The 144179-nt window shown below is 43.2% G+C and overlaps 3 protein-coding genes and 1 pseudogene across 3 annotated transcripts; 2 read left to right on the plus strand and 2 right to left on the minus strand.

Moving 5' to 3' along the window:
- Nucleotides 1-4473: 4473 nt before the first annotated feature.
- LOC141985204 (oxidized low-density lipoprotein receptor 1-like) lies at nt 4474-13242 on the minus strand. Its single transcript, XM_074949151.1, has 4 exons — nt 12859-13242; nt 11569-11661; nt 10082-10261; nt 4474-4682 (listed from the first exon to the last, which is right to left on the minus strand). The coding sequence occupies exons 1-4, from the start codon at nt 12950-12952 to the stop codon at nt 4474-4476; spliced, it is 576 nt and encodes a 191-aa protein (XP_074805252.1). The 5' UTR covers nt 12953-13242.
- Nucleotides 13243-46114: 32872 nt separating this feature from the next.
- LOC141985274 (C-type lectin domain family 1 member A-like) lies at nt 46115-71458 on the minus strand. Its single transcript, XM_074949276.1, has 9 exons — nt 71374-71458; nt 65555-65787; nt 60558-60669; nt 54262-54357; nt 54025-54150; nt 51071-51139; nt 50418-50566; nt 49430-49533; nt 46115-46413 (listed from the first exon to the last, which is right to left on the minus strand). Exons 1-9 carry the CDS (start codon nt 71456-71458, stop codon nt 46251-46253), a joined length of 1137 nt encoding a protein of 378 aa, XP_074805377.1. The 3' UTR covers nt 46115-46250.
- A 39121-nt stretch (nt 71459-110579) lies between these two features.
- On the plus strand, nt 110580-123379 carry LOC141984855 (natural killer cells antigen CD94-like). Its single transcript, XM_074948304.1, has 7 exons — nt 110580-110673; nt 113481-113576; nt 115308-115406; nt 116157-116225; nt 121791-121942; nt 122522-122625; nt 123226-123379. Exons 1-7 carry the CDS (start codon nt 110580-110582, stop codon nt 123377-123379), a joined length of 768 nt encoding a protein of 255 aa, XP_074804405.1.
- Nucleotides 123380-141912: 18533 nt separating this feature from the next.
- On the plus strand, nt 141913-143893 carry LOC141985340 (uncharacterized; annotated as a pseudogene).
- The last annotated feature ends 286 nt before the right edge of the window (nt 143894-144179 follow it).

A 144179-nucleotide genomic window follows, 5' to 3' on the forward strand; every position in this document is an offset into this window, starting at 1 on the left:
AAAGTCCAGGGACAAAAGGTAAAATAGTTTGTACCTTGGGGAAGTTTTAACCTAAGCTGGTAAAAATAAGCTTAGGGGGGTTTTCATGCAGGTCCCCACATCTGTACCCTAGAGTTCAGAGTGGGGAAGGAACCTTCACACACACACACACACACACACACAACCTCTATGGTCCTGAGGATGTCACATGGGCTGCAGCTGTGTGCTGATTGGGTTGCAAGTGGCCCACAGACCATGGGTTGAGAACCACTACATCAGAGTAAGGTCTCTAGTAAGAAGTGATCTAAATCTGCTCCATGGTTTCCTTTCTGATTGTTGTTAGGTGGCATAATAATATTGGGGACAGGGAGTTAAAGAGGACCTCTCAAAGCCAAAGTAGTAATTACCAAAGAATTAGAACATTGTTTCAGTTGTTTAATAGTAAGTCATCATATATGGACATAATAGGTAAAAAAATATATATTCTTGGCACAGGACAAGAAAAAAATCAGAATTAGAAGCAAAAAAAAAAGTTTTTGCATAAAAAATGATATATTGGCAACAGGAGATAAGAGAGTTCTCCATGTGAGATGGGTGAATCCTGGGGACAGTAGCCTCAAGCTGGCTCCACAGCAGTGTCACATTCTGCAGGCTGGTCTGGATTTTGGAACAGATGAACAGTAGCAGCAGCAAGGGCCAAGAACAGAAGGCTGGTTGGTGAAATGGAGTGTGATTATTATTCCTCCCACTGAAAGAGGAGCCATCTCCTTCTATAATAGCTTACAAGCACTTTGTGAGCACAACAGAGAATTTTAAGTTTAGTAGGGACCCTGTCCTGTTTTGTGCTCTGCTGAAACAGGACCACAATGCTCAAAACTTAAATAACTTATGTCGGAGTTGGATGACTTAAGTTGGACTCCATACTCGGCTCCATACAAGATGGAGCCTTATAAATATAGGCAATAGTAGCAACTGGATCCTCCAAAATAGGACCTCACATGTTCATTCTTGTGCCATTACAGAAGACTTTAGCTAAACAGACCCTTTTCACACACACAGAAGTTTAGGCTTTCACAAGAATAGCCCAAGGCTTTTCCATTTTTCAGTGTTGCACAATATGGACCATGGTAACTTCTCAGACTTGGAAACCTGGGATGGAGAGACATTTTACTGTCAGCCAGACAAGTCACATATCAGAAACCATAAATAGTTACCATGATAACACAGGTATAATTGTGATGAGCAGAGTAGCTTTTCAAAAATATGGAAGTGAGGTTATGAGAACAGTAAACTAGTTATGTTGACTAGAGTGAAGTACAGGGCAGAGGGATGCTAATGCCCCTTATTCCTGACCTCCAGCATCCACAGTTATTTAGGCCCTGGTATTCAACAGTGCTTTTTCCAAACACTTCACAGACCTGACCTGCACAACCTTTCAGTGTTCAGCTCAGAAAAAAAATGTAGAAAATTATTAAGTGGAATTGTACCTACAATTTTTTTTCCTTAAAAATTATTGGCAGATGAAAAAACAAAACAAACACACACCTGTTGTTTCCTGAACCTCAGGACTACAGTTGGGGAAGGGAGGGAGAAATCAGGAAAAAAGTCAAAGTTGTTTCCATTTTACAGAGCTCAAAGCCAATCCATTTGCGGGTTTTCCAAATTGTTGGTGAAGTTATCAGAATGCTTCTTCAAAAAATTCAGTGAATGGGACATTAAAAAAAGCGTAAGCAAAAAAACTCCCTATTTCCATGGAAAGTTGAGATTAAAGTATCAGAAAAAGCAAACATTTTCAAAGACAGGTGTTTTGCAACAAAAATTGTTTTAAAATGCCATTTTAGATTTAAAATTTTTCTTTCAGCCAATTCTGACCAGGACATATTCCACCCTTCTCTGCTACTAGGCACAAACTGGGAGGCAGGATGATTTATGCTACATTGTAGTCCTGATCCAGTGAATCACACACACTCACACACACTTCTGAGGTCAGACTTCAGAAATGGCTCTCCCCTTGGTGTTTGCGCCCTGTAAAAATTCTGCAATAAATACACAGGGAAATAGTAGCAAAGTCTTACACATCAGTGGTGAGAGCAGTACCATCTTCCCATTGCCAGTAACCTTTGGTGTCATTATACAATAATCCCATCCAGTAACGAAAACTTGTCAATGGTTTTATGAAGTCCTATGGAGGAGAAAAAAAGAGAGAGAGAGAGAGAGACAAAAATATGGTAGAACTGGCAGAAATTTGACGGATAATTTTTTCCATTAGATATGCAATTTCATCAAAATCAAAATGTTTCCCACAGATTCTTCAATACTAGCTTCATTTTTTTTTTCATTTTCCATTTTAGTTTTTGAAACCTGAAAAGTTTGTTTTTTGATTATTGGTTTCCAGATTTTTATCTCCCCTATCTACTCTTTTCCCCTCAGCACTTTCTTATTTTTCCTTCTTTTCCTCCCCATGTAAGAAGTGGGGAAGAAGTGAGAGGGAGAGAGAAAGCAAGGGGGAGAAGCAATGAAAAACCTCCCCCCTACAGTACCACCCATTTTTTTTGCTTTACTCCCCACTTTTCAAGTTGGAAAATAGATTGGGGGGGGGGAGCAGAAAACCTATAAAACTAAGACACTGAAAAATGATTTTTGTTGTGGTTAAAAAAAAAATCAAACTAACATTTCAATTTAAAACTAAATCATTTTCTTTCACAGAAAAAATGTCAGTGAAAGTTTTAAAACAAAATAGTTTTATTCAAAAATTTGGAAATAATTTTTTACCATCTCTTAAAAAAAACAACACAACTCAGTCCCCTGCTTCTGCCCTTCCTATAGTTATATGGATTTGAAGGAAAGGAATATGGTTAATGTTCTATGTAGGTCCGACTGCCAGCTGGCCAATCACAGAATTCCTTACACCCAGAAAAGGGGCCATAATGTGGGGGGTTTTGTTTTATAAAGACACTTTTCCCTAGTATACCTCCCCTCCTCTCCATGAAAGAATACAATAAAGGTACAGTGATTCCAACGTAGCGGGCTGCATGGGAGCCCTTTGGTAACCAAATCTATGCTCCAGAGAGTTGAGGGACGTGAGGCATTCCCTCCATTAGGAGCAGTGTACACTGTGGGTGTACCATTAATAGCCAACTAGCTCTGAGGGGTCAGATCACAATTGAAACAGATACCTAGATTGCTAACACATTACCAGAGATAATGTGGGCTTGTATATACAAACACTTAGTTCACTGCAAGCTGGGGTGTAAAACCTATCCTGCACTAGCCTGCTGAGCAGAAAGTGTCCATGTGGAACCTGCTGCCATGCACTCAAAATTGCCTAGTGCACTTTAATCTACTCCTCTTTCAAAGCAGGCTTAATCAAAGCACACTTTGGAATGAATGAGCCAGCTCTACTAACCACAAGGGCAGTCTGAGTGTAACCCCTGCAAGTATTCCTCCACCCTTCTGGCTCTCTAGCATAGCAAAACATATTAACCCCCAAATTACAAAGCTCTGCCCAGTCCCATCCACAAACAAGAATCCTTAATTGCAGTGCTTTTAACTTGAGTTGTCTGGTCTGCCAGGGTGCATAGACTAAAGCTTGAGTTAACACAACTCATCTGCTGCTAACATGATGACTCTAATGTGGATGCAGGCTAGCTCCCACTTGCTAGTGGGAAGGCATTAGAGAACAATTTTCCCCATGTGCCTAGAAAGAACAGACAAGTTCTCCCACAATTCACTGGGAAAGAACTCAGAGCAACTCAGCATACTGCAGTGCTAAGAATCATGGGATACACCCCCAAAAGTCTTGGTGGTACATATAGGGGAGTTCAGTGCTAGTGTGAACACAGCAGCTCCAGTGTTATTTCACACTGTGTCTGCTCTCACTCCAGTTAGGCTAACTCAAGAGAAATAACTCAAGTGTAGATAACTTGTGTTAAAACTGCAATGAAGCCATACTCTCAATTCCTTTAACTGCTTAAATCAGTGATAATTCTAAATTCTTTCCACTTCTCCAATATACAAAGTTAGCTAAGGGTCCCTTTGGAATTGAGGATACAGCTGGTATGGATGAGGGACTCATATTATGCCAATGCCCATATCATGAGTAGAAAAGGTACTGTTATCAAGACAAATCTTATTTTCCAAGGCTATCAAGGAGGGATGAATGGAGAGTGATAAGTTAATAGCCCTGAGGGGTTAGAACAATTTTATTGACAGGTTTGAGAATAGCAGCCGTATTAGTCTGTATCCGCAAAAAGAAAAGGAGTACTTGTGGCACCTTAGAGACTAACAAATTTATCTGAGCATAAGCTGTAGCTCACGAAAGCTTATGCTCAAATAAATTTGTTAGTCTCTAAGGTGCCACAAGTACTTCTTTTCCTTTGACAATTTTATTGTTTGTATTAGTCAAATTTGTAGATTTGGTATATATTTTCCCCATAAAATCATATGGCAATCAGACACATCAATATAACCTCTTCCTCTCCCATCTTTGACAAATCAGTTATTTGTAGTTTGGGATATACAGGAATTCAAAGGAAATGAAATAGACTCTACCAGCTCTTCCTTGCTGTCTATCTTCAGAAGTCTGGAGCCCACGGAAGAGCAATATTCTTTACACACAGACCAAGATTTTATACCAGACAAAAGTTCATAACAGTCCTTCCCATGCTGTATCCAGTTCTTTGGACAAATGATGCACTTGTCTCCTTCATGAGAAAATATATGTGCAGAGGGTCAGATCTGAGTGAGAGTCAGTTAGACATTGGGTTCTCTTTCCAACAAATCCACCTGAGAGCTGATACTGATATTTCACCCTCTGACTCTACAATGTCTAGTATAAATAGTCAAAAATACCAATTTATTTTCCTTAGAAATTTTAAAAATCATTTTTCAAAGTTTCCTGAGAATTTTTTTATTCCCCCTCCCGCCTTCCCCTTCTCTCCCACATTTGTAGTGTCAAAAATATTAAAAGGGACAATGAGTGGGTAAATGAAGAGATAGCAAGATAACAAGGGAAATGATTGCACATTAAAAAAAGAATGTTTATAATTTTTCATAAAAAATGAAACATTTCAAATAAATCTGTAATTCGGAGAAAACTTTTAACAGAGAGAGAAGCTAGGTGAGGTAATATCTTTTATTGGACCAACTTCTGTTGGTGAAAGAGAGAAGCTTTCGAGCTACACAGCTTCTTCTTCATCAGCTTAAAAAGCAGCTCATTGCAGCTTGAAACCTTGTATCTTTCACCAGAAGGAATTGGTCCAATAAAAGATTATGGGCAGCACGTATAAGAGGTTAAACCTCCGCAAAATAAAAAAGGCTGGCCATGCAGGGGGCAAATGCCAGATGCGGGTTACCTCCCTTTGGAGCTGTATTGGCCTGTCTCCTCTGCACCCTGGGAGCAGGAGCGCTGGAAGCTATCTAGAAGGGGTGGGGGGGACGACACCAGCACCATGTCCCTATCCCCCCGATCTGCTCCTCCTCTGCTGGGGGGAGGATTGAGTGGCATGAAGCCCTACCTGCACCCCCAGTGCTGCACTGCCCACCTGCCTTCCCCCACCCTTCAGCTGCAGTGTTTCCCCTCCTGCCCATGTGCGTGTGGACCTGGGCGCATGTGCTCTCCCTCAGAGGTCCTTCCCCTTCCTACATCAGCATGCACTGGGCTGGTGGGCCTTCTTGTCCCTCTACCTGCCTTTCCACACACCCCCAGTACAGTTCTCTGTCTTCACCCCCATAGTTTGGTCATGTCCTGCATCCTGGCTGTTCTCTGCTCCTCCCCATATGGGATCTCCTCCCTCCTGCAGTTGTTGCTGGTTCCCCTGACACACCCACCTGCCCCCAGTTCTTTGTTGCTCCCTGAGCGAGTGGGTCTTCGGGGGGAGGAGGAAGCCTGGGCATGTCTTGGGGGAAGAGCAGAGGGGGACAGGGCCACAGTCTGGGCGCCAGTGGGCCCCCCACTTCTAGGGAGCTTCTGGCTCTCCTGCGTGTAGCCTCTCCAAATGAAAGACTCATATGCCACTATGTAAAAGATGTTACCTCACCCACCTTGTCATTGTAATATCTTAGGACCAACGCAGCAACATTACTGCAAACAGTTAAAAAGAGAGGCAATTATCCATCACAAAATGGTGGAGGGAATTTTTTTATCAGCTTTAGTTCATAGATTCATAGATATTTAGGTCAGAAGGGACCATTATGATCATCTAGTCTGACCTCCTGCACAACGCAGGCCACAGAATTTCACCCACCACTCCTACAAAAAACCTCTCACCTATGTCTGAGCTATTGAAGTCCTCAAATCGTGGTTTAAAGACTTCAAGGAGCAGAGAATCCTCCAGCAAGTGACCCGGGCCCCATGCTACAGAGGAAGGCGAAAATCCTCCAGGGCCTCTTCCAATCTGCCCTGGAGAAAAATTCCTTCCCAACCCCAAATATGGCAATCAGCTAAACCCTGCACATATGGGCAAGATTCACTAGCCAGATACTACAGAAAATTCTTTCCTGGGTAACTCAGATCCCACCCCATCTAATAGCCCATCACAGGCTATTGGGCCTATTTACCATGAATATTTAATTACCAAAACCATGTTATCCCATCATACCATCTCCTCCATAAACTTATCGAGTTTAATCTTAAAGCCAGATAGATCTTTTGCCCCCACTGCTTCCCTTGGAAGGCTATTCCAAAACTTCACTCCTCTGATGGTTAGAAACCTTCGTCTAATTTCAAGTCTAAACTTCTTGGTGGCCAGTTTATATCCATTTGTTCTTGTGTCCACATTGGTACTGAGCTTAAATAATTCCGCTCCCTCTCTGGTATTTATCCCTCTGATATATTTATGGAGAGCAACCATATCTCCCCTCAACCTTCTTTTAGTTAGGCTAAACAAGCCAAGCTCCTTAAGTCTCCCTTCATAAGACAAATTTTCCATTCCTCGGATCATCCTACTAGCCTTTCTCTGTACCTGTTCCAGTTTGAATTCATCCTTCTTAAACATGGGAGACCAGAACTGCACACAGTATTCCAGGTGAGATCTCACCAGTGCCTTGTATAACGGTACTAAAACCTCCTTATCTCTACTGGAAATACCTCTCCTGATGCATCCCAAGACCGCATTAGCTTTTTTCACAGCCATATCATACTAGTTATTAGTACTTAGCTAAGATTGTGTCATTTTCCTTGGAAAATTGCTTAGCACACTATACACAGGGAACAGGTACAGTCTAGACACCATATGTCCTCATGTACTTGATGTAACATGCAGACAGCACTCTCAAGATGTTTGCTACTCTCTTACAGCAGTGGTTCATGTTTACATTATGGACAGTGTCCTCCCAACCTGTCAATCTTGTTATGTTACAGACAGACCATCTCACCACAGATGACCTGAAAATAAAGCACTGTACCTGACATATTAGGTTAGTAATAATGACAGCTGACATTTACATAGCAATTTCCAAACAAAGACCCCAAACTGCTCATTACATTTTTATAAAGGGACAATGAGTTGAAATAACTGTTAAAGAACACAGCCGTGCTATATTTGAGAATGAGAATTTGCTTATGTCAGACTGTAAAGAGTAAACTGTATCTAATTAGGCACAAGGTAGTTAGTCAATATTTTTTAGCCAAATGTTAACCTGGCAGGATACTAGAACAATCTTCCTGTTTATCAGGTTTGGGGGAAATGGGTCTGGTTTTGTTGCAGGAGATCTCAGGATTTCTTGTTTTCCTAACCCATGTGAAAGACACTCCCTCCAGCATCACAGTGCTCCCTACAACACTGCTTAAATACAAAAACAGTCCCTACCCCATAACGCACAAGTAAAGGGGTGGAAAGTTAATGGGAGGATGTAACCATGAGAAACTTCTCCCACCCCCTCCAGCTATCAGACAAGTATGTTCAGCTATGCCAGGTCTCTTCCAAGCAGGTTTGTTCTCTTGCACAAGTGAGTAAACAAACAGAAAATCATCATTTAACTCACTCTTTGTTCTCAGGCTTTTGGGCCACCCCTCCCCGAGTCTCCAGCACCTTGCACCAGGCAGCTTCCCAGCTCTAGTCAGCTCAGTTCCCTTCTTAGAGCAGTGGACTCAGGGGTGCCTCCCTGAGCACTTAGTCCTTTACTTTGGGACTCACCGCAGGAGCTAGCGCCACTCTACCCTGGCTTTCCATCCATAGGCACTGCCTAGCCCAATCACTCTCTCCTTTGCTTGGCCGTTAGCCGTCCTTTATAGTCCCAGATGTACCCCAGCCCCTTCTAATTGGCTGGATTAGGCTCACCTACTGTGACACAGGGGCACTACGCCTGATCTATTGACCGGGACCAGCTACTCTGTGACAGGAGAGCAAAGAGGAGGCATCCTGTGGTTATGGGAAGTGAAGAGAAGCAGTTGGGTGTGCTGGAAGGGGAGGAGTGAGGGGCTGAAGCAGAGACAGTGGAAGTTTAAATTGCCAACCCCAGAATACCAGGCTGCCCTTTCAAGTTTTCATTCCCTTTCTAGTGAGAGAGACAAACTGTGAACTGGTCAGTATGCTAAGATTATATGAGGCAAATTGTAGAGCTGGTTTGAAATTATCCATTGAAATGTGTGATGGAAAATTCTCCAAAAATCAGTTTACTCTGGGAAATGTTGAATTTGCTGAAATTGCATGTGCAAATAGCTGACTGAAGCACACAGAGGCTTGCTGCATTAAGAGTCCCCAGTTCAGCAAAGCTGAACATGTTACAACATTCTTAGGCCCAATCTACAATTAGAAAATTAAGTCAGTTTAACTATGTCACTCAGGGGTATGAAAAATCCACAACCCTGAGCAGCATAGTTAAAGGTCAGTGGAAGAACCTAGCTACCATCTCTCTGGGAGGTGGATTACCTCCACTGAGGGGAGAACCCCTCTCGTTGGCATAGGCAGTGTCTTCACTGAAGAACTACAGTGGCGCAGCTGTAGCATTTTAAGTGTAGACATACCCTTAGTTATTTTGGCCCCAATGCAGCAAAGCTCCTAAGCACATGCTTACATTGCACTGAAATTAACGGGACGGACCCACATGTTCAAGTGCTTTGTTTAATAAGGGCCATAATGACTGAGAAACTATTTGCAACAAACTCATATTGCTTGTGACTAGAAATCCACCATTTGAATGCTACTCTCCAGAGGTGAACAGCTGGTGAGTTAATTCTCCTCAATCTCTCTGTTCATTAGGTGCTGATGTTGATTAAGAATCATATTCTGTGTTGAGATAGGATTTAAGGTTCCTGTATGGAGTAGGTAGAAAAATATTAATTGAATAATTAATTCAAGAGATTTTATAATATTTTAAAAAAGCAACCCAGATTTTTCTTCATTTTCATCCAACTTTCTTCCTGCAACACATAATGGGATAAGTCTCTGCTGGCAAAATACCATTGACTTCAATAGAGTTATGCCAACAGAAAATGTAAGCCCTTACGTATGTTATCAACTGTTCGGCCCTTTCCTTGAAGAAAGTGAACACAAGGAGCACATTGACAGACTCTCCTTGTTCCTATACAAAAGTAAAGCATTCTAATTAATCTCAAATGTCACCACGGGGACTACAGAAGTGTTGGAAGCTATTAGAATCAGATTGTGGTGTAGACGCTGCTCTCTTTTGCCACTCTGGTAGTCCAAGAGGGTGGAAACTGGCTTCTAGGGATATCCTTGGAGTGAGGAAGTCCTCTGCTGGCAAACACCATGTTCAAGCCCTGGCATGGGGTATGTATTTTAAGAGAGAGTGGGAGGGGCCACAGAATCCAAGATGCCCTTAACACTCCCAGGACTGGGGCCTGTGTAAAACCAGCACCAGGATTAAGAGCTGTAACTGGCTCCTGATCACCACCACCAAGTCCAGCAGAGACTGGGGGGTTGGGTGATTTGGGTTATATTTCTCTGGTTAGAAAACATACTCATTAGCGCTAGTTGATTTTTACAAAAAATTGAATTTCAAAAAATGAGGGAAATTTAGAAACAAAAAATAACTAATTTTTCCACTTTTTTCATGCCATTTCAGAAGTTCTGTTGAAAATTACCAAGACTAAAGCTAAATACAAGAAACACAGTTGTCTGCCAAAGGCAAGGTCCTGTACCTTTTGACTGCAAAGTCTTCAAGAAATTAATATTCTGGGTTTGAAGATAATCTCTCTCCCTTGTGAGGTTTTCTAGGATTTCCTGTAGCTCATGAGTTTGGTTTTCCAAGATAATTTGCTGGCAGGTAAGATTTTCCAGAATTCCCTGCTGCTGGCTGAAGTTTTGCTGCCATCTGCAAACTAGATGGAAAAAGAGAAAATAACATCCCAATGGCTTGCAAGATAGAAGGACAAAGAGATATAAGTTTATTATTTCCAGTTCCAATTATTTTTGATGTTAAAGAAATAATTTAAAAAATTACACTAATAAGATTCTTCTTTCATTTTAAAAATCTTTTTAATGTTCAAGGCCTGTTCAAGGAAATCTGGGGTCTCCTGTGAAGCCATATGTTTGGATGCCCTGAATGGAAAGGCCAATGCTCAGTGTGCGATCTCCCCTGACACACTTACCCCAAACTTCCATATCTTGCCATTTATGGGGAGAATAGGAAATGATTTCAGACATGCTATGTCTATTTGTGGAGAGAGTTAAGGGAATACTGGATAAAAGTTTCCTTTTAAGTAGGCAAGGCTGACAAGCAACAATGTGCCCCAATAAGGGCCATGATAAAGGGGGAGCCATCCCAGTTCCATGGGGGCTCAAACTGTTACTACAGAGTTCTGTCACCACAAAGATTTTCATACTACACAGTATGGAGTAGCAGAGCATGAGCAGTGATTAGCACAATAACATTTTCTGTCTCTTAGATGGGATCTCCAGGGACCCCTGTGCCACTCTAGGTTTATTAGCTTTGTCTGAATTGGCCTTCTGGAAATGTAGTGTTACTGAAAGATGATAAACTGCCAACCTGAACTGCAGGGCTCATCACTGTTTATCCATGGCACTGGTAAAGTACCGACACTGCCGGCTTCACTGCATTGCCCCATGGACGTGCCTCCTCTTTGTTTTGGAGAGAACACCATTTGGTATGAGAGATGAGTTGTTTCCATGACCTATTCACATTTTAGTCTTCCTGCAGAGACTGTGAAACATGGAGATGATCACCTCCAGCTGTGGTGCTGGTTGATGAGATGGACACCTGGTCACTGGTATCCACCTGTTGTGTATAGTCTTATAGTTGGACTGTAAGCTTGTTGGCGCAGAGGCTGTCTTTTTGTTATATAGTTGTATAGCACCTAGCAAAATGAAGTGGGGCCTCTAGGTGCTACTGCAATGCTAATAATAAATAATTCATTTCACATCCAATTGCCAGCAGATGGCAACAATTTGTGCTTTTAATCTCTGAGTGACCTGGATTTGAATTTATGACCCAGAGATTAAAATCTATTTCATTACCAATGTCATAAAGTAATGGGAGAGATGAGTTTCAGCACAACTGAAATATCAAGCTCAAGGTGTATCAAATTGGTCACTCAAAAACTGAGGCCCTCAAAATCAGTGGCCACTTTGAAAACTTGGGTTTTAGTGTCTTCTCTATAGTACTTACCCAGAGCACCCAAGACCCTTGATGTTACCAGCAAAGCCAGGCAGAGGATTCCAAAGATTACTGCAAAGGGCCTCCACAGAGGAGAAGACGAATCTAACAGAGAGAGCAGGAACAAAGACAGGCAAACTGAGTCCCCCTCCTGAGACTCAGGGGTCAGACTGGGGCTTCTCCAGACTGTGGCAGATTCTCAAAGCCAGAACCCACCCAGCAATTCCCACAGAATATCAGACCAATAGTCCATCTAGTCCACTGTCTTGTCTTCAGGAGTGGCCCATATCAGTTCTTCAGAGTACAGTGTAAGTTCCCAATAATGGACAACTATGGAATAGGCTGCCCATACAGGAAGTTTCTTCCTAACCCCCAGCAGCTGGCTTATGCTGTGAAGCATTGAGGTGGATGTGAAATACAGCAACCTGCAAAATAAGAGCTTCTTTTGATTAGATGCTCAATAATTCTGTCAACCAATGAGTGGTTGGGGAAAACAGACTTCCTTTTTGGCTGGTAAGTCTGTGAACTCTCCATCTGCATGATTATTTCCTGAATTTGGATCCCAAGTCTCCCAGTAACATGACATTAGCAAGCACAATAGAGAGCAAACATAGAACTTTCCAACTCCTGAAATACCCCACTAGAAACAATGGACAGATAGTGGATGAAGAACTTTGACTATGGTCAGTATGGCCGTATCACAACAAAGGTCTCCTCTCCAGCTCCAGCTTCCCACCCCCATGTGTCACTGCCCATTTGGAGTAGCAGTCGCAGGACAATCCAATCCCTTCTCAGACAGACAGGTCACCAGCAAAGGCCCCCTTCTCTTTAGAAGAGTAAAACGTGGCTGCAGAGGGAGTTCCCAATGTTCACCCCAGCAACTAGGACGCATCTGCTTAGATGGGCTGTCCAGCCCTACTTCACTCTTTCTTTTCTGGCACATGTAGACTCCGTGGCAGGGGTGGGGTTGGAGTGTATCTTCCAAGAGCAGTGGGCCTTGAAGTTAACACCCCACTGAAATGAATAGGGCAGCTCACACTTCTCAGAGCCATTGTTTCAAGTTCTTTGCAGATTCAGGCAGGTGTAAGTGCATTGGTTATGGCCAATTCACATTTTTAAGCCTTTTTCTTTTTTCACAAACATAAGGGCTAGAATTTTTTTTTAATTAAAGCTGGGATTCTACTGTAATCACGTGACTCCAGGAGATGGGGTCCTAGGCATGGGCCTCTAGTGCCTATGTCTTAATGTGGTCCTAAGTAACACTCCAGCATGTATAGAGTAATAGCTTGTGATGCAAGGTACCTTTGTTCTTGGTGATCTCAGCTCTCTGTCGGCTTTGCTGTTGAGTAGGAGTGTGAAATTTCAGTTCTGAGAAGGTCACCTCCTGCTCGCTCATTCTGGGGGGGATATACGATAGAAAATTTAGACTCTTCTTTGGTGGACTGAGGTGGGTGATGGGATTGAATGAGGAATTGACCTGACAGAGTTGTGTATTTCTGCCACAGAAAGCAAATAAATAAATAAATCACAATCCTTATTATGGCCTAATAGATTGGTCTATGGAAGCCAGAATATTGGGATGAGTTAAAATTTCATATTGAGCAGGAGTTCAGTAGGTACTTCTTATCATTTTTATCTGCTTCCAGAAAATTTAGTTAAGCTGCAAAGAAAAGTTGTTAGAACATATCAATAGCTAAAGCCAAACAAACCTTATGAATACTGAAAAAAAGCAACCAGATTCCCTGCAACACCCCACCAAAAAACACAACTGTAAAGTATGATCGCACTCTCAAAAAATGTGTAAAAATGGCAGTTACCCAACCAATTCATTCTGTTGTGTGTATTTATCTGCTGTTTTTATTACCAAAAAAAGGTTTCACACTTTTTACTCCTGCTCACCCTGCAGACCCAAAACAGCTCAGATGGGTTTTTCCTCATGCCACAATAGTCAACAAACTCAGGCTTTGAGTGAAAGGGCAAGAACTCTACACCAAAAATACCTAGCCCATGTTCTTCACAATTCATATCTAAGGACTGTCAGCAAGATTTCAGGTGCTCATATTTTGTATAGGAATAAAATGTTTGTCTTGATTTCGTTTTGTTGGGCCCTGTCTATAATTCTAACCATTTTATATGACTTCTCAGACTGCTCTAGAGCTCAGAACACCTTTTCTTTTAATATCATTTGAAAATGTTATTAACATGCTAGTTACACCCTCTTCCACATAAATAATGAGAGAACTTATCACCGATTTCTTGTACCTCCTCTCCTATTAGTTGCATATACTACATTCCATATATCGGATTTATTAGCTTTTGTTCTTGGTCCCTCAGCAAGCTTTCAGTCCAAGAGACAATGCTGATTTCTAAGACAACTTGAATTAACTTTACAATAAGATTTCTTGAGACTTTTTACCAAAGAGTTTTCTGAAATCAATATATGTATTCCATTCCTTTCCTTTCCTGGTTGGTGGTGATGTTGTATATTTGTAATAGAATGACATAGAACACACAGCAATAAATGCAGAAGCAAAATGCTACAGGGACTGCCCAAAATATTACATCCCAAATATGTTTGTTACTTGTACTAAGTTTTACCAGAGTTAAAAAATACAAAAGTTATAAATGCATTGAATCCAATTACCACTCATATCATGAACAGGACAGGAGAGGTAAATCACAGCTATGCCAATTATCTACTTTAATAAGGAAGACCAAAGACCACTTAGTGGCAATACCTGTGTATATGTCCAGAGGTCTGTCAAGTGGATTTCTGGAATAGAACTTTAAGAGGTACACTTGTGTAGTCAGTCCTACATAGATGTCCTCAGGGAAAGAAGAGAGTTCAGAGTCTATCCTCTGAGAATATGGTCAATGTGAGCTGAGAGAGAGGGAGAATTCTTTACTCTGCGATGTTCCAGCTGCAACTGCACAGGAAGCTCTCACTGTGCTAAGGTGAAGTGCGCTGCCCCCGCACAAGGCGCTCAGAAGAAAGGGACTCTCAGTTGTTTGAATAACTAATGAGGCCGATGGTGTTAATTTCAAAGCCTGGTTGGAGCCACTGAGATGCTTGAACTTCTGCAGTAAGCAAGTGTGTTTACCAAAGACTTAGCTGATGTCCAAACATGTTTTAAAATACAGTTTTACTCATCCTCAGGATGGGCTCTTTGCCAATCTGTTCTCTAAAACAGGACTTCTGTAACATATTGACTGCACAGAAGGAGATAGGGGAACCACTCTGCCACTTCATCTTTTGAATTATTCCTAGTCTCTGTCAGAACCCTCCATATCAGAACCCTACAACAAAAGCTCTAATTTCCATGGGCACGGCAACATTGTCACTAGAAGAACCAGTGGGAGCAGCACTGGCGTCAGCAAAATCAGAATCAACATGAGAAAAGCCTTTGAAACTAATGGCTTCAGTATCAGCAGCCTCATAGTCTCTTTTTTTCCTTTTACTAGTCACTTTAGTGCCTAGGTCAAGAGCAGAAACAGGCGCAGGACAAAGACAGTCTCTGACTTGGGTCAGTGGGCAGATGGTGGGAAATGCCGCTAGAACGTGACATGGGAATAAGAGCAGGAACCAGGGGTGAGAGTAACATAGAAGACTTCCCCGTACAGGGCCTGGCTCTGGGCCCCTGAAAGGGGCAGGGCCTCGGGCAGAAGGGGCGGGGATTTGGGGTCAGCCTCTCTCAGCCAGCCCTTCCGCGCTGCCCGGCCCTCACCGCCCGGGCTCCAGGGGTGGTTTAAAGGGCCCGGGGCTCCAGCCGCTGCCGCGGTAGAAGCACCTTTTAAATTGCCAGGCCCTGGGGCAGCTGCCCCTTTTTTCTCCTCCCCTCTCCCCCCATCGGCGGCCCGACAGGGTGGGACAAAAGGAGCAGCAACGTCAAAGCGCTGCCGTGGCAGCACTTCAACGTTGGCTGCGTACGGGCCTGGACCGGCAGCCACTTCTTACCGGTACGCTGTACCAGCCCGTACCAGCCCATTTTCACCTCTGGCAGAAATCCAACCCAGTCACCACACTGCTCTTAAAATGGAGGAATCTTAGAGTTCGGCCTTGTCTGCTCTACACAGTTTTGTCAGCAAAAGGCAACTTTTGTTGATAAAACTGGAGGTGTACACACTACAATGCTCCTGCCGCCGACAAAACTCTCCTGCTTTGCCAAAAAATAAAGCCAACTCGATGAGAGGCGTGGAGCTTTTTGCAGCAAAGTTAGATCGACAAAGCATCGGTGTAGACACTGCATTTGTTACATCACCATAACTGGCCTCCAGGAGGTATCTCACAATGCCCAACATGACCGCTCTGCTCACTGATTTGAACTCCGCTGCCCAGCATCCAGCTACACAGGCATGTGCCCCCTCTGCTTTCAAAGACCCAGGAAGCTTTGAAATTCCTCAGCATGAAGAGATCACATAGGTATTGCCCGGCTAAGCATGCCGGCTCCCAGAAGCAAACATATGCCTGCCTGGACTACAGGGGAGGGGGTGCATCTCCTTGGTCTGTGGGGAGAGGAGGCTGTGGGAGAAATCAGAGGGAATCACAGAATTTAAACATTAATGCAGAATCCTGCTCTCCCTGGCACTAGGCCCACAGTGGCAGGCAGCCTGCTGCTGGGTGGGGGGAAAGAGACTCCTCCTGTGCTGTGCTATGTACAGCCACGGAGGGAGGGGGGGCTGATGTTAGGATGTCCCCCTCCCCCCGCTGGTGTACCGGTCTCTGCTGAGCTGGGGTGATGGGCCAGGGGGACACCAGCTGTGCGTGCACCAGCTTCTGCCTCAGGATTGGTTGTTTTCGGCTGTTGTCTGAACTTAATGAGACAGTGTGCTGACACACTCACTCTCCCCCGCACACTCACTCTATCTCTCTCAAAGACACACACTCATTGTCACACACTCTCCCCTCTATACACATACACTTCTGTGGGCTTTTTATTACCGAGTGCTACTTTAAAAAGTGATTTAAAATGTGTTACTTTTCGGGCACACACAGCAATCATTGCAAGGTTCATAGCATGGTGCAAACAAACAATGCCAGGCTCAGCACACAACAGCAACACACATTACTGTGCCTCAGTGTTAATATGCTCCTTCAAGGCAAGCCCCAGGCAAGTAGCCCCCCACTGGGCTCCTGTTACAGCCTTGTGTTCATTACGCACAGCACAATACTGAACGGCAGTGCAGGATCCATGCTTTCAGACAGAGATGGCTGGGTTGCAGGTTACCAGGACAGGTGAAAAGTGGCTGGCAATCTGTATGATGCCCATGGAATGATGGGATTGAGAAGCCTTCATCATGTGATGCTGTACTTGCCCCATAAGGCATTGCAAACTGTCACTGTGCCTCAGTGGTTCCCAGCCGAGAATACCAGATTCAAGAGAAACCACTGAAAAATAGGGCACACCCACCCAAACTGGTGATTATTCTTCCATAAAATATACCAGGCCAGTAACAAAAGTAAACTTCTATGTCACCACACTGGTTAACAAGAATTCAGAAATGCAGCCTCCTTAGGTATCCCAGCCGTTGTTTCACCACCCAGACACTGGACTTAATGACGGGTGGCTATTTAAAACCAATTGAATCAAACAAAGGGTTCTTCTAATCTCAAGAGATCACCCACACAGGCAGGCCAATATATAACTCAGATCTTACCCGATAATCATGTTGTCCTTTAGTATCTAATATATAAAGGTTTATTTATAAGAGAAAAGAAAGAGGATAAAGTTATAATGGTCAAGGAAAACAAATGCATAGACATTGCAAAGTTCTTGTATCAGGTTTGAAGCAATGATGGAATAGACTGCTGGCTTGTAATGTCTCCAGTAACTTAACTTCCAAAAGATTGGAAGGTCTTCAGTCCATTGGTTGGAATGCTCCTTTTAGTGTAAGTCCATAGGCCAGAGCAGGAAAGAGGCAAAATGGAGATGCTTTGAGGGCCTTTTATAATTTCTCTCATGTGGAGGGAATGCTCTCAGTCTTAGTTTGTGGGAAAGTACTGGTACAATATGGATTCCAGGGTCACATGAGCAAGCTTTGATGAGTCATAGAGGCAGCCATTACCCCTATTCTGGCTAAGGTGTCCACAGGAAGGCTCACTGAGCGGGGATAAGCTTCATCTATGGCTCACTGTGTTCGTTAATGGGCCATCAACTTGAATGGTCCACTCACAATGTACTGGTTAGACTGGATGTAAACTACCTGGTGGGAGTTACCCTAGGAGCAAACACATCTGAAGAGTGAGCTCTCAAAACTGGAGCCTCCCATACAAAACCAACCTTCCACACAAACTTCCATGTGGCTGGACTTTACAAAAACGAGACAAGCCATTTACAATGCACACTTTATTTCTCTACAGAGGAAAAAGGATCTGGGTTCTGTCCTAAGACCCTACACTACCAGCACCCATAGCTATCTTCGAGACACCACCAACTTCCTGAGGAAACTACAATACATTGATGATCTTCCTGAAAACACCATCCTGGCCACCATGGATGTAGAAGCTCTTTACACCAATATTCCACATAAGGATGGCCTACAAGCTGTCAGGAAGAGTATCCCTGATGAGGTCATGGCATACCTGGTGGCTGAGATTTGTGACTTTGTCCTCACCCACAACCATTTCAGATTTGGGGACAACTTATACCTTCAAGTCAGAGGCACTGCTATGGGTACCCACATGGCCCCACAGTATGCCAACATTTTTATAGTTGACTTAGAACAACGCTTCCTCAGCTCCCGTCCCCTAGTGCCCCTCCTCTACTTGTACTACATTGATGACATCTTCATCATATGGACCCTCGGAAAGGAGGCCCTTGAAGTATTCCACCTGGATTTCAACAATTTCCACCCCACCATCAACCTCAGCCTGGACCAGTCGACACAAGAGATCCACTTCCTGGACTCTACAGTGCAAATAAGTGATGGTCACATAAACACCACCCTATACTGGAAATCTACTGACCGCTATACTTACCTACATGCCTCTAGCTTCCATCCAGGACACATCACACAATCCGTTGTCTATAGCCAAGACCTAAGATACAACCGCATTTGCTCCAATCCCTCAGACAGAGACAAACACCTACAAGATCTTTATCAAGCATTCTTAAAACTACAATTCCCACCTGGGGAAGTGAGGAAACAGATTGACAGAGCGAGATGGGTACCCAGAAGTTACCTACTACAGGACAGGACCAACAAGGAAAATAACATAACACCACTGGCCATCACGTACAGCCCCCAGCTAAAACCTCTTCAGCACATCATCAGCGATCTACAACCTACCCTGGAAAACAATCCCTCACTCTCACAGACCTTGGGAGGCAGGCCAGTCCTTGCTTACAGACAGCCCCCCAACCTGAAGCAAATACTCACCAGCAACTACACTCTACACCACAGAAACACTAACCCAGGAATCTATCCCTGTAACAAACCCCATTGCCTACTCTGTCCCCATATCTACTCTAGTGACATCATCAGAGGACCCAACAACATCAGCCACACCATCAGGGGCTCATTCACCTGCACATCTACTAATGTTATATATGCCATCATGTGCCAGCAATGCCCTTCTGCTATGTACATTTGCCAAACCGGACAGTCTCTATGTAAAAGAATAAATGGACACAAATCAGACATCAGGAATGGTAACATACAAAAGCCATTAGGAGAACACGTCAATCTCCCTGGACATTCAATAACAGATTTAAAAGTAGACATCCTTCAACAAAAAAACTTCAGAAACAAACTTCAAAGAGAAACTGCAGAGCTACAATTCATTTGCAAACTTAACACCATTAATTTGGGCTTGAATAGAGACTGGGAGTGGCTGGCTCACTACTAAAGCAATTTTCCCTTTCTTGGTATTGACACCTCCTCATCAATTATTGGGAGTGGACCTCATCCACCCTGACTGAATTGGCCTTGTCAGCTCTGGTTCTCCACTTGTAAGGTAACTCCCTTCTCTTCATGTGCCAGTATATTTATACCTGTATCTGTAACTTTCACTCCATGTATCTGAAGAAGTGAGGTTTTTTACCCACAAAAGCTTATGTCCAAATAAATCTGTGGGCAGATTTAAGGTGCCACCGGACTCCTCGTTTTTTTAAAGGCTTGGAACTTTTTCCAAAACTCAAACTCAAGCCAATCTTTTGGTTACACCAGTGTCTGTAATTACACAGTACATAGGGTGCCAGTGCTGTGTAATTACACTGTGGTTATGTTTTAAACTAGTTACCTGGCTATATAACAGGAAGTTAATAACATCACTGAAATATCTATTACCCCTTTGGTTTCATATGTAATATATACATGTTTAGACTACAGTTGCATTAACTACCGTGTATTGTATTTACTTTGTTAGGCTCTTATTAATTAGTGACAGGTAGAGGTATCATAAAACACAAGCTGTGTTACTACAGTCACTGAATTATAAAGTGTAACCAAACATTGATTCTGATCAAGTGCCATTTATTTCATTTAATGTGGCAGTTCCTCAACTTCCTGATTTCAGCTAGAAAAGTAAATAAAGGGAGACAGGTTATTTGAGGAGTTCCCAGCCTGGTGCAGGAAACTCCCCAATAAACCGTGTACCTGGGAGAATTCCAGGCCAGAAATGTCTAGGCATGATAATGATCTCATGTTTATGTAACCGCCCTGATAAATTACTGACTGCCCTACTAGGCAAGCACTGCTTTTTGCACAGATTCTCCAATAACTCTCAAAAGGATTGTGGTGACTTCTGGTGCAAGTGTCCTCCTCCAAAAATAGATTAAATCTCAGATCTTAAACAAACTGGGGCCTCTCTAGAACATTCATCATGAAGTATTACTATAAATAATGGTAACTAGTTGAGTAAAGAGTGTATGTTATTCATTTAATGCATCATCACTGCTTTTCTAGTTTGTTCACTTCAGGCTTCACCCAAAACTCACTGAAGTCAATAGAAAGAAGCCCACTGACTTCAACTGGCTTGGATCATAGCCATGCTTACTAATGCACCTGTCAGAAATTGATAAGAGGACATTAATACAAAGCAGTGAGATTAAATAGTATTGGAGGGCTAGGTCCACAAAAAGACATAGGCCAAGATTTTTAACACCTAACTGATTTAGTAATCTAAATATCATTTAAAAAGGGACTTAGGTATTTAGGTGTCTAAATACCATCAACTCTCAATAGAATGTAGACTCCTAAGTGCTGAGAGCAGTAATGCCTAAATGACTTTACAAATCTAGGCCCTAGACACCTACCTATTATTTTAGGCACCTAAGTCCAACTGAGTTCCTCAAAATCCCACTGAGTTCCTCAAAATCCCTGCTCAACTGCCTCCTAATTCTGAAGGATCCTAAAGTCCTTTCACAGACGTGATTTAGGCCACACCCCTCTCCTCGGCCTTTCCTACTGGTTAGCTCCCCAATCAGTGTGTTGGCTTTTGTGGATCCCATTCTCAAGTGCCTAACTCTCCCTACACATTGCATAGAGGGCCTGGACATCTAACTTGACAATGTGGATTCCACTAGTTGGCAAGGAACCGTAAAAGTTTAGTGCTGCAACACTGAGAATTGTGGTGTCTTAGGCTGTGTCTACACTATGGAGACAGCCTACATTGACAGAAAGAGTTTTTCGGTCAGTATGGGAACATCTCTCCCTGAACGAAGTTGGCTACGTTGACAGAACCATTCTTTCATTGATATAGCTACATCTACACTGGTGATTATGTCAACATAGCTATGTTGGTCAGGGGCATGGTTTTTCACACTCCTGACCAAAGTAGTGATGTTTACCTACATTTTAAGTGTAGACAAAGCTTAGATTCTTTAATAGATCTACTCCCGGGTCTTTTCCCAATTATTTCTGTTCTATGAAGATTTTAAGGTCAATATTTTCAAATTTGGTTTCTTAAAGTTGGGCACCTAACCAAGTGGTCTGACTTTCAGTAGTGCACTCACAGCTCTTCTTGTCTTTAAGATTTGGATCCAATTTTTGCAGAGCATTTTAAAGACTAAAAGTAGAAGTGATCAAAGTTTGTTCTTTGAAAAGGTTTTAAATTACAAAACCCATTTCAAACAGTACAAACATTTTTCATGAAAATTTAATATCATTCAAAATTTCTCATTTAAAAATGAAATGTGTCATTTTAAAGTGAATTGAAAACTTTTGGTTTTCATTCTTAATTTCCTTCCCTCTTCCTTGTCCCTCTTTTATTCACTGGAAGTGCTGGACAAGGGGAGAATGAAAACCTGGGCGGGGGAATCATTTTTTCATTTCAAAAGGAAACTGAATTTTGTTTAAATAAACAAAAACAAAAAAATCCACGATACCAAAAAAAAAATTGGGAACATTATTTCATTTCCTTCAAATTGTTTTGCAGAAGATAATTGTTATTTTGACCAGATCTAATTAACAAATGAGAGAGAGAGAGGGAGAGAATTACTTCTATTTTAGATTATTTGACTTAGAATTAACATTACCCATTGTTTTCTAAAGTGATTTGACTTTCCTCTTGGTGAAAACATAATAAGCAAAGTGGATGTAGTTTTTATTCAATTCTACAAAAGAAGATCAAGTTTTTGTTCCCATCTCCCCATGACATAATATATACAGTAACTATATAAAACTGAAATAAACCATGAAACTAGTCTGAGAACATAGAATCACATAGTGTATCTATCTGAAAGAAAAGAAACAGAATGTTTTTTCAGTTTCCACTCTACTGGGTAATCAATATTAATATCACTATTTGTAGCAGGCAATAAAGGCAATTCAATTGACAGTCAACAGGAAAATGTTTAGTGGTAATCTAAAATTGGCGTAACTGTACAGAGTTTGTACAAAATGGGTGCAGAGGTTTCCCAGCCCCCCATTGAAGTGAGATTTTCCATTAAGATAGTGGCTACCGAGTGGGTTTGACAATAGAGACTTCCGTTGCAAGAGGTGTCACAACTTAATAAATGTGTTATCTTGCTTGACCCGCCCTGCAAAAAAATAGCTGCAGTGAAACAGCAGCAGCTCAGTTTCTCACAGACATTCATACACAGCCTCAAGGTGTTCACCGAAAAGCTTAACTAGATCAGTTTAAATGTTACAGATATCAAGCAACAGAATTTGCAAATCAAACTAATTGGGCACTTTTACTACATAATGTGCAATTGTTCAAGTTCATAAGTGAATCTAAGGCCTTCTCTGCACACAGACTTGTGCCAGTGTATTTAAAGGGGATGGACTAGATGACAGTGCACATCAGGGACCCTGCCTGCAGCCTCAGGCCCAGCACGAACATCAGTCTGCTGTAGAGCTCTGCATGGGGACACACGCTGAAGCTGAGGACACCTGAGGCCTGGCTCCAGCCCCCAATTTAACATCATTGCCTTTGCCAGGCTGTTCTGTAGCCTTGCAAGAGAGACACTCTGCTGCTGCTGCTGATGCTACTTCATCAGTTCCTGGGGACCTGCTCCATCCCAGAATTAGTACCTGGCCAGGCTGTTCTATCGCCTGCAGGGAGGGACAATCAGCTGCTGCTGGGGACACGTGAGTCCTGGTTGCACCCCCAACTGACGCTCTTTCTGAGTTGCTCTATAGCCCTGCAGGGAGAGGAGTCCTGCTAGCTCTGTCGGGGAAACACCAAGACCTGCTTCCACCCTCTACTGACATCACTGCTGACCAAAAACACAGCTCTGGGTGCCTCCTGCTGCTGCAGAGTGACCACGAGGCCTACCTCCAAACTCAGCATTAATCTCACTGTTGGGCTGGTAAATAGCGCAGCAGGAAGGGAGACATAAATGGCTGCTGCTGCTGTGCTGCTGCTGCTCCTGAGGAACCGGGAGGCCTACCTTAATACCCTAGACCTGGCATCCTAGTCATCCTGCTCTACAGCCCTGAAAGGAGACACACTCTGTACTATAGCTACTGATTTGCTCTCATGGCTGCCCTCTCATTGCAGATATTAATTCCCTCACACCCTTATTGTGGACAATGAGATGCTGCTACTAGAGCTGCCTATATCTCCCTCCTACATGCCCAGGGCCTATGCAAGAGGAAGGGACAGAGACACTCCACTCTGGGGGAAATGCTATTTGGGCTGCTTGTCACCCACTCTGTGTCCTCTTGCAACACAGACAAGAAGTCCCTGCTCCACACAGGGACTGAACTGTTACAGGAGTGATCTATATCTATACATATGTAAATAGTTAAGAGGTAATATGCCAGTATATGGCACTCCAGCTTCTGTTTCAGAGTTCCTAGGCTCTATGTATTAGCGATAACCATTTGTTTTTGTACACTGAAAATGGCTTCCTTTGTGCAGCACTTAACACCTAAGGTTTAGCCTGGCCTAAGCAGTCATGGAATGGAACTGCTTGCTGACTACACTACATGCACCCTCTTGCCAACCCTACTCATCTATATGAGGTACCTATATGATCCCCATTACTCTAGTGTCTGAGCTCCTCATAACATTAAATGTATTTAGCCTTACAACACCCCAGTGAGGTAGGGAAGCACTTTTACACAGAGCTGGTCAAAAATTTTCCAGCAGAACACATTTCTCTCAGAAAATGAGGATTCAACAGACTCAAAACATTCAGTGAGAACCTGTTGATTCCATCAATACTTTTGACAGAAACCGAGCAGGTAGGAAGCTGGCCAGCCTGCCTGACTCATTTCCTCCAGTTTCCCCACCCATCTCCCTCCCCAAATTCTATAGCTCCTTGTCAACCTACTTAGTAGGAAGCTTGGGAAACAGGCTCCTTGGGCTTTCTGAGCTACCTGGAAGGGAGTTTGGGAGCCGGGGTTCCCTTGGCTTCCAGGCTCCCTGGCAACCCACCTGGGGAGTTTGGTAGTCAGCTCCCTGGACTGGCTGGATTCCCAGGCTGTCCAACTGCCCAGGAAGTTAGCTCTCAAACTGCCTTCTCACACCGCCTGTCTGCTCAGACAGCTGGCTCATGATTCAGGATGATTTTTTTTTTAAATGAAATTTTTCATAGGACAGAAACTCTGTTTCTCAGCCAGCCCTACTTTTATGCTGTTTTACACATCCTGCAGATTTACATTTTAAAGCCTATGGGGGAGCTAAGTTTTAACTCAACCTGCTAACTCACGTGTAAACCGCAAACTGCCTTGCCTTCATTAAGATTTTACCTCATGTTAGCTAACTCAAGTTAAGGACACACCTTTTTATTTCCCCAGTAAAGACAAGGCCTTGCTCATTATGCTTTTTTGCTAAAACAGTGCAGGAGCTTCCACCTCCCTGTTAGAGAGCTTATTCCTTCCCTCTCCCACTTCCCTGGTCCTTCTCGCATGAACAGAGAGCAACAATACCCGAAGTCCGAAGGTGCAAACAATTCGATGTTTATTGGGGTGAACTTCCAGCAAGCTTAAATAAAAGTTCCTTTTTCCTTATTTTCGAATCCCAACTTACTTCCTGTTTGCCCCTAATTTATATAGTAATATTCTTAGCTATACCTTAACCAATCATTCTACTGAAATTTAACTAACCAATCCTAACATATTGTAACATGATTAGCTAACCAATTATATCCCACCACCTTAATTAGATTACACCCAGCAAAATTAATTATACAGCAGACAGAAACAATCACAGAACCAGACAGAGATTATACAGACAAACAATAGCAAAGTTGGAACTCTAATGACAAAACAATACAGAAGTGAGGATTTCACATCCCAGCTATTGATAAGTGAGTTCTTGCCAGACAGGATGCTATCAAACTAAGTTTCCTTTTACATTTTCTAGGCACTTCCCTTTCTCTGGAGGTGATAGGAATTATCAGGACAGGATTGTATTCAGGACAGGATTGTATTCCTAACAGCCCAATAGCACCTTCTTTCAATGTGACTAGTTTGGAATGTGAGGATGTGACTGTTCGCTTCCTGGCTTATGGCTGCCTCTGCTGCTTAGCCAAAGGCCTTAGCCTAAGAACAGGGCCTCAAACAGTCACAGTAAGAGAGGGCCCTTACACCAGCAGACAGTGATTTTGATTCTTTCTTTTATACCTCTAGAACTAGCCAAGTGATAAGAATACCCCTAAATTCTTAAAGTACAGGCTTTTGCAGACAGGCCTGAATATCTATATCCTAACACTCCCTCTATGGCATGTCATACAGAAACAATGAGATGCAGACACCACAATATTGTTAAATATGGAGCCTGCCATTTTCTGTACAAGTATTGTGTAGCTGGGATAACTACCCCACACCACCCAGAGGGGCTGTTCCAGTGTGGCTCTCAACTGACCCCAGTGGACCCACTGTACTCTAACTCTGTACCCTCACACTTGCCAATGGACTGTGACTAGAAGCCACCGTCCCAATCTACTCCCCTCTTCCACACCAGAGGTAGGAGAGAGCAGATAAGGGGAGACACAAGCTGCATGAGACAGAGAGGCACACCCCCTCACCATGCAGTGCAGTGCTCAGGGCCAATGCCCATAGAGCCCATTAGGTTACAGGACCCTTCGCTGGACCCTTTCTAACCCATCAACTATGCAGGAATCTGCACAGGGGACAACAGCAATCAGCTTGACATCCACCCTCAGCCTGCTGGATAACTAGAAAGGAACTCCACCACCATTTGAGGTCCTCCAAGAAAACATCTGCCCCCACATCAGAGAAGTGCACGCCATCCTTTGAAACATTTCTGGAACAGCATACTTAGTTCCCATGTGGGAAATGAAGGTACCCTGCCCCCTATCTTTTTAATATAAGTACCAACTTCCCCATTTCATGTCTTTCCCAGTTTGGTCAATCTTAGTCTGAGTCCCTTAGAAGCATCTCTGACAGTGTGACAGCATGGCTAAGTGAATGGGAGCAGACCGACCCCCAACACATTATTATGAGGGGGGAAATCATCACTGGTGCAGCTGACCATTGGGATCTTAGCTGTTGTTCTTTGCCCTACTTGAACATGATCATTAAACATATAAATGTGAAGTGAGAAAATTAATTAAACTGAATTTGTACCCTGGAAACTACAGAAATGTAGTAAAAGTGGAAACATGGAAAATTGCTAAGGAGGAGTACAAAAGAATAGTGCAAGAATGTAGGGACAAAACCAGAAAGACTAGGGCACAAAATGAGTTACACCTACCAAGGGATATAAAAGGCAATAAGAAGAGGTTCTTTAAATACATTAGGGGCAAGAGAAAGTTGAAGGAAAATGTTGATTCTCTACGTAGCAGGGAAGGAGATCTAATAACTAAAGATCTCGAGACGGGTCAGGTGTTTAATGCCTATTTTGCTTCAGTCTTCACTAAAAAGGCAAATGGTGACCAGACACTCAATGCAATTAATATTAACAACAAGGGTGAAGGAATGCAAGCCAAATCAAGGAAAGAACAGGTTAAAGAGGATTTAGTTAGATGTTTTCAAGTCAGCAGGGCCTGATGAAATTCATCCTAGAGTACTTAAAGCAATCTCATAATTGTTCGCAATTATCTTCAAGACCTCATGGAGGATGGACGAGTTCCCAGAAGAATAGAGAAGGGCAAACCTATCTTTAAAAGGGGAACAAAGAGAACCCAGGGAAATACAGACCAGTAAGCCTAACTGTGATATCTGCAAAGATACTGGAACAAATTATTAAATAATCAGTTTGTAAACACCTGAAGGGTTTTAGGTTTATAAGGAATAGTCAGCATGGATTTGTCTAGTACAGATCCTGCCAAACTAACCTAATTTCCTTATTTAACAGAGTTACTGGTCCAGAGGGGAAGCAGTAGGCATGATATATCTTGATATTAGTAAGTCTGTTGATATAGTCCCACATAACATTCTCATAAGCAAACTAGGAAAATGTGATCTAGATAAAATTACTAGAAAATGGGTGTGACATACTGGGGTACAATTCAGACTAGTGCGGGGCTGTGTCACCCTTCTCCTGCAATCTTTGGTGCCCTACAATACTTTGCTGCAGTAGCTCACAGCTGGGCCAGTCACAAACAGCTGTCCAGCATACAAGTCATATCCTGAATGTCTGTGTGTAGCTGCAGCCTGCCAGATACATTTTGGTTACATTCTGGCTCTCACCAGCCTGGGTTATACTGCAGGGTGACCGTAACACACTCCAAGTCCTGGATTTCCCCCAGAATTGTATGTCTTGTACTGCCCAGCCCTCTCTTGGACAGTCCAAATATATTAAATCCATTATTCCTTTCAGGGAATAATATGCCAGTTTATTACCTCAAATACAGGTACTCAGATACCTTAACTTAAACACATTGAATTAGATAAAACAATAAAACAATTTATTAACTACAAAGAGTGAGTTTTAAGCAATGAGTACATAAAATTCAGAAATGGTTACAAGAAAAATAAAGATAAAATGCTTACCAGTGCCTAGTTTAACAAACTATATTGGATTTAAAGCAAAGTTTCTTACCACATGCTTCCAACAGCATTAGTGACCAAACTTTCAAGTCAGGATCCCTCCCCCAGAGTCCAGCAGCTGTTTTCTTTCTCTTCTCAGGTGCAGAGAATGAGATGGGCAGCGAGGGGAGGGTGTCTTCTTTTTCCTCTCCTTTTTATAGTTTCAGTCGTGCTCTTGAAAAACATTTCCAGCTGAGAACCAGGATACAAACAGTATGTGTGGAAGGATGTTCCCTGCAGTTTTTTCACCTGTGAGAGCTTTCTTTTGTCCCCCCCTTCCTCTTTTCTGCTTTATGATGCTGTTTACTGTTTAACTGCAAAGTACGAGAAGTATACATCCCTTTGTTTAGGACAGACCTGTTTGCCAGATTCTGTCTGGCGAGGCTGTGGGGTTTGGAACATGTGCTAATAACAACATACAGGGAAATCTTATAACTTCACGTACAGTGTTACTACATATATTTCACCATGACAACACTGACCAAGTTATGAGTTTTCAAATGATATCTCACAAGGCATACCTTGTACAAATATTATTACAATTGTGTTCAGGATGTGAATACAGAGGTGTAGTCTGTCATAATGGGTCCACAGCTGATTGAGACTGTACTCAAAATTAGTTATCAATGGTTTGCTGTTAAATTGGGAAGACCTATCTAGTGGAGGTCTCACAGGGGTCATTCCTAGGTCTGTTACTGTTCAATATTTTCACTAATTACTTGGATCATGGAGTGAAGAGTATGCTTATAAAATTTGTGGATAACACCACCCTGGGAGGGGTTGCAAGCACTTTGAAGGACAGGATTAGAATTCAAAATGACATTGACAAATTGAAGAATTGGTTTGAAATCAAGAAGATGAAGTTTGATAAAGACAAATGGAAAGTAATACACTTATGAAGGAAAAATCAAATGCACAACTACAAAATGAGGAGTAACTGGCTAGGTGATAATACTGCTAAAAAGGACCTGGGGGTTATAGTGGATCACAAATTGAATATGAGTCAACAATGTGATGCAGTTGCAAAACAGGCTAATATTATTGTGGGGTGTATTAACAGGAGAATCGTTTGAAAGATACAAGAGGTAATTGTTCTTTTCCACTTAGGACTGTTGAAGCCTCAGCTGGAGTGCAGAGTCCTGTTCTGGGTACCACACTTTAGGAAAGATGTGCACAAATTGGTGAGAATTCAGACAAAAGCAACAAAAATTCTCAGAGGTTTAGATAAACTTACCTATGAAGAAAAGTTTAAAAAAACTGACCATGTTTAGTCGTGAGAAAAGAAGACTCAGAAAGGGACTGATCACAGTCTTCAAATATGTTAAGGGCTGTTACAAAGAGAATGGTGATCAATTGTTCTCCATGTCCTCTAAAGGTAGGACAAGAACTAATGGACTTAATCTGCAGCAAGGGAGATTTAGGTTACATATTAGGAAAAACTTTCTAACTATAAGAGTAGTTAAATTCTGGAATAGGCTGCCAAGGGAGGTTGTGGAATCCCCATCATTGGAAGTTTTTAAGAACAGGTTGGACAAACACCTCCCATGGATGCTCTAGGTTTACTTAGTCCTGCCTCCATGCAGGGGCCTGGACTTGATAGCCTCTAGAGGTCTCTTCCAAAGCTACATTTCTATGATTTTATAAATGTAGCAATATATCCATGAAATAAATATATTTATAGGAATCAAAAATATATTTATAGTAATTTATATGAATAAAAAATGGGAACATAATGTATTCATGGATTAACCCTTTGTGCTATCTCAGGTGATTTTGCATTAAAAAGTTGCTTTATGATGAGGTACTACAAGTCAGTCCTTCTACAGAGAAAAACACAGGTCCATTCATTGTATGAGCAATCTTAATTCTGGCATTACCTTGAGTGCTTGCCTTTGCAGACTCTTCCTACAGACCCAGCAGTCTACCACCCCCACCTCTGGAGTAACAGCCTTGTCCTGCTACGAACTAATGTAGTCAGTCCTGTAGTTCACGTGATAGCAACTTGTACTGCCATGCTGAAAGTTCAGGATTGAGGTGTTGCTCATGATGTGGTAATTATATGTAATAGAACTTATTTTTTTCGATTAAAAAAATTACATTTTTACAAACTGACAGGGGAATCTTACAACTTCATGCCACACATATTTTACCAGGACAATACTGACCAGCAAATTATGAGTTTTCAAATGATACCTTACAAGGCATACTTTGTACAAAGATTTTTACAATAGTGTGTAGGGAGTGAATACGGGGTGTATTCCATCACACTTGTTTTTCATTTCTGAATGCAATCATTTGGCATCTGCCAACCTCTGGCATAATTCCCTTGGTGTCCATTGTCCCCAAGCATCATCCCTCAGTGTTCTCTGTCCCTCCAGCTTGATTCTTCATTGACTTTCTTGCTCCATTCTATCTCCCCAATGTCCATATGCTCTTTCTCTCCACCCTTTCCAGATAGACTTCTTTCCAGTGCTTGAATGAATTTATACCAGCATCTCCAGGCTAACGTGGCTGCTCTGCTTTTTAACACCAACCTGTCATGGATCTGCTTGGTAGCAGGTGGTTGGTACTGCTCACATCATAGCATGGTTACATCATATCCTTTGATGAGATATGTCAGGATCAGGAAGGTCTCCTGTCTGAAGTCTCTTACCTGTGGGGTGCTGCAGGGATGCATATTATATCTGCTTCTCTTCAATACTGATAGGAGGCTACTGGGAGAGATAGTGAGACACTATGGACTCAGCTTCCAACAGTATCTCAATGACGCTCAACTCTATATCTCATTCTCAACAGATGCAACCACCACCAGTACTAAACTGTCAGAATGCCAGCAGGAAATTAGCTCATGAATGAAGAACAGCTGGCTCCAGCTCAGCCTAGACAAGACCAAAGTGAAGCTTGTTGGAAAGGAGAAATACTTTGAAACACTGGCCAAGATGTTATCTCCATGTTCCATCGAAGACATACAGCCCCCGTTTACCAAAATTTCGTGAGGCCTTAGAGTCCTGCTTATCTCCTCACTAAGGTTGGAAAACCTGGAAGCCTCAATTTCCAAAAATTCCTTCTTTTATCTCAAGCTTACTAGGAAACCCAGTCCCTTTTTCTTGGACGAGGACCTGACTGCAGTGATCCATGCATGTGACACCTCCAGGATGGATTACTGTAACTCATTGTAACTTAAGGTCTGGTACAGAATGCAGATGATGGCCTTATTCATGGCTTAGGCCCACAGCAGTCCCTTCAGTCAGCTTCCAGTGCTAGTTTAAGGCCTTGATCCTAATTTCAAAGCAATTAATGAAACAAGCCCCAGCTACAGGAAAGGCCACATTTCATTCTGTGAATTCTTCTGATGGCTGCATTCCCCTGGGATGATGCAGATCACAAAGCTCAGGATGAAACTCGTGAGAGCTGGGGACAAGACATTGACAGTAGAAGGGAACTGTCTGTGGAACAATCCTCCAGAAGAGATCAAGCAAATCCAGAGCCTGACCATCTTTAGGAAAGATTGCAAGGCCTTCCTTTTTGAGAAAGCCTTTTCACCATAATTGGTGCTCACAGTTCAAACACTCCTTTTATTCTCAAATCCCTACCAGCTCCCCTCCTCCCACAAACCCTCCCCAAAACCAAAAACCTGCCCCAATCAGAATTTTGTCCCCTAAAAATGAGAAGTTCCAGAGACTCCATAATTTCCACTAAAGACTTTGCTATTACTCTAGCTATTGATTTTATGGGCAAGGTGCTCAGATATTATGGTGATGGGAGGCAGTGTAATATCTCAAGAAGATGTCTGAAAGCAGAGGCTGCCACTCAGATAGCATTAAAATGATGGTTCTGTCCTCATCGTATGTCAGTCCCTTTGGATGCTCTCTCCTGGTGCGTGAACGTCCATGGAGTCTGACTGTTTGTTACAAGAGATACAGAAGCAGCCTATAGGGGAAATATTAATTTTGTTTGAAGATTTTGGTTAAAACCACACAGGAAGTACCAGACTTCTGCTGCTATTTTGAGATGCCCTGCCTTTACACAATGCACTCAAAACAAAGGCACTTTCGATTCTCAGAGTTAAGGTGACTGAGATACAATTGTCATGCCTTTTTTATGCCTATATATCTTCTTCCAAATTCCATGCACTTTCTATGAGTGCTTAAAATGTTACTGGAACTGAACAATTATAGGTGGGAAAAGATAACGACATTCTTGTATTTTAGTGTCTTTCAGCAGTTTTCCCCCAGCTGTATGGATTCTCTGTTTCCATCTCTAATAATCAGTCATTTGTCAGTTTCTGTGGTGCACAACTTTCACAGTGTAATAGGTCCTGTTTACCATTTCATCCCACCTTGCAGAAAATTGCCTCCCACCAAAGAGCAGCAGCTCAGTCTCTCCCACATTTTCTAGTCTTTGTGTTATCTTCAGAGCAGACTGTATGTTTTAATCTAGAGCCAGTGATGTCCTGGGGGCTCTGATATATTCCCTGGAACCCCTTGTTAAAATTCTGTTAAAATTCCTGCCTCTGGTAGACCTCATCTCCTTTCTGGATGATGTTAATTCATCCCTGACCGAGACAATTTACCATATTCCTGAAAGCTCCTACAAATTACAGGTGGTCAATTTTTTAAAAGTTATATTTAAGTTTGTCCAAAAAATGGGGTTTTGATTACTGACATTTTTCATGGAAAAATATTTTCTCAATTTTTTTTTTCATTTTACAAAATCATTTTAAAAAATTGTCAAAAGACTGTTTTTGTTTTTTTTTAAATTGTCAAAATTTTCCATACTGAAATTGTGGTGAAAAGTTCCCCTTTCTCTCCCTCTCTTTCTTTTTCTCAGGGAGAAAGCAGGAAAAAAATATTTAATTATTTCTCCCATTTTTTCTACTTCTTTCCTTTGTCCATTTGAAAACAGTAAAAAAGGGGAGAGAAACTGAGTTCCCTGATCCAATAGGATGTAAAAATACTTTGAAATGAAAATATTTCTGTTTTTGGAATGGACCACATTATACCAGATGGCAGGTATTTTCCAAAAATGTCCTTGATTGCAAAATGCATCTTGGCGTGGTTTTCTGGACAAAGCCTTCACTCTCCTTTCAGATTGCAGAAACAAAAGACTATGTTATAGTATATAGCATATGCTATCAGTGTATACTGATAGTTTTCATGAATAAATTGTAAACATTCCCAGCAAATGAAGATTTTATGTTTGTTTCTTTCCTTACTTGTGGATACAAGACCAATTTTTTCAGTGGGAAGATAAATGAATGGATTCCCCTGTACCTCATCCCTCCTGTGTGAAAGGATATGCTCCCTGGCACATGGGCCATATTACAGGCTCAGAGGGAAATTTGGGTGGAATATTTGTTAAAATATTGACCACAATTCTCGGGCCACACTAATTACAAATTGAGAGATTTTCTCCCTTACAGGGGGTGATTTGAAGAGTAAAAATGTGAAATTGATGAAGTGACTGCTCTGTATTGGGAATGTGCTTTCAGGTTCTTGTAGACAGCTGTGCCATCTGCCAAGACCCAGGGTTCATTGACTGCCTTGCAGGATAGTCTGACCCAGTGATAAAATGTGTAAAGAAGTTTATGAAATCCTATCTTGAAGCTGTTTCACTGTGAATAAATAATGAGAAAGTCATCGGGCCAGAGAGAGGAAGTGAGCCTTGGAATGATTCTGTAGCCTGGTGTTTAGAGCCCTCCTCTACGGGGTGGGACACCCAGGATCCAATTTCCCTGCTCCAATACTTTTTAAAATTATGTATCTAGAGTGGAACAGTTTCAACTGGAGACACTGAGGGAGCCCAGCTTCACAGCAGCCCAGAGGTTAGATTACTCTGAGAGGTGCCAGACCCCTGTTCAAATCACTGCTCCCCCTCAGGCAGAGGGGGGACTTGAACTGTGGGTCTCCCATACCCGCAGTGAGTACCCTAACCACTAGGCTAATAGTTATGAGGGAAGTGCAGTTGCCTAACCCTGAAAGAGGGTTTGCTGCTGAGAATCCCAAGGACAGGAAGTTGCCTCCCTCCAGCCCCAATTTAGGCACCTATCTCAGAGAGGGGTGGAGCTTAGCGCATACCTCTTGGCTTGTTATTTTTCATTGGCTAGCTTTCGTGGGGAGCTGCTTAGTATGCTGGGTTTTGTTAATCCTATATTTCCCCATTCATTGTGTAGGGAGCCTGGGCACCTAACCCAGTGATTCTCCAGGCACCTAAGAATTAGGCACAGTGTGCTCAGTATCATCACACCTAGGTTTTGTTGTTTGTCTAGTCTCTAGTGACCTAATGAATGAATAGTGATTCACACTCGCACACAGAGAACTCTTGGGAGAACTGGCCCTACCAAAATACTCTGACTGTGAGCTCAACTGTAGAAAGTGTATGAAAGTTCATAAGATGACACAATAACTTATAATAACTAATGTGGATGGGAAAAGGTATGAAAAGGAGACAGTACGACTGAATGAGTCTGAACAAACATGCCTCCTGATATTCAAATTCAAAGACTGTGTTAAGATCATGGCTGGTAAATAAGAAAATGTGGGCCTGGAAATCAATGAACCAAAACTGGTGTGTCAAATATAAGGGGAAAATGAGGAAGAACAGACAGAGGCTACTGGAGCAAGCTCCACCATCATGGCTGCCACTGCCAGTCTCTTCTGAGACCCCAGCCCTTTTTCATCCTAATCCTGAGAGACCTCAGAGCCATTGGTGATTATCTCTGAGAACAAGTGGAGGATGGGAGAAATCGCAGAAGACTAGAGAAGGGCAAATATAGTACCTATCTATAAAAAGGGGAATAAGGACAACCCAGGAATTTATAGATCAGTCAGCTTAACTTCCGTACCCAGAAAGGTAATGAAGCAAATAAACAATCAATTTGTAAGCACCTAGAAGATAATAAGGTGATAAGTAACATTCTACATGGGTTTCTCATGAACAAATCATGTCAAACCAACCTGATATCCTGCTTTGACAGGGTAGCAAACCTTGTGGATGAGGGAAAGCAGTAGATGTGAGATATCTTGACTTTAGTAAGGTGTTTGATACTGTCTCACATGACCTTCTCATAAGCAAACTAGGGAAATATAGACTACACAAACCTACTATAAGGCTGGTGTACAACTGGATGCAAAACCATACTCAGAGAGTAGTTATCAATGCCTCACAGTCAAATTAGAAGGGCATATCAAGTGGGGTCCCACAGGGAGCTGTCCCAGGGCCAGTTCTATTCAATATCTTCATAAATTATTTGGATAATGGCATAGAGAGTACAGTTATAAAGTTTGTGGACAATACCAAGTTGGGAGGGGTTGCAAGTGCTTTGGAGGACAGGATTAGAATTCAAAATGATGTTGACTGGAGAAATGGTCTGAAATAAATAGGATGAAGTTCAATAAGGACAAAGGGAAAGTACTCCATTTAGGAAGAAATAACCAGTTGCAAAAATGGAAAATGACTGCCTAGGAAGAAGTATTGAAGAAAAGGATCTAAGGGTTATAGTGGATCACAAACTAAATATGAATCAATGTAATACTGTTGCAAAAAAAGCCAATGTCAATGTGGGATGTATGAGCTGGAGTGTTGAAAGCAAGACACAGGAAGTAATTCTTCATTCTACTCAGCACTGATAAACCTCACCTGGAATACTGTATCCAGTTCTGGGCACCACACTTCTGGAAAGATGTGAACAATTTAGAGAAAGTCCAGAAGAGGGCAACAAAAATGAAGAAAGATTGAAAAAAAAATTGGTTTTGTTTAGTCTGCAGAAGAGACATAAAGTCTGCAGAAGAGTCTTCAAGTACATAAAAGATTTTATAAAGAGAAGGGTGATAAATTGTTCTTCTTAACCACTGAGGATAGTGCAGGAAACAATGGGCTTAAATTGCAACAAGGAAGATTTAGGTTAGACATTAGGAAAATCTTCTTAACTGTAAGGGTAGTTAAGCACTGAAACAAGTTACCTAGGGAGGCTGTGGAATCTTTGTCTTTGGAAATTTTTAAAAACAGGTCAGACAAACACCTGCCAGGGAACGGACTAGATAATACTTAGTCCTGACTCAGTGCAGGGGATTGGACTAGATGACACATCAAAGTCCCTTTCAGTAATACTTTCTCTTTTGGGATCAAAATAACTTTTTGTTTTGAAATTTAAGTTAATTGTAGTAAAAATAAAAAATAAACATCTTAAAATGCATAAATGAAGGATTTCCATTGACCTTTTTTTTTTAAAGGTTTTTGATTTGCAAAATATTAGATATTTTGACTTTTCAACCTGATTGGGGTGGGAAATATTGAAAATTCTCACAAGACAGGAAAAGGTTTCCTGCCCAGCTTCACTCTTAATTGGGTTACAGAGCATCCCTCTCTACATCTGGGCATAGGGGATTCAGTATGCTGGACCACTGCTGTGGATGGAGGTATGTGTGCCTCTCCCCCCAACCTTGACGGCTCCTGAATGATCTCTGTTGTAATCCAGGTTTTGTCTCTGCCCAAATACAAGTTTTGTTTTTTATCTGAATGGAGCATTTGTTTCTGAGGAAGGAAACTGGAGTTGGGCCTTGTGTGAGGCAAGTAGGGTTCTTTTAGGCATGTGGTTTGGGACTTGGGACCCACTTAATGAACCTGGGATGCCCCAACCACAACAGTGTGTGTTCCTCTTCCATAACAGGCTGAGGTAACTCTGAGAACAAAATGGCTGCTCTTGCTGAAGAAAGGCAGGGTTCTTAGAAATTTTAAGGTTCAATACCCAGGAAAAAATGGCATCACAGGTTCATGGCTAAATATACCACAGTTTGGGCTAGTGAGAGCACAGTGAGGGTGCTCTGATTGGCTGTTCACCAGTCCAAAGGTGAGTGGTCTATCAAATGAAGTTGCTGTTGCTCATTCTGAGTACCTAACTCCTTCTTGCCACTAATCGACATTTTCTGTGATTGCAGCAAAATATTTGAAAATTACTATAAATGTCAATAACAATAAATGTGATATATTAGGCCAGGGCCAGGGATTAGTCCAAGGATTATCTTTGTGTTTAGGAATCAGGATACACCAGGAAATGATTTTCATGGTTTTTCATCCTTCCTCTGACAGTGCAGTGGGCTCTGGGTGAACAGCTTTCTTCTCACAAATACAGGGGTTTGTCTCGTCACAAGAATTGGACTTGGCTCCTCTACTGAGGAAAAATACACAGTGCTGTAGAGTACCATGATGGATGACCGTAAACCTAGGAAGGAAAGGCACAACTTACTGCCTGCCAGTGACATGTACGAATCCCCGGGAGTGATACTCATTGTGCAGTTAGTAGGGCAGCAGGTGGGAGAGATGGGCACAGTTTCTAAAACAATTTGGGAATGAATCTAATGTTCATGAAAATCAGGAGGAAAAAGTGTTGGAAAAAATTAGGCCAGTCATAGACAGCTTCCTATCACAGCTCTCCCAATATCCCTGACTTCGGAGCTGTAGCACGCCCTGCTATTCCAGCCCAGGGCTCCCCCGCCCCACAACTTTACCAATGCACCTCATCCCCCTCTCTTGCATAACAGAGACCTAATTTTATTCCGGTTGTCCCGTAGGAATAATAAGATGAGGAAAAATACTAAAAGATATGCAGTGAAGAGGGGCAGGCATGCCAGGGGGAGCGACGTGCTCCAACCTAATGAATGAAACAAATTGTGGAGGGGTGGGTTGGAACAGTTTGTGTGTGTGTGTAGGAGCCCCAGATAAAAAATTGTGCTCACCTAAAGAACCATCTTTCCCATGCTTCTCAGGGGCCATGCAGTTGCATACATCCCCTATGCAGGGCTGTGGCATAACAGCCATGTTACAACCCTGTGCTTGCACAACACATAAAACTAGCTCAAACAGAAGGAAACAGCTTCTGCCACTGAGAGGCACTCACAGGTCACTGGTGAGAGCTCTGCCATCATCCCACACTCAGGGCTCATTGGCTATTTTATGGGATAGTCCGATCCAGTGGTAAGTAAATGTCAGGGATTTGGGAACAAAACCAGATCATTTAACCCCAATCCACCCTATCGGGCCATTTTATCAGTGTCTGGCTATCTGGGAAGCAGATGTGTCTGGGGAGTCGTGGCCTGAGCCAATGTGCTGAGCTTCTTGCCCTGCCCTCAATTGTCCTTGAAGAGTTACATTTCTTTTTCTGCAAGTTAATTAACCCACAGATTTTATAGAAAATTCAGTCACATTTTTCTTGCAATTTGTGATTCTGGCAGACAAGGTGGCAGCTCACGCCAAAGCCCCAGGCCAATTCATTTGCCTATTAGAATTGATTAAAGTGATTGTTCAATGTATAAGAATATATTTGGTGTTTAAACTTCATAAAAACTAATAAGATGTTACATGCATTGTTTTCACTTCTCTGTATTCTGCATAGGTACTGCGGTGGGGTCTGAGAGCAACAAATACTTCTCAGGCTTTCTTGAGAAACAGTGTTAAATTCAGCCAAGAGATGCTGGGTGTTCACCCCACTACACGGCAACTTTTTTAGGAAGGTGAGGACCATGCTCTCCAAAAAAATCTTTGATAAGAAGATTGAACAGGGAAAAATGTCACAGGCAGCAAATGCTGACTCCATCTTAGTCTGCAAATAATTTGGCTACATGTGGCTACTCTTTCCTGTTACATGAGACTCTTTGACTATCCTCATAATAAAGGGTCAATAGCAGCCAGCAATGGAAATTGAAGCCTGTGGCTTATACCACATAAAAAGCCTCAGACTCACATTTTGAATGAAAAGCCCTGCACCTGACCAGAGAACTCAGAGCCTGGAAACTTTTAGAAGTTAAAGACAAGTTGGCTAAGAAAAGTAAAATTCTGATGTTTTTCTTTCAGATCAACTTATGTTTTCAAACTTAATTAAATTATTGAACTTGTATGTGCATGTGCAAGTGAGAGTGTGAGTATCTGTGTGTGATTACATGTAGACAGAAGACATCTCCAAGAGTAAAAAAGATACCTTCAAGATACCTTGCCGTTCTGGTCACCCCCTTTCAAAAAAGAAATATCAGAATTGGAAAAGGTACAAAGAAGGACAACAAAAATGGTTAAGCACAAGTAACAGCTTCCATACGAGGAGAGATTAAAAAGACTGGGAGTTTTCAGCTTGGAAAAGAGATGACTAAAGGGGAATATAACAGAGATTTCTAAAATCATGACTGGTGTGGAGAAAATGAATAAGGAAGTGTCATTTACACTTTCATATAACACAAGAAACAGGGGTCAACCAATGAAATGAATAGGTAGCAGGTTTAAAACAAACATAAGAAAGTAGTTCTTCAGAAAACACACAGTCAACCTGTGGAACTTGTTGCTGGAGAAGATATAACTGGTCCTGGAGGATAGGTGCATCAACGGCTATTAGCCAAGGTGGTCAGAGATGAAACCCCATGCTCTGGTTGTCCCCAGCCTCTGCATGCCAGAAGTTGTTCTGTTAATTCTCTTTGAAGCACCTAGTATTGGCCGCTGTTGGAAGACAAGATATTGATCTAGATGGGCCATTGGTCTGACCCCAGTGTGGCTGTTGTTATGTTAATATCTTTTATTCTTTATGTTCTTATCAAAATCTCTTAGTTTCTAGGGCCTTTCGGTAGTGTTTTCTCTACTTCCTTCGATGGTGAGATTTCATATAGAAATACACAGCAAACAAGCACACTAGAGAGCCCCATCTGAAGGGACATGCCCTTACAGTGGTATGGAGGAAACTAACCAGCTCTTTGGGGCCTGTTCCACGCAAACAAGATACACCTGCAAAGCTTGTTCAGCCTGGAGGAGGAGGAACTTATAAGGGGGAATTTACCACAGGAAGGGGTGGTGAATAGGAGGAAGGCTGCTCCACCCAGGGCTGCTGGTAACAGAGGTAGTCCAGCTGAGGAGGAGACAGTTGCAAGACACACTGCTCCTGTAGACACCCTGACTGACTGTGAAGCAATGCGCTCCAAGAAGAGGGATAGACGGTAAACCCCTGGAAGAGGCATTTTGGGAGACAAGCCCTTAGGACTGAATACAGGGGAGAAGACAGGGTAAACAATGGGTAGTGGGACCTGGGGTGGTCCAGGGTTCCCCACTCCTCACCCTGATAGAATAATTTATATTTTCTACCACACTGCAGAGCTTTCAAGGTGTTTCTTATAATGCTAACCTGTTTACCTCACCTTGCAGGAAGCTGGCTGTGGTTAAATATCAACAGCTCAGAGTAACAGCTCAGTTATTCATACACAACATCTCATGACTTCAGGCTGCTCTAACTTGCACCAGGCTGTTTCCACACTAGAGAACTGAACTGTTTGCTATTGAATGGGTAGGCTAGCGTTGGTTTAAGTGCATCTACTCTAGCCATACTGATTCATCCATACACAATACCATTGTGGTAAACCCTTTCAAATACAAAGGTTTCTTGGTACCTTGCCACGTTCCCAACACAACTCCTGAAAGATTTGGATTTTTGAAATGTCACACTGAGGACTGGTTGAACCATCCAGGTCACAATAAATGCTTCAGTCTAAAATGGGTCAAGAGACTAACACAGCATTAAACACTGCAGAAAGCAAGTCTACTTCAACTGGTATTTGTCATGCATTTGAAGTGCTTTTGTGAGTGGACACAAGATAATGATACTAGGGGGACCATAGGGTTCCTACCACGGTACACTTCTCCAGTGTAGACAAGAGTGAGGTGACCGGGTCATGAGCAGTAGAACCATCTTGTATAGCAAGGACATCTTTGTACCAGCACAGGGTGCTGGAGTTAGAGTACTGGGCTGTCGTAAATATAAGGGAAGGGTAACCACCTTTCTGTATACAGAACTATAAAATCCCTCCTGGCCAGAGGCAAAACCCTTTCAGCTGTAAAGGGTTAAGAAGCTAAGATAATCTCACTGGCACCTGACCAAAATGACCAATGAGGAGACAAGATACTTTCAAAGCTGGAGTGTGTGTGTGTGTGTGGGGGGGGAACAAAGGGTCTGTCTCTCTGTGTGATGCTTTTGTCAGGAACAGAACAGGAATGGAGTATTAGAACTTGTTAGTAAGTAATCTAGCTAGAAATGTGTTAGATTTCCTTTTGTTTAAATGGCTGGTAAGTAAGCTGTGCTGAATGGAATGTATATTCCTGATTTTGTGTCTTTTTGTAACTTAAGGTTTTGCCTAGAGGGATTCTCTGTGTTTTGAATCTGATTACCCTGTAAGGTATTTACCATCCTGATTTTACAGAGGTGATTCTTTTACCTTTTTCTTCTATTAAAATTCTTCTTTTAAGATCCTTATTGCTTTTTCATTGTTCTTAAGATCGAAGGGTTTGGGTCTGTGTTCACCTATGCAAATTGGTGAGGATTTTTATCAAACCTTCCCCAGGAAAGGGGGTGTAGGGCTTGGGGGGATATTTTGGGGGAAGACGTCTTCAAGAGGGCTCTTTCCCTGTTCTTTGTGTAACATGCTTGGTGGTGGCAGCATAGGGTTCAAGGACAAGGCAAAGTTTGTACCTTGAGGAAGTTTTTAACCTAAGCTGGTATGAATAAGCTTAGGGGGTCTTTCATGCTGGTCCCCACATCTCTACCCTAGAGTTCAGAGTGGGGAAGGAACCTTGACATGGGCAAACTCCTCAAAGTGGATCCTGAAAGCTCAACCTTAGGGCTAAGGGCGTTCCCAGATGTGTGTCAGAGATATATTATCTTCAACCCTGGAAAGATGGAATTCTTTCTGTTGGACTGGAACTCCTTATGGTTTTTCTTCTTCTGTCATACCATGTATTGTAGAGGCTCATTCACAGATGAGGTTAAGAATTTTGTCATCACTTTTGACCATGGACATCCTTGCATTAAATATGGTACAAAAGTGGGTTTCATAGAATCATAGACTATCAGGGTTGGAAGGACCTCAGGAGGTCATCTAGCCCAACCCCCTGATCGAAGCAGGACCTAATCCCCAACTAAATCATCCCAGCCAGGGCTTTGACGAGCCTGATCTTAAAAACCTCTCAGGAAGGGGATTCCACCACCTCCCTAGGTAACCCATTTCAGTGCCTCACCACCCTCCTAGTGAAAAAGGTTTTTCCTAATATCCAACCTAAACCTCCCCCACTGCAACTTGAGACCATTACTCTTTGTTCTGTCATCTACTACCACTGAGAACAGTTTAGATCCATCCTCTTTGGAACCCCCTTTCAGGTAGTTGAAAGCAGCTATCAAATCCCCCCTCATTCTTCTCTTCTGGAGACTAAAAAATCCCAGTTCCCTCAGCCTCTCCTCATAAGTCAGGTGCTCCAGCCCCCTAATCATTTTTGTTGCCCTCCACTGGATTTTTCGAAATCCTTATTGTAGTGTGGGGCCCAAAACTGGACACAGTACTCCAGATGAGGCCTCACCAATGCCAAATAGAGGGGAATTATTACATCCCTTGATCTGCTGGCAATGCTCCTACTTATACAGCCCAAAATGCTGTTAGCCTTCTTGGCAACAAGGGCACACTGTTGACTCATATCCAGCTTCTTGTGAACTATAACCCCTAGGTCCTTGTCTGCAGAACTGCTGCCTAGCCACTTGGTCCCTAGCCTGTAGCAGTGAATGGGATTCTTCCTTCCTAAGTGCAGGACTCTGCACTTCTCCTTGTTGAACCTCATCAGATTTCTTCTGGCCCAATCCTCTAATTTATCTAGTTCCCTCTGTATCCTATCCCTACCCTCCAGCATATCTACCACTCCTCCCAGTTTAGTGTCATCTGCAAACTCTCTGAGGGTGTAATTCACGTCATCCTCCAGATCATTAATGAAGATAATGAACAAAACTGGCCCCACGACCAACGTTTGAGGCACTCCACTTGATACCAGCTGCCAACTAGACATGGATCCATTGATCACTACCCGTTGAGCCCGACGATCTAGCCAGCTTTCTATCCACCTTATAGGCCATTCATCCAGCCCATACTTCTTTAACTTGCTAGCAAGAATACTGTGGGAGACCATCTCAAAAGCTTTGCTAAAGTCAAGGAATAACACACCCACTGCTTTCCCCTCATCCACAGAGCCAGTTATCTCATCATAGAAGGCAATTAGGTTAGTCAGGCATGAGTTGCCCTTGGTGAATCCATGCTGACGGTTCCTGATCACTTTCCTCTCCTCTAAGTCCTTCAAAATTGATTCCTTGAGGGCCTGCTCCATGATTTTTCCAGAGACTGAGGTGAGGCTGACTGGCCGCAGATCCTCCTTCTTCCTTTTTTTAAAGATGGGCACTACATTAGCCTTTTTCCAGTCATCTGGGACCTTCCCCACTCGCCATGCGTTTTCAAAGATAATGGCCAATGGCTCTGTGATTACATCCGCCAACTCATTTAGCACCCTCGAATACAATGCAGCCAGCCCCATGTACTTGTGCTTGTCCAGGTTTTCTAACTAGTCCTGAACCACTTCTTCTCCGCAGGGGGCTGGTCACCTCCTCCCCATACTGTGCTGCCCAGTGCAGTAGTCTGGGAGCTGACTTTGTTCATGAAGACAGAGGCAAAAAAACATTGAGTACGTTAACTTTTTCCACATCCTCTGTCACTAGGTTGCCTCCCCCATTCAGCAAGGGGCCCACAATTTCCCTGACCTTCTTCTTGTTGCTAACATACCTGTAGAAACCCTTCTTGTTACTCTAAACATCCCTTTCTAGCTGCAACTCCAATTGTGATTTGGCCTTCCTGATTTCACTCCTGCATGCCTGAGCAATATTTTTATACTCCTCGCTGGTCATTTGTCCAAGCTTCCACTTCTTGTAAGCTTCTTTTTTGTGTTTAAGATCAGCAAGGATTTCACTGTGAAGCCAAGCTGGTCACCTGCCATATTTACTATTCTTTCTACACATCGGGATGGTTTGTTCCTGCAACCTCAATAAGGACTCTTTAAAATACAGCCAGGACTCCTGTACTCCTTTCCCCCTGATGTTATTCTCCAAGGGGATCCTGTCCATTAGTTCCCTGAGGGAGGTCAAAATCTGCTTTTCTGAAGTCCAGGGTCCGTATTCTGCTGCTCTCCTTTCTTCCCCGTGTCAGGATCCTGCACTCGACCATCTCATGGTCACTGCCTCCCAGGTTCCCATCCACTTTTGCTTCTCCTACTAATTCTTCCCTGTTTGTGAGCAGCAGGTCAAGATGAGCTCTGTCCCTAGTTGGTTCCTCCAGGACTTGCACCAGGAAATTGTCCCCTACACTTTCCAAAACCTTATTGGATTGTCTGTGCACTACTGTATTGCTCTCCCAGCAGAAATCGGGGTGATTGAAGTCCCCCATGAGAACCAGGGCCTGCGATCTAGTAACTTCTGTTAGTTGCCTGAAGAAAGCCTCATCCACCTCTTCCCCATGGTCTGGTAGTCTATAGCAGACTCCCACCACGACATCACCCTTGTTGCTCACACTTCTAAACTTAATCCAGAGACTCTCAGGTTTTTCTGCAGTTTCATACTGGAGCTCTGAGCAGTCATACTGCTCTCTTACATACAATGCAACTCCCCCACCTTTTCTGCCCTGCCTGTCCTTTCTGAACAGTTTATATCCATCCATGACAGTACTCCAGTCATGTGAGTTATCCCACCAAGTCTCTGTTATTCCAATCACATCATAATTCCGTGACTGTGTCAGGACTTCCAGTTCTCCCTGCTTGTTTCCCAGGCTTCTTGCATTTGTGTATAGGCATTTAAGATAACTTGCTGATCGTCCTGCTTTCTCAGTATGAGGCAGGAGTCCTCCCCTCTTGTGCTCTCCTGCTCATGCTTCCTCCTGGTATCCCACTTCCCCACTTACCTCAGGGCTTTGGTCTCCTTCCCCCATGAATCTAGTTTAAAGCCCTCCTCACTAGGTGAGCCAGCCTGCTTGCAAAGATGCTCTTCCCTCTCTTCGTTAGGTGGAGCCTGTCGCTGCCTAACAATCCTTCTTCTTGGAACAACATCCCATGGTTTCCCTCCCCCTTACACACAGTTTTGCAATTTTTACAAATGCACCCTTAATTATCCTACCATGACAGCAATAATCTCTATCCTTATGAATACAAGAGCTCACAGCAGGACTCCTTCATAGCTCTCAACTTGTTCTTTATGCATCTGTAGCTCTGCTTATTGGTTTGAGAGGTTGGGATTATATTACATCTTGCATTATATTTTTTACATTGGCTGCCTATTTTGTAAGAGGCTGTCATAAACTAGCCCTACTGAGTTTTGAAGCTCTAGTTATTTTTCAGAGCTCCTCCTTCAGCCCACCCTGATGAGTATTTGTACTCCAATTAAACAAGACCTTTAGGAATCCCACCACCATCATGTCTTAGATCTTAAATAACAATGGCAATGGACACAAAAGGAGACAAAGAAAGTGTATACGGCAGATAATTTTGATTTTGCTTTGATGGGTCCTGTGGCATGGAACTTAATTCCCTTTGATATCCATTTCAGTTCATCCTACTGAACTTCTAAACAACACTTTAAATTGATTTCCCCAGAAATGTGTTTGTTGTGAGAGTACCGGTATCCTTGTGTTTGAATGCATTTGTCTGTGCTCTTTTTCTGTGTTTGAATGAAGTATAACAAAGGAAGCAAAAAGTAAATAACTAAATCAGACATTTAAAAAAAAATTCAGTTCTTCTCATCTCTAGAGACTTATTATTATCAGTAGCACAGGTAGGAATTGTTTGTAAATTATTTGTACCAGACATTGAACAAATTTCTGCCATGTGAACGCCTTTTCTCACTTTCAGGGGACATTGTAAATAAGAAGCGGGCAGCATTATTTCCTGTAAATGTAAACAAACTTGTTTGTCTTAGTGATTGGCCAAACAAAAAGTAGGACTGAGTGGACTTGTAGGCTCTAAAGCTTTTGTTGTTTTGTTTTTCAGTTCAGTTATGTAACCAAAAAAATCTGCATTTTTAAGTTACACTTTCATGATTGCATTTCAGTACTTGTATGAGGTTAATTGAAAAATACTATTTCTTTTGTTAATCTTTTTATGGTACAAATAGTTGTAATAAAAATTATAATATACAGTGACAACTGTACACTTTGTATTCTGTGTTGTAATTGATATCAATATATTTGCAAATGTAGAAAACATCCAAAAATATTTAGATAAATGGTATTCTATTATTGTTTAACAGTGCAATTAAAACTGCTATTAATTTTTTTAATCAAGTTAATTTGTTTTGAGTTAATTGCTTGAGTTAACTGTGATTAATTGACAGACTTATTTACAATATAAACACAGACTCTGAAAAGAAAAAGTAAAGTGCATGCATTTCTCCCATGCATTTATAAGAGGATATGTGATTGCCCAGGGTAAAAGTCTCATGGCTTCCAAGTTCCATTGTGTGATGATATGTCAGGTTTCACCAAAAGAGCTGGCTGCTCACAAATATAGCGCTTTTTATCTTTGCAGTGATCGGAGAAGAGCTCTCCACCTCTGACAACCGCACAGTTCCCATCCACGTATCCTTTCTTTACTGGAAACCTAAAATGGGGGGAGGGGAGTTATTTCAGCAATTCTTGTTATAGATACATCACAATTTTAGTTTTTTCTAAGGTGCCAAATCACTCTGGAATGTGAGTGCCACCGTATATGGCTTTGCCAAATAGTTTTATTAATAACGGAGCAATTGTGGAGAAGCAAAGGGAACATTATTAAAAGATTAATTAGTAAATTTGGTGATTGTGACTATAAGGGAATAACTACATTTGCTAGCCAGGAGTAGTGCCCCAGATACAGTGTAAACTTTTTGTATAACTCTAGAACTGCACCTCTGCCATGACACATAACCTCCTGTCTCCATTTTTCAGTCCTGAGTCCCACTCCACTCTCAGCTCTGTCCTGATCTTCAGCATCCTCTGCTATTTCATTTCTGATGCTGCATCATCTATAGAGTTCAATGAGTATATCTCAGTTTTGACTTGCAGCCATCCTCTGCTGTCTTGGGCCACTCCCAGAATTCTGAAAATACAGTTCGGTGATGATGTCCTGGTATTGCATCCTGGGTTTTTCTCCCACACTATTCTGTCAATTATCTTTGGTCATGACCTTCATGTACACACATACCATGATGGTAAGAGTGGTATAAATCCTTAAATAGCTAGCTAGATATATAAGACCGGCATCACCCCTTACTATTCTAATCAGCCAGCCATACCAAATTTTACATTGATTTTCAGATGCCAACTAATGTAGAATAAGACAAGACATTATCTAACTCACATTTACGTCTTGAAAATCAAAATTAAAATTCAATACAGTAACTCCTCACTTAACATTGCAGTTATGTTCCTGAAAAAAAACGATGTTAAGCAAATCCAATTTCCCCATAGAATTAACTTAAATGGGGGGGCTAGGTTCCAGGGAAATTTTTTTCACCAGACAAAAGACTATTAGATAGATACACATATACACAGTATAAGTTTTAAACAAACAATTTAATACTGTACAGCAATGATGATTGTGAAGCTTGGTTGAGGTGGTGAAATCAGAGGGTGGAAGAGGGTGGGATATTTCCCAGGGAATGCCTTACTGCTAAATGATGAACTAGCTCTCGCTGAGTCCTCAAGGATTAGCATATTGCTATTAATATAGCCTCACACTCTACAAGGCAGCAGGAATAGAGGGAGGGGAGACAGCATGGTAGAGAGAGATAGAGACACACACCATGTGTGTGAGAGAGAGATGCGCATTGCCCCTTTAAGTATGCTGATGCCGCTCTAAGTACATTGCCTTTTTAAAAAGATTAGCAAGTTGAGACAGCAGCTGCTGCCAGCAAGCTCCCTCTGTCCTGATCCCTGTCCTGTCCCCTACCCATGCTCTGTGGAGATAAGGTACAGAAGCGGGGGGAGGGCAAGAGAGGGGAAAGGGGACACACTAACATTAGCACCCTAACGCTAGCCCCCGCCCCTTTGCACAGCAAGCAGGAGGCTCCCTGGAGCAACTCCAAGGCAGAGGGCAGGAGCAGCACATGGCAGTGGGGGGAGGGACAGCTGAACTGCTGGCAATTGATAGCCTGCTGGGCGGCTGCTGCACAGGGAACTTAGGGGAGCAGGGAGCTGATAGTGGGGCTGCCGGCCCACCCTGGTTCTAAGCCCCCACCAGCTAGCTCCAACAGGCTGCTCTTTCTGCAAGCCGTGGACAAAGCAGGCAGCTGCCAAACAACATTATAAGGGAGCACTGACCAACTTTAAGGGAACATGTTCTCTAATTGATCAGCAACGTAACAATGAAAAAACATTATTCGGGACTACTTTAAGTGAGGAGTTACTGTAGTTTCAATAGCAGATGAAGCCTGAGGAATCAAAGATCCAGTTTTCATGTAAATGGCCAATTGTAAAAATGAATGAAGGGAAGGGAAATCTAGATTACATCCATAAATGAGACAGCAATGCAATTTTATCTGTATAAGCTGGGGGGAGAGGTAGAGACACTGGAGGGTAGGGATAGGGTCCAGAGTGACCAGACAAATTGGAGGATTGGGCCAAAAGGAATCTGATGAGTTCAACAAGGACAAGTGCAGAGTCCTGCACTTAGGACGGAAGAATCCCATGCACCGTTACAGGCTGGGGACTGACTGGCTAAGCAGCAGTTCTGCAGAAAAGGACCTGGGGATTACAGTGGACAAGAAGCTGGATATGAGTCAGCATTGTGCCCTTGTTGCCAAGACGGCTAACAGCATATTGGGCTGCATTAGTAGGAGCATGGCCAGCTGATTGAGGGAAGTGATTATTCCCCTCTATTTGGCACTGGTGAGGCCACATCTGGAGTACTGCACCCAGTTTTGGGCCCCACACTACAGAAAGGATGTGGTCAAATTGGAGAGAGTCCAGCGGAGGGCAACGAAAATGATCACGGGGTGAGGTACATGACTTATGAGGAGAGGCTGAGGGAACTGGGCTTGTTTAGTCTGCAGAAGAGAAGAGTGAGGGGGGATTTGATAGCAGCCTTCAACTACCTGAAGAGGGGTTCCAATGAGGATGGAACTCGGCTGTTCTCTTTGGTGGCAGATGACAGAACAAGGAGCAATGGTCTCAACTTGCAGTCGGGGAGGTCTAGGTTGGATATTAGGAAACACTATTTCACTAGAAGGGTGGTGAAGCACTGGAATGGGTTGCCTAAGGAGGTGGTGGAATCTCCTTCCTTAGAGGTTTTTAAGGCCCAGCTTGACAAAGCCCTGGCTGGGATAATTTAGTTGGTGTTGGTCCTGCTTCAAGCAGGGGGTTGGACTAGATAACCATCTGAGGTCTCTTCCAACCCTAATCTTCTATGATTCTATGATATACTGAACAGTATTTTTCATTCATTAGTGCCACCAGACACTGGTTGGAAAAGGGGGTAATTTGGTTCATATCAGAGCTCTGTCTCACATTATTTCAAATATTTCTGAGCTCACGATTTGGGATCTCCTTTGTCTTTTGGCTTCATGTTGGGCACCATAGAAATGCTGCAAAATAATCCTCATAGAAATGAGAAGTTTATAGAAGTGTCTGTGACTCACCAATGAGTGGCGAGAGCTGTGCCATTTCCCCACATCCAGGGTCTATAAGTCTTGTCACGTGATAATCCTATCCAGTGAAAAGCTGCCAGTGGGTTTATGAAATCCTGAACAAGAACAAAACCAATTCATACAATTGCATTCATTTCCCTGCTTCTTTCATGGGCAAATAGATACCAGGTATGGTAATCTGATTAACAAATCCTGATATGCTCAGGTAACCTCAGGTTGGAGCAACTCTATTGGCCAAACTGATCAAGTTCTTCATTTTCTCCAAAAACATAAGTTTCAGTCTTGTAGAAACTGTGTTAATATTCTCTCTTCCCTTCCCAACCATATTTTAACACCTTTGTCTCCATCAAAACCCTCAGGAGACTGAAGAAGTTTCCATTGGAAACTACCAGTCCTGCTCCATTGATGCACTGCCTCATCCCAGAGGATAAGTACACCCCCTGAGCAATTCCCTGTACTTGTTGGCCCCAGGCAGTGAAAGGCTGGACCGGGGATTCCAACCGTGATCTCTTCCAGAGAAGTACACAGCACTAATTCCTAGGACTAACCCTGGTGCTATTGCTGTTCCTTAAACTCTGTCAGTTCTTTCAACTATTTCATTTCTTCAGTGTTGATTAATCTCTGTTCACTCTTATCTGGAGGACATTATCTGAGACAGAGAAAAATGCTCAGTGCAATGTGCAGTTCCATTTTATACTACAGTAATAGCTGTACCTTGAATATGAATATGAAAAGTACCGGTGACATTGGGTTACTGCCTTGCCGGAGATGTTTTTGATTTTAATTTAGAATTTAGAGATGATTCCAATACTTGCAGGAGTGGAGAAAACTCAAGATAATTAGCCTTCAAGAAAAAATATATAATAAATCAAAATACCAAATGAAGCCAAATCTCATTCTCCCCAATCCTGTTTTCACTGACAAATCTTCTATTGGCAGATTTGAATATGCAGGTCTCCAAAAAAGGAAGATACTCTACCAGCTCTTCTTTGTCTTCTGTCAGAAGGAGTCTGGAGCCGTGAGAAGAGCAGGCCTCTCGACTCTCCAGCCAAGGTTTGTATCCAGTAGAAAAGCGGTAACATTTCTTTCCACGTTGAAACCAATGTTCTGGGCAAAGAGACTTCCATCCTTAAAAAGGAAATACAATTTAGGGTTCCTATCACAGTTACTCTTGTACAGACATGTGAGTGTCAGGGAGTGTAAGATGGCTTAACTAATGTGCTGAGAAGCCAGCGCAAGGTGTAAGGTAAAGTGGGAGGTTGAGGGGTTTATTTTACAGTTTCTTATTCTCTCCAGCTGACTGCTTTTCTTGCTGTACTTCCCTCTATGGCCTTTTAGCATGTCACTTAGATCAGTTTAACTTCCCTGACCTTCCCTACAGCTTACCTCTGAATTTTGCCTAGTGAGGATATGGGGAGATTCTTTAGTAAATAGACATAAAAAGACCAGTGTTCTAATTCACCCCAAATGTCATGATCTGTGTATTATTGATCAGTGCTGCTACAGGTGTTGGGGATTCAAGTTGAAACTATTTTAGTCAACAGGTAAAGCAAATATGAGAAACACTTGTTTTTGAAGGAAATTGATCTATATCATTCCTATTCAAAACCTATGGTAGGTTTGCATTCTCACCTTGGATAATTTCCATTTCTTTTGTGAGGTTTTCCAGCTGTCCACATGGTGGATCAGAGACCTGAAAAACTGAAAACCAAAATAGCATAACAATATGATGGACCGCTTAAAACTAAATTTAATCATAGTGTTACAGATCAATGCACTGTGCCTTTTAGGGATACAAAGGGCCCAATTGTGCCATCAGTTACTGTATATCTAATATATATCTAACATATCTAATCTATATCTATATAATAAGAAAAAAGAAAAGGAGTACTTGTGGCACCTTAGAGACTAACCAGTTTATTTGAGCATGAGCTTTCGTGAGCTACAGCTCACTTCATCGGATGCATAGCATATTGTGGAAACTGCAGAAGACATTATATACACACAGAGACCATGAAACAAAACTTCCTCCCACCCCACTGTCCTGCTTGTAACAGCTTATCTAAAGTGATCATCAAGGAGGGCCATTTCCAGCACAAATCCAGGTTTTCTCACCCTTCCCCCCCCCCCCCCCCCACGGACACACATACAAACTCACTCTCCTGCTGGTAATAGCCCATCCCTCTTTGAAACCTCTCTTTATAATGCGCATGATAATCAAGGTGGGTCATTTCCAGCACTAATCCAGGTTTTCTCACCACCCCCCCACACACACACACCCCCCTCCAAAAACCACACACACAAACTCACTCTCCTGCTGGCAATAGCTCATCTTACAATGTGCACAGCAATAAAGCCTCCAGCTTTCACCCTGACCACACCACACGATCCATCGTCTACAGCCAAGCTCTGCGATACAACCGCATTTGCTCCAACCCCTCAGACAGAGACAAACACCTACAAGATCTCTATCAAGCATTCTTACAACTACAATACCCACCTGCGGAAGTGAAGAAACAGATTGATAGAGCCAGAAGAGTTCCCAGAAGTCACCTACTACAGGACAGGCCTAACAAAGAAAATAACAGAACGCCACTAGCCGTCACCTTCAGCCCCCAACTAAAACCCCTCCAACGCATTATTAAGGATCTACAACCTATCCTGAAGGATGACCCAACACTCTCACAAATCTTGGGAGAAAGGCCAGTCCTTGCCTACAGACAGCCCCCCAACCTGAAGCGAATACTCACCAACAACCACATACCACACAACAGAACCACTAACCCAGGAACCTATCCTTGCAACAAAGCCCGTTGCCAACTGTGCCCACATATCTATTCAGGGAACACCATCACAGGGCCTAACAACATCAGCCACACTATCAGAGGCTCGTTCACCTGCACATCCACCAATGTGATATATGCCATCATGTGCCAGCAATGCCCCTCTGCCATGTACATTGGTCAAACTGGACAGTCTCTACGTAAAAGAATAAATGGACACAAATCAGATGTTAAGAATTATAACATTCATAAACCAGTCGGAGAACACTTCCATCTCTCTGGTCACGCAATCACAGACATGAGGGTCGCTATCTTAAAGCAAAAAAACTTCAAATCCAGACTCCAGCGAGAAACTGCTGAATTGGAATTCATTTGCAAATTGGATACTATTAATTTGGGCTTGAATAGAGACTGGGAGTGGCTAAGTCATTATGCAAGGTAGCCTATCTCCCCTTGTTTTTTTCCTACAAACCCCCCCCCCCCAAGACGTTCTGGTTAAACTTGGATTATTGCTGTGCACATTGTAAGATGAGCTATTGCCAGCAGGAGAGTGAGTTTGTGTGTGTGGTTTTTGGAGGGGGGGGTGTGTGTGGGGGGGTGGTGGTGGTGAGAAAACCTGGATTAGTGCTGGAAATGACCCACCTTGATTATCATGCGCATTATAAAGAGAGGTTTCAAAGAGGGATGGGCTATTACCAGCAGGAGAGTGAGTTTGTATGTGTGTCCGTGGGGGGGGGGGGGGGGAGGGTGAGAAAACCTGGATTTGTGCTGGAAATGGCCCTCCTTGATGATCACTTTAGATAAGCTGTTACGAGCAGGACAGTGGGGTGGGAGGAAGTTTTGTTTCATGGTCTCTGTGTGTATATAATGTCTTCTGCAGTTTCCACAATATGCTATGCATCCGATGAAGTGAGCTGTAGCTCACGAAAGCTCATGCTCAAATAAACTGGTTAGTCTCTAAGGTGCCACAAGTACTCCTTTTCTTTTTTCTTTTTACGAATACAGACTAACACGGCTGTTACTCTGAAATATATCTATATAATATATCTATATCTAATATATCTATAATATACTGTATATATAATATATATTTATAATAGTAAGTAAATATTAACTTAAAAATAAACATCTTGAAATTAAAAATAAAAATTGTGTGTGGCTAAAAATCCTGACTCTATGAAGATGCTGAGAAAAATGCAATTGGAAATATCCTGGTTTCTAACCTTTTAGTCACAAGAGTGATTGTTTGAAATTACTAATAAGCACAAACATGTCATTTTCCAAGTTAGGCACCCAAGGAGAAAATTAGAAATTTAAGAAGAAAATGGTAAGTGGAATCTTTGCAAAAGCAAGGAAGCCAAGGAATAACTGCATTAGGCAGAGAAAATTCCAGAAGTTTCAAGCCCTGAAGCTTCCTAGGAAGTATTTTATTGTGGGCTATAGGTTGCTTCATGTGGCAGATGCTGGAGGTTCAGACCCCAGATTCCACCAGAATGTCTGTGCTTTGCGTTGAGGGCCAGGGACCTGTATGGATCTTTGGTTCCTGGGCAAGACAGCTACATTGTTGTTGTGATGTCAGGAAGTCTCTTGCTGCAGCTGTCCCAAGAAAATCCTGCAGGGTGAAGAAGAATGTGTAGGAGCCCAGCTGGTTCCCCGTCCTGTTCCCTAAATCCATAATTAGATAAATAAAGAAGTGATTTTCAGAAGTGCAGCACACACAATGCAATTCACACTCCATTGATTAAAGACTATGTCAGCTCAGAATTATTTGGCCTTTTAGTGCCTTCTTTGATCATACTTTACCTTTGACACTCAAGAAACCCACTGCTATCAGCAAAGCCAGGAAGAAGATCCCAAGAATCACTATAATGAGCCTCCATACAGAAGATGGAGCAGAAGAACCTGTGTAGAGAGAGAAAAGGGAGAAATCTTTATGTGGAGTTTTGCTTTTAATGTTCTCATACAGTTCAAGGAAGGTGTTAGACTATGGACAGTTAAACAGTAGTATGTGCAGAGTCAGCAGCATGTAGCTCACAGTACCTTTGTCCTGGGGGTTCGTAGTCCTTCGTCTCCTCTGCTGCTCAGAAGCATTATGGCATTTCAGTTCTGTGTAGGTCACCACCTCCTCGATTATTTCTAGTGGGTTATAGCATAGAAACAGTGAATTTCATTCATTGCACTGACAAAGTGGACAGCTCTGATTATAATCTATAGAGGTATAAAACTGTCATTGCAGTATGTGAGGCAGAACTTTTATATTAAAAGGTTTTGTCCTACAGTACAATGGTCTTCAGTAACCTATCAGTGTACTGGGATCAACAATTATCTGAATTCAGCAGGTTTCAGAGTAGCAGCCGTGTTAGTCTGTATTCACAAAAAGAAAAGGAGTACAGTATGCATCCGATGAAGTGAGCTGTAGCTCACAAAAGCTTATGCTCAAATAAATTGGTTAGTCTCTAAGGTGCCACAAGTACTCCTTTTCTTTTTGTGAATTCAGCAGATGCAGCTAATCACTCTTTTTTCTGATATCTGACTCCTATATAGAGTCTTACCCAAAAATGTTGCTTACTTCCACTTAAAAGTTGTTCAAGTGATTAATATAACCCTTTGCACATACTATATAACCAGAAAAGTACAGTTAGAAAGGTAAGCATTAAAAGTTAGGGAAATCACCAATTAAGATAATGTATCTACTCACATACCCCTACGACTCATGCATTTGGCTTATCAAAATCTTGAAATGTAAAATTTCATTGTATATACTTCAAAAGAGTAGGAGAGCAAAAGCTGGGAGACCAAGGGAGTTAGCCAGCTGAGTTTGCCAGTGGAGACAGATAGGTTTGTGTGTGTTTCTGTTTGTTTGTTTTTTTCCATTCTGTTTCCTTAAACTTGCAGGTACTGTATAAGGAAGAACCCATCAGGGCTTGTTTCCATAACCACTACTATCTCTTTGTCTGTCTACACTGGTGGGGTCCCCGACCAAACAGGCACCCTGACCCGAGAGATTTCCATGCAGGTTCTGGTCTTGACTTGCTGGGAATGTGTCCAGAATTTCCCTGCCAATGCAACCAAGCAGCGGGAACAAGCAGGTGTAAGAGGTGTCTTCTGGAGGAGTCCCTCGGGAAGCAGGTAAGAGAGCTGTAAGTGGCTTGTCTGCCTAGCATCTGGGAGCATGAGAACTTCATTGACTGGACACACATGGAGACATCTGGGATGGAGGATCCTGTGACTCTCTTCCTACTACAGATGCTAGCCAGCTACAGATGACTGCAGCAGCTGCAGAGGAAATGGGAGAAAGGGAAGCTCTGCAAGGAGCTGACAGACTAGTTGGCCACCTCAGTCAGTAGACAGTGCTCCACCGCCCAACCCTGGTTCCCTGTCAAGCAATGTCAAGAACTGGTGTGCTATACTGACAACAGGAGGTGAGGAGCAGATCCCAGTGGCTGAGGAGGAGGAGCCATTTGCCCCAAGGCTGGAAGGCTCACTGCCACCACACATGGGAGGAGGACACATAGGGTGCTGGTGGTCGGGGACTCTCTTCTGAGGAGAATGAAGGCATCCATCTGCCGACCTGACATGATGTACTGGGGGGCCTTCCTGGTGCCTCTGTCTGAAACATTATGGAAAGTTTGACAATGCTCATCTGTCCCTCTGAGTGCTACCCTATGCTACTCATCCATGTGGGCACTAATGGTACTGCCAGGTCTGAGCCAGAGCAGATCAACATGACTACAGGGCTCTGAGAGCTAGGGTGAAGGAGTCAGGGGTGAAGGTGGTGTTCTCATCCATCCTCCCTGTCCATCCTCCCTGTTGAGAGTAAGGGCCCTGGCAGGGGCACAAACATCCTGGAGATGAAAGCATGGCAAGGCAAATGGTGTCGATGGTAGGGCTTTGGCTTCTTTTAACCAGGGGATGTGGTTCTGGAAAGAAGATCTGCTGGACAGAAATGGGGTCCTCCTGACCAAGAATGGAAAGAGCATAGTTGCGCACCGACCTGCCCACTTAGTGGGGAGGTCTTTAAACTAGCTTCCATGAGGTCAGGTGACAAAATCCCAAAGGTAAGCATAAAAAGGTGACCTTAGCAGAAGGTTAGATGTTGGGGGGCGGGGGTGGGGGCAGAGGAAAATTTCGATAGGGTCAAAGAAGCAACAAGAAAGAAATCAGTGGGGCAATCGGATCAACATTTTAGATCTATGTAAACAAATGCAAGGAGTAGGGGGAATAAACAGGAAGAACTGGAAGCATTGGTACATGAGCTAAATTGTGATTTAATTGGCATCACAGAGACCTGATGGGATAAGTCTCATGACTGGAATATTAATATTGAGGGTTATAGCTTGTTCAGAAAGGACAGGTAGGAAAAAAGGGAGGAGGGGTTGCATTATACATAAAGGATATATACAATTATTTGGAGGTCCCTAAGATGGTGGGAGGCAGACCAGTTGAGAGTCTCTGGGTAAAGATAAAAGGGTTAAAAATAGGGGTGATATCATGGTGTTGTTAGGCAAAAAGATTTTTTCCCCAAGAATCAGGCAAGCACAGACAATACTGAAGGGGGTTTATTTACGGTACCAGGAAGACTGACAAGCAGCTTTAAAGATATGGTGCTATAGTGGCCAATTATATAATTTTTTTATTAATTTATTTGCATTTATTTGTACATATAGAGACAGACATTGTTACAAGTCAAGAGAGAAGCCTAAACAAAGATAAAACTAAGAACAGTACGTACATATAGAGGTCATCCTATTGCATTAAGCATTTATGGCTACCTTGCGGGGGAAAGAGGCAGGGTGGGGGTGTACGGATGAGTGCTTACAGATGTCTGGTGGGCTGTGAAGGGTGGGTCAGCATTGTTCTAAGAGCTGAGTTACTGGGCGGGCATTGACCATATAAGCTTATCAATTATTTACAGTTGTTCCTGTCCTTGCTACTGAATGCTTATTGAAACATTCCTGCTTGTTCTGCGGTTTTTGTTTTAGCTGTTAGCTAAATTTTAACTCTTTCCTGAGAGTGGGGCTCTACTATAGACCACCAAATTAGGATGAGGCAGTTCTAAAACAAATAACAGAAATAATCAAAACACAGGACCTGGTAATAACGGGGGGACTTTAACAACCCGTCACCTGTTGGGAAAGTAATACATCAAAACACAAAACCTCCAGTAAGTTCTTGGAATGTATAAGGGACAACTTTTTGTTCCAGAAAGTGGAGAAAGTAACCAGGGGACAGCCATTTAGACTTGATTCTGACCAACTGGGAGGTATTGGTAGCGAAGGTGAAAGGCAATTTGGGTGACATTGACCATGAAATGACAAATTTTCATGATTCTAAGGAACGAAAGGAGTGAGAGCAGCAGATTAAGGATAATGGACTTCAAAAAAGCAGACTAACAAACTCAGAGAACTGATAGGTGAGATCTCATGGGAAGAAAATCTAAGGGAAAAAGGATTTCAAGTGAGCTGGCAGTTCCTCAAGGAGACAATATTAAAGCCACACTACAAACTATTCTGATGCAAAGAAAAGATAGGAACAATAGTAGGAGGCCAATATGCCCTCCATCAGGGCCTCTTTAATGACCTGAAAATGAAAAAGGAATCCTAAAAAAATTGGAAACAGTCAAATTGATAAGGAGGAGTGTAAAACAACAGCAAAAGTATGAAGGGATAAAATCAGAAAGGTTGGGGCACAAATTGAGTTAAAGCTGGCATGGGACATAAAAGGCAATAAGAAGTAATTCTTTAAATACATTAGGAGCAAAAGAAAGACAAAGGAAAGTGTAAGACCTCTACTTAGTAGGGAAAGAGAGCTAATAAATGATGACATCAAGAAATCTATTGTACTTAATGCCTATTTTGCTTAAGTCTTCACTAAAAAGGTTCATGATGACCAGATACTCAACACAATTAATATTGACAACCAGGGAGAAGGAATGCAAGTCAAAACAGGGAAAGAACAGGCTAAAAATATTTAGATAAGTTAGATGTATGCAAGTTGTCAGGGCCTGATGAAATTCATCCTAGGGTACTTAAGAAACTAGCTGAAGCAGTATTGGAGCCATTAGCAATTATCTTTGAGAACACTTGGGGCATGGGAGGGGTTCCAGAAGACTGGAGAAGGGCAAACATAGTACCTAGCTTTAAAAAGGGAACAAGAAAGAACCTGGGAATTATAGACCAATCAGCATAATTGCAATACCTGGAAAGATACTGGAGCAAATTGTCAGTCAATATGTAAGCACCTGAAGGATAACCGGGTTATAAGGAATAGTCAGCATGGATTTGTCAAGAACAAATCATGCCAAACCAACTTAACTTCCTTCTTTGATAGGGTTACAGACCTAGTGGATGTGGGGCAGAAGTAGACATGATATACCTTGATTTTAGTAAGGCTTTTAACACACTTCTACATGGTATTCTCATAAGTGAACTAGGGAAACGTGGTCTAGATGGAATTACAATAAATTGGGTGCACAACTGGCTAAAAGACTCTACTCAGAGAGTAGTTATCAATGGTTTGCTGTCAAATTGAGAGGGTATATCTAGTGGCATCTTTCAGGGATCAGTTCTGGATCTGGGTCTATTCAATATTTTCATTAATGGCTTGGATAATGGAGTAGAGAGTATGCTTATAGAATTTGCAGATGACACCTAACTGGTATGGGTTGAAAGCAGTTTGGAGGACAAGTTTAAAATTCAAAATGACCTCGACCAATTGGAGAATTGGTCTGAAGTCAACAGGATGAAATTCAATGAAGATAAGTGCAAAGTACTTCACTTAGGAAGGGAAAATCGAATGCACAACTACAAATGGGGAATAACTGTCTAGGTATCAGTACTGGCGGCTACAGTGGACCACAAACTGAATATGAGTTATCAATATGCTGCAGCTGAAAAAAAGGCTAATCTGATTGTGAGGGAATTAACAGGAGTGTTGGATGTAAGACACAGGAGGTAATGGATTGCCTCTACTCAGCATTGGTGAGGCCCCAGCTGAAGTACTGTGTTCAGTTCTGGGCATCGCAATTTAGGAAGGATGTGGACAAATTGGAAAGAGTCCAGAGGACATCAACAAAAATGATAAAAGGTTTAGAAAACCTGACCAATGGGGAAAGACTGACAAAACTTGGCATGTTTAGTCTTGAGAAAAGAAGACTAAAGAGGGACCTGATAACAGTCTTCCAAAATCTTAAGGGTTGTTATAAAGACGAGGGTGATCAATTGTTCTCCATGTACACTGAAAATAGGACAAGAAGTAATGGGCTTAATCTGCAGCAAGGGAGATTTAGGTTAGATATTAGGAAAAACTTCCTTATTTTAAGGGTAGTTAAACTCTGAAAGAGGCTTCCAAGGGAGGTCATGGGGACCCTGGCATTGTAACCATTTAAAAAAAAAAGTTGGACAAATGCCTGTCAGGGATGGGCTAGGTTTACTTGGCCCTGTCACAGCACAGAGGGCTGAACTTGATGATGTCTCAAGTCCCTTGCAGCCCTTCATTTCTATGATTCTAACACAAATTTAACTCTGATCTACAATACACATTTATAAAGTCATGCAACACATTTAGTGTTATTTCTTTAATTTAAAGCTTGCTCCTGCTGTCATTGAAGTCAATGGCTGTTTTACAACTGATTTCAGAGAAACGTGGCATTTGACATTATGCTCTTCTTGATGAAGACAATGTTTTCCTTCTTCTTCAGCATCATCTTTTTAAAAAGGAGCATTTTTAAATGTCATCTTCTCAAAAACTATCTGATCAATGTCTTTGATGCTCACTGGAATTCTTCCACAGGTCAAGAAATCCTCTGCTGGACAGGAATGAGTTTAATGTCTCTGGGATAGTAAATAAATATGGCCAGTTAAGGATGAGTCATGACTTCATGACATTGACTATGACAATCAGGCAAAGCAGAGAGAAACTGGTACTTTATTGAGTATGAATATGCTTCAGAAGGGAAAGTAGAATTCAGATATCACCTCCTTTAATCCTCCCACAACAAGGCATGACTTAAAGAGGCCATGTCTCTTTGAACATGGGGCGATTCAAACAACATTCTTTGACAAGGAATGGTTTGCAAAAATATAATCACAGTACTGTGTTCCAGGGTTCTGGAGGTTTGATGGGTTTTATTCCCCACGTCCAAAATACTGTGTATCATTCTTGGGGCATTTCAGTAGCTGAAAGATGTTAAGTTACTAAAATAACTGTGCCTAACAATGAAGAAAAAGCTAATAATCTAAAGTCGAGTAAAATGTGTACAGCTCACAGAAGAGATTTAACATGGACAATAAAATATCAGTAATAGCAGATATGGTCTCAGATGTTTATAAACATACCTACACCTTTGGCCCTGGTGTTCTTCACTCTCTGTTTCTTCTGCTGCTCAGAAGGAGCATTAAATTTCAAGTCTACATATGTCACTGCGTGTTCACTCATTTCTGGTACATTCTGGGATAAAAAGGTTGGATTTAGTAGACTGAGATAAACAATGGGATCTGGTAGAAACTGATACTAGTACTAAGGAACCATAACAGTAATTATCATAGCAGAATAACTGGGTGTTTTGGAAGAACAAAGCCTCTGTCCCATTGCACTTGGAATATGGCACATAGTTCTGAGTTCAGAAATGTCACAAGGGGCAGAGAGTCCTCTTTCCCACTAGCTGCTTGAGGGAGGGAGGATTATGATTGCTGTTTTCATTTGAGTTATTTTTCTCATTTTTGTTTGTTCCCATTCATATGTTTATGGCACGATTCTTTCGAATGCTTTATCTGGTGTAATTTTAAATGTTTCTTGCAGAGGGATTTCCACCATTTGCCTTGGGAAACTTTCTTTTGTTTTAATTCCTTCCCTTTACATCAAGTTCTACAATTTCACACCACCCTAAACCACCAATTTTCCTATTTGATGGTGATACACTTTCAATATTTCTAGACAGTCATCATTCATCCCCTTTTAATCATGGTTTGTAAATTCATTACATATATTTAGTTCTTCGGGCTTTCTTTATAAGTCAATCCATCCAGCCCCTTTAATAAAACAAATATCTTCTTTCCTGAATTCCTTCCAAACTGCCCACTTCCTGCTTCTTTTTTTTTAGAAGATGTGTTTATCTAAATCTTTGGGTCAGGGACCATGACCAAAATGTGCAAAACAGGTGCTAAAAATTAGGCTTCTAAGTCTATGTGAGGCTGCCTGTTTATGAAGCCTGGTTTTCAAAAGTGCTGAACACCAAGTAGCAACTATAGACTTCAGAGGGGCTGATGGGTGCTCAATGTTTTTGAACATAAATTAGTTTTTAGGTGTATAGATGTGGTTTAAAGAGGCCAACTTTAGGCACCCATTTTTGAAAATCTTGGCCCATCTCCTCTCTGTGCTATATAATTAGCTACACAGTAGATGTTCAACAAATAAATAATAAAATACTACTAATAATTAATCAAAATGGAAATGCACAAAACTGAATTCTAGGCATGCTCTCATCAGAGCCATAGAGAGAGAGAGATTGTCCTGTAGCAAGATGCACCTATCTATGCAAAAATTTTATTAGCTTTTTCGCTAACATACTGAATTGCAAGAATATATCCAATGTGCTATCCACTCTCATGGCAAGTCTACACTACAGTGAGACATTGGCACAGGTGCATTGATGCAGCTGAGCCGCTGTACTGTGTCTGTTGAAGACGCACTATGCACACAGGAGAGCGCTCTCCCATTGGTATAATTACTCCACCTTAGCGAGAAACGTAAGCTATGTCAGTGGGAGAACATCTCCCACCGACATAGCACTGGTGTGGACAGCACAAAACATGCTTTGCTCAGGCAAGGGCGGGAGGGGGCTTTTTCACACCCCTGAGAGACATAAATTAGATTTACTTAGGCTGTAGTGTAGACCTGCCCTCACTTTCCTACTTCATTACCGTTTTCCATTTCTCCCTACCACCGAATAGCTGTGTGTTGAATTATTACAACAGATGTAATAGTTTTAATTTTATTTTCGGATCATTTTCCCAACTGCTTTGGGTTATCTATCGGGTCTTGTTTGTGTTTGTAACACCCCTCCATTTAGCATCATCTGAGAATGGAATTTGTAAACATACAATATATTAACAGTCTATTCACTGCAGTTTCCAGCCTATTTATGAAGATGATAAATAACAAAGATCCTGCCACTAAACTCAGCCCATTTCTGTTTATCATTAACCTTAGTACACTGTATTTCAACCAGTTTTTGTTCAGTGATAATGTTTTTATCCAAGACTTTTTGAATTAATTACCCAAGTAAGCTTTCTTGAGAAACTCTGTCAAATTCCTCACTAAAATCAGGATAGTATATTTCCTGTCTTTTCCAGTTTATGTTGATCTTGTAGATTTGGTGTATATAGTTATCAAGTCTACATACTGCACAGGAGATGAAAAAATATAGAAATGTAAACTTCTAATACTGGTTTGGCTGAGATAAGTCCTTTCTTATTCTAAATATAATAATGATAAAATAATACTATATTTCATAGTGTCTCAAATTTTAATCAGAAGAAAAATATTGTACAGGATGCAGAAATAAGTCTATTTCAGAATAACTAACTTCACTCATTTTTTGAATTATACAGAAGCAATCACCTATACCTCTTGTAACAAATATGTACTCTACCAATTAAAGCCCCGGAACAATGTGGAACTCATACCTTTGTAGCTTTTTGATAGCAGGCTGGAGGGCAGGAACTAGAGCTTGAAGTGCTGAAGATGTTTTTGTCTTCATGAAAATCCCTTGGGGATGGAGCGAGAGCGAGTCTAGTATCACCCTGTCACTGCCTTGTAAGAAGATGGACAACAGGAGCTGAGAGGGGAAGAATTATTCACTCTGCAATGCTCCATCTGAAACCGCACAGGAAGTTCTCACTCTGCTAGTTTGAAGTGCGCTGCGCCCGCACAAAGCGCTCACAGGATCGTCTCTCTTTATAGGTTTACACAAGGGCTAAGGTGTTAAATTTAACCTGCTTGAGGTCAGATAAATATTGAATTTATTAAACAAGGTTGCTTCAGAAACCATTGATCCGCTAGTGTTTCTGCACTTCTTAAAACGTGGGGCAAGATTCTTCTGTCAGTTACATTGGTGTAAACTGGTGTAAATCCAATGTAACTCCATTGAAGTTAATATATTCACTCCCTATTTATAGTGATATAAACAAGATTAGAGTCTAGCCAATAGTCTCTGTGTTCATGTTCCCTACTTGCCTTACGAGGGAGGCAAATGTAGCCCAATGGAGAGCTGAGTGCACTTCCTGGCTCTACCCTGGATCTGCTGACTACAGCCAAGTCACTTCACCTCTCTGGAACCTGGGGTGCAATGAAGTGGTTTGGGTACAAGAAGAACAATCCTCAATCTTTGCCTGAATCCTAACCAAACATATACACAGGTACAGTGGGTTTGGACGGCGAAAGAAATATTCACTTAACAGTGTTCTGGCTGAAATCACACAGGAAGTTCTCATACTCAAGTTGCTAATTTGAGAAGGGCTTCCACCAGCTAGAATGGTCAGAACTTGAAACGCATACTTTTGACAAAGATTCCCTATTTATACTTACTCTCCCTTTTCCAGAGTAGATACAGACATCAACCAGTGATCTTACGCTAGACTCAGGTGGTCTGCAGAGCTTGTATTTTCAAAACACAATCTCTGCTCATACTGAGCTTGGAAAATTTTACAGGAAAAAAAATACTAGTCAACACTGAGCTCCCTGTGTCCCTGGGCAGCCCTTCTCCAATTAGCAACACACAGTTGGGTCTTAGAACTAAAGAGCAATAATATCTGACATTGAGCAATGGGAAAACAGAGAGTAGTAGGAGTAACAAATGACCTAATTGGCTGGCAGAGATGTGAAGCTCCTACCCCTTTCCATGTCCCTTCCAGCTAACCTCCATACAGCCAAACACACATATACCCAATGGCAAAATTTGGCCCAAAATGTGGTTGACAGTAGACATGTGAAAAAGGATAGAAAATTCATCATCTCCATTTTTACAGTCATAAGTAAGGAAAAGACTATTACAGATATTTGACATTATATATAGTTATATAGCAAAGAATTTGATAACTGCAGTACTATATAAAAATAGCAACACAGAGCTCAGCAAAGCCAAGAAGCAGCAATTCTTTCTGAGTTTCTCTTGCGGTCTGGAATGTTTCCAGATATGAATCTCAGAGTTTCTATGTTTTTCCTCAGAACAGTGCAAGGGAATTCAGCTCCACTGCCTCCTTCTCACAGGCACACCTACTGGTGGTTGTACAAACACTGGAGTGGATTTCAGAAACAAAGAAAGCTGCACATTCTTCACCGTAATTTTTCTATACTAAAGAAGTGTGAAGGAAAGACACACATTACTGTCAGCCATACCAATGACCTGGCAAAATCATAAGTAGCTATTAACACCGTGTCATTCTGGTGGGCAGAAGAGTTGTTTTAAAATTATATTAACTGATGGCTATGAAAGTGGGGAGTACTACATCTGGTGAGAACCATGCATGTGTGGGGAGGAAGAGCTCTTATAGACTCCTTTGAAAAATACAGCCTAAGAAATCTGCTTTTTTCTGGATTTCAGGTTATATTATAACAGACTTAATTCCATCCCACCCTACTCCACTTTGCTACCTATGGCACTGACTTGGAGGCAAGGAGATTATAAAGCAAAGATCCTAACCCATAGTCACACACATTGCTGAGTTCAGGCCGTTGGAATCTCTTCCTTGCATTTGTTTCATTCCAGCTTTATTACTATTTGCTTGCAATATGGGCATCCCTAGAGGACCTATTCAGGACTGGGGATCTGTTATGCATGGGACAAGACCAAGGTCAGATAACACAAGAACCGGGGTAACCCAATGAAATTAATAGGCAGCAGGTTTCAAACAAATAAAAGGAAATACTTCTTCACAGAACTGTGGAACTCCTTGCCAGGGAATGTTATGAAGGCCAAAAAGATAACTGGGTTCAGAAAAGAATTAGATGCATTCCTGGGGGATAGGTCCATCAATGGCTATTAGCCAAGATGGTCATGGATTTAACCCCATGCTCTGCATGTCCCTACCCTGTGACTGCCAGAAGCTGGAGTGGGCGACAGGGGATGGATCACTCAATAATTGCCTGTTCTGTTCATTGCCTCAGAAGCACCTGGCATTTGTGACTGTCTGAAGACAGGTTACTGGGCTAGATGGACCATTGATCTGACCCACTACGGCCATTCTTATGTTCTTATGACTCAGGGTCTGGCTCCAGGTGTTTAATCAGTGTAGGGGATTCTGCTCACAATTTATTTCAGTCTGAAGTCACATACAAGAAACACACGATTGTTGCCATTGGAAGGCCATAGACTGGTACGTTTTGACTGTAAGGACTGCAAAGACTTTGAAAGCTCTGCGTTGTTGGCCTGGAGATCTTCCTTTTCCTGAGAGGTTTTCTCCTGAATTTCTTGCAGCTTCTGGGTGAGGTTTTCCAAAATTTCCTGCTGGTGAGTGAGATTTTCCAGAATTTCCTGCTGCTGGGTGAACTTTTCCTGCCATTTGTTTGCTTAATGGGAAATGAAAAAAAAATGAATTCACAATATTACCACACCAAAAAGTGCCCTTCAAAACTAAACTATGGTTTACAATATAGAGGCACAATTTTAAAAATCCCTTTAAATGTTCCTTAGAGCCAGGGCAGATACAAGACAGCTATGAAGCTATGGGTGTGGCCCAGGGACCACTTGGTGCCAACCAGCAGAGTGTACAGGGTTGAATACACTTTTACAGGGATTCCCTGGGTTAGACATCTTCATATCTGTTAACCGAAGGATAACATGTGAGGTCTCTACCAAGAGCCAGTAGCCTACTGGTCATCATGATCATTGCAAAGTATAAGTAATACTTAAGAAATTATGTAGCTATGCTGAAAATTAACAGTTAAGGCAGATCACCAAGAGGTGACATACTTTAGAAATGTTCTTTTCAGGAAGGAAGTAATAGACACCTATTTCCCTGTCTGGTCATTTGTGCATTTCATGCCTCACAATGGATGTCTATTTGCTTACTGAGAAACTGTGAAATCTACAAAAGAAAATCTACAGGAAGACACACAGCAGTGAGGTATCTTGTTCATGAATAAAACCAAAAGATTGTTCTGGTAAATCTTGGAGGGCAAGGGGTTGCATTGTGTCCTTCGTCTAGGAGGCAATTTGGCAGCGTGCTTGTTTCATGAAAGGAGGGTTGCTGCCAGCCTGGCTGAAAAATGCTGCAAAGATTTTGGGTGAGCAATATTCTACAAGTCTTGAGAGTAGCATGTCAATTAAGTGTAGGCATTTGAAAGTATGTTATGATTTTTATTTTATATGTAACCATTTGTTTCCAGTATTTCTACTTGCTACAACTTGAATCCCTGTGCTTTGTTAAATACACTTCTATTTGATTTCACTATATACATATCTAAGTGCTGTGTGCTAAGCAGAGCAGTGATCTGAGGAGGAACTGGTAAGCTGGGGTGCACTGCTTCTTTGGAAGCTGCAAATCTGTGAACACTGTCAGTGTCCAGTGGACCAGGGACTGGACACTCCAGAGAGATATTTGGATGGTTTGAAGGTTGGTGTGCACCTGTTGCTAACCTAAAGTGTGAGTGGTGCCTGGGAGGCCTAGAGGGGAGTGTTTGTGTTGCCTGTGGCTGGTGGAGTTGGGAGCTGACCTATGGTAGGCAAATACAAGGCTTCCATATCTAGGCTTATTAACATAAGCATCTTAGGTGATCTCAATTGTGAGTGTGTTGCATAGAGACCAGTTTGTTTGACTCAATTTAACTTTTTTGTGTCCTGCCCATATTTCTCATTCTCTAATCTTTAAGTATTATTTCTCAGACTTCTCTATGGTTCCAAATGCCTTCCAATATAGTATCATCTAGACATTTTATAAACATTTTTCTTGTGCTCTCTTCCAAAACATTTCATCGGATGTTATATAAATGAGCACCTCTCATTCATTCCCAGTTAGCACCTGCCTGGACAACTAGCCCTGGATTCACTATACAGATTTCAGAGTAGCAGCCGTGTAAGTCTGTATTTGCAAAAAGAAAAGGAGTACTTGTGGCATCTTAGAGACTAACAAATTTATTTGAGCATAAGCTTTCATGAGCTACAGCTCACTTCATCGGATGCATACAGATGTTTACCGTTAGCTTTATTTTTATGGTCCCCTGGCAAATTCTCAGTTAATAAGTTTATGTTCCTTGCTAAGTTGCTACCTTGTTTCTTCAGACAGGACCAGATAAGAACATAAGAACGGCCATACTGGGTCAGACCAAAGGTCCAAGCCCAGTATCCTGTCCTCTGACAGTGGCCAATGGCAGGTGCCCCAGAGAGAATGAACAGACAGGTTATCATCAAGTGATCCATGCCCTGTCGCTCAATCCCAGCTTCTGGCAAACAGAGGTTAGGGATACCTTTCCTGCCCATCCTGGGTAATAGTCATTGATGGACTTTGTTAATACTGAGATCTCCACTGTAAAATTGCTACTCTGCTTTTTGGCAATCTTGTAAATTTGGTGAATCTGGTAAAAAGACCATTCAGATACAAATGCAGAACTATAAGCTACATGGATTGACCAACATCATATATCCCAAACACACATGTTTTGCTGCTTAGACTAAACTTTATCAGAGGAGGAAAGAACAATACAAAAGTTAGAGATGTTGAAAATCCTTTTAAATAAAGATAATGGGTAGGATTTTCAAAAGTGCCCAACTGAGACAGGAGTGTAAGTGCCTGCAGTGGGACACCACCCTCGAGCAAGTCCTCTTGTGGCTCTGCCTGGATCTCCATGAATGCTGTTCTGTGATCTCCCTTAGTGCCTGCAATCATTTTCTGAGACTTGAGTACTTCAAACAGGTACCCCTTTGTGGGGGTCTCATTTATTTAACCTTTCCCACAGAGTACAAAACCTCTTCTTTAGCCCCTTGAACCCAGCCCTTCAGCTAGACAAGTTCTAATATAGCCCAGCGGCAGTCCTCAGTCAGCTTCTCCCCAGATGGCCCCTTTTTACTCTGTCCTTTCACCTGTCAGTGGGGAGAGGTAAGCAGGCAGCAGTCCTCCTCCTGCTAGAGTCTCCCTTTTATGAGGGAGGAAGGAGCATATATGTGGGCTTCCTTCCCAGGACTCATCCTGGTAGGCTGGGAGAGCGGGGAGCTTTGCCCCACTCTGCACTACAAGACTCCTGCTCCTGAGCCCTTAAAAGAACAGTAGCATGGATTCCCCCAAACACTAACTATTCCCCCGAGACTGCTTCCACCCTCCCAATATCTGCCTCTGTCTCTTCCTAGGCCTTTGTGTATAACCAAACTCCCAAAACCTTGAAGAGACGTACCAAAGAACACGGTTTTACTGACCCCTAGTCCCTACTATCCTTAAAGGGGACAGAGCACTCCTGCTAAAGTCCCATTGACTTTCAACAATAATTATGTTCCTAAGTCACTTAGGGCCATCTTTTTAAAGGTATTTAAGCTCCTTAATCCCATTGATTTCAATCTGGTTCTTAGGTACTTTTGAAAATGTCACCCATTAATACTCACTTCCTGATTTAGACAGAAAAGGAAAATCGTACAGCAGTTACAGTCCCTAACAATGAAAGACCCCAGGAGCACTTGGAGATGATACCTGTGGAGGTGTGCTCTGGTCAGTGAGCAGGAGTCCGGGAATAGAACTTGAGGAGGTGTACCCGTCTAGTCCTGTCTCAAAATCCTCTGAGGAGTCAGAGAGAGGCAGAAACAATCTGTCCGGCTATAAGAGGGTCAGCATGAATGAGAGAGGAAAATTATTTGCTCTGTGATGTTCCGACTGAAACCGCACAGGAAGTTCTCGCTCTGCTACTTCGATGGATGTTGCACCTACACAATGCGCTCAGATGAAAGGATTTTTCATCTTTCCAGGTGACTAGGCCTCAGGCATTAACTATAGAGCTTGGTTTGGACACTTACGTACTTGAATTACTGCATGAAGCAACTGTGACTAAGAAACAAATGCTCAGCCTGTGTCTAAGCACTTTTAAAAGCCTGGTCTTACCTTTCCTCTATTACCGCCAGGATGAACTCTTTGCCAACCAGTTTTCCAAAGAGGGAGCTCCTGTCCCATGGCCTGGACCAGAGGGATACTGGGGAATCTCTCTACTTCTTTGCACTTTCTTTTACTCAGTAAGATCACCATCAGTGCAACCATTATCATCACCAGAAAGAGGCTACAAAACCACTGGGGGCGAGTAGTATTGGCATGAGCAGAGTGTGCATGCATGACACTGGAACTGCAAACATCAACATCAACATCATGAGAAACATTAAATCTATCAGTTTCTGCTTCTATAGTGCTAGAAGTTCCTTTATTTATTTTGGACCAGACACTGCAATACTCGAGACAAGAGTGAAAACAGTCCCAAGAAAAAGACAAGCTAAATTTGGGCCAATGGGAAGATTCTGGGAAATGCTGACTGTGTGTGACATTGAAATCAAAGCAGGAACCCAGATATATCCCCAAACAACTCTAAAAATGGGGAGAGGGTTAGAATGAGTGATTATTTGGTGGACTCTGAAGATACATGTGGATGTCATTTCGGGAAAGGATGGTTCTTTGAGGGGAAAATTATAATCTCATTTATATCTATCAATCTGGTAACTAGATCTGGTCATATATGTTCAGTCAAAAATGTAGTTTTATCCATGGGAAAATGTTGATTTCAACATTTTTTCAGTTTTCTGAAGCAATATTTTATAGTTGTCATTTTGAATTCTATATCATTTTAATATGAAATGTCAGTTCTAAACATAACATTTTATATCTAATTGACATTCCACTTCCAAACTTAATTTTTGGATGACAAAATATTTTAATTGGAGAGAGTCCAGCAGAGGGCAACGAAAATGATCAGGGGGCTGGGGCACATGGCTTACAAGAAGAGGCTGATGAAACTGGACTTGTTTAGTCTGCAGAAGAGAAAAGTGAGGGGGGATTTGATAGCAGCCTTCAACTACCTGCAGGGGGCGTTCCAAAGAGGATGGAGCTCGGCTGTTCTCAGTGGTGACAAATGACAGAACAAGGAGCAATGTTCTCAAGTTGCAGTGGGGGAGGTCTAGGTTGGATATTAGGAAACACTATTTCACTAGGAAGGTGGTGAAGCACTGGAATGGATTACTAGGGAGGTGGTGGAATCTCCATCCTTAGAGAATTTTAAGGCCCGGGTTGGACTGGATGACCTCCTGAGGTCTCTTCCATCCCTAATCTTCTATGATTCTAAGATTTTATGAAAGGGGCAAAAAAGTTTTTGTCTATGTGCTGAAATAATAGACTAAAATAATTTCATATTAAATCTTCAACACTGTTGCTACACTGATGAATAGCAGATTATGAGATTTTGGGTTCATTGGATTCCAATTCTTTTTATCCTTATTTACCAAAAATGTACACTCACTGTATAACTCAGAAGTGAGTCTTAAGGAAATGTAAAGGAGGATAAGCTGTTTTAAGTCACATGTTGAAAGACCACCAGAGAGGAGTGTAGCAAGAAAAAAACAGTTAACAGGAGGGAATAAGAATATAGCAATCAGAGAAATGTAGACCTGGGAAGGACCTCAAGAGGTCTTCTAGTCCACCCACCTGCAAATATACCTAGACCATCCCTGACAGGTGTTCGTCTACCCTGTTCATAAAAACCTCCAAAGATGAGGATTCCACAACCTCTCTAATATCTAACCATAATTTCTCCTGCTGAAGATTAAATTGATTACTTCTTGCCCTACCTTCAGTGAACATTGAGAACAGTCGATCACCAGCCTCTTTATAACAGCCCTTAACATATCTAAAGACTGTTATCAGGTCACCCCTCAGTCTTCTTTTCTCTTTACTAAGCATGCCTAGCGCTTTCAACCATTCCTCATAGGTCAGGTGATCGTTTTTGGTGCTTTCCTCTGGACTTCCTCCAATATGTCCACATCTTTCCTAAATGTGGCACCCAAAAATGGACACAGGACTCAAGCTGAGGCCTCACCAGTACTGAATACAGCGGGTCAGTTACCTCTGATGTCTTACATATGAAATTCATGTTAATACACCCAAAAATGATATTAGACTTTTTTGTAATTCCCATTACATTGGGGGTTCATATCCAGTTTGTGATCCACTATAAACTCCAGATCCTTTTCAGCAGTATCACGGCCTAGCCAGCTGTTCTCCATTCTGTAGTTGTGGATTTAATTTTTCTTTCCTAAGTGCAGTACTTTGCACTTTTCTTTAGTGATTTTCATCTTGTTGATTTCAGACCAATTCTCTAATTTGTCAAGATCATTTTTCATACTAAACCTGCCCTCAAACATGCTAGCAACTCCTCCCAGCTTGGTGTTATCCACAAATTTTATAAGCATGCTTTTTACTCCATTAGCTACGTCTCTAATGCAAATATTGAATATACTGGACCCAGGACTACTACTCTTTAAGTAAGGTCTTTCAACCAGTTTTGTACCCAGTTTATATTAATTTCATATACACCACATTACCTTAGCTTACTTAGGATAATGTCATGTGGGACTGTGTCTAAAGACTTACTAAAATCAAGATATGTAATATCTATACCTTCCCTTCTATCCACTAGATCAGTAGCCATGTCAAAGAAGGAAATTAAGTTGGTTTGGAATGATTTTTTCTTGATCATTCTATGTTATCTATTAAGTATCACCCTATTATACTCTAGGTGCTTACAAATTGATTGTTTCATAATTTGTTCCAGTATCTTTCCAGGTATCAAAGTTAGGCTGCCTGTTCTATAATTCCCCAGGTCCTCTTTGTTCCCCCTTTTTAAGATCAGTACTATGTTTGCCTTTCTCCAGTCCTCTGAACTTCCCCAGAGTTCTCAAAGATATTTCCTAATGGTGCCAAGATTGCTTCAGCTAGTTCCTTAAGTACTCTAGGGTGAATTTCCTCAGGCCCTGCTCACTTGAACACATGTAACTTATCTAACTATTATTTATCCTGTTCTTTCCCTGTTTTGGCTTCTGTTTCTTCCCCCATGCTATTAATATTAATTTTGCTTAAATATTTGGTATAATTACCTATTTAGTGAAGACAGAAGCAAGATAGGCATTAAACACCTCAGCCTTCTTGATATCATCTGCTATTAGCTGTCCTTTGTGCTAAGTTGAGGACCTACACTTTCCTTCATCTTTCTCTTGCATCTAATGTATTTAGAGAAACCCTTTTTATTACCTTTTATGTTCTTTGCTAGGTATAACTCATTTTGTGCCTTGACCTTTCTGTCTTTGTTCCTACATGCTTGTGCCATTCTTTTGTACTCATCCTTCACAGTTTGTCCATGTTCCATTTTTCATAGGATTTATTTTTGATATTCAGTTTGTCAAAGAGCTCTCGGTGGGGCTATATTTGCTTCTTCCTATCCTTCCTTCTGTAACGGGATCTACAAAACCCATACTGAGAACAGGCAGAAGGGGGAGGGGAGCTTCTCCTTCCTATGAGCAAACAGCCTGATCATACACCCATGCAGCTGCCACAATTGCCAGTCATGGAGGCAGGGACCCACAGCTGCAAACAATAGGGAAAACAGTGCCTGCTATAAAAGGAGAGAGCTCAGAGACGGAAGGGAGGCAGAAAGGCCTGGGACAGCAAAGGAGTAACACCCCTGCAGCAGGCTGCCTCCAGAAATGCAACCCAACGGGACTGAAGCAGATCATTCTGCCTAGTTAGAGGCCAGGGGTCAAGAATTTTCCTGAGTAGGGGCTAACCAAAGAAGATCAGTCAAGGGGCAATAGAGATCCCATGAAAGACCACAGCAAGGACTGGTGACACCTTAATTTCATGATAATTTGCTGTTGTACTTTTAATATTGCCTCTTTGAGAAACTGCCAGCTTTCCTAAATTCCCTTTTCCCTTAGATTTTCTTCCCATGGGATCTTACCTACCAGTTCTCTGAATTCGTTAAACTTGACTTTTTTAAAATCTATTGTCCTTATTCTGTTCTTTAGAATCCTGAAATCTATCATAACATACTCCTTACATATGTGTATTTGCTCCTATGAACCTATTGTAATCCCTCTCCAGCCCCCACGCTCCCCGCAACAATAAGCCCTCTCTTAAGGTCATTTTTTTATACCTGTGGTCTTTTGTCACCCGACCGTTCCAAATATAGTTTAAAGACCTCCTCACTAGGTGGGTAAATCGGTGTGCAAAGACACTTTTCCTCTTCTTCATCTGGTGGACCCCATCTCAGCAACCTTCATTGTGTAACAGAATCCCATTGCCAAGGAGGCCAATTTTTTTCCATTTACTGTTACAGCCATGGATTCATCTCCAGGATGTGCATGTCCCTGCCTAGCTCCTTACCCTCTATCAGGAGGATGGAGGAAAACACCACCTGTGCCCCAACACCTTCATCCTTGCTCCCAGAACCCTTTAGTCACTGTCAGTATCATTAGTGACCATGTGGATGAACAGAATGGGGTAGTGATCAGGAAGATGGATGAGCCTTGGCAACCTGCCCATAAAGCCTTGGAGGCTGAAGCTCCAGGAAGGCAGAACATGTCCCAGGACATCATGTCAGATTGGCAGATGGATGCCTCTGTTCCCATCAGAAGAGTCCCCGGTCACCACCACCCAGTGCCTCCTCCTCTCGGGTGTGGTGGCCATGTGTTTCTCAGCCTTGGGAGCAGGTGGTTTCTGTTCCTCAGCCATTGGGGTCTGATGCTCACCTCCTGTTGCCAGTATCTCATACTTGATCTTAACCATGATGGATGGGGGGACCTCGCTGGGGGAGGATGACTCCATGCATCTGAAGAAGTGGGGGTTTTACCCATGAAAGCTTATGCTCAAATAAATCTGTTAGTCTTTAAGGTGCCACCGGACTCCTCGTTGTTTTTGGTTCCCCCTTGGAAAGAAATGTTACCACTTTTCTACTGAATCCAAACCTTGGCTGGAGAGTCAAAAGGCCTGCTCTTCTCCTGGCTCCTCCTGATAGAAAACAAAGAAGAGCTGGTGGAGTAGCTTTGCCTATTCAAAACAGCCAATAGAAGATTTTTCAGTGAAAAGAGGATTGTGGAAAATGAGATTTGGCTTCATTTGGTGTCTTGCTTTAGGATTTTTTTTCTAGAAGACTAATTACCTCACACTGCCTAATCTCTCCCCAGCATTAGAGCCATAACTGAACCCTACATTCAATTAAAAGGCACCTGATGCAAGGCAAATCCCCAATGTCACTAGCACTTTACATATTCAAGGTACATCAATTACTGTAGTATAAAAAAAACCCTGTATATCGCTCTGGGCATTTTTCTCTGTCTCAGAAGTGATCTAGGGGAGGTATTGTCCTCTAGACAGGAGAGTGAATAGAGATTAACCAACAAAGAAAGCTGTCACAATTTCTACAGGAAACACTTGTGAAGGAAATGAAGAATGTGATCAGGTTGGCTAATGGAGTTGATCAACCATGAGTAGGGCCCTACCAAATTCACACTCCATTTTGTTCAATTTCACAGTCATAGGATTTTAAAAATCATAAATTTCATGATTTCAGGTATTTTAGTATGAAATTTCACAATGGTGTAATTGTAGGGGCCCTGACCCAAAAAAGGAGTTGTGTGTGTGTGTGTGTGTGTGTGTGTGTGTGTATGGGGGGAAGTCACAAGGTTATTGTAGGGGGGGTTGCAGTACTGCTACCTTTGCTACCTTTACATCTGCACTGCTGCTGGCTGCGGTGCTGCCTTCAGATCTGGGCAGCTGGAGAGAGGTGGCTGGTGGCCGGGATCTCAGCTCTGAAGGTAGCACTGCCAGCAGCAGTGCAGAAGTAAAGGTAGCAGTACTGCAACCCCCCCACAATAACCTTGTGACCCCCAGCGCAGAAGTAAGGATGGCATAGTATGGCATTACTTCTGCGCCGCTGCCTGCAGAGGTGGACCCTCAGTCAGCAGCTGCCACGCTCTAGCCACCCAGCTCTGAGGGCAGCAGCGCAGAAGTAAGGGTGACATGGTGCAGTATTGCCACCATTACTTGTGCACTGTTGCTGGCAGGGCGCTGCCTTCAGAGCTGGGCACCTGGGTAACAGCCACTGCTCTCTGGCCACTCAGCTCTGTAGCATTGCAGAAGTAAGGGGGCAATACTGCAACCCACTTAAAATAACCTTGCAACCCCCCTGCAACTCCCTTTTTGGTCAGGATCCCCAGTTTAAGAAATGCTGGTATTCCCTGTGAAATCTGTGTAGTATAAGGTAAAAGCACACAAAAGACCAGATTTCATGTGTTGGGGGGAGACCAGATTTCATGGTCTTTGACGTGGTTTTCCTGGCCATGAATTTGGTAGGGCCCTAACCATGAGGCTACCTCAGGACATCGGGACCTGTTAACCACATCACTGTACCTGATATCCAGACAGTTGTGAAATGAGCAAAAACCTGATGTACATACACCCATGAAATGAGGAGGGAAAGGAATGAACTGGCTTTGTCTTTGTATAGGATTTCATAAGCCCCCTGGCAACTTCTAACAGGACAGGGCTATCAAATGACAAGACTGACAGACCATGGATGTGGGTGAATCCCACAGCTTTCTCCACTGACTAGTAAATTCCAGACACAACTAGAATCTTCTCATTTCAATGAAGTGAATTGACAGTGCTATGACAAAAAGAAACCCAAGCTTCAATAAAAAGGAGTGCAATATGCCATCACTGAAATGTATTTTTTAAAATTTTATCGGGGCCCAAATCAGGAGCTGATGGTGCAAGTCAAGGTTGAGATGTATTGATCAAAAGAAACACCAAAAGTGGAGGGGAAGCGGGTGCTGCAGGTCAAGAATGAAGTGCATGGGCACAACTGAGGGCAGTAGAAATTCAAGAAAAATGAAGAGTAGAGAGGAGGTTGTGTCATGGCTGAGGTGCACTGGCAGTAAAGTGAAAAGTTTGCACAGCATGTGATGTACTACTCCTGACTCTAGCCAATGTAATTATTTCCTCACATTCATAAATACCAAATTTACTGATGATTTTTTTTAATAATGGCCACTCTCCTTCATCACAATTGTTTTGTTATTGTTAAAATTATTTGTTTTTGTCATATGTTTAAGTTACAGACATTTTTGCCTAAAAAAATAAGGTAGTAGTAGAGATATAACTAGAATGACTTACTTCATTCTAGTTTTATTCTACATTTTATTCTGTCATAGGTTTGCAGTAAAGAATCATCATAGAATCATAGAATATCAGGGTTGGAAGGGACCTCAGGAGGTCATCTAGTCCAACCCCCACTCAAAGCAGGACCAATCTCCAACTAAATCATCCCAGCCAGGGCTTTGTCAAGCCGGGCCTTAAAAACCTCAAAGGAAGGAGATTCCACCACTTCTGTAGGTAACCCATTCCAGTGCTTCACCCCCTCCTAGTGAAATAATTTTTCCTAATATCCAACCTAAACCTCCCCCACTGCAACTTGAGACCATTACTCCTTGTTCTGTCATCTGCTACCACTGAGAACAGACTAGATATATCCACTTTGGAACCCCCTTTCAGGTAGTTGAAAGCAGCTATCAAATCCCCCCTCATTCTTCTCTTCTGCAGACTAAATAATCCCTGTTCCCTCAGCCTCTCCTCATAAGTCATGTGTTCCAGTCCCCTAATCATTTTTGTTGCCCTCCACTGGATTTTTCCAAATCCTTATTGTAGTGTGGGGCCCAAAACTGGACACAGTACTCCAGATGAGGCCTCACCAATGTCGAATAGAGGGGAATGATCATGTCCCTCGATCTGCTGGCAATGCTCCTACTTATACAGCCCAAAATGCTGTTAGCCTTCTTGGCAACAAGGGCACACTGTTGACTCATATCCAGCTTCTCACCCACTGTAACCCCTACATCCTTTTCTGCAGAACTGCTGCCCAGCCACTTGGTCCCTAGTCTGTAGCAGTGCATGGGATTCTTCCATCCTAAGTGCAGGACTCTGCACTTGTCTTTGTTGAACCTCATCAGATTTCTTTTGGCCCAATCCTCTAATTTGTCTAGGTCCCTCTGTGTCCTATCCCTATGCTCCAGCATATCTACCACTCCTCCCTGTTTAGTGTCATCTGCAAACTTGCTGAGAGTGCAATCCATGCCATCCTCCAGATCATTAATGAAGATATTGAACAAAACAGGCCCCAGGACTGACTCTTGGGGCACTCCGCTTGATACCGGCTGCCAACTAGACATGGAGCCATTGATCACTACCTGTTGAGCCCGACGATCTAGCCAGCTTTCTATCCACCTTATAGTCCATTCATCTACCCATACTTCTTTAACTTGCTGGCAAGAATACTGTGGGAGACCATCTCAAAAGCTTTGCTAAAGTCAAGGAATAACACGTCCACTGCTTTCCCCTCATCCACAGAGCCAGTTATCTCATCATAGAAGGCAATTAGATTAGTCAGGCATGACTTGCCCTTGGTGAATCCATGCTGACTGTTCCTGATCTCTTTCCTCTCCTCTAAGTGCTTCAGAATTAATTCCTTGAGGACCTGCTCCATGATTTTTCCAGGGACTGGAAAAGTAGTAACAGTCCTCACCATTTTGCATCAATTTGTCCTTTGAACGGATTATGCACTTGTTTCCATCAAAAGAAAATATATACATGAATTGGTCAGAGTTCTATGTTCCTGCATGTGATGAAATTTAAGATTGGAGTCTTCTGACTAACAAATCATTCTGAAACCTATAAAGATCTTTGCTTGCTGCTGATACACCACTGTCTATATCATTCTGTTCATTTTCACCCTGTATCTCCGTTGGCATTGAAGTTTTCAAAATATCTTAGGGCTGAATGTTGAAAAGGAATTAGATGTTGTAGTGCTCAGTGTCACAACACCTAACTTTTAGGTGCCTCAAAAAATCACTGTGATCCACAAGGCCTGAGTTAGGTACCTTGGCTCTCCATAGAATGAATGGGGAGAGAGAGGGTGCCTGAGACTGTGATGCACAAAAGCCACCATGCTAGTCAGGGAACTGCCTAAGTTAGCAAATGGGAAATACTGACAAGAGGGTTGTGTGCTATGTCCCACCCCCTCAGAGTTTGGTTCCTTATGCCACTTTAGCACGAACACATGGGGGATTGGGACTTCCCTCATAACCATTACAAGTCCCCTGTCCACCTGAGGAGAAGAAAGAATTTCAGCAGGGATCTGTCACTCAGGAGTACTCTAACCATTGGGGCCATGGGATATTCTGAAGTGAGGCTCCCTCAGTCTCTCGAGTTGAAGCTGTTGTACTCTGGATAAATAACTAAACAGTCATTAGAGTAGGGGGATGGGAGCCTGGCCTCCCACATCTCTGAGTGCTCTAACCAACTCTAGAGCCATTCTCCAACCCTGATATTCTATGATTCTATGATGATTCTCTGATACTTTTCTATTAAAATAAAGAGTTGGTCTGAGTGTAAAACCCAGAGTGTATTGTTCTTCCCTGGCCTCCAGACTGATGAAGATAGAAAACAAGGAAGAGCCACCATGTCTACTTATTTTTCTTTTTATATGAACGCTTGAATATCCCAAACTATACATAGCAGGTTTGTCAGGATGCTATTTATTATTTATTTGGGTATAGTACATACATGTTTATGGGGAAAAAATACCAGAATACAAATTGAACTGATATAAATGGTGTTGAAGTTATTCTGGAGTAAACTATGCAGAGGCATGTGATAAAGGTTACCAGAAGGTTGGACCAACTGATGATTTTTAAACTGTGTTGGGAAGAGGTAACTGTCCATATAGTAAGTGGATATGAACCACAGTTGGGAGAGCATCAAAAGGTAAAGGAGGAGTTTTCTGATTACTTGTTATGCCTTACTGGAAACATACCACCCAATGAGAATTATCAGAGCAGATCTAAATGCACATGTTGGAACTGCAAAGACTGTATATGAAACACTCCACGGGGGGCAAGGCATTGGAACCAGAAACTCCAAGGGAGCAGTGTCCTACAGACTTGTCTGGCACTGGATGTAGTGATTGCAACCATGCACTTTCAGAAGAGGGAAAGCCACCTCATAACTTCTGCCAGTGGAGGACACAAGTCCGAAACTGATTTCTTTTCAACAAAGAAAAGTGATAGATAACCAATAATCAAGAATAAGATAATACCCAGTGAGAGATTTGTGAACCAGCACAGACTTCTTCTTATGGACTTCAGAATGCAGAGATCTTGGAAACATCTGAACTCCTGGGTGCTGGTAAGGCCTAAGTGGTGGAAATTTAAAGATGGGAATGAAAAAAATCTTTAAACACGAAGTAATATGTAGTTTTCGTGATTACACAGAGGAATGAGTGGAGGATAACTGGTACAAATTAAAGTTAATATTACTGAAAGTGGTACACAAAGTCTTAGGACCATAAATGTCTCCCCCTTACTCTCACAGAGATTGTGGAGCACACAGCAAGCAGCAATAACAATGGGAATATTCGCAAAAAGAAAAGGAGTACTAGTGGCACCTTAGAGACTAACCAATTTAAATTGGTTAGTCTCTAAGGTGCCACTAGTACTCCTTTTCTTTTTGCGAATACAGACTAACACGGCTACTACTCTGAAATGGGAATATTGGTTTCGCTGAGGTCTAACCTAGTCAGTAAACTGTACCAGCGAGATTTTAAATGTCCAAATGCACCATTCTGCACTTGCTCAGCCTATAGTTGAACTGCTCCTGACTACTGTCCAGGCTGCCTGTGTATGGCTTCATGAGCCATGGCATTAAGGGGTAGGTTGGGTCCCCAAGGATAACTATAAGCATTTCAACATCCCCAATGGTAATTTTCTGGTCTGGGAAGTAAGTTCCTTCCTGCAGCTGTTCAAACAGACCAGAGTTCCTGAAGATGCGAGGGTCATGCACCTTTCCTGGCCATCCCATGTTGATGTCAGTGAAACGTCCCTTTTGATCCACCAGTGCTTGCAGCACCACTGAAAAGTACCCCTTCCGGTTTATGTACTCACTGGCTTGGTGCTCCGGTGCCACGACAGGGATATGGGTTCCGTCTATAGCCCCACCACAGTTAGGGAATCCCATTGCAGCAAAGCCACCCACTATGACCTGCGCATTTCCCAGAGTCACTACCCTTGGTAGCAGCAGTTCAGTGATTGCGTTGGCTACTTGGATCACAGCAGCCCCCACAGTAGATTTATCCACTCCTGTTGTGGCTCAAATGCAAGACAAACAAAGCTTTTAGCAAGCAAGCGGGAAGGTATGCTGTGTCGGCTTTCCACCCTCTCTTTTATTCTCCTACCCATGCTCATTACATACTCCAACAGCAAAAGGAATAATATGACTTTGATTAATATTCTTATTTACCAGCTTCTATCTACTACATTCCTTGCTCTCGGGCCTTGAGCCCAGTCCTGGGAGGCTTCCCACGGTTCATGTCCTCTGGGCGACTTCCCATGTTTCATGTCCTTGAAAGGAGCAGTGTGTGCACTGCTCCTACACAACACTCAGGGTGTGCCCTGAATGTTTCCAAGTGCATGAACCCTTCACACTCCAAATTGGTTCCCGACTAACCGGTAGCTGTCTGGCGTTACAAGCTTCCAGAGGGCTATCACCACTCTCTTCTCAACTGTGAGGGCTGCTCTCATCTTGGTATTCTTGCGCTTCAGGGCAGGGGAAAGCAAGTCACAAGTTCCATGAAAGTGCCCTTACGCCCGCAAAAATTTCGCAGCCACTGGGAATCATCCCAGACCTGCAACACTATACGGTCCCATCAGTCTGTGCTTGTTTCCTGGGCCCAGAATCGGCATTCCAGAGCATGAACCTGTCCCATTACCACTATGATGTCCAAATTGCCAGAGCCCGTACTTTGAGAGAAGTCTGTGTCCATGTCCTCATTACTATCGTGATCGTGCTGTCGTCGTCTCTTCGCCTGCTTTTGCAGGTTCTGCACATACTGCAGGATAATGTGAGGTGTTTGCAATACTCACAACAGCATTGGTGAGCTGAGCGGGCTCCATGCTTGCTGTGGTATGGTGTCTGCAGTAGAGAAGGAGAGCAGAGTTGCAGCGGAAGTGGTGGATGACGACAGATATCACGAGAATAGATATTTATACAGAGCAACGAGAGAACCTGCGATGTGGATTCATGGCACCAGGAAAGCAGAGTTGCAGCGGAAGCGGTGGATGATGACGGTTAGCAGTTCTACTGCACTGTCTGCTGACAGCAGTATGGCATCTGCACAGAAAAAAGGAGCGAAACGATAGTCTGCCGTTGCTTCCACAGAGGGAGGGGCGACTGACGACATGTACCCCAAACCACCCACGACAATGTTTTTGCCCCATCAGGCACTGGGAGCTCAACCCAGAATTCCAATGGGCAGTGGCAACTGCAGGAACTGTGGGATAGCTACCCACAGTGCAACGCTCCGAAAGTCAACGCTAGCCATGGTAGTGAGGACGCACTCCGCCGACTTAATGCACTTAGTGTGGACAAATGCAATTGACTGTATAAAATCGATTTCTAAAAATCGACTTCTATAATATTGACCTAATTTTGTATTATCAGGGGGTAGCCGTGTTAGTCTGTATCCACAAAAACAACAAGGATTCTGGTGGCACCTTAAAGACTAACAGATTTATTTGAGCATAAGCTTTCATGGGTAAAAACCTCACTTCTTCAGATGCATGGAGTGAAAATTACAGATGCAGACATAAATATACTGACACATGAAGAGAAGGGAGTTACCTCACAAGTGGAGATCCAGTGTTGACAGGACCAATTAGATCAGGGTGGATGTAGTCCACTCCCAATAATAGATGAGGAGGTGTCAATTCCAGGAGCGGCAAAGCTGCTTTTGTAATGAGCCAGCCACTCCCAGGCCCTATTCAAGCCCAAATTGATGGTGTTAAATTTGGAAATGAATTTTAGTTCTGCTGTTTCTCTTTGAAGTCTGTTTCTGAAGTTTTTTTGTTCAAGTACAGCTACTTTCTGTATTCTTTATTACTTTACTGTAATAGAATGTCCAGGAAGACTGAAGTGTTTTCCTGCTGGTTTTTGTATGTTACCATTCCTGATGTCCGATTTGTGTCCATTTATTCTTTTATGTAGGGACTGTCCAGTTTGGCCAATATACATGGCAGAGGGGCATTGCTGGCACATGATGGCATATATAACATTAGTAGACGTGCTGGTGAATGAGCCTCTGATGGTGTGGCTGATGTGGTTGGGTCCTCTGATGGTGTCGCTAGAGTAGATATGGGGACAGAGTAGGAAACGTGGTTTGCTACAGGGATTGGTTCCTGGGTTAGTGTTTCTGTGGTGTGGTGTGTAGTTGTTGGTGAGTATTTGCTTCAGTTTGGGGGGCTGTCTGTAAGCGAGGACTGGCCTGCCTCCCAAGGTCTGGGAGAGTAAGGGATCGTTTTCCAGGTTAGGTTGTAGATCATTGATAATGTGCTGGAGAGGTTTTAGCTGGGGGATGTACTTGATAGCCAGTGGAGTTCTGTTATTTTCCATGTCCTGTAGTAGGTGATTTCTGGGTACCTGTCTCGCTCTGTCAATCTGTTTCCTCACTTCCCCAGGTAGGTATTGTAGTTTTAAGAATGCTTGATAAAGATCTTGTAGGTGTTTGTCTCTGTCTGAGGGATTGGAGCAATTTCGGTTGTATTTTAGGGCTTGCCTGTAGACAGTGGATCATGTGATGTGTCCTGGATGGAAGCTGGAGGCATGTAGGTAAGTATAGCGGTCAGTAGATTTCCAGTATAGGGTGGTGTTTATGTGACCATCACTTATTTGCATTGTAGTGTCCAGGAAGTGGATCTCTTGTGTGGACTGGTCCAGGCTGAGGTTGATGGTGGGGTGGAAATTGTTGAAATCCAGGTGTAAATCTTCAAGGGCCTCCTTCCCGTGGGTCCATATGATGAAGATGTCATAAATGTAGCGCAAGTAGAGGAGGGGTGCTAGGGGACAAGAGCTGAGGAAGCGTTGTTCTAAGTCAGCCATAAAAATGTTGGCATACTGTGGGGCCATGCGGGTACCCACAGCAGTGCCGCTGACTTGAAGGTATAAGTTGTCCCCAAATCTGAAATGGTTGTGGGTGAGGACAAAGTCACAAAACTCAGCCACAAGGTGTGCTGTGGCCTCATCAGGGATACTTTTCTTGACAGCTTGTAGTCCATCCTTATGTGGAATATTGGTATAAAGAGCTTCTACATCCATGGTCACCAGGACGGTGTTTTCAGGAAGATCACCAATGCCTTGTAATTTCCTTACAAAGTTGGTGGTGTCTCGAAGATAGCTAGGAGTGCTGGTAGCGTAGGGTCTGAGGAGAGAGTCCAAATAGCCAGATAATCCTGCTGTAAGAGTGACGATGCCTGAGATGATGTGGTGTCCAGGGTTTCCAGGTCTATGGATCTTGGGTAGCAGATAGAATACCCCTAGTCAGGGCTCTGGGGTTGTGTCCATGTAGATTTGTTCCCGAGCTGTAGCAGGGAGTTTCTTGAGCAGATGGTGTAGTTTCTTTTGGTACTCCTCAGTGGGGTCAGAGGATAGTGGCCTGTAGTACTTAGTGGGGTTAATGGGAAGCAGAGTGTGTATGAAAAGTGAGGAGTAAGGGACACAGTCTGAAGGACAACAGAGAGGGAGATCTCATTTGTACAGGGGAAAGTGGAGGATAGATACCGATAGAAGGAATCTCCTATTTCCTTATGGATGTTGACCATTGACTGTAATTATTTTCTTGCCAGGGTCAGATCCCCACCTCCTGAGGTAAACCCTGGAGAAGGCCACACAGTCAGGAGATCTCCAGGAGGATCCATCCAGCACTTCCTCCCTGCTTGTGGTCCTGGAGGCAATTTTGTAATGTAGATATACCCTTACATGCTCCTGGAGTACAGCATCAAACTCAGCCATCAGCTCCACAATGTTAAGGAAGTTTCCATTGTTTGGCACATACAGCTGATATGAAGTGCCACGCAGTCCTAGGTTTTGGGTAGCAAGCATTCTCACAATGGCAATGAGCCTTTTCAGAACATTTTGCCAGTAAAGAGACTCTGATGCAATCTTCTCTTGATGCTAATCATCTATGGTGGCCTTTAACCTTAGTCTCAAGCTCTTTCCACCGATAGAATGCTCTCTGGTGATTTGCTGCCTTCTCTCATGGCATGCCAGATTTCTAGCCAGATTTTTCCAGTCCTTTGTTCCTGTAGAACCCAATGTGGCTGGAACATTAGACTAGAAGAGTTTGCAAAAAAATCAGTATGCAGCATTCTGGGGTTTTGAGTACATAAGCCATGGCCTCTCCACTTTGTCACCATTGGGGATTTCACGCCAGTAATGTGTTGGATGGAAACTTCTATTTTTATTGTCTTTGGGGAACATGAAGTTTTTCACTTGCTGCAGCCCATGCAGTACAAGGAAGTCCCTCAGGCTACTGCTGAAGTGGGTCTACAGTCCTGGATCATCTAGACTTAAGGAACTAAACTCAGCAGCAGCTGTTTCTTTTGCCTCCACCACACTCTTCTCTGATCTACACTTTTCTTCAGGAATGTGCATGGTTACATCCCTTTGAGATGGAGATATGGGTGCTGCAGTAGCTGCCAGGTCACCTACACTCTGACTAACTGGAAGATCAGGCATCTCCTCACATCGTCACTGGGGCCAGAAGGCTCACCGTGAACATTTGTGTCTATGTATCTCAGGAGAGCTCCTTCCTGCTTAGCTAGAAAAGCTTCCTTTGCTTTCTTTCTTTTTCTGCATGCTGCCCCAGAGGGATGTTTTCTTCTTTCACTCACGAGTGCTGTTCTGTGCCAGCTATAGTGGCTCTCAACACTGAGTTGAAGGGGACAAATAAGCAGGCTGGTAGCAGGGCCTGAATGAGGGAAGATATCAGCGTCTTAATGGCCTAACTGGCTCCTACTACTTCAGTTGACTGCCTGTTCTCCTCAAGTGGGTTCAGGGAAGCAGCAGGAAACAGGAAGCTCCCTGATAAGCTGGTGTTAATCAGTCCAGGCTCCTGGGGGTGCTAGAGAGGTACATAAGAGGCTCCTCCTCCTCTCTCTCCCTGCAGCTCCTGCTGCTTTCTGTTATTCCCTCTCACCTTTTCTCCTGCCTGCCTGTTATGTCTCTTGTGCCCTCCTTCCTCCAGCACAGCACTCCACCATCTCTGTGCATCTAGAGCAGAGAGAATACATATGCACCAGCAGCAGATACAATTTCCTACACTCTGGGTCCTAGTGGCGCCCCCCCACAGTCTGGCACCTGAGGCGGCCGCCTCAGTTCGCCTCATGGTAAGGCCAGCCCTGAGGAAGAGGTTGTAGAGTTACTTAGGAAAGTGAAAAAGGAGAGGAAGAACCTGGGCAGTTGAAATACTGGTAGATGTGTTGAAGTCATTGGGAAAGGAGGTGTCAAGTATTTTACAAATCTATTCAGTGATATTCTTAAGAAAGAGAAAATGCCAAATGAATGGTGTAAAAACTTTGTGGGGCCCATTTTTAAACATAAAGAAGATATTACTTTGTGTGCTAATTATCACCCATTTAAGCTGATTTCATGTGTTATAAAAGTATGGGAGATTATTGAAAAGGGTCTGTGTGGAACAGCTGAAATTTGGATGGGTCACTATGGATTTATGCCAGAAAGGAGTATAATTGATGCCTATTTCCTCTATGAAACCTCATGGAGTAGTTCAGAGAAAAGAGACAGCAACTAGGCATGGTCTTTGTGGACTTGGGGAAGGCATACAGTCATGTGCCAAGAGAATTAGTTTGTGGAGTTTGTGATAGAGAGGTGTGCCAAAAGACTATGTTTGTCTTATCTAGGATATGTATGATGGTGTGACTACCATAATCAAAACAAAATGGGGCTACAGCAGAGAATTTCCAGTAAGTGTTGGACTGTACCAGGGGTCAGTGCTGATACCTTTTGGTTTGCCATTGTTTTTATACTGAGAATAATGAGAATATCCTAAGGAGCTGCGTTGGAATGTGTTGTTCACTTACGGCTTGGTGATACACGCAGAAAATTGTGAGACTCCTCAAACCAACTTTGAACAGTGATGTCACAAGGCAGACTGAGCGCAGCTCTCCTGGCCTGGAGCAGGTGAGCATAATGCAGCTAATTAAAGAGGGCTGGGCCACACCTGGGCCTATAAAGTGTTGCAAGCAGGCAGCTGAGGAGGAAGGATTGCAGCATTCTGAATCCTGGGTAGCAAAGGCTACACTGGAATGGAGCTTACTCCTGTGGTGAGTCTCTGGAGCAAGGTGGAGTTGTAGGGGCTCAGGGAAGCAACCTTGAAGCTGCTGCAAGTCGGGGAGCAGAGCTGTTTGAGGCTAGGAAGCTGCCAGGAGCTGGAGTGCCATAGACCCCTGGGGAGGGCTGAAGTCTGGGGGGTGGGGGTGGTGAAGTATTTACTTAAGATTGTGTTCTGTTTGATTAATCTTTGTTATATATAAACAAAAAAACCCCTTGACTGAGACTGACCAGCAGCCAGCAGAGGCAGCCCATATGGTGACAGGTGGCAGCACGGTTTTGAGCAGGCAGAACTTGGAGTGAACATTGGTAAGACTAGGGATTTGATCACTGAGGGAGAGAAGCATCATAAAGGATAACACAGGCAAAAAGCTTAGAGTGAAAGAATTTAAAGACCCGAGATCAATGCTTGCTGACAATGGTGCCCTCCTGAGTGATGCCCAGCATCTTACCAAAGCTGCATGATGCAAATGGTGAGCTCTGACCCCAGTTCTCTGTGATAAAAGGATTCCAATAAAGTTAAAAGGTAGAGTGTATAAAAATGTAATTAGACCCATTCTAATGTACAGAACACAGACTTGGCCAGCCACAAGAAAGGAAATCGGTACGTTCTCCAGAAATAAATGAGTTGAGATGGTCAAATGGTTGGACTTTTCATGATAGGAAACAAAATGAGCTTGTGAGGGGCTTATGTGGGTTGCCACAACTGAAGACAAATTGAGAGAGGCTACGCTTTGTTGATATGGACATATCCAACAGAGACTTGAGAGTCATATTGGAAGGATGACTTTTGTAATGATAGTGGATGGAACACAACCAAGAGGGCAAACAAAGTCTCAGGACATGGACCAGATATCAGTGGACCTCAGGGAAACCAGTTTGCACAACAGTAAAGTGTACAATCATGAGTTTTGGAAGAAGGCTATAAAAATAAATGACCCCAAATAGAGAAAGTGAAGAGAAAGAGTTATTAACTATTATTCTTATTCTCCCAGGTCTTCAGGAGTATTAATGTACCCTCCTAATTTTAACATTGCATTAATATCATTGTCAAGATTCCTTCCCCACTCTGAACTCTAGGGTACAGATGTGGGGACCTGCATGAAAACCTCCTAAGCTTACTTTTACCAGCTTAGGTTAAAACTTCCCCCAGGTACAAATTATTTTACTCCTTGCCCTTGGATTTCCACTGCCACCACCAACTTTATCTGGGTTCCTGAGAAAATGTAGTTTGGACATGTCTTTCCCCCCCAAAATCCTCCCAACCCTTGCACCCCACTTCCTGGGGAAGGTTTGGTAAAAATCCTCATCAATTTGCATAGGTGACCACAGACCCAAACCCTTGGATCTTAGAGCAATGAAAAAAGCATTCAGTTTTCTTACAAGAAGACTTTTAATAGAAGTAAAAAGAAATCACCTCTGTAAAATCAGGATGGTAGATACCTTACAGGGTAATTAGATTCAAAACACAGAGAATCCCTTTAGGCAAAACCTTAAGTTACAAAAAAGACACACAGACAGGAATATTCATTCTATTCAGCACAGCTATTTTCTCAGCCATTTAAAGAAACCATAATTTAACACATACCTAGCTAGATTACTTACTAAGTTCTAAGACTCCATTCCTGTTCTGTCTCTGGCAAAAGCATCACACAGACCTTTTATTTTTCTCCCTCCTCCCAGCTTTTGAAAGTATCTTGTCTCCTCATTGGTCATTTTGGTCAGGTGCCAGCAAGGTTACCTTTAGCTTCTTAACCCTTTACAGGTGAGAGGATTTTTCCTCTGGCCAGGAGGGATTTTAAAGGGGTTTACCCTTTCATTTATATTTATGACAATCATAAACCTACAATATGCCCTAGCCAGACTGGGGAGAAAAGGCAAACGCATTACACCACCACCTTCATCGGGTTTGGCTAAATCCTCAGGAAGGCCTGGAATGTGAACCTAATATTTCCTCTGTTACCCCCTCCCTAGTGTGTTAATTTCTTCCTCCATCTGTATTTTCTTCTACCTCTTGTCTACCTTTCTCTTTTTTCCTTCTGTCTAATAAGAGTCTGGCTTGGCTTGCCAGGACAAACTTACCCTTGCATCACTGCTGTAACAAACAAACAAAAGATGATAGGCAATAAACAACCAGTTAGCTTGATCCTTGAAATATTTTGCCATGTCTTAATGTGGCTAATACAGTTGTGCGAATTGTGTGACATTCCTGATATTTTTTTCCAGGAACTAAACTGCAAGCAAAGATGACAGAGAGACAGATGCTGCATCCCCTTATTTTCACTGTTCTTTCCTTTGTCCCTGTCTGTGAGTTTCTTATTTCTTCTTGGGAAGAAGTAGAATCAGACTTCAACGACGGCAAAATAAATGCTGTCACCCGTAACTACCCCTTTCTTTCCCAACTGGGGTTTTTAATAACATATAAAGAACAAGCAAGCAAGGCATTTTAACCTTGGAAAAATCTCTTTCAGCGAAAAAATTTAAAAAATTAAAATAAATTTTACATATCTTCTAAGTTTCAAATGTTTTCACTCATTTTGTTTTGGCTTTTTCATTAATGTGTTATGAGGGTCCTTTATATTGAATGTTGATCCTAATCCACAATTATTAGCCCTTTAATGATGTGTGACAGTAAAACAAGGGAATTATCAACACCTTACCTCTCCTGGCTTTACAGCTTCACTATTAACTCAATAGAGTGTGCTTAACCGCGCTGGTTGGAAAACAGGATTTCCATCTTTTGGGAAATTCTGATATTTCAGTATTTGTTTTCATCCTGATTTTGTTCTTGTCCAGTGCACAACAGAGCCCCAGTCCTGAATGGGTCCTCTAGGTGTACCCATAATGCAAATAAATAATAATGAAACAACTAGTCTCCGTAGATGCCTCAGCACAAGATTCACATTCCCTTCCCTCACAGCCGTACAGTCATGGAAAGGACAGAGAAGGAGGATGAAAAATATTTTTTTTAATCTTTTCCTTTTATTTATTTTGTGTTTGTTTCTTACAGGACTGCCTCTAAAACACTGGATTATTCCTTTTACTGGATTGGATTATCCCATAATGGAGCAGATGGGCCCTGGCTATGGGAGGACAGGGCAGCTCTCTCCACTGATGTGTAAGCCACAGCGTGAACCTGTTCAGTTCCCTGTACATTTATATAAAGCTGGCATGAAACCAATAGTGGGAGGAGATTCCAATGGCCTGAACTCAGTAATGTGTGTGACAATGTGGGTCAGGACCTTCATTTAATCATCTCCTTGCCTCCCAGTCAGTGTGAGAGGCAGCAAAGGGGTCTAGGCTGTGGGATGGCGTGAGGATGAGTCTGTTGTGATATAACCTGAAATTTAAAAAAACAGATTTCTTAGGCTGTGTTTTTTTCAAAGGAGTTTATGGGAGTTACATGTCCAAATCCCACTGAATTTCAGTTTAGGCACCTAACTTCCTTATTCTCCTTTGAAAATCCTAACCTTAATTATTAAACAGACACATGGAAAACCTACTTAGATGTAATTTCGTCTTCATTTTGTGCTTCATTTCTCTGCACTGGATTTCTGACAAGGAAGCTTTGAAAAAGGACTGATGACCCCTAATCTGTTTGGGTAATTCCAGAGAGACTTTTGCAAGATAGCAGTTTATTCCATCAGTGCAGTGATCCTGATCTATGAACACTAAAAATATCATTTGTATTTATATGATCTATTAACCATTTGTAATTCTCTTCTTCTTTTTATTATTATACCTTTAGTTTTTAGTTTCTAAAGGATTGGCATCAGCATGATTATTGGTTAAGATCTGAGTTATATATTGATCTGGCTAAGTGACTGATCTCTTGGGATCGAAAGAACATGGTATATGGTGAAACTGGTTTTCTATAACTACTCATCATAAAGTCCAGTGTCTGGGTGATGAAGCAAGGCTGGGATGCCTAAGATGATTGCATTTTTGACTTCTGGTTAACCACTGTGGTGAGACAGAAGTTTACTTTTGTTACCGTCTTGGTATAATAGAATCATAGAAGATTAGGACTCGATGAGACCTCAGGAGGTCATCTAGTCCAACCCCCTGCTCAAAGCACAACCAACACCAACTAAATCATCCCAGCCAGGGCTTTGTCTAATGATGGAGATTCCACCACCTCCGTAGGTAACCCATTCCAGTGCTGCATCAACTTCCTAGTGAAATAATATTTCCTAATATCCAACCTAGACCTCCCCCACGGCAACTTGAGACCATTGCTCCTTGTTCTGTCATCTGCCACCACCAGCCGAGCTCCATCCTCTTAGGAACCCCCCTTCAGGAAGTTGAAGGCTGCTATCAAATCCCCCCTCACTCTTCTCTTCTGCGGACTAATCAAGCCCAGTTCCCTCAGCCTCTCCTCGTAAATCATGTGCCCCAGACCCCTGATCATTTTTGTTGCCCTCCATTGGACTCTCTCCAATTTGTCCACGTCTTTTCTGTAGTGGGGGGACCAAAACTGGATGCAATACTCCAGGTGTGGCCTAATCAGTCCCGAATAGAGGGCAATAATCACTTCCCTCAATCTGCTGACAATGCTCCTGCTAATACAGTCCAATATGCTGTTGGCCTTCTTGGCAACAAGGGCACACTGCTGACTCATATGCAGCTTCTCATGCACTGTAATTCCCCAGGTCCTTTTCTGCAGAACAGCTCCTTAGCCAGTCAGTCCCCAGCCTGTAGTGGTGCATGGGATTCTTCTGTCCTAAGTGCAGGGCTCTGCTCTTGTCCTGGTTGAACCTCATCAGACTTCTTTTGGCCCAATCCTCCAATTTGTCCAGGTCATTCTGGACCCAATCCCTGCCTTCCAGTGTATCTAGCTCTCCCCCCAGCTTAGTGTCATCTGCGAACTTGTTGAGGGTGCAGTTCATCCCATCATCCAGATCATTAATGAAGACGTTGAACAAAACTGGCCCCAGGACCAACCCCTGGGGTACTCCGCTTGATACTGGCTGCCAGCTAGACATCGAGCTGTTGATCACTACCCATTGAGCCTGACAATCTAGCCAGCTTTCTATCCACCGTATAGTCCATTCATCCAATTCATACTTCTTTAACTTGTTGGCAAGAATACTGTAAGAGATCGTATCAAAAGCTTTGCTAAAGTCAAGATATATCACATCCACCAGTTTCCCCATATCCACAGAGCCAGTTATCTCATCATAGAAGGCAATCAGGTTGGTCAGGCATGACTATCAGGTTGTAGAATAATCACCAGTTTGGGGTCAGTCTGCCCTATTTCTATTTCTCAGCAATTTGTCCTGAATTTGGCATCCTCAGCTGTGACCCACTCAGGCAACGGTAACACAGGTGTAAATACTGAAATGTAAGAAACTGTAGCCCAAATTAAGTCTCGGTGTAAACTCCACTGATGTCCCTGATCAGACGTGAATTTAGTGTCCGAGATCTGATTGGAAGCATTACAATTTTTCCAAGTAGCAATTATTTAAACAGACATTTAATAATGTCATGAGTGTAAATGCATGTAAATGAGTTGACATTCACATTGAAGAGAGGAACTGCTGTCAGCCTGCCATGAGTGGGTCCTAATCACCTGTGATTTAAGTTTTATCGAACCTGTAAAACATGAATCAGCCCCAACTTTTTAGTGAATTCAAAGTTAATTAGGGTTAGTGTTTAAAACGTTGGTTGCTTATCCAAATTCTAGTGCACGAACCCATGGAGATGCAGCTGACTTTTCTTCCCTTTCTCCCACCCCTCTCCCTTCCCCCGACAGAGTCCAGCTATTCCACCTGCTGCTGTATTGCTGAGAAAGGTCTAGTGATCTGCTAATACCTACTGAGTTTTTAAGGACAGACACTCTATCCTCTATCCCCCAATTCCTATCACTTCCTACCTATTTCCCACATGAAGGAAGCTGTTGTGTTGCTTTTCACCTTCCTCCCAAATGAAGAGAGGGATGGAAGACTGTGACGAACTCTTCCACTGTTCCCTGTCTCTGCTAATGGAAGAGGAAGTTCTTCTTCTGCTTCCAATGTTTATGCTGTTCCATCAGAATGCTAGAAATAAGTCATTTACAGCTACATCTTTTGTCTCATATTAAGTTATTCTCATGTAAAAAACATTGTATATTTTGAATTTTTTTAATATAAATAAGTGTGTGATCACTGTGTATAGTCAAGTCCCCTTCTAGTGTCTGCCCTATTTAGAAATTAGGAACCATCTACTTTCAAAGTCACTGGAATTACTTCATCAGCTCAACTTGTACTTTTGGTGCTTAAGGTCTCATTTTATCCCTACGGATCTTCTCTTGTGTCAGTAACTAAGTGGCCACAAGTTCATTACCCAAATAGCAAATTATATTTTAAAGAAGTATTTAGTTTTTCTTTTATTTCTTGCATCATCAAAGAGAATCCAAAACAACAGACATGTGTCTCTTTGTGTTCCTATAATGAGTGGAAGAAAAGCCATAGTATTGTTTAGTTTGCCAAAGCATATTTTGGCATAACCTTATGATGAATATAAGTTTTCTAGGTGTCCTCGCTAGTGAGCGGATGGCTGGAATTGCTCACTTAGGAGTGGAAGAGTCTGAAAACCCAGAGTAAAAATTCCTCTGGGATTCACCATCCACAAACTAAAATATTCTGTCAGGAGCTATACCATACAACACTGAAGCTGAAGGTACCTTTGTGGAAATAGCTGTATCCTCTGGGCTGTTTTTTTAATTTAACAACATTATACATACATTACATTGTATGATAAATAATTGCAACCCAACCTGTAATTTAGGATTTCTGATGTGTGCACATAAATGGCATTAATGTGAGCAAATTGGGTAATTAGAATCAAACACTACTCAGCTTGCAAATGCAAAAGACCTTGTGCCTTTAAATCTAAGATAGGCAGACGATTATATGGAACTAGCCATCCAACACTAGAAGCAGATTCTGCTGGCGCTAAGCCATCTGTTAACTAGCAAAGAAAAATGATTGGGTACAAAGGGGCAACATTAATTCTTGGCTGCAGTTGTGATGAGAGTTTAAAGAGAGGAGGGTTTTTTCAGTTTGGAAAAGGAAAAAGCAGGAAGAACTGTGATATACAGACAATAATTGATGATACAGCAAAGTCAGTCAGGTGCTCCTCTCCTGTATAACACATGTACATTCTCTAGAGTCTAGACACTGGATGGGAATAGGAACATGTAAATCTAATTCTAACCAAGAATTAGGATGATGGGGTATGAATGCCTCATGACAGAGCAATGGTGGCTCACTCAGCAGGTAGTACATTATACCATATTCAGTATCAATCAGCATCAGCATATGCATTCTCTTTTCAAGGCTGCAAATGCAGCCTTTGCCCAGATAATTGGTTCTGGCATGGAAAAGTCTGTTACCACTTCTCTACTGAATGGCAAATATGACAAGGAAGTAAAGATTATCGTTCTTCTCATGGCTCCAGACCTCTTAAGATAGAAAATAAGGAAGAACTGGTAATATCTTTTCCTTCTTCACTTCCGTAGATACCAAACCAGGAATGAACGCAACAATGGGTCTAGATTTTATATTGCATTTTTATACTGGCATTGATAAGATGACCCTCTACCCCACATATGCATTGTATTCTTGGTCAGCATCAAAGGAAACTTGGCAGACAATGCATTAAATTAAAGAAGGAAATGAACAGACATTTAAAAACTAATAGAAGGAATCAATGGCAATGCAATTTGAATGCAATGTGCACTGCCACATACAGACATGGGTACCTCACTTTCATATGACCAGCAAAAGCCAAGAATGCTATGGAGGTGCTATATCCTGCCTGTCCAGCCCTATGGCTGGTTGCTATCATTAACGGGGGGAAACCCATCCAATCTTCAAGTATCCATGAGTAGAAGGGGTGTAGCTGTAATGTGAGCTCTTAGAAAGGAGGTTTGTCTTAAAATGAGGGGAAGAAACATGTTTTTTAGTAAATCTATTGGAAAATTTCTTGAGGGAAAACAAGTGTGTTTGGTTGTTTAGACATTTTAACCCAGGAAATGGCATGGGATGGAATTGAAATGAAATAATTAATATTTGTTCCCATACTGGGTTTCATAGAATCATTGTCATGTTGCTTGTGGATTGGATTATCCCATAATGCAGCAAATAGATCTGGATGTGAGAGGATGGTGCAGCACCTCCCACTGACTTGTAAATCTCTAGAACACCTGCAAAGTTATTTCTCTTTGTGTTGCTTATCCAATTTGGTACATAGATGGGGGGGTGGGGGGAGGGAGGGAAGAGTAAAGAGGAAATTCTGCTGCCAAAGATCAGAAATTTCTAACCTTTCACAAGGAACAGTGAGTTTTGTGATCATTCATCCTAGTCCCAATTTATCCATATCAGAAAATAACTGCACCATTTAACATGGCTTGGCGATTTGTGCACAAGAGGTACCATGGGGTAGGAGTATAAGAAAGGTCTGCAGTTCAGAGCTGATTTTCAGATGCAGAGCTCAGGGGGCTGGGAGGGGGAGCAGCCTTCACAACACTGTGTAGTCTGTAGCTGACCCTATCTGTGCTATTATTTCCTCACTTTCATAAACGTCAACCTCACTCTCACATTGTTAAACAGCTCCCAGCTCCAAATGATCCCAATGGTAACACTTTCTGATTTTAACTTATCAGCAAGTGATTTGCACAACTAAACGTAAACTGTGTCTTTCGGGTTTCAAGTCAGTGAAAATTACCACGAAGGAGACTGTGTGGTTTTGGAAGATGGCAGAGCCTAGAACCTAGAAATCATGAGAATCATATTCTAGCAAGTCCTTTGCAGAATGATTATTCCAAGATTTCTCTGTCCCTAGACTTCAAGGAAATGAAACTAATTTACACCAACTGAGGATCTTGCCCTATATTTACTATTTGTGTAATTTATCTTTAGTTCTTTTTTCTTTACTTTGGTCACAGAAAACTGCTGATGAGTTTGTTATAGAAGGGCATGGGACTTGGCCATTCAGAGTGGGGAGTAGTTTATGCGGATAAACCCCAACCATCTGGAACATTCATCAGTCAGCAGGGTTCCTGTTCAAATGACTAAGGAAACTTTTAGATTAATGACAGTGTGTCTAGTTGTTAGAGCAGTGGAACAGGCTCCATTTCCTGCTCTGCCTCTTTCTCTCTGTATGATCTTTTGGAAAATTACTTAATTTTGTGCCTTATCTTTAAAATGGGGATAAAAATGTATTCCTATTTTATGGTGGTGTGATGAAGTTTAATAAATTCATATTTGTAGAGAACTTTGAGGCTCTGGGATAAAAACACTGTGTATGTGTGTTTTTTGTTAATATTACATAGTAAAAGCTATGCAAACTTCACAAATGATGCTGATGAGGATGGTTATTTAACATCTGTATTGTGATAGCACTGAAAGGCTACAAGCAGGCAGAGCCCCATTGTGCTAAGCACTGTATAAATATACAAAAGGGATGGGCCCTAATGGCACAACAGGAGTAAAGTTCATTTGGTTACCCCTAGGATCTGGCTAACACTGGCTTTTCCTTTCCTGGGAAAAAGGGAACAGGTAATGTGGGGTCACCTCTTCTTTAAACTGTCCCTCTGGAGAGGAGTGGGGCCAGCGCTGGAACAGCTCTCCTGTTAGAGAGGAGGATGCAGATAGGTGGCTCCTAGCTGGAACAATTCTTTCCTGCTGTTGCTCCTTGGCGCAGGGTGTGTGGACATTCTAAAGGCAGGTCGGTCTCAGCTGGTTTGCTGCCCCAGGTGGAGAGACTGAATTAAGTCATGTGACATGGTCATGTGAAAAAGCCAGGCCTCTGGGAGGGTAGAAAAACTAGCCTGTGGACCGTCAAAGTGGGACAGCCACAGAGTGAAGCTGCAGGCAAGAACTCCCGTGTAGTTGTACCTGAGGAAGGGATATGGGGGCTGGATAGAGAGTCCCAGTGTGACGCTCTTTACCTCGGGGGGACACCCTACACCCCCATGTTCATCTTTATAAAATGATTGTGTGGTATCCAATGCAAAGTTTGTCATGTTGAGTGTCTTCAGAAGGCTCATGATTCACTGACCATGGTTGTTATAGTGATGTTATAGTAAGTGTTACAGTAATGTATCAGAGGGATAGCTGTGTTAGTCTGGATCTGTGAAAGTGGCAAAGAGTCCTGTGGCACCTTATAGACTAACAGACGTATTGGAGCATAAGCTTTTGTGGGTGAATGCATCTGAAGAAGTGGGTATTCACCCACAAAAGCTTATGCTCCAATACGTCTGTTAGTCTATAAGGTGCCACAGGACTCTTTGCTGCTTGTTACAGTGTGGCGGTTCAATGACAAGACAGAACACAGCTTTTAGCAAGCAAGCAGGCTGGTCTCTAACGGGCTTCTGCCTGTCAGCTTTCCACCTTCCCCTTTATTCTCTCTCTCTCCCCCCGCGCATTACATTCTCCAACAGATAAAAGGAATACATTGGCTTTGTTTAACATTCTTATTTACCAATTTCTATCTACCGCATTCCTTGCTCTCGGGCCTTGAGCCCAGTCCTGGGAGGCTTCCCATGGTTCATATCATCTTGGCGAGATTCCAAGGTTGATGCCCTTGGATGGAGCCGTGTGTGCACTACTCCTACACAACACTCCGGGTGTGCCCTGAATGTTGCCAAGCGCATAAACCTTTATGAATCCTACATCCCCTCCTTTTTTGTTTATTTGTGCTCGGCCATCTCATGGTAGCCATCAATTTGCATTTGCAAGCCAATTAACTCCCGGACAGACAAGGTCATAACTCGTGGAGCCTGCCAGGGCGGGTCTCGACAAAGCCTTAACAAAAAGGAATACATTGTACACAGCAGCAGCAAAAAATAAGCTTAAAAAGGTAAAGTGTGATTGGCCTGGCCCCGATTAGCCATGCTAGAGTACTGGGAAGAGAGGTTTGAGTAAGCGGCGAGCATCATCTCATTCCCAATTTCCTCAGGGTGATGACATACTGGAATAAGGCACGTACCTAACAATTCTTCAGCTGCTACAAAATCAAATAAACAAAAGTGGGTAACATTTGCTATTGAAGCCAATCTTTCCCATAGGTTATATGTCATTCGGGCCTGTAACGGAGAAAGCGCTCCCGAATCAACCCCTCCAGGAAATAGCAGGCACAAAAGGCATACAATCAGTACAGAATTAGCAGTAATTTGGGCGAGAATTGCCACAAACAAAGTCTCAAGAGTCTCTGGCTGTTGGTTTGCTGCCAGTCTTCGTTGAGCCGCGGCGACCAATGCTTTTACTGCTCCCCATGTCACGGGCTGGCTTGGGACGCTACGCCTCTTCTGTTTCCGTCCCGCCGTTGTCGACCCGGGAGACACCGCGGTCTCCTCCAAGGTCAGCTGAAAATCCGGTATGGGGTTCGACAGCCCTGGTGCCACGCCATGCTGTTTCAGTGCCGGTCGCACACACCAGGCCGGAGCCCACAACGGTCCTGCAGGGAGAAACACAGCAGCATATCCCCGACCCCAAGTGATTAGAGGTACTGGGCCCAGCCACTGCGGATCGGGCAGCTGACGGTAAAAGACACGCGGTCTTTCCAGTACCTCAGATTTGTGAAAATGGCGATCCGCGGGGGTCTGCTGATCTGCGTTCAGCGTTAAATTATTTAAAGTAAACAAAAGGATATGCAGTTGTTGCTGAATGTCTCCTAAAATTCGGAGACGCAGCTCCCCTTGTTTTAATTGTTTGTCAAGCAAGGTTTTTAGCGTGCAATTTGCACGTTCAACAATAGCTTGGCCTGTGGAATTATAAGGGATCCCGTGTTTGAGACGGATGTCCCATTGGGCACAAAAGATGAAAAGTGCTGTGGAGCAATAGGCTGGGGCATTATCCATTTTTATCTGGCTCGGGTGACCCATAACAGCAAAACAGGCTAGCAAATGGTGAATAACTTTGGGAGTGGCTTCCCCATGCTGTGGCGTCGCCCAAAGGAATCCCAAATAGGTATCAATGAAAACATGTAAAAACGAATAGGGGTGGAATTGTGGCACGTGAGTGACATCCATTTGCCACAGCTGATTCGCTGCGGTACCTCTGGGGTTAACGGCATAAAAAAAGGTAGGGGCAGCAGCGGCACAGTGGGGGCAGGAATGAACAATAGAACATGCATGATCAGCAGGAATATGAAACTGTCGGGCCAAAACAGAGGCAGACTGATGAAAAAAGGAATGGCTTTCAATGGGGTCAGAAAAAAGGGAATTTACCTGACCACGTAACGCGCGATCGGCGCGCGCATTGCCTTCAATGAGTAGCCCAAGCAGAGGGGTATGACTGCGAATATGAGCAACAAAATAAGGGAAATTACGAGTGGTGAGGAGATACTGTAAAGACAAAAACAGGCGAAGGAGGTCCGCATCGACCTGAGGGGTAATGAGGGCAAGGGGTAAATGATCAATTACCTGATAAACATAATGCGTGTCCATGATCAAATTAAAGGGACAATCAGCAAAAAATTGAAAGGCCAAAATAACAGCAGCTAATTCCAAGGACTAGTAAAGCTCTCCAAGCGCTGTGCATGCAAATATTGTTGTACAAGTAAATGAAGCGCTTTCAGCTTTTCTAGAGGGAGGGGCCACTAGTCAATCCATATGGGCTCTAAGGATTGCCATACCAATGGTAATGCGGATGGCAAGGTGGGTGAGGGAGGATTTTGGGCCATTATATATTAATATTGAGGGTGGTGTCCAGCTTTGTAAGTAAATCACGGCCCCAAATATTGAGGTGGACAGGGAGTACAAAAGGGCGGATTGTAGCAAGGGCACAGCCTCCTGGTTTAGAGACCGTGACCCAAGACAAACTTTGGCGCCCGGGTTTGCTACCCCCGATCCCCCACAACTCTTTAGAAGGAACTGTTGGCCAACCGACTGGCCATTCCGGATCACGAATCACCGTAACGTCAGCTCCAGTGTCCACCAACCCTGTAAAAGGAACATTATTTAAGAGAAGTGTTAACTGAGGTTTTGAGGGGCAGACCGACATTGTCAGAGCAACAAGTGGAGAGGACATATTGTGAGACGGCGACTGAGACAGCGTCGATCCAAAGCCGTTCCCGCCCCGGGTTCGATCCTCTGCGGCTGGCACCTGATAGGGGACTAAAATCAATTGTGCAATTGACCGTCCACGCGGGAGCGATTGCGGAAGATGGGTCCACACCTGAACCTTAATAACACCAGTGTAATCAGCATCGATGACTCCTGGGATGACAAAAAAACCCTGTTTCCCAGCGTGTGAGCGAGGGAGAACCAGACCCACAAATCCGGCAGGGAGAGGTCCCGTCACCTGTGTAGGTATGGCGCAAACCTCCCCTGGCAACTGAAAATCAGCGTCCTCCTGCATAATCAAATCAAGCCCTGTACTTCCGGCAGTCGCCGCCCTCATGGAATCTATGGATTGTAAGGCAGAGGAACAGTTGTCTGAGTGGGAAACACCCCCGTTTGGCCCTGGGTTCGGGGGGGACCCGTCGTGCGGTTTCCCGACCCGCTACGACACTGATTAGCCCAGTGATAGCCCTTCCGACACTTCGGGCACTTCTTTGAGGGGCGGGCGGGCGCCGTCGATGAGCGGCACTCCCGCTGAAAGTGACCCTCCTTACCACAGCGGTAACAACGCTTCCCCTCCTTCCCGGTTTTTCGCAGGGCGGCAGCCAGAACTCCAGCCTTATGTGCTTGGGTTCCGATGTTTTGGCACGCCTGCAGCATGTCCGACAGCTCTAGAATTCCAGAGGCTTGTGCAGCCTGGAGAGCACGGCGGCAATCCTCGTTTGCATTTTCAACTGCCATTTTTAACAGGATCTCCTGAGCTGCCGCAGGGTTATCCACCTGTCGGAGGATAGCCTCCTGCAATCTGTTGGTAAAATCCATAAAGGACTCTGATGCACCCTGACGGATACTGGCAAAGCTTTTAGTAGGCCTGCCCGAATCCGGGACCTTCCGGAAAGCATGCTGGGCGCAGGCGGAAATAATGGGGAAGACGGCCTGAGGGAGTTGAGACTGCAGCTGCACGGTAGCAAACTGGCCCTCCCCTGCCAACTGCTCATAAATGACACCTTGCTCTCTATATACCTGGGCTTGGCGTTCCGCCATCTGCCGATACTCACTAAGCCAAATAACATACTGACTGGGCGTCAGCATCATGCGCAACAGCGCCTTCCAGTCTTCAGGGATCAGGGAGTACCCACTACCTAGCCCTTCAATGAGACCACGCACATACGTGCTAGTCAGGCCGAACTCGCGAATTGCTTTCTTTACCTCTCTGATCACCGAGTAAGGCAAACTGACCCAGTCTGCAACCTGGTTGCCCTGGCCATCATCCTGCCAGGTCACAGGACAAACTGAGACCAGATCAGCCAGCTCCTCTGCTGTAAGATCTGAGCGAGTCTTCGCTGCGTGAACCATTTGTTGCACCAGCGAAAGCCTCTGAGCAGACGCAGACGACCCCCCGGGGGGCCCCGGAGCATGGGGCCCCACGGGCGGAGGGCGATCACACACCGGCTCCGGTGGGGAAGGCCAGGGAGGCAGTGGTAATAGAGGCACTGGGGGTGAAGCAGGGGGAGGGATGGTTGCAGGAGTGGACAGGGGTGGCGGGATCGGCAGCCCCTCTGTTGGCGCGGGAGAGGGTCTTTCTGAGGTGACACACCGTGTTGCATCGGTAGGAGGGGGGGTGGCTGCAGGAGCGGACGGGCGTGGCGAGATCACCAGCCTCGCGAGGGAGGGCCTGTCCGGGGCGACACGCTGTATCGCGTCGCGGCAGAGGTGCCAGGCATGTAAAGCCTGCACGGACGCCCGAGGCTCTTTGTGCAATGTCTGGCCCAACCGCTCCCAGTCCGCTAGCTTAAGGGTTCCGGCTTCAGGGTACCACGGGCATTGGGCACTCACCTCCTGTAGCAGGAGAGTGAGTTCTCGAGTGGGGCAGTCATGCTGAGCCTTACGCAGCAAATACTGTAGCTCATTGCGGTGTTGCACTTGCAAAGCAGAGAGGGAGCTTCCCATACTTACCACAACGAAAAATACTCACTGGGATCCACGAAGCGGATGAGTGACGCGTCTGAAACCCTTGCCGGGCGAGGTGAGTGCTGAGGGCCCCACGTTTGGGCGCCAGTTGTGGCGGTTCAATGACAAGACAGAACACAGCTTTTAGCAAGCAAGCAGGCTGGTCTCTAACGGGCTTCTGCCTGTCAGCTTTCCACCTTCCCCTTTATTCTCTCTCTCTCCCCCCGCGCATTACATTCTCCAACAGATAAAAGGAATACATTGGCTTTGTTTAACATTCTTATTTACCAATTTCTATCTACCGCATTCCTTGCTCTCGGGCCTTGAGCCCAGTCCTGGGAGGCTTCCCATGGTTCATATCATCTTGGCGAGATTCCAAGGTTGATGCCCTTGGATGGAGCAGTGTGTGCACTACTCCTACACAACACTCCGGGTGTGCCCTGAATGTTGCCAAGCGCATAAACCTTTATGAATCCTACATTACAGTAATGTTATAGTAAGGTTGTAGGTTATAACTTTATGTATATAGTTATGAGGCTGAAAATGTGTCCTCATGACTTAAAGCAAGCCCATGCAAAAGCTCTCCAAGAACAGAGAGGCAGTTCACACCCTGTCAGGGCATGGATGGGACAAACCCAGCGCAGCCTCACAGGAACAATGGACACTGGCTTAGGCAACAACAAAAGAATCTATTAGACCCCCAAGGGAATCACCCCCTTTGGGACTGCAATGAGGTAATGCTCACCTGACTCTGGAGGGGGCCAAAGGCAAGAGGAAAGAAAGGACATGATAAAAGGGAGAAACATTTTGCCATGATCTCTCTCTTCCACCTACATCTACAGACACCACCACCACCAAGAGACTGAACCACTGATCCAAGTGGAGAGCCTGGCTGAAGAGCAACTAGCCGGCCTGTGGCGAGAAGCATCTAAGTTTTTAAGGACATTGAAAGTGTTAACATCAGCTTAGAATGCATTTTGCTTTTATTTCATTTGACCAAATCTGACTTGTTATGCTTTGATTTATAATCACTTAAATCTATCTGTATAGTTAATAAATCTGTTTGTTTATTCTACCTGAAGCAGTACATTTGGTTTGCAGTGTGTCAGAATCTCCCCTAGGGAGAACAAGCCTGGTTCATATCAATTTCTTTGTTAAATTGACAAACTTATATAAGCTTGCAGCGTCCAGCAGGCATAACTGGACACTGCAAGATGGAGGTTCCTAGGGTTGTTTCTGGGACTGGAGATATTGGCTGGTGTCATTTGCTTGCAAGTAGCTGGGAGCAGCTTACATGCCAGAGGCTGTCTGTCAACAGCCCAGGAGTGGGGGTTCTCACAGTAGAGCACGGTAAGGCTGGCTCCCAGAGTCAAGGATTGGAGAGGCCTAGCAGATCACCCATCCAGATAACACAAGAGGGGCACATCACACTAGGGTGACCAGATGTCCCACTTTTATAGGGACAGTCCCAGTTTTGGGGTCTTTTTCTTATATAGGCTTCTATTACCCCCCACTCTCTGTCCCGATTTTTCACATTTGCTGTCTGGTCACCTTACGTCACACCCAGCTAGAAGTTTTGTTTTCCTTTTTGGGAGAAGGCCAAGAAGGCAGGCCAGGCCGTGCATCTTCTCCAATGGCTCAGAGAACAGAGGAAGGAACAGTCCCTTAGGGTGAAGGGGTTGTCCCCAGCTTAAGACTGGGTGGAAGACTTTTGGGGTTTATTTGGAATTTTATGATAATAAAATCAGAGCATCAAAAGGGCTGTTACTGGGCTTTTGAAAGCCTCTTTCTTGAATTACTGAGGAACCAGAGAGGAAACTGAGGCAGGGTGCTGCAGAGGTGCCATTGATCATCAGATAGTGTGTGGGAGGAGGCCAACCCTGCTACACTCCTCCTATGGAAGGGGAAACTGGGAACTCCAGCAGCTCCCCCATTGGGGTAACAGCTCCTCCTGACACAGTTCACATTGCCATGTTCGATGACTCCTCACTTTACCACTCCAGGAGAAGGAAGAGCCCTGGGGAGCATCACTCTCTGAATCCAGTGCAATGTGAAGCAAGCCTCTTCTCTGCAAGCCTCTGCTTTCAATACAATATCCCATGGGCCACCAGGAGAACCCATTGGCCCACAGAGGAATGCATCCATTACTATATCCTCCTCTTCCGCATCCCTCTGTGCTCCTTTCAGATTGACTTGTAACACAACCCCTCCCCAAAACCACAAGAGCCTGAAAAGGGAAAATAAAAGGAAGGAAAGAATAAAGCCCGTCACAAAGGAGATCCAGGAAACTGCACATTTTTCCAAAGCAATATATGCTTGTGTGATGTGGTATACAAACTCTGCACCAGTAAAGAAGGAGTTAAACGGCTGCTCTGGGCCCAGACATCCCCCCACCCCCACCCCCACCCCCTGCATCATACCTGCAAAGCATGTATGGTTTGGAGGAGGAGCTCAAAGGGAGAGCAGGCCAGCTCAGTTGGGGTGGAGAGTGGAAGGGAATAGGTCTATGTCTGAGCTCTTGGGAAGGAGAGCTGCAGGAGGGCCTGTTGCCTGAGTTCTGGCAACACTGACCTAACCAAGCCTACCCCCAAGGGGAAACCAAGTTGGGAGAAGGCCCTGAACACAGAAGGGTCCAGACCCCAATTGCCTAACCTAAGGAGAAAGCCCCAAAGCCTTTACAGGCTTCTGAAGACTTCCTCATTTTTTGCATTTTCTTTCATATATCCCACAAGGTGTGGAGTAGAACACATGACCTGGCCTCGGGGCCTAATCACGGAAGGGCTGTATCATCACAAGGCCAGAGGAGCTGTCAACAGTATTTCTAGGAATAAAGAGGACCTGCCCTACCCTGTCTGATCAGTGTGTGGTGCCAGAGGTGAATGATCCCTTTCAGACCTTGCCGTGTATCATTTCATTTAGCTCAATTTAACACCAGTCATTAGTGGAAGGATAAAAATCAGGCCAATGATGGGAAGTTAGCTTTAACTATGGAGCAGCAATGTGTCCCCCCTTAACAGCAAGATATTCAGTCAAATTAGTACAGCTCTAGTTCTCTGGAGAGACCAATGATCTAAGCTGCTCAGATGATGTGCTTTCTAACCCAACACAAATTTTATGGGTGGGTTTATTGCTCTTCAGCCAGGTCACCTGGCCAGTCTCTTTCCTTAACAATTGTCTGTGCCTGGAGACAAAATTCCCTCTTCTTGAAAAGCCTCCTGTTCCTCCTCTCCAGCCCCTAATCTGAAGGTAAGTGACATAACCAAGAGCTCTGACCAGCCTCCTCTCCTCGGATTCCTAAATGAAGAGGCCACTCCCTTACCTCCCCCTCATGTCTAATTTCATTCACATCTTGCCACAGATAAAGTATAAATGCACACAGTATTCTATTAGTCTTCTCCCATCAAACTCCACTGGAAAATTTAAGCCTCAGACGTTCATTCATTTCATGATTAAGTTTCCCTTTTCCCAACAGAATATAATAGCTGTAGGACCATGCCAAGCCAGATTTGATTACCACAATGGGGAACAACACAAAGAGAGCATCCAATCTTACATTGCTGCTGACTCATTTGCATTCTCCTCTCAGAACTGCTTCCTGGACCAAACACCAGCACTCAGCCAGTGCAATAACTTTGTTATGAATGCTCTAGTATATGAATATATAAGGATGGCAATTTCTGAACCTCTTTTGCCTGGAAACATCCAAGGGAAAAGTTTGAGAGGAACTCATGGAAAAATGAGAGAGAAAAATTGGGAACAGGATACAGAAAAGAGATAATGGACAAATGTTTGATTATGATTCAGGCAAAGACTGGGGATTGTTCTTCTTGTACCTAAACCTCTTCATCCCACCCCAGGTTCCAGAAAGGGGAAGTGGCTTGACTGTAGTCAGCAAATCTGTGGGAGAACCAGGAAGAGCACTCAGGTCTCCACTGGAATAAATTTGCCTCCCTCGTAAGGCAAGTAGGGGACGTGAACAGAGGCCATGGGCTAGACTCTGATCTTAGTTACATCAGTATAAATAGGCAGTGAATGTATTCACTTCAGTGGAGTTACTCTGAGTTTACACCAGTGTAACTGACAGACAAATCTCACCTGTGGTTTACGAAGTGCTTAGACACTAGCTCATCAATTGTTGTTTAGGCAACCTTGTTTAATAAATTCAATATTTAACTGACCTCAAGCAGGTTAAATTTAACACCTTAGGCCTTGCGTAAAACTACAAAGAGAGAAGATCATGTGAGCGCTTTGTGCGGGCGCAGCGCACTTCAAACTTGCAGAGTGAGAACTTCCTGTGCGGTTTCAGATGGAGCATTGCAGAGTGAATAATTCTTCCCCTCTCAGCTCCTGTTGTCCATCTCCTTACACGGCAGTGACAGGGTGACCCCGGACTGTCTCTTTCCATCCTCAAGGGATTTTCATGAAGGACATTAGTGGCACTTCAAAGTCTAGTTCCTGCACTCCAGCCTCCTGTGAAAGAGCTACAAAGGTATAATCTCCACATTTTTCAAGGGCTGTCATTGGTAAAGTATATAGCTGTTGTAAGAGGTATATAGTTTATTGCTTTTGTATAATTCAAGAAATGAGTGATTAGTTCTCCTGAAATGGACATATATCTGCAAACTTTACTATATTTTTCTTCTGACTAAAATTTAACAGAGACAGTATGGAATATAATACTATTTTATCATTATTTTTAGTAAGAGACTCTGAAAGGATTTATTATCTCAGGCAAACCCAGTGTTAGAATTTGATATATTTGTATTTTATTCAACTCTGGTCTAGTAGGTAGACTTTATAACTGTATTCACCAAATCTGCAAGATCAACGTAAGCTGGAGAAGACAGGAAGTTGAAGTACTGTGAACCAAGGGTAATGATAATTAGAAATGGACTGAGTTTAGTGGCAGGATCTTTGTTATCTTCATAAATATTCTGGAAGCTGGACTAAATAGCCTGATAATGTAATGTAAATTAATGTAATGTAATTCTCAGATGGTACTAAATGGAGGAGTGTTGCAAACACAAACAAGATCAGATAGATAACCTGAAGCAATTTGGAAAGTTTAGCAAAATGAGCAGAAAATAAAATTAAAACTATTACGTCTGGTGTAATAATCCAAAACTTTGCTACTCAGTGATAGCGAGAAATGGAAAACAGATTAAATATATGCTTGCAATGCAGTAGTTAGCAAAAAAGGTAATAACATTTTGTGGATAGGTAGATGCATTGAGTTATAGGACAGTCTCTTTCTCTATGGCACTGATGAGAGCATACCTAGAATTGCACACTCTGTTCTGTTCACTTCCATTTTGATACACTATTATTAGTATTTTATTACTTATTTGTTGAACACCTACTATGTACCTTGCTGTATCGAACACAGGGAAGATGGGCCAAGATTTTAAAAAATGGGTGCCTAAACGTAGCCTCTTATATCCATATCTAGTCACCTGAAAAACTGATTTATGTTAAAAAATATTGAGCATCCCTCAGCCCCGTCCGAAATCTGTAAGACCTACTGGCTGTTCTGTGCTTTTAAAAATCAGGCTGCTTAGAATGAGAAGCTAATTTTTAGCACCCGTTTTTGAATATTTTGACCATGGACCCGGTCCCAAGGATTTATATAAACATGACTTATAAAAAAGTAAAAAAGCAGAAAGTGGTGGGCAGTTTGGAACCAATTCAGAGAAAAGACATGCACTTTATTAATGGGGCTGAAGGGATTGATTTATAAAGAAAGACTTAAGATCTAAAAGTGTGGAAGAAACTTTGTTCAAACCATGACTAAAAGGGAACACACGATAACTGTCTAGAAATAGTGAAAGTGTATCAACATCAAGGAGGGAAATGGGTGATTGGGGTGGTGTGAGCTTGTAGATTTAGGTGTACAGGGAGGGAGTTAAGACAAACAAAATTTTCCCAAGGTCAGGGGTGGAAATCCCTCTGCAAGAAACATTTAAAATTAGACTGGATAAAGCATGAGGTAAGTGGGGAAGTGGGATACCGGGACAAAACACAAGGAGGAGGGTGCAATGGGGGGGCATCCTCATTCAGACTGAGAAACAGGGCAATCAGCTAGTTATCTTAGGTGCATGTACAAGAAAGCAAGAAGCCTGGGAAACAAGCAGGAAGAATTGGAAGTCCTGGCACAATCAAGGAACTATGACATGATTGGAATAACAGAAACTTGGTGGGGCAGTTCACATGACTGGAGCACTGTCATGGATGGGTATAAACTGTTCAGGAAGGACAGGTACGGGAGGAAAGGTGGAGGAGTTGTATTGTATGTAAGAGAGTGTTATGATTGCTCAAAGCTCCAGTTTAAAACTGGAGAAAAGCCTGTTGAGAGTTTTTGGATTAAGTTTAGAGGCGAGAGCAACAAGGGTGATGTTGTGGTGGGCGTCTGCTATAGACCACCAGACCAGGAGGATGAGGTAGACGAGGCTTTCTTGGGACAACTAACTGAAGTTTCCAGATCACAGGCCCTGGTACTAAGGGGGGACTTCAATCACCCTGACATCTGCTGGGAGAGCAATACAGCAATGCACAGACAATCCAGGAAGTTTTTGGAAAGTGTTGGGGACAAATTCCTGGTGGAACTACTGGAGGAACCAACGAGGGGTTTTTCTCCTCTTGACCTGCTGCTTACAAACAGGGAAGAATTGGTAGGGGAAGTAGAAGTGGGTGGCAACCTGGGCAGCAGTAACCTTCAGGAGGTTGAGTTCAGGATCTTGACAAAAGGAAGAAAGGAGAGTAGCAAAATACAGACCCTGGACTTCAGAAAAGCAGACTTTTACTCCCTTAGGGAACTGATGGGCAGGATCCCCTGGGAAGCTAATATGAGGGGGAAAGGAGTCCAGGACAGCTGGCTGTATTTTAAAGAAGCCTTATTGAGGGTGCAGGAAAAAAAATCCTGAAGTGCAGAAAGACTAGCAAATATGGCAAGCGACCAGCTTGGTTTAACAGTGAAATCTTTGGTGAGCTTAAATTCAAAAAGGAAGCTTACAAAAAGTGGAACTTTGGACAGATGACTCAGGAGGAGTATAAAGATATTGCTCAAGCATGCAGGGGTGTAATCAGGAAGGCCAAGGCACAATTGGAATTGCAGCTAGCAAGGGATGTGAAGGGCAACAAGAAGTGTTTCTACTGATAAGTTAGCACCAAGAAGAAGGTCAGGAAAAGTGTGGGACCCTTACCTAATAGGGGAGGCAACCTAGCGACAGATGATGTGGAAAAAGCTGAAGTACTCAATCCTTTTTTTGCCTCGGTCTTCACAGACAAGGTCAGCTTCCAGACTGCTGCACTGGGCAACACAATATGGGGAGGAGGTGAGCAGCCCTCAGTGGTGAAAGAACAGGTTAAGGACTATTTAGAAAAGCTGGATGTGCACAAGTCCATGGGTCCAGATCTAATGCATCCGAGGGTGCTGAGTGAGTTGGCTGATGTGACTTCAGAGCCATTGGCCATTATCTTTGAAAATTCGTGGCGATCGGGGGAGGTCCCAGACGATTGGAAAAAGGCAAATATAGTGCCCATATTTTAAAAAGGGAAGAAAGAGAACCCGGGGAACTACAGACTGGAGGCAGGGGATTGGACTACATGACCTCCTTAGGTCTCTTCCAACCCTAATATTCTATGATTCTATTATTAGACAGAATCCAACATTAAACGTATGAAAGTATAAACCTCAGTCTGTGACTAATATAACACATCTACATTGACAATGTGTGTGGTGTGGGGGAGGTGTCTATTTCGCCAGCCAGGGAAGGCAAGTAATCTCCAGGCCGAAGTCCCTTTTCATGCCCTTCTTTATTATTTACAATAATGCAAACAAACGAAATGGGAACAACAAACAAAAAAAAGAAAACACCCTCAACTGAAAACATTGGTCATAGTCCTTAGAGGCCTTCCTGCCTCAGCCAGTCAGGAAGAGGGACCCCCTGGCCCTGTGACTCCTCTGGACTCAGCTTCCTCTTTCTGATCTGTCATGTGATAGTCATGGATCCCTTTAACCACTCCACACTGCTGTTTTACCCTTGTCACAGACTCCCACAGGATGAATTAAATAACATAAAGTTGGGAAAGACGCCTTGACTTCTATGATTTTCTGCACCATGGCCACATTCTGACTTCATTTGGACCATGTAAATTTGAAGTAACTCCCACTGACTTCCATGGAATTACTCCAAATGTACACAAGAGTGTCTCTGAATAGAATATGACCCCATGATTCTGTCTATACTGAAACTCAATGTTATGCTAAAGTATAAAGAAAAGGAGTACTTGTGACACCTTAGAGACTAACAAATTTATTAGAGCAGAAGCTTTCATGAGCTACAGCTCAAAGGGAGGAGCAAGTGGAGGAGGTGCATCACTCAAGTGGCAGTACTTGGAGGCACTGGAGACTAACGTTCTCCAAAATCTATATTTAGGCACCTAGGGTTGGTGTTTTCAAAAGTCCCTGAATGATTTAGGAGCAAAAGTCCTATTAAAGTCAATGGTGTTACAATGGTATAAAACAAGTGGAGAATCAGACCCAGAGTCTCTAGAAACCTAAAGGAGAGAGCAGAGAGGGGCACCTCTTGTAATGTTTCACATTTGACATGTGCTGTAAGCATTTCCCCCAGCACAGCCATCCCTGTCAGCAGGAGGAGAAGGTAACCATCCAGTCCTCTCATTACCCCCAAATTGACTCACCGGGGGTTCCTTCGCTATTGGCAGAGCTAACTCTTCCCGATACTATCAAGTTCTCCAGTATTAGGAGCCAGATTGTGTCCAGCCTCCCTCCACTGCCAGGACACATGAAATCGTAGCTTTGTCTTTTATACTCTTCTCCTGAATCTCTCCGGCCAGGATTTTATTTGTTTGTTTGTTTTTCTTTTCTGAATCCTTCTAGTTTGCTAGTGTGTATTAAGGTGTCCCGCACCTAGAACTATGTGCCACATTCAAGGTGGAGTGAGAGGGAGGCTTGGTTCTTCCAACCCATACCCCACAGTTTATTCTGCTGTGAGATCATTACAGTTGCTGTAGTTCCTTAACATAAGTATCAGTTTCCAACAGATCCCATTGTACATCTCAGTCTACTCAATCCAACCTTTCTATCCCAGAATGCACCAGAAATGAGTGAGCAGGCAGTGACCTATGCAGACCTGAAATTTCAAACTCCTTCCAAGCAGCAGAGGAAAAAGACACCTAAGAACACCAGGAACAAAGGTGCAGTATGTTTGTAAGCATATGAGAACATATCTGCTATTACTGATACTCTATATTCCATGTTAAATCTCTTCCTTGAGCTGTACACATTATATCTGACTTTATCTACTTATATTTTTACCTTTTTCTTCAGTGCCAGGCACAGTTATTTTAGTAATTTGTTAATATCTATCAAGCATTGAAATGCCCCTACAATGGTACACAGTATTCTGGGCATGGGAAGCAAAAGTTATTGTATCTCTGGAGCCCTAGAACGCGTTCTGTTATTCATAGAATCATAGAATATCAGTGTTAGAAGGGACCTCAGGAGGTCATCTAGTCCAACCCCCTGCTCAAAGCAGGACCTAATCCCCAACTAAATCATCCCAGCCAGAGCTTTGTCAAGCCTGACCTTAAAAAACTCAAAAGAAGGAGATTCCACCACCTCCCTAGGTAACCCATTCCAGTGCTTCACCACCCTCCTAGTGAAAAAGTTTTTCCTAATATCCAACCTAAACCTCCCCCACTGCAACTTGAGACCATTACTCCTTGTTCTGTCATCTGCTACCACTGAGAACAGTCTAGATCCATCCTCTTTGGAACCCTCTTTCAGGTAGTTGAAAGCAGCTATCAAATCCCCCCTCATTCTTCTCTTCTGTAGACTAAATAATTCCCATTTCTCAGCCTCTCCTCATAAGTCATGTGCTCCAGTCCCCTTATAATTTTTGTTGCCCGCTGCTGGACTCTTTCCAATTTTTCCACATCCTTCTTTTAGTGTGGGGCCCAAAACTGGACACAGTACTCCAGATGAGGCCTCACCAATGCCGAATAGAGGGGAATGATCATCTCCCTCGATCTGCTGACAGTGCTCCTACTCATACAACCCAAAATGACGTTAGCCTTCTTGGCAACAAGGGCACACTGTTGAGTCATATCCAGCTTCTTGTCCACTGTAACCCCAGGTACTTTTCTGCAGATCTGGTGCCTAACAGTTGTGTTATCGCAAACTATTCCTCGACAATGGATGCTTGTTGATTTGCCCCGTATTCAAGGAGACGTTGTCTTTTTGTCATGCCTTGTTGTGGGAGGATTAAAGGAGGTGACAGCTGAATTCTACTCTCCCTTCTGAAACCTACTCATACCCAAATAAAATACCATTTTCTTTCTGCTTTGCCTGATTGTAATAGTCAACATCATGAAGTCATTGCTGATCCTTAGTTGCCCACATTTATGTACCGTCCCAGAGCCTTAAAATATTTTTTGTCCAGCAGAGGATTTCCTGAGCTTTCAAGAAGTTGAGCAATTAGTTCAGAGAAGATGTCATTTTAAAATGCTCTTTAAAAAACACAGAAATAAAACATGGTCTCCATCTAAAAGAGCATAATACCTAGTGGCCTATTTCCACTGAAGTTAATTGGAGTACAGCTATTGACTTCAATGGGAGCAGGAGCAGGCTTTAAATCAAGGAAATAGCCCTGGATATGGTGAATGAGTTTATAAATATGTTTTGTAGATCACAGTTCAATTTGTTTTGAAGTATGTAAAGTGAAATTTTACATTTAAGTTTTTCATTAGCAGAATGCATGAATCACATGGGTAATCGAGTAGATACGTTATTTTAGCTGGAGATTTCTATAACTTTTAATGCTTATCTTTTTAACTCTAATTTTTGTGATTTATATTGTATGTGCAAAGCATTATATTAGTCACTTGAACAACTTTCAGTGTAAGTTAACAATTTGGGTAGGACTATAAAGAGGAGTCTGATACTGGAAAAAAGGTGATAAGGTGTCAAGTTTCCTTCCCCACTGTGAACTCTAGGGTACAGATGTGGGGACCTGCATGAAAGACCCCCTAAGCTTATTCTTACCAACTTAGTTTAAAAACTTCCCCAAGGTACAAACTTTGCCTTGGCCTTGAACCCTATGCTGCCACCACCAAGCGATTTAAACAAAGAACAGAGAAAGAGCCCACTTGGAGACGTCTTCCCCCAAAATATCCCCCCAAGCCCTACACCCCCTTTCCTGGAGAAAGCTTGATAAAAATCCTCACCAATTTGTATAGGTGAACACAGACCCAAACCCTTGGATCTTAAGAACAATGAAAAAGCAATCAGGTTCTTAAAAGAAGAATTTTAATGAAAGAAAAGGTAAAAGAATCACCTCTGTAAAAATCAGGATAGTAAGTACCTTACAGGGTAATCAGATTCAAAATAATAGAGAATCCCTCGAGGCAAAACCTTAAGTTACAAAAAGACACAAAAACAGGAATATACATTCCATTCAGCACAGTGTATTTTACCAGCCATTAAACAAAAGGAAATCTAACGCATTTCTATCTAGATTACTTACTAACTTACTTAACAGAGTTTCTGAGACTGCATTCCTGATCTGTTCCCGGCAAAAAGCATCACACAGACAGACAGACCCTTTGTTTCCCCCACTCCAGCTTTGAAAGTATCTTGTCTCCTCATTGGTCATTTTGGTCTGGTGCCAGAGAGGTTATCTTAGCTTCTTAACCCTTTACAGGTGAAAGGGTTTTGCCTCTGGCTAGGAGGGATTTTATAACACTGTATACAGAAAGGTGGTTACCCTTCCCTTTATTTTTATGACAAGATGCATGTGCTGGATTCACAGATGTTGATCCCAGTACACTGACAGGCTCCTGTAGACCACTGTACTGTGCGACTAAACCTTTTCATACAAAAGTCCTGCCATGCCCTACATACTGCAGTGGTAGTCTCATATCTTCATTGGATTTTAATAAGATCCATCTACCTTGTCAGTGCATTGAATGGGATTCACTATTTCTATGCCATACCTCACTAGAAGGAAATGAGGAGGTGGTGACCTATACAGGACTGAAATGCAACAATGCTTCTGAGCAGGAGAGGAGAGAAAGGACTATGAACTCCCAGAGCAAAGGTACTGTATGCTACATTCTGCTGACTCCATATTTACTGCTGTTTAACTGTCTAAAGTCTACCTTGAACTGTATGAGAACATTAAAAGCAAAACTCTGCAAAAAGATTCAAGACTTAAATATCCAACATCAAGACATTCAATGGCTGAGATGCCCACAAGCATTATCCACCTGGCCTTCTTGCACATTCTTCATATTAAGATATAAAGATAATTCGGAATATATATAGTATGGGAGAATTGGGGCCAGATGGTTCTCAGCCACTATATGAATGTTTGAGGGGAGGAGAGCGGTGCGTGCCAGGACTGCCCTGCCTTCTACCCCCCACCACAGTGGCCAGGTATTTTCTTCCTAGGTACAGGGACTGCTCCCCCATAGAACACACAGAGGCATTGGCCTCCCCATGGTGAGGGAGACACAGCTGTGGCCTTATCTAGCCTCCTCCTGTACTATGTAATTCAGGAGACAAGCTACACTACCCTGTAAGATGGTGTAGTGTGTGCTCTCCCTTTGCACACTTGAGAGTTTGGGGAGGGACTGTTCCCCAGGAGAGACAATCCCCATCCAGAGGGAGGTTCCACACTGGCCGAACATAGGACAGTTCCTAAAAGGCACAGCTGAGCCCTTAATGCTGTTTTAAGGTGCCCTGGATGGTGGGACTTCCAAGAGGGAAGGGGGAGCCCTTTAAATTCTTCCTAGAACTCTTTGTTCTGAGCCTCCTTTTCCTTACCCCACCTTCATGAGTGTACATGGTACTATCAGTGAATGAATATAATGCTTCCCCTCTTTCACAAATGGCTACATAGATGCAGCTTGGGCCACTGCACAGGGCTTCAAACTGACAGCCAGGATCATTGGGTTTTATTCACTCCCTTGATAAGCCTGGGCAAGCCAGGATCATTGGGTTTTATTCACTCCCTTGATAAGCCTGGGCAAAGCACTTCACCTCTCTCTGTTTCAATTCTTCCATCTGTAGAATGAGGATAAAACTTTCCCACCTTTTTTAAGTGCTACAGTTGAAAAGCTCCATATAAGTGCTAAGGTGGAAGAAATATACCTTAGTGGTGTTCTGCTAGGACTCCAGGACACTGTTCTGTTGCCATCAGGTCCTATGTAATACAGTCTGCCTCCTTCCTATGGCCTCTTTAAAACTAGATCCTGCTATTCAGGCATCCTGACCTGTAAAAGCTTGAGCATGGAAAGAGTTTTCATTCCATAGTTTGAGAGTTCTGATGACCCTGTTCTGACACAGCTGAATAGGGGTGCGGGTAGGGGGAGGTGAATGGATAGGTGTGTAGTCAAGCTGCATTTCATTAACAAGGAGAATAGGAGTGAAAAGCAGAACAGGCCACTCTTGTGGATAAACCTGATACAATTTAAGAGAAAATTAGAATATTTGTGCTGTTCATTTTTTTTAAAACCATTCTACAGAATGTAATTGGTAAAGAATTGCATTGTTGCTATAAGATGGCTAAACTTTTTAGTGAAGAGCTCATTCTCTATTAAATTCTATAGACTTATAAAGTATTGTTTTAATAAACCCTACTCAAATTCTATACAACTCTATTGTTATCTTTATTCTTAAATTCCATAGGACTTTACAATACGAGCAGAGACAAAAAAGGAACATTGTTGCAAAAGTAAGAAAAAATACTTCCAGGACTTATGCCTGGTTTAGGGTTTAAAAACATTTCCCCCCATAATTCTGTACTTCTCCCTTTCCTCTCTCCCAGATTCTTCTGGTTCAGCTCCTGCATGGGGACTCGTAGCAGGGATTTTGGGGATCTTCTGCTTGGCTTTGGTGATAGCAGTGGGTGTCTTGGCTGCCAATGGTAAGCATGAGCAAAGTAGATACTGAGAGACAGGCTCTGTGCTGGCATACTCCTTGTGTAACTGCTGGAGAGTAAGTCTCCTGGGGTGTAAATCAGTGAAGAGCTGCAAATGATTAGCACCTTTGAAAATCAGGCCACTTATTCAGATGCCTAATTATGGCTTCAGGGGGCAGGTCAGGGGCACCAGCTGGGTTCTTTCATATTCTCTGTCCCACACTCCGAAACACATGGTGATAGCTGCACTTCCACCTGCTTGTCCTCTGTGCTCTGGAACCACCCCCTTTGCAGGGTTTCCAGGGACAACTGCAACTGACAACCCCTTAGAATAACAGCTCCAATTAGCCATATGACCCAAGAGCCAGAAGGGGCACAGGGGCATTTTTCTGCTTAGTGGTCACTTCAAACACTAGCTGTGTTCAACATAGATGTTGGAAATCAGGATGTTTTCAATTGCTCTTTTCAGCGAATCCTTACAGAGTCAAGATTTTTAGCCACCCAGTTTTTGAGGGTGCTACTAAGTTCAAAATCTGTATTTTTAAGATTACTTTTAACAAGGACAAAATACCTGTCATGTTACATGTAACATTATAATTTGTTGTTATTACAATATAACAGACATTCTGCCTGATGGCATAACTGCAGGTAGAACTTGGCCCTTTGTGTCCCTATAAGGCACAAAATATTGATTAAACTGTGCTGCAATTTACTTTTAAGGGGTACATCATATTGTTATATTATTTTGGCTTTAAGTTTTTCAGATCTCCGAAATACCATGTAGACAGCAGGAAAACCTGAACCAGTTTCAGGAAATTATCCCAGGTAAGAATGGAAACCTGCCAAAGGTTTTGAACCGGAAAGATTGCCTTCAAAAGGGCAACATTTTTTCTTGTATGTGCTGTAACTTTAGACTGAAATCATTTCAAATTAAATCCCCAACATTGTTGCTAGACTGATGAATAGCAGTTTATGACATTTTGCGTTAACTAGATTCCAATTCTTTTTATTCTTATTTACCAAACATTTGCACTCACTGCAAAAGTCAGAAGTGAGTCTTGAGGAAATGTAAAGGAGGCGAAGTTGGTTTAACTCACATGTTGAAAGGCAACTGGAAAGGAGTATAGCAAGAAAAATAGTTAACATGAGGGAACAATAACAATAATAGAATCATAGAAATGTAGAGCTGGAAGGGACTTTGAGAGGTCATTTAGTCCAGCCATCTGCACTGAGGCTGGATAAAATAAACTTAGACCATCCCCCCTGAAAAGCATTTGTCCAGCCTGCTCTTAAGAACCTCCAAAGACAGGGATTCCACAACCTCCCTTGGAAGCATATTCCAGAGCTATCCTTAGAGTTGGAAAGTTTTTCCTAATGTCTAACCTAAATCTCCCTTAGTGCAGACTAAATTGATGAGTCCTTGCCCTATCTTCAGTGAACATGGAAATCGGTTGATCACAACCCTTTTTATAACAGCCCTTAGCATATCTCAAGACTGTTATCAGGTCCCAACTCAGTTTTCCTTTCTCTGGGTTTAACATGCCCAGTCTTTTCAATCTTTTCTAAACCTTTGATCATTTTTCTTGCTCTCCTCTGGACTTTCTTCAATATGTCCACATCCTTTTTTAAAGTGTGGCCCCCCGAAATGGACTCAAGACTCCAGCTGATGGCTCACCAGTGCCAAGTAAATCAGCACAGTTACTTCCTGTGTCCTACATACAACACTCCTGTTAATACGTCCAAGAATGATATTACCCTTTTTCGCAACTGCATCACACTGTTGACTCTGATTCAATTTGTTATCCACTATAACCCCCCAGATCCTTTTCAGCAGTATTGCTTCCCGGTCAGTTATTCTCCATTTTGCATTTGCACATTTGATTATTTGATTTTTTTTCCTCCTAAGTGTAGTACTTTGCACTTGTCGTTATTGAATTTCATCTTCCTGATTTCAGTCTAGGTCTCCAATTTGTTAAGGTCAATTTGAATTCTAATCCTGTCCTCCAGTATTTTTGCAACCCTTCCCAGCTTGGAGTCATCTACAAATTTAGAAGCATACTCTCCCTTCCATTATCTAATTCACTAATGAAAATATTGAATAATGCTAGACCCAGGCCAGTGAACCATTGATAACTCCTGTGTGAGTACTGTCTTGCAGCCAGTTTTGCACCCACCTATATTAATTTCATATAGACCACATTACTCTAGTTTGCTTATGAGACTGTCTTGTGAGACTGTGTCAAAAGCCTTACTAAAATCAAGATATAGCAACTCTATAGCGTCCTTCCTATCCACTGGGCCAGTAACATTTGCAACCAGTTCCTCCTTGTTAGTCAGAATCAAATCTAAAATGGCTGCTTCCACCTTCTGAAATAAAAAGTTGCCCCTAATACATTCCAAGGACAGTCTGTGTTTTGCCAAATTACTTTTCCAGTGGATGCCGAGTAGTTAAGGTTCCTCATTACCACCAGATTATTTGTTTTGGATATTTCTGTTATTTGTTCTAGAAATGCCTTCTCCACTCCTCTTCCTTACCTGGTGGTCTATAGTAGACTCCCACTGTGAGATTCTTGTGTTTTTTCCCCTTTTATCTTCACCCAGAGACTTTCAATTTATCTACCTCTCACCTTCTTCTGGACCTTCAGAACCAGTGTATATACTTTGGATGTATAATGAGACACCTCTTTCCTTTTTTTTTCCTGCTTGTCTTTTCTGAACAAGCTGTTACCCTCTATACCAATATTCCAGTCATGAGATTTATCCCACCAAGTCTCTGTGATGCCAATTTAGGTATAATACTAATACATACTAATATTTCCCATTCTCATTAGTTATTCCCCATACTCCTTACATTTATAGACTCACAGACTTTGAGGTCAGAAGAGACCTTCTTCTTCATGAAGAAGAAAGCCAAGGAAAGTGTGGGCCCCTTACTGAATGAGGGAGGCAACCTAGTGACAGAGGATGTGGAAAAAGCTAATGTACTCAATGCTTTTTTTGCCTCTGTTTTCACTAACAAGGTCAGCTCCCAGACTGCTGCGCTGGGCATCACAGAATGGGGAAGAGATGGCCAGCCCTCTGTGGAGATAGAGGTGGTTAGGGACTATTTAGAAAAGCTGGACGTGCACAAGTCCATGGGGCCGGACGAGTTACATCCGAGAGTGCTGAAGGAATTGGCGGCTGTGATTGCAGAGCCCTTGGACATTGTCTTTGAAAACTCATGGCGAACGGGGGAAGTCCCGGATGACTGGAAAAAGGCTAATGTAGTGCCAATCTTTAAAAAAGGGAAGAAGGAGGATCCTGGGAACTACAGGCCAGTCAGCCTCACCTCAGTCCCTGGAAAAATCATGGAGCAGGTCCTCAAAGAATCAATCCTGAAGCACTTACATGAGAGGAAAGTGATCAGGAACAGTCAGCATGGATTCACCAAGGGAAGGTCATGCCTGACTAATCTAATCGCCTTTTATGATGAGATTACTGGTTCTGTGGATGAAGGGAAAGCAGTGGATGTATTGTTTCTTGACTTTAGCAAAGCTTTTGACACGGTCTCCCACAGTATTCTTGTCAGCAAGTTAAGGAAGTATGGGCTAGATGAATGCACTATAAGGTGGGTAGAAAGCTGGCTAGATTGTCGGGCTCAACGGGTAGTGATCAATGGCTCCATGTCTAGTTGGCAGCCGGTGTCAAGTGGAGTGCCCCAGGGGTCGGTCCTGGGGCCGGTTTTGTTCAATATCTTCATAAATGATCTGGAGGATGGTGTGGATTGCACTCTCAGCAAATTTGCAGATGATACTAAACTGGGAGGAGTGGTAGATATGCTGGAGGGGAGGGATAGGATACAGAAGGACCTAGACAAATTGGAGGATTGGGCCAAAAGAAATCTGATGAGGTTCAATAAGGATAAGTGCAGGGTCCTGCACTTAGGATGGAAGAATCCAATGCACCGCTACAGACTAGGGACCGAATGGCTAGGCAGCAGTTCTGCGGAAAAGGACCTAGGGGTGACAGTGGACGAGAAGCTGGATATGAGTCAACAGTGTGCCCTTGTTGCCAAGAAGGCCAATGGCATTTTGGGATGTATAAGTAGGGGCATAGCAAGCAGATCGAGGGATGTGATCGTTCCCCTCTATTCGACACTGGTGAGGCCTCATCTGGAGTACTGTGTCCAGTTTTGGGCCCCACACTACAAGAAGGATGTGGATAAATTGGAGAGAGTCCAGCGAAGGGCAACAAAAATGATTAGGGGTCTAGAGCACATGACTTATGAAGAGAGGCTGAGGGAGCTGGGATTGTTTAGTCTGCAGAAGAGAAGAATGAGGGGGGATTTGATAGCTGCTTTCAACTACCTGAAAGGGGGTTCCAAAGAGGATGGCTCTAGACTGTTCTCAATGGTAGCAGATGACAGAACGAGGAGTAATGGTCTCAAGTTGCAATGGGGGAGGTTTAGATTGGATATTAGGAAAAACTTTTTCACTAAGAGGGTGGTGAAACACTGGAATGCGTTACCTAGGGAGGTGGTAGAATCTCCTTCCTTAGAGGTTTTTAAGGTCAGGCTTGACAAAGCCCTGGCTGGGATGATTTAGTTGGGGATTGGTCCTGCTTCGAGCAGGGGGTTGGACTAGATGACCTTCTGGGGTCCCTTCCAACCCTGATATTCTATGATTCTATGATTCTATGATCATCTAGTCTGACCTCCTGCACGTTGCAGGCCACAGAACCTCGCCCATCCATTCATGTACATTTGTGTACAGATATCTAAAATGTTGGTCCAATTCCCCCATAGTTATACCTTTTATTGCTCCTATGATGATACTATTGTAACATTCCATCCCTCCCTTTCCAAATATTTAGCCTTATGTTAAGGTCACCCTTTTTTATACCTACCTGTGGCCTTTTGTCACCTGCCCCCTTTGAACCTAGTTTGAAGCCCTCCTCATTTTGTTGGCTAGTCCCGGTACTAAGATGCTCTTCCCCTTCTTGGTCAGGTGGACCCCATCTCTTCCCAGGAGACATTCTTTGTGGAACAGCATCCCATAGTTGAGGAAGTCGAAGCCTTCTGATTGAGTTTCACAGCCATTCATTTAACTCCAGGATGTATGCATCCCTGCTTGTCCCCTTACCCTCAACAGGGAGGATGGACAAGAACACAACCTGCACCCCTCACTCCTTCACCCTTTCTCCCAGAGCCCTGTAGTCACTGCAGATCTGCTCAGGGTCATACCTGTCAGTATCATTAGTGCCCAGGTGGATGAAGCAGCATGGGGAAGTTGTCAGAAAGATGGATGAGCCTTGGCAACCTTTCTGAAACATCCTGGACACGAGCTCTAGGAAGGCAGATCATTTCCCAGGACATCATGTCAGATCAGCAGATGGATGCCTCTGTTCCCATGAGAAGAGAGTCCCTGGTCACCACCATCCAATGCCTCCTCCTTTTGCATGTGTTGGCCATGAGTTTCTCAGCCCTGAGGGCAGGTGTTTTTTCTTCCTAAGCCATTGGGGTCTGCTCTTCACCTCCTGCTGCCAGTACCTCATATTGGTTCTTGACCATGATGGATGAGGGACCTGGCTGGGGGGCTGAGCACTGTCTTCTGCCTGAGGTGGCCAGCAGCAAGTCTTCTCCTCACAGACCAGCTGTTTTTTCTTCCTCATCTGTTGCCACTGTAGTCATCTGTTAAGAAGCTGTAAGATAAACTAGTCAACTTCCCACTTTAACGTGTTCCATCTCTGGTGTTTCTCAGTATGTAGGTTTCACCATCTTAGATTTCCTAACACCTGCACATCAGTAACTGAGTGATAAATACAGTCTAACTCTGTGTGAAGAAGCCTCACGTGCATATCATCACTGAATTTTATCCATTGTGCAAGAATCTTGCTCAATCATTACTGACAAAGAAACAGCCAATCAATTACAATAGCAGACGCACTTGATGTATAGAATCCAAAAAATCCCCCTGGAGGAAAAACAAACAAACATGATTTGTGTATAAAAGGAAAGTGAGACAGGTACAATAACAATTAGTCTATTTGCTACGGCACAAGAATCCTCATGCCAATTTCAACATGCCAGCAACCATGTCCGTGCTTGTGAGTCTCCAGATGGTTTGTGAAGCACTTGACTGAAAATCAGATTACAACAGAAAATCTATTATTACAATTTTAACTTAATACTTCTAATAAAGGAACATCTAGAGACCCCAATCAGGTATGGGCCTTCATTATATTAGATGGTGTACAAGCACACCATAAGAGACAGTTCCTACATGAGAGAGATGACAAACTTAATACAGACAAAACACAATAAGTGGATGAAACAGTCAAGCAGAGGGCATTGGGGAGGGAAGACAAGGGTAACAGCGATAGAGGGAACATAAATTGTATTTTCTTTTTAAGGATGGAAGTTTGCTCTTTGCCCAGCAAATTGGTTTCCCCATGGAGAGAAATGTTACCACTTTTCTACTGAATACAAACCATGGCTGGAGAGTCAAAAGGCCTGCTCTTCTCATGGCTCCAGACTTCTTCAGATAGAAAACAAACAAGAGCTGGTAGAGTATCTTCCTCTTTTGGAGAGTGGCATAGTCAGAACTGCCAATAAAGATTTGCCTGTGAAAAGAAGATTACAGAAAATTAGATTAGGCTTCATTTGGCATTTTAAGATTTTTTTTCTTGAAGGCTAATTACCTTGCTCCTCCCCTTCTCTCCCCAGCATTAGAGCCATATCTGAACCCTAAATTCAATTAAAACGCCCCTGTTGAAGGCAAAACCCCAATGTCCCCTGTACTTCTCATATGCAAGGTACAGTTATTCCTGTGGTAAAAAAAAAACCCATAAATCGCTCCGGGCGATCGAGGGGAGGTATTGTCCTCCAGACAAGAGAGTCAATAGAGATTAATCCACAAAGAATTCTTTTACAATTTCTAGAAAATCTATAGCAAACATTCTTGGAGATGACGAGGAATGTGATCAGTCTGGCCAGTAGAGTTGCTCAACCATGAGGCTGCCTCAGCATCACTCTACCTGATATCCATACACTAATGAAATGAGCAGATATCTGATATGCATACAACCATGAAATGGGCAGGGAAAGGAATGTAATTGCATGAATTGGCTTCATCCTTCTACAGAATTTCATAAACCCCCTGGCAACTTCTCACTGGATAGGATTATTACGTGACAAGACCGACAGACCCTGGATGTGGGGGAATGGCACAGCTTTCTCCACTGACCAGTAAGTTCCAGACACAGCTAGAAACTTCTCATTTCCAAGAAGTGCATTCACAGTGTTATAAGGGAGAAAAACCCAGAATGAAATAGTAAGGAGCAACATGTCATCACTGAAATATATTTTTAGAATGCTTTGAAGGCCCAAGTCAGCAGAAGATGTTGCCAGTGAAATTGAGAAGTATTGCCCAAACTCCATAGGTGATGAAACACCAACAGTTGAACGGAAGGGGGTGCTGCAGATAAAGAATAAAGTGCATTGGAACTCCTGAGCGGAGTAGGACCAAAAAAAAAAAAAGATGTAGAGAAGAGGTTGTGTGTCGTGTCTAAGGTGCACTGGCAGTTAAGTGAAAAGTTTGCACAGCATGTGATGCACTACTCCAGACTCTATTCAATGCAGTTATTCATTGCATTCATAAATGCCAAATTTAATAATTGATTTTAATAATGTTCCCTCTGCTTCTCCACAATTGTTTCATTATTATTAAAATTATCTGTTGATGCCATCTACCACAGTGTTCAGATTAGACATTTTTGCCCTTGAAAAAATAAGGTAGTGATATAGATATAACTAGAATGGCTGGAAATAACATTTTTTCTGTCATAGGTTTGCAGTAAAGAAAGGATACGTTGATGGTGACTGTGCAGTCGTCAGAGGCAGAGAACTCTTCTCTGATGACTGCAAAGATACAAAGCGCTACATTTGTGAGCTGCCAGTTCATGTGCCAGAGTCTGATGTATCCAGACAAGATAGATCATGAAAATCATAAAATCTGGGCATCCCAAACCCAGCAAAAAATATCCCTCAATAAATACTAACCTTGTCATCTTTTCCTCTTCAAAGGCTGTGTTTAAATTGTAAGGTTATAATATGCTTTGCTGAGATCATATGTTGTTCATGAGTCTGTGTCAAAGGGAGCTGGGATTGGCCTCTCATAACAAAAATAAGTCTGATAAACCGCTCGTCTTTTGGATACCCACAGCCAGTCAGAGCCCTCCCAACAGGCAAAGCTGCTCTCTTTTTTCTTTTTCCAGTTCAGTGATAATTTATTGTAAAATGGTAATTAGTCCATTATCTGATTAAAATTGTTTTTTTTCAATAAATTGTTGAACATTGAAAAAAATCTGATTTAGTTGCCACCTTGTATGATTTCTTTTTACTTTATTGTATTTCATTCAATCACAGAAAAAAAAGCCATGATGAATACATTCAGATATGAAGATAACATTGGTCAGACTAAAAATTCCGTTTGGAGAAAATAGCTTGAAGGTGTTCTTTAAAGTATGTGGAATGGACGGAAATGGATATCCTGTGGAATCAATATCCATGTCCTTGGGGCCAAAACAGCAAAGGCAAAACCAACTGTCCCACCCACTTGCCCCCCCCCCAGCTTCTCAAAGGAGTAAGCAAACCTACACGTACATCATGAACAAGATGATAGCAACAGTGAAACCCTGCTGTGAGCTGTTACAGTCACAGGGCAGAAATTCTCATTGACATCACTGGATAATTAAAGATGATGTTACACAGAGTGACAATTGGAAGATGTGATCCCACCTTTGTATTCCCTGGACTGGGCATGGTCAAAAGTGATTCTCTATCACTTCACCTTCTCAACTCCAGTACACTGTGCTTGGGGACAAGCTGTCCTTGTGCCTCATGACACAGTCAGTTTCCTTTTGTCCCCATTAGAGAAATGTGCCATGCCAAGAACACTATGGTCTTCCTAGCTCACTAGATACACACCTCATGTCCTCCTACTAAAGTGATCCCAATGATTTACATTTATGTCAGATGCTGTTGGTAATAGGCTTCCTTCCAACAGAGGTAAATACTGTGGGGTCCCAACCATTTCAGTCTGGATCATTTCAGAATGACTGTGGACAGGACTGGCTGAAATGGATCAAGGAGCCCTCCCAGTAATAACAACTGTACAATAGTGGCCTTTCAGAATCTCCCAGAACCCACTATTTCTCACACTTGTGCTGTGAATGATGGGATAGGTGCCCACAGGGCACTGCAACTTACAAAATTTAGAAGAGTGGTTGTGAAGATGCAGGGCAAACCTGCAAACCAGCATCAGCAGCCTGGCTGGAGTGGAGACACTGAACCATTTGTGTTTAAACCATTTCTACACTACCTATTTGCTAACTAGTGGCTCAGTTCAAAAGTGTGTATTTAAACTGTTTATGAAATGTTTTGTACGCATAACGGAGCTGATCCTCTCAGTTATTGCTGCTGGGTTGCTGCCAGTTTTCCTGTAAGGTGACCAGATTAGCAGCATCAGTTACACTGTGAAGCTCTGCACAGTGGAAATAGCTATAACTACTGTGTTAGAAGTCTTGGTTGGTTGGGTTTTTTTTTTCTTGCGTAAGAAAACTCAGAATCTGAGGAATGCAGAAAACACTACAGAAGGGCTCTCCAAACTGATTTTTGTACCTGCAGCTTTCTAATGTCTCACTCGTACACAAACACACACACATTAAAACATCGAATTGATTTAGTAAAAAATATGAGTTAACGTGGAAGTAAAACTGCAGAATTTTACTCCTATTCACCTTCTTATTTGTAACTTGATCTGAGTGTACTAGTTAGGGTGCAGGGCTTCTGACAAACACTTCCTCTGTGGCAGAAGCCAGAGCCTTCAAATCACATTCTCATTTCTTCTGTTGGCTGCTGCTAACCCAACAAAAAGAGGACAGTCAGATGGTCTTTCTCCCCTGGTCTTTCTCCTCTTTAAATACTAGGAAAGAGTAGCAGAGCAGAATCAGAATTGTTTGCAGCCAAGAGAGAGACATTTGTTCAGTTTGACATTTTTCCTTTTTCAATTTTCTCACCAAAAATTAGCTCAAGCGACATTGTCCCCACTTTGTAACAGTGTTGCAGTATGATGAGGCGAACGTCCAGGCGCTGTTTGGAACTTCAGGCTGTATCTCTTGTTAAGATTCAGGAAAGGAAAGCTGGTCTGAAGCGCGTTGTCTGTGAAGTGGATCTGCATCCCTCCTGAACGGTGAAAGCTAGTAGGAGTTTCCAGTTCTAATACAGAGGAAAGTTCTCAGTGCCTCAATCTGAGAGGGAAGGACACCCACCCTGATGACGTGGGGGAAGATTCATCCTAAAATAACCTCTTCATGCAAACAACTTGACTAAATACCAATTTGCCTTAAACTTTCCTTTTGTGGAGGTAGGCAATAAGACCTTCTGTCATGCTGTCTGGAGTGGTTCATGATCATGAGTGCCAGACTCAGGGAAGACTGTCAAGAGAAGCAGGGCAGAGACCCCAAACTGGATGCGTGTGCTATAATTAGATTTCACAAACCCAGTAACAAACACAAACCCCTAAAGTACTATGACAGTCTTACTATGGACAGTTCCCTTGGGCCTTCCAGTCTATCTTGCCACCCAGGCAAGCTGGATTTAGTGGTGGTTGCTATACATGAAAGATCACAAAAGATTCGGGTTGCTTCCTTCCAAGAGAGCAGTCACTTACCCCAGGTCAATTTGTACCTTTGATCTCTCACCAAAGACAACATTTGTAGCCAATCCTGTAATATACTAACTAAAAATGTATTAACACGAAAAAAGAAATGAGAGAGTTATTACAAGGTTAAAGCAGGCAAATATATACACAAATAAGTTACAGGCTATGTTTTAAAAAGTGACAATGACAGTGTTACAGTAATCTGTCAGGTCTGAATGTCTTTTACGGCTAGCCCAGGTTGACCCTTGGGATCTCTGCTTCTGTTTCATAGCTCAGGCCCTGTGAGACAGCAAAAGAGATGAAAACATTTCTTGTCAGCTATTTTTATTTTATTCTTCCAGAATTCAAGCTGAATTCATTGGCACTATATAGTGCTAGTTTTTTATCCCAGTGTTATGGGGTAGTAAATCAAGCACCTTAAAAAAGCCTTGCCCAGATCCTCACAGAGAGTTAAGCATCTAAATACCTTAGAGGCTCTGGGCCTAAGTTCCTAAATCTCTTAGGTGCTTTTGAAAATTTTACCTACAGTGTTTAAATATATAATCACCTCTGATTTATTATGCATGTCTACAGCCTCACTGAGACAAAAAGCATAAAGACGACAAAGAATAAGGACAACCTGCCTTCCAGCAAGAATTCCATCTTTTCAGTGGTGAAGACAAAGTTCCTCTGACATAAGTATCTAGGAAAGCCCCCAAGTCTAAGGCTGAGCTCTCAGGATCCACTGTGAGGAATTTGTCTGATACTCTAATTCCAGCACCCTTTGCTTGGGACAAAGATCTCCTTGCTCTACAAGATGGTCCTGCTGCTCATGACCCATTCACCTTACATTGTCTATACTGGGGAAAAGTACCATGGTAGGAACCCTGTGCTCCCCCACTATGTTTACTACCCTTTGTCCACTCACAAAAGCACTGCAAAGGCATGACAAATACCTTTTGGAGGAGACTTGCTTTCAGCAGTGAGTCGTTACCTTAACCCATTTTAGTTTGAATTGCGTTAGTGTCAGTGTGACCTGGAATGATTCAACCAGACCTCAATGGTGGCATTTCAAAAGTCTCCAAAAATCCACTTCTTCTGGGTTTTGTTGAGTGAGGTGCCAAGAAACCATTGTAATTGAAAAGGTTTATAATAGAGCTATTGTGGATGCAGGGCAAATCTGAAATGGTTCTTAACATGTTTGCTGTGTGTTTCTCTATGAAGGCTGAGAATCTAAGGAAGAAGAGAAAAAACTGCACAAAGGCCCTAGAAATTGAGGGATTTTGACCTTTTTTTACTTTTCTAGCATCTGTATACGTTCACACAAATTAACTTTGCAAACATAAATTAATCTGGAAGAAAAACATTAGAATTTTACTCTTCTTAGCTGACTTGTCTTTAACTCTAAATGTTTCCATGCTCTGAGTTCTCTGGTCAGGTGCACGGTTTCTCACTAACAATGTGAGCCTGATGCTTCCTGTGTGGTACAAGCTGGTGCCTTCAGTAGACATTCATATTTTCTGTGTTGGCTGCTATTGACCCTTTAATATGAGGACAGCCAGAGAGACTCACATAACAGGAAAGGGTACCAAAGTGTAACCTAGTTGTTTGCAACCTGAAACGGAGCTTTCATTTGCTGCCTGTTGCTGCTAGTGCCGTGGAATGTTGTTACGACTGCCAGTGCTGCTCTTTTTGGAGGTCTGATGTCAGCTGCACTAGCAGACACTGCAGCATGTTAATTCATCAGACTTTGATGTTATTCATAAGAAAGACCACAGCTCAGTTTGGTGGACAGGTTTATTGTCAACAAAAAATGATGATTACCTGTTCTGTTCATTCCCTCTGGGGCACCTGGCATTGGCCACTGTCAGAAGACAGAATACTGGGCTACATGGACCTTTGGTCTGACCCAGTGTGGCCGTTCTTATGTTCTTAACCTGGTACTAGCACCCCATAGGAGCTACAGGTACCCTAACACGTACGCCCATGACAAGGTACCTGCTCAGTCAGCGCACCAGGAGGCTGTGACATTTTTCTCTGTTCAATCGTCTCATCAAAGATCAGTTTGCAGAGTGTAGTGCTGACCTTCGCAACAGTGTTGCTATGTTGTGGGGTAAACACTCGACTCTCTTGGTTGAATTTAATGTTGTTTCATAAGAAAGCCCACAGAAGTATTTCTAGCTCTCAAACTCACAGCAGTACCTATGCAGTGCCACATCCCTCCTGCATGGTAAAAGCCAGTGGGGAGATCCTAGCTCTAATTCTGAGGAAAGTAGTCAGTGTGAGAGGACAGAATGCTATCCACACTCAAGTGTGTGGAGGTTTTCCATTACTTAAAACAACGTTCACTTAATATGAACACGCACACACATCTTTCTAGCAATAAGTCAAAAATTGAACATTTTGTTTTTGAGAGTTTTTAACCTTTTCATTTTTTTTGTTTTCTTGTTTGTTTTTGTTTTAATAAAATTGAAGGAAATTCTTAAACAAAATGCCTTCCTAAAAGAAAAAGTGAAAACATGTGGTCGAACCAGGAGTCACCCAATGAAGTTAATTGGCTGGAGTTTTGAAACAAACATAAGGAAACACACAGAACAACACAGTCAACCTGTGGAATTCATTGCCAGGGGATGTTGTGAAGGCCAAAAGTATGACCGGGTTCAAAAAGAACTGAAAAGTTCATGGAGGGTAGGTCCATCAATGACTATTGGTCAAGATGTCAGAGACGCAATTCCATGTTCTGTGCATCCTTAAACTTCTATCGGCCAGAAGCTGGGACTGGACGACATTGTGTGGATCATTTGGTGATCGCCCTGTTCTGTTCATTCCCTATGAAGTATCTGGCACAGTCCAGTATCAGCAGACAGGATACTGTGCTAGGTGGACCATTGGTCTGATCCAGTATAGCTGTTCTTATATTCGTATGTATCATTTCATTTCAGAAATGTCAAAATGAACCATTTAAAGTTTCTGAAATTTATTTTTTATTCAATCAAAACAATTAGCTGAAATTGACTCTAAGTTCACTAATTGTTTCAGTCAACCTGAATGCATTTTCTGTTAAAAAAATGGTTTCCATGAAATTTTTTGCCCAGCTCTAATAATAATGAACTGTCATTGCTCTTTAATATACTTCCAAAGAAATTCAGGAAAAGTCAAACTCTTCCCATCATCAGATCATGCTGTGATGAACTTTTTCACTGCCAGTGTTCCCCAGAGAATCAAGGCAGAAGAAAAACCTCTCAGTGAACTCAAAGATAGATGAAACCAGAATCTAAATAAAAAAACTGAATGTAGAATTGACTATCCGTCCTGGAAAGATTTGACTGGTTTTTTTTTAATTTCCTGTATACAGCCTAGACACTCTGATGTTAGACACTTGGGAAATATCACTAGATGGGTAGGAATATAGGAACAATGATGGACCCAACAAGACCCCCTGACTGTGAACCTCTCTCTGAACAAAGTATTGGTTCACCAGAGGTAACAGTCATAATCTCTGTCAAACCCATGATTATTTCCTTTATTTCATAAGGTCATGCCTGGTCAGAACTTGGACTGGAGACTTCCAAGTAAAACCTGGTGCTGCAGGAATTGTTGCTGGTCATTCAGGAGTGGGACCTTTCCCTCTGCACCAGTTCTGAACTTCATTGCTTAGTGAGAAGTTCTGTGCTGGTTTAGATGGAGGCAGTATAGCCATATGTCTTGGACGGTTCAGACACAACAAATCCTGTATCCTGGCAGGGGGGTAGACAAGATGACACTTGCAGTTCCTTCTAACCCTATGGATCTATAAGTCTATGTCCTTTTTATGAGATGCTGAACTGCGGCACCAACCACTTGCAGTCATTGTAGTTCCCATGTAGGAGACTGGGTAAAATGAATTCAATTGAATATCAAAATATAACATGGAGACTTAATGGTTTTCATATTTTAGTTCATTACATGCCTCTATGATACACATTTAAATGAAACTGCTCCAGAATTTCCATTCTGTCTCACCAAAGTGCTGGAGAAACCAGGGACCTTGGTTCAGAATTTAGGTCCAGCTCGCTGTGCAGTATACAGGACCTCATGCATTTGTTATAAAGTTCTCTGAAATCCTTTGGGTGTAAAAAATTATTATAATTGTTAAGGTAAATGCTCATGACTTACATGGCAACAGGATTTCTATTATTGCCACATTGAGACTGTTAGTCATGATCCTGCTGCCTATGGAGTCCTAGATTTTATGGATGGAATAAAGCCTGTAAATTTATTCTTGAAAATGGCTAGAAAAAAGGGAATAGAATAAAATTGGGTGAGGAGATAAAGAAAGAAGAAAAGGAAAAAAAAGATAAATGAAAAATACGGGTGTACCCCATGTAATATGGTGTACCCCCATATTCTCCCCTTATATATGGTTGTGATATAAATTGTACAAAGTATGTCATGTGAAGTATCATTTGAAAACTCATAATCTGATGAACATCATTGTCCTGTTATGATGTGTGTAACAGCACTGCATGTGAAACTATGAGATTTTACTGTATAATGTTACTAAAATGTGTTATGGTTCTGGGGAACCCCCCACAGACTCATCTTTAGAGACAACATATGGACTGAGTACAGGTGTTGAGAAACTATTAGCTGCTAAAATGGACATTCACCAGCAGGGGGAAGGTATAAACCAAAGGATTTATAATTCGTATGAAGGACAGATTCCAGAGCATGCATGCAATGGAACTGCCTAACCCCATGACCCAGTAAGGATTTTTCCAGCACAAGGGCTTGTGGTATAAGAATGAAGAACAAACAGCACACAAATTGCCTCTCCTCCCCTATCTCTCCTCATGGCTGCAAGATCGCTTGAAAGACAATAGGAATATCATTGAACTGGGGGGAGTGGTCCTAGCTGGAAGGCTTTCCAGTTAGTATGGACTGCTGAAAGTTTTAAGGTGAGTGAAACCTTTTTGCTCTCAAATCTTATTCAGCTTGGTAAAGTTTAGGAATTAGTTTGCATATTTATATTTTATTTCTTTTGTAACCCACTCTGATTTTTATGCTTTATCACTTGTAAATCACTTAAAATCTTTCTCTATTTAATAATAAACTCATTTTATTCTTTTATCTAATCCAGTGTGTATTTGGAGTGAAATACTTGGAGACTCCACTAAGGCTGGTGCATATAAACATTACCCTTTGTTGGAATGCTGGACTAATATGAGCTTATACTGCACAGGTAGTCTACTGAGCAGTATAAAATGCACATATCTGGGGTGCAAGGCTGGGGGTGGGGAATTTGGGGATGTTGGGCTGTATGTAATTCATGAGTGGGTGGGAGAACATTCATGTAACATTTATGAGAGTGACTTTACAGGCTAAGAGCTGTGTGTGATCAAAGCACAAAGAGGCTGCTTGTCAGTAGTAAAGCAGTGTAAAAGGCACCCTGGCCTGGAAAGTGAAAGGGACGCAGCAGTTCAATAGTCTAGATTGCACCCCGGGGGATGTCACAACAGGAAATAAAGATTTTTAAAAATAAAAACAAAATTTGAAACAAACAAACAAACAAAAACCAACCAACCCAAATGGCTCCATTTCAAAAGCTGTATAATCAAAACAATTTTGTAATTCTTCACAAAACTATGTTTCCATTTTTGGACCAGTTCTAGAAATAAAATGGAAAATTTTAAGGAATGAAGAAGCAGACTAAAAAAACTCATTCCATTTGTAGAGATATTACTGTTTCCAGTTGTATTCTCCATTTTAGGATAGAGCCAATGATATCTCTGAAACATGCATGAAACTTTTAAGTGAACCCACTGTACCTCCCCTCCAGCTGCTTTGATTAGAACATGAATTCATAGCAGTGAACAGATGACAGAAAGCCCATTCTGGGTGGTAAATAGAAAGGCAATACAACCATAAAATGTAAATAGTGGATTCTTGGAGTCAGATCCTCAGCTTGTGTAGCTCCACTGATTCGGTGTTTTACAGAATCTATTGCTCAATAAATCCAGCATATTCCAACCATGCTTTGAAATTAACACCATAGGCACAGTCAGCACCATTTGAACTCTTACAGATAAAAGCCCCTTTGTTTTCAGCCCTTTGGGTTGGGGTAGTGGAGTGTAAAATTCCTGTGTGGTTTCAGCTGGAACATCACACAGCAAACAGTTCTTCCTCTCTTGACTGTTTTAATTCTATCAGGACAGCCTGATGGTGCTATCAGACTCGCTCTTCCCTGGGAATTCCCTGGGAATTCACCTAAAGGACAAGGGAAAAAATTGCCACTTAATATGCCTAAGAGCTAAGCTTCTTTCCAAGGATCTACAGGTAAAATAAATGGTTGTATGATCAAATGGTTATAGGATCTTTATTTTTAGAGCAGTTGTTCATTGGTATAAATAAAAGTTACTTGTGCTGTATAATTCAGGAATAAATGACAGTACTTACAGTAAAAGAGATTATACAGATGTGTAAATTCTTCTGGGGTGAAGTTTGGCCCAAGCATAAGGAAAGGCATATTAAAGGATTTGTTATTTCAGGCAGTTCACGGAGCACACAGTTCCCTCCTTGAAGCTTTGTGTGTCATTTTGCTCTTGTGAATTATACTTTGTCTTTAGAAGATGTGCCAAACCAAAAAACTTGGATGCAGAATCCATTGAACTTTGGGGAGTTCAGCTCCAATCCAGACTTTGTAGCTAACCACGACTCTAAACTCCACTTGGGCAGAGTCTAAAATTTCCATCATTATAACCCACCAGAAATGAGGTATCAGGAGCTGAGTAACACAAATCTAGCATAGCACATGCCTTCCAAGAAACAAAAGAAACAAAGACCTGCAGACACCTTGGGCAGAGGGATAGCTCAGTTGTTGAGCATTGGCCTGTTAAACACAGGGTTGTGAGATCAATCCTTGAAGGGGCCATTTAGGGATCTGGGCCAAAAATTGGGGATTGGTCCTGCTTTGAGCAGGGGGTTGGACTAGATGATCTCTTGAGGTCCCTTCCAACCCTGATATTCTAAGAGCAAGGGTACTATGTTTGTAAGCAGCTGACTTCATACTTTTTTGAGAACTGTCCCTCTGGATGTTCCAGTTCTGATGTGCATGTGGCTCTCGAGCCTTGGATCGGAGAGTTCTAGATAGCAGTGCCCATTAGGTCTGTTCATGTGCCCTACGCCTCCTTGTGGCAGACACTGAGGCTATAGAGGGGTGCATGGGAGAACTGCTCTCAGTTCCTTCTCTATCACTCGGTCCAAGACGGAACACTAGCATGTCCACCTAGAGCATACTTGGCCTTCTCTTTATAACTTTTCCTATCAAAGCTATTTAGAGTTGTTGTTAGTATTAGCATAGTTAGCTAGTATAGGTGAGAGGACTGTTTTCCCGCTCCTTTCACCCAGGAGACTTGTCTTCTCCTGGTGGTGTATGCTTGGCTTACCAGCATGAGCAGTGGGTATAATAGGCCCGGGCAGGCCAAGCCTCCCCTGTGCAGCTGCCACTGATCCAGCGCTAAATGCCTAGGATGTGTTGGCCCTGCCTAAGCTCCACCTCTTCCCCCTCCTTGCTCCGCCCCTTCCCCAAGGCCCCCACCGCCTGCCACAGCCACTGCCTGATGAGTCCCTCCTCTCCTCCTCCACTCCATTCCCCTCTCTCCGGAGGTCCCCCCCACCCTCTGTGTCCCTCCTCTCCTCCACCCCTCTTTCCTTGAGATCCCCCCCTGCATCCCTCCACACCCCTCTGCCCCTGGAGGCTGGCGGGGCCTCAGCTCCAGCCGGTGGCCTGGAGCAAGGGGCTCAGGCTGGCCTGCAGCTCAGGCCAGTGGTTGGGCCGATGGCCTGAGGAGGCGGCTCAGGTTGGCAGCTCAGTGGTGCGGCCTGGCCCAGGCCTTGGGCTGGCAGCTCAGGCCAGCACTTGGGCCAGCGGCCCAGGGTGACCTGAGCATGGGGGTTGGATGGGTCTCTGGACGGCCAGCAACCTAAGAGTCAGAGTGGTCTGGCTGGGGCTTCTCCAGCTGCAGTGGGGGAACTCGAGGTTCTGGCAGACTGAGGGGGTGAAAGGGGTGTGGTAGGCATGGGGACTTGGGCAGAAGGGATGGGGCCAGGGGGCTAGCCTCCCCAAAGGGAGGTTTCACCCGCCGCCCATGTTTTCAGGACTTCAAACACTCCTCTCATGCTGGGAGGCTATAATGGTGAGCAACGGGCACTCCATGTTTGTCTGTTGCCTTGGGGAGTCCCACATCTCCCAGAAGTGCTCCTTTTGTTTAGACCTTAAGCCCAGCCTAGCAAGAACAGGGAAATAAAGCTCAGACTGTTGGTGATGGAACTTTCCCTGCAACCCCCCTCTGAGCCATGCCAGGAGATGCTGCCCCCACCACCCTCATCCCCGTACATCTGTCCCCAAACAGACTCAGTGCCCCTTCAACCTCGGAGAATGCTTCACCTAAGAAAGAGAAGCATTTAGAGCAGTCTGGGAGGACTCCCAAAAAGAGGAGCACTGATTCTATACCTAAGGAGCCAGCGCCTAAAAGACCAAGTCCCCATCAAGGGCCTTGGTCTCTGAGAGTACCATTGAGATCAAGGTGTCCTTTGGTACCAGCAGGCCCGCAAAGCCCTGGAACTCCAAAAAGAGGAATCATGGCTCCACCAGGGTGCCCGTACTCTCCACTAGCAAGGACAGTCAGCATAGGTCATCATTGAGCTCGGCCCTGTCATCAGCACCAAAGCATCCCATTCAGTCGTTGGTGCCATTGTGCCAACCATCAGAACTGATGCAAGTAGCTCAGCTTGTGGTGCCTGTACAGCTCCCAGTTGGCCTCCCCAATTTCTGTTATGGGTTCACCCACATACCACTTTGGGAATCTGTCCTAATGCAGGGAAAACTTTGTGGCTTGTCAAGGGTGGTGGAACCAACCCTATATGCCTCCCCTACTTCCTTATGGACCCCTACAATGGCCATAGTTGGTCTCCTGGGCTGGCAATCAGCAACAATTCAACCAACCATGGGAACCATCCCTTAGACAGACCAGGGTTACACATCCTCTTTCTACCCTTTCACAGCAGGAGGAGACATTTGAGAAGATGAAGACCAGGGCAGATGATGAAGTCACATCTGGCACACCCATTTTGTCATTGTCGCAGATGAGGCAGTTATGCCTCCCGCTCCTTCCATTGCCAATGACTTCAGATAATTCCAAGACCTCATTAGAAGGGTAGCTGACATTCTGCAGATCCCTCTGGAGGAAGTCAATGATAAGCAACCCAAGCTGCCCAATACTTTGCAGTCGTCAAAACCCTCCAGAGTGACTCTACCTATTAAGGAGGCTTTCCTGGATCCGGCGAAGACAGCATGGCACACACCAGCCACTATTCCACTAGTGTGCAAAGGGGTGGACAAGAAGTACTACGTCCTCCTCAGAACTCTGATTTTTTGTTTTCCCATCGCCCACCTAACTCTCTTGAGGTGGATGATGTGAATGAACGGGGTAGGCAGCACTTTTTGAGATCAACCCCCTGTGAAAAGGACCAGAGCAATTGGATCTCTTTGGATGAAAATTTTATTTGTTTCGGATCATGAACTACCAGGAGGCCATGGCCAAATATAGTGTTATCAATTACAAGAAACTCATGGCCTTTATTGAACATTTGCCACATGACTTCAGGGAACAGTTCATGTCAATTGCTGCAGAGGGCTAGCTGTTAGCCAGAACACCTCTCCAGGCATCCCCAGGCCACTCCGGACACTGCTGTAAGATCCATTTCCACAGTGACAGTTATGCGCAGGGCATCCTGGCTCCAGCTTTCAGGGTTTCTAAGAGAAATCCAAAGTCCTGTAGAAGACCTCCCTTTTGATGGACACAGGCTCTTCTGGGAGACCACAACTGAGTCTCTGCACACACTCAAGGACACCAGGTCTACCCTGTGTTCTGTGGCATTTACACACCTACATGCAAAAAATGTTCCAGGAGGACACAAAGTTCCCAGAGATCATGCCCTGCTCAGTTTTCAGGGTACCAAAGACCAGCAGAACCCCCCGAAAGAAACACAGGTTTCAGAAGAAGAGGGCCACGCAACCATATCTTGACGACTGGCTCCTCAAAGGCCATTTTTGAGGCGGTGTTGTCATCCACCCAGAAGGCCCTTGCTCTGTTCTGGACATTGAGACTTCAGCTGAATGCAAAAAAATCCATGTTACTATTGGTGCAAAGGATACTGTTTATAGGGGCATACTTGGATTCAGTGACAGTCAGAAAGTACCTCCCTTTAGATAGATTTGCGACTATTGGGCCTGATAGGGACAGTTCCAGGAAGCCCTCAGACACCAGTAAGGAACTTCTTCAACTCCTTGTCCATATGGCAGCATGTGCCTTTGTGATCAGTCATGCAAGGCTGTGGCTCTGTTGTTTCCTAGATTCATTGAGAACTGCCTATTCTCTGACTAATGATGCCTTGGACAGGCAGATGACAGTTCTCTTGTACTCCCTAAACTGATGGAAGGAGCAACTCCACATCTGTGAGGGTGTCCCTTTGTTCTGCCTAACCCCATCAGTGCCTCTAACAACCAACATATCTCTGTTTGGGTGGGGAGCCCACCTTAGCACCCTCCTGCTTCAGGGCAGATGGACAACCCACAAAACCGTCTCCACATCAACCTGTTGGAGGTCAGGGCAGTCAGGAACACTTGCCTCCATTTCCTGTCCTTCCTCAGGGAAAAAGTCCGGCATATTTTACATCATCATGCAGGGAGGAGCAATATCCCTCTCGTTGTCTGCTGAAACCATACAGCTCTGGAACTGATGCATAAACAATCATATTCAGATTTCAGCAGCCTACCTTCCAGGCATCCAGAACACTACTGTCGATGCCCTCAGCAGACACTTCTTCCATGGCTACAAAGTGGAGCTGGACAGGCAGGTCCTTCAAGACATATTCTCAACATGGGAATGGAAAAGATCGATCTTTTTGGCACCTCTGAGAACATGATGTGTTCTCACATCTGTTCAAGGGGGTGTCTGGGTCATCACTCCCTGGAGGATGCCACTGTGGAGGAGGAGTCTGTTCTATGACTCCCTGGAGGATGCCACTGTGGAGGAGGAGTCTGTTCTATGACTTTCCTCTGATTACCCTAATTCTGTTGGTGGTGAACAACATCAGGCAGGACAAGTTCACAGTTATTTTCATAGTAACTACCTGGCTGAGAAAAACTTGGTACCCTTACCTGCTTCCGCTGTGTCCAACCACCAATGAACTCCTGACCATTCCTCAGCTCCTGTCTCAGGATGCGGGTCACGTGCTTCACCCTGATCTGCTGGTTCTATGTCTCTGAGCCTGGCTTCTGGATGGTTCTCGGGAATAGAGATTTCCTGCTCTATGGAGGTGCAGCAGGTTTTATTAAGCAGTAGAAAAATATCAATCTGCACTACTTATTTGCAAAAATGGATGAGATTCATCCATTGGTGCAGTTGTCACTACCTCCAACCTGAATTGATTCCCCTTTCCCTCATCCTAGATTACTTGTTGGATCTGAAGACATCTGGTTTATTCATCAGTTCAGTCAAGGTACCCATGGCCACCATATCAGTCTTTCATACCCCTGTTGAGGGATTCTCCATTTTTACTCACCCAGTACTGTCCAGATTTATTAAAGCTCTGGATAATCTCTTCCCAAACATAAGACACCCCACTCCACTTCTCCACTGGGACCTCAACCTGGTTTTCAACCACACCATTAGACCTCCATTTGAACCAATAGCGATCTGCTCCCTACTTCATTTATCTACGGATAGGGCCTTCCTAGTGGCTATCATGTCAGCTAGTAGGCTTAAGGAGATTGGATCCTTGATGGCAGATCCCCCACTTTACCATGTTCTTTCATGATAAGGTCTCTTTACATCCACATCTTAGGTTCCTACCCAAGGTTACATTGGATTTTCATCTTAATTGGTCTATCCATCTACCATTAATTTTCTCCAAAACCTCACAGTTCCCAGGGGGAATCCATTTCCATTCTCTGGACGTTAGAAGGGCCTAAACCTTCTACCTGGATAGGCCTAAGTGGTTTAGCAGATCGCCTAGACCAGTGCTTCTCAAGCTATCTGATGTGGGGGATCGGCAATTTTTTTTTCCAATGTGCGCACAGACCAGCAGCCGATGGCTCACGGACCGGCACCAGTCCGCAGACCACCACTTTGAGTAGCATTGGCCTAGACTATTCATATCCTTTGTGGATAGATCTAAGGGGGCTCTCATTTCTATTCAAAGACCTTTTAAATGGATATTGGGTTGTGTCTATACCTGTTATGAGACTGAAAGTTCTCAGCCCTCCCACCAGCGTTGAGAGCACACTAGATTGCAAGCAACATCTACTGCATTTTTGAAGTAAGTCCCAGTACTTGAGATATGTAGAGCCACTACTTGGTCTTCAATACATACATTTTTAAAGCATTACATCTTGCTCCATGCTGTTAGATCTGATACAGTTCTTGGCTTTGCAGTACTATCTCCATTTCTGGATCCTGTTCTGAAGCTCCCTCCTCCTTTTAGGGATACTGCTTAGAAGTCACCTGAAGTGGAGCACCTGTAGGGCCACTGTTCAAAGAAGAAGGAAATGTTACCAATCCTGTGCAGTAACTGCAGTTCTTTAAGATGTATGTCCCTATGGGTGCACCACTAGCTGCCCTCCTCCCCCTCTTCTTTGTTTGTTTCTTAGGAGATGACTGGGTAGAGAAGGAACTGAGGGTTGTTTGCCCGTGCACCCCTAGATAGCCTTGGGCATATGCATGTGCATGTCCAAATGATCACTGCTAGCTTGAAATGTCTGATCAAGGGCTCAAGAGGCACATGCACACCTGAAGTGGAACACCCACAGGGACACACATCTTGAAGAACTGCAGTTATTGCACAGGGGGAATAATATTTCATTTCTTTTACTGGCCATAGTCAAGCCTCTTCTTCCTTTCACTGCCCTGACATTAGATACTTGGAATAGTAGAGTAAAAATGTCCCTCTGTATGTCATGCAGCACCATGTTATGGGGGCAGGTAGGTGGGTGACAGCACCTAGGAACAAATAGGGTTGATGTTCATGGGGTTTCAAGATGGGAGCTCACAGCACTGGTAGGCATGACAAGTAGCTAATTTCTCCAATAATTCTGATTGGCTGCCAGAGTTATAAGGCCCAGATCCCCACGGGTATTTAGGTGCCCAGTTCCCACTGAAACATTGAACATCTGGGAGTTCTCAGGTCCCACTGAAACATTGAACACCTGGGAGTTAGGTGCCAAAATAACACTGAGGACTGGGGTCTGAGTTCTAATCCACTGCAGTTATATTGGGGATGGTTTTCAGACATGGTCAGGTGGGTTCTGGCTTTGAGATCTGGGTGCTGCCCAGGTAAACTATAGTCTGACCCCAGATGCTCCAGACAGGGACTCACTCTGCCCATCTTTATGTTCATTTTCTTCCTGTTTCTTTCCTCTTCAGCTCCAGCTCCTCCCTGGCAGATCAGTCCAGTGATTCTGGAGATCCTCTGCCTGGTGTCACTAGGAATAGTAAGGGTCTTGGTTGCCAAGGGTAAGTATTTTCAGAAAAAACATTAGGGGCCAAATTCTGATATTAATGTCACTGGTCTAAATACAGACTGACACCACTGAAAATAAGGGGCTTACTGTACTTTTACAGGTTTCAGAGTAGCAGCCGTGTTAGTCTGTATTCGCAAAAAGAAAAGGAGGACTTGTGGCACCTTAGAGACTAACCAATTTATTTGAGCATAAGCTTTCGTGAGCTACAGCTCCGATGAAGTGAGCTGTAGCTCACGAAAGCTCATGCTCAAATAAATTGGTTAGTCTCTAAGGTGCTACAAGTACTCCTTTTCTTTGTACTTTTACAGTTGTGACTGAGAGTGGGATCTGGCCTTAGGAATCTGCTCTGAATAATTAGAAATAGTTTCAAGTAAATATTCTTCTTAACAGTGCACTTAATTCTCTTTTACTGAGATGCGTATATGCACATATCGTCCTGATTTTCCCTGGCCCTAGCATGGGTGTGCAAGGGAGGGGCAGAGAACATCAATGGGAAATGTACAAACAGCTTCTCCTGGTGGCCTGTGAAAACCCCTGATAAGGGTTGCTGTGAGTCTGGATGTTGACACACGGTGTGTTGGGTGCCCACCCAATTACAGGTCATGTCTGGAGCAGGATTTCAATGCACACTGAACTAAGATAAACTAGGGAAAAGATCCAGAAGTGGCCAGTGAAACAGCAACAAGCCCAGGGTGGAGTTTTATAGTGATTTGTGGAGGAAGAACAGAAACAGCAGCAACAATTCCAAGAGAATCTACTTCAAAGTCACAGGAGTCGTTAACTAGGTTGCATTGATGAGTCTGCCAGTAAATCCTCGCCCTTCCTTGTCCAAAATGTAATTGGAAGATTATCCACCTCGTTACTTTTGAGCAGGTGATTACTGTAGTCCTGTGAATCCTTAGCTATATGATTGAATCTTTTTTTGATAGGAGAAGTGTGCTAACTGTGCCTTGGGCCTTGGATTAGGATGTTATGACAAGGCTGTACAGGCTGCTATTGTGAACAGATTGGGGTGTCTGCAGAAAAGTGCTGACACAGGTTCTGAAATGAGCCATTCTCCTTGGGAGCGCAGCCACATGCCTTTGTCCAGCAGGTGTTAGATTGGTACAAAGCTGAGACCCAGATGGTACTGGAATCAGATTTGTACTGATTTGAATAGTTTCCCAGTGAAAGTGCAGACTTGGGTGCACTGGCACCAGCCCTGCACATTAACTGAAGTTGTACAAAAAATGGGAGACTATCTGAAAGCAGAGTAGACCCATAAAACATCATGATCTTGGCCACCCCCTAACACTGAAAGGCAGTCGTACAGATGGGTTAAAGATGGACCACTGAAGAGAAGAAAGAAAGTACACTGAATTCTAGGGGAAGGGGAAAATGGACAAGAATCCTCATCCAGTACCCTGAGATGACCACCAGCCCTTGATGTCATCTGTTTCCATTGTGGAGGATGGGGGCATTTTAAAAAGTCCTTTATGGAATGTGACTGTAGAGAGATATGTGGATATACACAGGCCACAAGAGTCAAGTCTCTTTGGCTTCCCAAGAGTAGCTGTGTTACAGTGAATGAGTGAGCATTCTCTGTATTCATTTTCTCAAGAACAAAAAAAAATTGGAATTCCAGCCAGATATGTGAGGACTTCTCTCCCTTTCATCACAACAGGGGTTGCAACCTGTCTCCAAATTCCTGGGTCCTCACCGGTCTAGCCCACAAGCCTCAGCATTCACTGAACTATTAAACAGGCTGAAATTATCAGAGAGGGTCAAAAGAATAGGGAAGCCCTGGGAAGATGGCTCAGGAGTCAATGCTATAAAGTGAGTTTGACATTAGCTCATTTTGGATTATTTGTGGTTTCAAAACAAAATGGGTCAGGTGTTTAGATTCTTAGCGCTGGTCTACACGACGAGTTTAGGTCAAATTTAGCAGTGTTAGATCGATTTAACCCTGCACCCATCCACACGACGAAACCATTTACTTTAACTTAAAGGGCTCTTAAAATCTATTTCTGTACTCCTCCCCCAGCGAGGGGATTAGTGCTGAAATCGACCTTGCCGGGTCGAATTTGGGGTAGTGTGGTTGCAATTTGACAGTATTGGCCTCCGGGAGCTATCCCAGAGTGCTCCATTGTGACTGCTCTGGACAGCGCTCTCAACTCAGATGCACTGGCCAGGTAGACAGGAAAAGGCCCACAAACTTTTGAATCTCATTTCCTGTTTGGCCAGCTTGGCAAGCTGCAGGTGAGTGCAGATCTCATCAGCAGAGATGACCATGATGGAGTCCCAGAATCGCAAAAGAGCTCCAGCATGGACCCAACGGGAGGTACGGGATCTGATTGCTGTATGGGGAGACAAATCCGTGCTATCAGAACTCCGTTCCAAAAGACGAAATGCCCAAACATTTGAAAAAATCTCCAAGGACATGAAGGACAGAGTCTATAACAGGGACCCACAGCAGTGCCACGTGAAACTTAAGGAGCTCAGGCAAGCCTACCAAAAAACCAGAGAGGCAAACAGCCACTTGGGGTCAGATCCCCGGACATGCCGCTTCTATGATGAGCTGTATGCCATTCTAGGGGGTGCAGCCACCACTACCTCACCCCTGTGCTTTGACTCCGTCAATGGATTATCTTGCAACAGGGATGCACATTTTGGGGACGAGGAAGATGATGATGAGGAGGAGGAGGTTGAAGATAGCACACAGCAAGCAAGCGGAGAAACAGTTTTCCCCGAGAGCAAGGAACTGTTTCTCACCCTGGACCTGGAGCCAGTACCCCCCGAACCCAGCCAAGGCAGGCTCCCAGACCCGCCAGGTGGAGAAGGGACCTCTGGTGAGTGTACCTTTGTAAATATAATGCATGGTTTAAAAGCAAACGTGTTTAATGATTAATTTGCGGCCAGTACAGCTACTGGAAAAGTCTGTTAACGTGTCTGGGGATGGAGCAGAAATCCTCCAGGGACATCTCCATAAAGCTCTCCTGGATGTACCCCCAAAGCCTTTGTAAAAGGTTTCTGGGGAGGGCAGCCTTATTCCATCCTCCATGGTAGGACACTTTACCACAGCAGGCCAGTAGCACGTAGACTGGATTCATTGCATAACAAAGCATGGCAGCATATGGTCCCGGTGTTTGCTGGCATTCAAGCAACATCCGTTCTTTATCTCTCTGTGTTATCCTCAGGAGAGTGATATCATTCATGGTCACCTGGTTGAAATAGGGGAATTTAATTAAGGGCACATTCAGAGGTGGCCGTTCCTACTGGGCTGTTTGCCTGTGTCTGAACAGAAATCTTCCTCGCTCTTAGCCATGAGGTGGGGGGAGGGGTGAAACGATCATCCCAGAAAATTGGGTGTGCGTTGGGAGGATTAGTTGGGTTTGTGCTGCACGTTAGCCCAAAAACCGTAGCCCCTCCTTTTAAATGGCCAACCCAGTGGTTGTTTGGTATGGGAAATGAGGGCGCTGCTGTTTGAAACCATTTCCACATGTTATTAAGGTTAAAGAAGCCAAAGAAGACTGTGGCTTACCATGGCTGCCTGCAAGTCAAATTCTATTGCCCGCCGGCCCTGCGTGTGTGATCTCTCACACCAAACCGGCAGACCCTCAATATAAGAGGCAAAATGCAACCTTGTAGCAAATGCACATGTGCTATGTAATGTTAACAGCAAGGTTCACCCTGAAACAGTCTACACATTGTTCTCTAAAATGTGTCTTTTTAACTACTACTCTCCTTTTTTTCCCCCTCCCGCAGCTGCAAATGTTTCAATGCTCTCTCTATCGTCACCGTCCCAGAGGCTAGCGAAGATTAAAAGTTGAAAAAAATGCACTCGAGATGAAACATTCTCTGAGCTCATGCAGTCCTCCCACAGTCAAAGAGCCCAGCAGAATGCATGGAGGCAGACAATGCTAGAGTCCAGGAAAGCACAATGTGAACACGAGGACAGGTGGTGGGTTGAAGATAATAAGTGGTGGGTTGAAGATGATAGGTGGCATCAGCTTGCTGAGAGAAGGCAGAAGTCAATGCTGAGGCTACTGGAGGATCAAACTGATATGCTCCGGCGTATGGTTGAGGTGCAGGAAAGGCAGCATGAGCACAGACCCCCACTACAGCCCCTGTGTAACTGCCCACCCTCCTCCCCAAGTCCCATAGCCTCCTCACCCAGACGCCCAAGAACGTGTTTGGGGGGCCTCCGGGCACCCAACCACTCCACCCCAGAGGACTGCCCAAACAACAGAAAGATGGCATTCAATAAGTTTTAAAGTGCAGTGTGGTCTTGTCCTTTCCTCCTTCCCCACCCATCCCAGGCTACCTTCGCAGTTATCCCCCTATTTGTGTGACGAATTAATAAAGAATACATGAATTTGAAACAACAATGACTTTATTGCCTCTGCAAGCGGTGATCGAAGGGGGGAGGGGAGGGTGGTTAGCTTACAGGGAAGTAGAGTGAACCAAGGGGCGGGGGTTTTCATCAAGGAGAAGCAATCAGAGCTTTCACACCATAGCCTGGCCAGTCATGAAACTGGTTTTCAAAGCTTCTCTGATGCA

The sequence above is a fragment of the Natator depressus genome, chromosome 1, assembly GCF_965152275.1.
Source record: "Natator depressus isolate rNatDep1 chromosome 1, rNatDep2.hap1, whole genome shotgun sequence".
NCBI classification, from domain to species: Eukaryota; Metazoa; Chordata; order Testudines; family Cheloniidae; genus Natator; species Natator depressus.

Coding starts and splice junctions, on each gene's coding strand:
- LOC141985204 (XM_074949151.1), bottom strand. CDS start 12,952: ATGAGCGAGCAGGAGGTGACCTTCTCAGAACTGAAATTTCACACTCCT. Junction 11,662..12,858: donor TGAGATCACCAAGAACAAAG/GTACCTTGCATC, acceptor TCTCTCTGTTAG/ATTCGTCTTCTCCTCTGTGG. Junction 10,262..11,568: donor AAGGGTCTTGGGTGCTCTGG/GTAAGTACTATA, acceptor TTTTCCATCTAG/TTTGCAGATGGCAGCAAAAC.
- LOC141984855 (XM_074948304.1), top strand. CDS start 110,580: ATGAGTGAGCAGGCAGTGACCTATGCAGACCTGAAATTTCAAACTCCT. Junction 115,407..116,156: donor GGGTGTCTTGGCTGCCAATG/GTAAGCATGAGC, acceptor TTTGGCTTTAAG/TTTTTCAGATCTCCGAAATA. Junction 121,943..122,521: donor TAGAAAACAAACAAGAGCTG/GTAGAGTATCTT, acceptor ATCCTTCTACAG/AATTTCATAAACCCCCTGGC.
- LOC141985274 (XM_074949276.1), bottom strand. CDS start 71,458: ATGGAGAACAGCTGGCTAGGCCGTGATACTGCTGAAAAGGATCTGGAG. Junction 60,670..65,554: donor GCAACAATCGTGTGTTTCTT/GTATGTGACTTC, acceptor TTTTTATCCCAG/AATGTACCAGAAATGAGTGA. Junction 54,358..60,557: donor CACCAGGGCCAAAGGTGTAG/GTATGTTTATAA, acceptor ATAACCCACTAG/AAATAATCGAGGAGGTGGTG.